Raw genomic sequence first — 107,498 nt, forward strand, 5'->3', positions numbered from 1 at the left:
ATCTTGGTAAAAGTGTTGTAGTCGTGTCACTTTCTTTGTCCTTCGCATTGTTATTTAGCCGTATGTAGAACTTAATGGCCGAAATAACATATCAGGGAGGGATACTAGCTTCCGCAGATTTAACGCGGATGGTGAAGCGCGTGACTTGGAGGACTGACCCCAGTGCCACGGAGCGTTGGACGTTACGTCCGAGACCATGTTGCACGGTGTGTTTGCGGTGGCTGACGAAAACGGGTGGCCATAGGATGGCCTGCCGTCACTATCGTTATTAATTGTGCTGATGTCACTCGAAACGACACGCTCGATAAATCGCGTTAAGCTTGCGGGCGGCGTCACAATTCAAGATAGGAGGCGCTAGATCTGTATTACAAATTAACTTTTATTTGCGGTTGAGTGTGCGTGTCTGCGTTTAAAAAAGGAGCGGCTGTCACGCCACACCCTTAGAGGTGGAGGTTCAGTGTCTCCGCAAAATTTTCTGCGTTTTCTGAAGATATTTCACTGCGATGTATGTTTTGGAAAGGTCCATGGTCTCGCTTCGGCGTGTTTCTTTCGACGCGACAGCACACTCAACACCTTACGGCGACAAGTTCAAGGCTAACACCTTGTGGAAGACAAATTGTAAAAAGTATTATGCGGGGTTGGGGAGCAGGGGACGTACGAGCTTCAGTCCTCCGAAGGTGGCAGCCAGAGCTTCACCTGGGTGGAGTCCGATGTGCTCATGCGCATCGTGGTCAACACGTCCTCTTGCCTCCTCGTGCCGGCATCGCGCAACAGCTCCAGCCAACGACTCGGGCCACTGCTGCTTAGCGTGCCGCACCCTGGTGGCGGCGACCAGGGCGGCGCACAGCACGGCGACACGCAGGTGCTGACCAACCTGCTCAGACTCATGTACGACTGGATAGATTACAGTCGCGATTTCCTCTTCGTCAAGGACACATAGGAGTTATGCGCGAGGCCTGCGTCAAAGTGCGTGGCTCCAGCAAAAGAGCTACGTTGCGTGGATTTCCTGGGCTACGAGACCAAGGAGTAGACCTACAAGCTAGAGGGCTGGGCTCCTTTATGTGCTTCGTGCATAAGGCTCTTCTCTGCATCGCCGTTGCTGGCTTTAGTTCACCATCCAACGGCCGTAAGAAGCGGGATAGAGGCAGCAATGTGGTTCGGCTGCTCGAACAAAACTCAGTCTGTTTTTTAAACAGAAACGTAGCATACAGCTACATGTGGCCGCTTTGAAAGGAGGCGCCATGCGCTGTTTTATCGGAAGATTGCGAAGTGCTGGCGTTTTGTCTCGTGTTTTGACCTCACAGCTGCGTCGTAGGTCTACCAGGATGATGATCACCATGTAACTCGGCATAACCATCAATTTGTGTTGGTATGAATATAAAGTTTTAACATAGCACCTACGTACTGCGCATGTACCGGATAAGCTGCGCTTGGCCAGCGGTAAAGTAGACGAACCTGCATTAGACAACAGGCTGGTACGATCTCGACTGGGATAGTACGTCTCCGCTGTCATAACAGAATAATAACAGTCAACCTACACTGACGATTTTTCCTGCCTTATGTTCGGCTTTTTATCAAACAAAGGGGAAATGCACACGATCGGGCACTTAACCGGGATTGAGGTTTATTTTGTGAAAGTCCCGAGAGCTTAAGTAGGTTGAGCGTGCCGAATGTCCTTCAAGACATTTCGCACGCTCCCATTGCGAAGTGAAGGCGACTCTATGTGGTAACACAGTAAGGGAATGTCGTCGTTCTACCCAGAAAAACTTATTCATAGATAAATGCACTTAAATAATTGTGCGCCATCCTCAGCGTGGGGCAGTTATCGGCGGAGGCTCACTATTCACCTTCCTTAGCAGGTGTCCCGCTCCCTTTCGAGGGACATGCCGCCACACAGGCTGGTGATCCTGTGCCTGCGCTTTACGTGCGCATGGTGCCTCAAGATCTTCCAGGGCGGAAGCGATGGGGAGGTCATCTCCAAGGAGTGCCGACGCCGCTACCGGCTGGGACACCTAGCCCTGATCACGCTCAACCTGCTTTCCATGTCCGGCAACGTGGCATGCCTGCGCGGGGCACCCCTCGGGTGCCCCGCGCAGGCTGATTTGGTATATTTCACACCTTTCTTCGAAACTGGAGTGACGTCGCTTGAAGAACTGAATGAATCCGGTAACGTCAAGGTACCTTTGCCCCTTACGCTGTGACGTTACCGAACTCACCTGTGAAACCTGTGACAGCCAGTTTCTGGTGCTTGCCGGCGTCGCCGACATCATCAGGAGTGCATACGTCGGGGATGGCTGGGCAATCCTGGCATCGAGGTTCACTTAAGCCTCAGACGGAGACCGAAACTGCCTGTACAAAATCGTTTGCAAATAATTATTGACCCTGCGCACCGGTGTCTCGAGCTCGTTGTCAGGATTAATAGGCCTGTGGACCTCTTTCAAGGCAAAGAAATTGACACAGCATTTTTTCTGTTACCCTTTAAATTGCAAAACACTCAAAATACGCAGCAGACAGCTTCTAAAGATTTCCAGGCAGCAAAGGAGGCATCGATGCCTGTCTTGAGCAAGGGTACCGCTGGGAATTCTGTACCAGTAATGCTCCTCTCTCCTATTGACTCAAACCCGGAATTGATAATTAAACCTTCGCGTCACCTTTGTTTCGGACTTACGTTGTGCTCATGTTCTGCGTAACATTAACGTAGAACATCAATCACACAGGAAAGACGTCCGTGAGTCTGTGAACATTTTTCCGTGCGCACCGCTGCATACTTCCGCAGTTCACAAGGAGTCTAAGGAGAGCAAAGATGTAGGCCAATTGGTGAGGCCTAGTTGCGTGGGATTACACCGCACAGTCATCAGATATTGCATGAATCGGCGATAATCGTCACATATACATTACCCACCTCAATGCCTTGCTTTCAGGCTTTCCTTGAGGTGTTTTCTAACGAAATGCTAACGAAGCGTGCCATGAACCACAATTGGTGGGTTATTCTACTGCCGTTTCTTACGTGTGTACGTTATCTGCATGCTTGGAGAAGTGCTACAAAATCAGCATACGCCGTCTCAGTGCCATTTTTTGAGGAAGTTAAAAAAACAGATACTGCATGTTTCGCAAATCCAAGCTGCGAGTTTACAGCTTTTCTAAAGCACGCTTACTCGCAGTGCATCGATATTTGTATTCACCGCAGTATCCTGAAATACGTTTGTTGTATTCCGCCAACCTGTTTGCTATCCCCCCAGGATTTACATCAACTGGGAAGACAAAGAATTCTTCCAAATCCTGCGCCGCTACGAGGACACCTTCACGGAGATCATGAAGAACTGGTCCGGCGTGCAGGACATCCAGTGCGACCTCAAGACGGACCGCATGCTTGAGTGGTTTCTCCAGCTAATGGTCACCGGGAGCCGCTGGGCGCTGGAGCGCCTCAAGGAGATCGTCGTCTACCCGTCTTTCCGTGAGGCGCTCTTGCTCGCGTTCGAGCAGGAGAAGAACGTCATCACCGGAACACTACAGTGATTACTTTGATGTTTTTACTTTAATTAATGCTTTAACTTTAAGCCGAGGCTTTGTACACGCAACAGAATTTTTCTTGAAGGTGTCTAGGTTGGCAGCCCCCTAGCTAGGGGGCATGGAGAGGCTGTGGCCTGTTCGGGATGCTTCTGGAGGCCAGCTGACTTTCCCACTGTCTCTTTAGATTTGATTTTACTGTTGCATTTCTTTCTCTGCTGCTGCATGGGCTTCTGGTGTGTGGAGGCAGGCGGGTTGGTGATGGCTGCATGGCTCTTGTGGAGGGTGCAGTAGGGAGCTCTTTGGAACTTCTCGAGGCTTCACATAGAATGAATGAATGAATGAAAAACTTTATTGAATTCTTTTGGTCAGTTCCGGAGAGTCTCCTTGCAGCTGCGTCTTGGCGCTTGCCGCAGCCGCCGCCGCCGTCGGGGGCTCCTTAGCATAGAGAAAAATTCTTCTCATCACACAGATAGCGCTGCCCTTAGTACTATTGTAGCAATTTTTTTACTTGCCAATGCCAGCTTCCTGGAAACGCCAATAAATGGCTACAGCGACATGGCATGTGTCCTTTCCACAGGCTTTTTGATAAATCAGAGCATAGCGACAGATTCATCGCGCGATTCAGTATCTTGCATCACCCACCGGTCACCCAAGATGCAATGAACGTGTTAAATCATCACTTTGGGTGTTTTCTCAAATTCTCTTGGCAATATAATAGCACATAGAATTTATTTATTTCAATACCTCCTTCAAGGCGCTTGCGGGCATTAGATAAGGAATGGAGTGCATGAAAAGTGCATATATATATATATATATATATATATATATATATATATATATATATATATATATATATATATATATATATAGAATCATAACACACGAATTGTAGCAATTTAGCGGTAATACAGGAATTGCGGTAAAACAGCGGCTATTTCATTTTAAGTTTATTTCATAGGTTGCAGTGACAATTTATAATGTTTCTTGTGGTGCAGAATGAACTCCTTTTCTTTTTAGCGAAGATCCATCGCCGTCGGTGCTTTTTTTTTCAACACCTCCAGCAGCCGTGGGAAAGTGTGCAGCCGTCTTTGGAGTCGATGCAGGGTTCTTGGCGATTTGTAGAGAAGTATTGGGAATCTGGAACAACTCCAAAAACAAGCTCTGCTTGTTGCACTTTTTTTTGTTTCATCCAAAAAAAGCTAAAAAGTGCAGCCTCTTCAATGTATGGCATTAGTGAGTTGTATTTTCTCTTTCTCGAGTGGGCTGCTGATGTGCCTTCCAAAGGAGAATGCCGAAGCATATTGCAAAGAAATTGAGCAGCAGGATGGATACCCAGCGTGGATCTTTGGGGATGTGGTTGAAGGGGAGCGGGTAGCAAGACTGACGGACTCTCCACGCATGCTCGATGTGCCTTCAGCCAACAAGGAGTCCGAGTTGTGGTAACACAGGCTTGGGACTAGGGGACCGGGAAATAATTGGTCGTGAGGAAGGTTTCCAGCCTTAGAGAGAGTTTTTAAAGAGTGAGCTATGAAGATTTTACTGATGGGCTACCTTATGGCTGTCATATGCAACTACAAATGCCCATACACTTATGGCGACAGCTTTCCTCTTATGCTGCATGCCAATGAAATGAACGTGAGCTAAATGGGCTCCGAACAAACATTTTTTGTTGTGTTTTCGATAATTTATGCACTTTATGAGCACACCGATATTTTTGTCATTCAAGAATCATAGTCTTCTACATACGTTCGTTATGTAAAATATTTGCCCCTTATTTCATATAGTGGTGTTGGTTTGTTCAGTTAAGTCTGGCTGTTCCCTGAAGAGACCGTTATGAATCTGCGCTGAACAAAGATAACGGCGGTGTGGAGGATGGTTTGTCCCACGTGGGAATCTCCCAAAGTCTGTCATTGCTTAAGCCTGTTCAGTCATCCGCCCTGCATTAGGAATAAAAATATTTTGCAAAAGTTCTAGCTCTTGTCTGTGCTCAGTAAGTGGATGGGCACACTCAAGCTGTATCCATGAGTATCATCATAAAGAGCAGAGGTAACTTAGCACCTTTAGGGACAAGTTGCCACATTCGCCTCTGTTATGTTGTAAAACGACTTAAAGTTGCACTAAAGAGGAATCTGAACTCATCTTTTTATTGCGCGAACTCTATCTACACGTTCCGGACATTCTTACAAACTTCGATTTGTTGTCCAGTGCTGCCCATTACTCTAATTAAATCGGATTAAACGTACCGGTTCCCGCCTTTTTTTTAATAGGGAGGAGGGGTCAACCAACGAGTCGGCGAGTCCCGCGGCGGCTTGCATCGCTGCAATCGGCGGAGTGCCAAAGACAATGTCAACAGGTTTTCAAGAGGCAAACGTCGGGACTTCATTTCGTCCAGAATCACATTTCCAATATTATGACCCATCGCTTCTCCTTGGATTGCCCCGAGGCAAAGAAGGCGCCTTAGAACTCTACTGGTCTCTTTAGCGAAGTATGTCACAAAAATAGGGCAAAGCTGCGTATCCCTATTGTTACTTGCGTCCACAGCAATCAAAAATACTTGCTTTTTAGGGCATCCAGCAAAGGAGTCTCTGCGTTCGCGGCGATTTCACGAACAATTGCAGGCGTCTTCCTTCGACCACAAGCGTAGCGTTTGGTTTCTTCGCAACTGGGGAACATTTTCCGGAAAAGTTGTCCATCGTGATCACTGACACTTAGCGGCATGTTGTGTTCAACTAAAAACGCCGTAAAATGGCATTCTGCACGAATCATGCCGAGGTCGCTGTCACTGAGTACAAAACTTGTCAGGCTTGGCTGACTCTCCGCGGCTCACACGTATCATTGGTGCATTTTCGAAGCTATGAGGACCTTGATGTCAAACTTGGCTCCATGTGAAATGCTAAGATCACAGGCACACATGGTGAAAAACCCGCACTTCTTTATTAGACGGCACGAAGCTTGGATATTCTGAAGTGTACGACTTCAAAAATACTTGGAAGTACTGCCTCGCCTTTGAGCCCGCCATTGCACCGCGAAACTACTGCTAAAACACAAGAGTCGCACTGCGTCGGATGCGGCCGCAGGTCACACAAAAACAGAGGCCAACACCCGAAGTCGTCCAAATATGTGAACACGAAGGAAGTTGCGTTTGCCGCTGCTGATGATATCACGAATATAAATCGCCCTCTCGTGGCGGCGAAGGGTGCCATAATAGTGTTAATAGCTGTACGGACCTTTTTTTAAATCATATTTTCCATAAAATTTTATGCAAGATTTTTAAAATCGTAAGACTGGTCAAAATTCGTGCATTTTACGGAAAATTGGGAATAGTTGGCCGGCATGCAGGTTGTGTACGTGAATATAAGACTACAGAGTGGGCAGTAGCGCGGGCGAGTGTGCTTGTGCCAGGCTGTCCGCTTTTAAACCACGCATTCACCATCCGCCGTCTTCCCGACTTCATCGGCTGCCGTCATATAACAATATTGCGCAGAAATGGTTTGAATAACAGCAAAGCCCCGTTGATACATGCTCGGTTGACAAGATTTTCCGATTAGTCAGCTCAAAATCGCGGACATTAAAATTTCCCCTAGAGTTACGCTCTATATTTCCCGGTTTATATGTTTCCGGATAACATGATTTCCCGGATACTACCTTTAAAATTTGAACAAATTGTGGCCATATAACACATTTATTGACCAACCACTCATGTGCAACCATACAAGTGGGCTGAACTTGAAAGCACGCAACATGAAAAGCTGGAACGTGGCAGCGGTGACCCGCCGTGATGGCTTCTCTGCAGTGGTTAGATGCAAGGATGCGATGCATTCCCCTACAACCTAGGGTCACTGGATAAGATAAATTATCAAGTGATTCTACCACCACCACCGCCGCCATCCACAACAACAAAAACTGCAAGCTAGCATTCAAGAGTGCAGTTTTTGCGGGGACACGATATGAACAGAAAAAATTCAGAGGTTTCTTCTGTTCAGTACTTACCTGCCGATGGGCGAAGCACTTTAAAACCACGAGGCAGCGATTGTGGTCACTTTTGTCAATGTCATCGATAGACTGGATGAGTTATGAAATTACTTCACGCGCTTAAGAATGTGCAGACACGGATTGAATTCTGCCAGCACTAGAAAAGGATCTGTTTAGATCTTGTGCCAAGGAATGCTAATCATTTTTATGAAGCAAACTTGGTCTTTGTAGCTCTCAAACAGCTACTTTTCTCAAAATTAGGCGGTTTGGATCACAAGTTTCCATAATACATTTCCTGCAATTTTGTAAAAAAACGCATTCACGAGGTTTTACTATTTAGTACAACAAACATTTTCTAAGCTTAACGTTCACCTGTACGTTCAGTTCATGAAAGATCTCTCAAGAGCAAATGACCCTCCCCCGACAGCCATTGTCACACTGTTCCCACTTTGCAACCCCTGCAATAAAATTTCCATTCACAACGCAAAAACAGTTGAAATGTTTTTGTTTTCGCAAATTAAAATCACTTTAAAAACAAATTGCACCTGTTCTGTTAAAAAATGTAAAGATTTTATTAAGAGAAGATTGGCAGGCTAGTTGGTAAGAGACAAGGAATGAAACATTGAAAGACACACACGGGTGCTCACTATCAACCAAATTCTTATTCCGAAGTACAGATAATATATAGCGTAGGAAAAAAGGGGGCGCTATGTCGATAAGAGAGTTGATCAGTCACCGGAATTCAGAGAATAGTCACATCTGAGTAAAACTTGTATTTGTGAAAGACGTGGTGGTGAAAGGTGATAAATGGGGAAGGGAGTGAAGAGTGGAGGGCCCTCGCGCGAACAACGGTTAAACACTAATGGAAGGTGTAAGAAGTGTTCAAAAGCGGCTAAAATCTATAAAAAAGAAAACTTGCAAGGCCCTCTACACCTCGCAGCTTTTCGTTTTTATAGGTTTTAGCCTCTAACACCCGTCACTTCACTTTCTATTAGTGTGTTATTTGCACGGCAGGACACTACCCCCCTCCCGTCCCCCTTCATTGCCTTTCAGCGCCACTTCTTTCACAAAAACATTTTTTTACTCAAGATGTGACTTTTCTCTAATTCCGGTGACCGAGCAACCCTCTTATCGACATACCGCCACATTTTCTCTTGGCTACATCTTCTCTGCACTTCGAAATAAAAATCCAAACAGTGAGCACCCGTGTGTCTTTCAATGTTTCGTTCCTTGTGCCTTGTCCCTTGCACTGTTCCCTTACCAGCCGAAAATATGAAAACAGGCTACTTTCACTTAAAATAGCCTACATATAAATAAGTACATATCTACTAAAGATTCACCAAAACACAAAATTATGAAAACACAAAATTATTATAGATTCCTCTGGGTATATACAAGGTGTGATGCAAGCTAGATGGGTTCCCTCATCTCATCGATGATGGTTCGTAGCGCAAGAACTTCATCGAAAACATCCTGCGACATGGTCTGGATTTCCCCCTGCAAAAAGCATGAACAACAGAAAGGTAACATGATTACTGAAGGTACTGCGCAGTATCAAACTCTTTCAAAGGGCAATATTTCAGCATTAATGCACACATGACCACTGAATTAGAGCTCCTCAGATGATTGTTTAGAGCAAGACAAGTGCATACGGCCTAAAGAAGCGGCACCATATTCCAGAAGAGCAAGGCCATTAGCTCAAGCAGTGCTGCTGCCACGGTTTGATGTAACTGCATTACCATATATGTACGAATACCCCTGTAGCCAGAGGTGGGCATTCTCATGAGGGCGAGCCATTATGATAGCGTCCTCACACTAACCTCATGAGGATCTGACTTTGTGAGGTGAGGGAGGATCGGCGCACGGAAATTCGTGAGGGTGAGGAAGATAAGACGAAGTGAGGGCGATTGAGGGAAGACATGATGTGGTGAGGGCGAAGGAGGGCATGATGCATGGACTGAGGACGAGGGTGGGGCCCCAAACAGTACTCCCGGCTAACATTTCCTGCATCTGCAGGCCGTTATGGATTCCCGTTTAGAGCGCTAGTTTTTAAGGCCAAGGTTCCCGTAAGGAGGTACACGAGGCGAACACGAAAGGCGGGGAGCCGCACACCTTCTCGTAGTGCTCGTGTTTTAAATAAAACAAACAAAGGAAGCGCGCACGAACAGCCACAGCTAGGATTTGAAGGTGAAGGTAAAACGGCGAAGAAGCGGGAACGAAAGTCATAAAATAGTCGGCACACTTGGTGAATGAAGGCTTAAGGTGGGATGCCGGGCTTAAATTTTGATTTTCGGAAAAAATATGCGGTTTTTAAGTTTGTGTTGTTTTAGAGTGTTTAATGAAAAATATTCTCACGAATTTTCCTTGTTATCTCAGTAGAAAAAAAGAAGAAAATTAATTCTTCATGAGGCGGTGGTAGGCTGTTGAAGGTGTCTATGAATGCTCTTCTGAAGACGCGGCCGCAGTGCGGGCAAAAAAACAAACGGGAAGTTAATGCCCATGTTAAAAAGTTTGTTTTTCGTGCTTTTTAGTCACGGATGACCTTCCATCAAGAATGATTAAGACTGCTAACGAAAAACTAAAAAAAGAAAGGCATATGGCATATTCCTGGCCGCAGAAACTGCACAGTGGCTGGAAAACCGAAATAGGACCTCAGATTGGCGGAAGTATGCCACGCAACCACCCAGCGTTGTTTTTGCGCCATTCGAAATCACCCCCGCTCTGCTCGTGTTCGACGCTTGCAATCTGTTACCTTTTCTTCCTTCTGTGAGTTTAATGCGAACAGCAGGTGGCCGTTGGTGTGCCCGGATGATGCTCGCACCGAAGGCTTCAACACGGAGAAACTTTGGGAAGCGAGAACGCATCACAAAACATAGAAGCCTACGCACTACTGGGCAACCACCAGCAAGTGGGCATATGCTTGTGCATTCGCCAGGCTTAAGCCTGCCAACGGCGACTGAAGCGAACCCTTTAACCTCCGCTGATTTCATCAGCTGAAGAACGCACTGGCATCACTAAGAACCGTGGAGATTACAGCAGCCGTCGCTGTACTAGAATCTATTGAGGATGCACATAGCATCAAGACCAGCGTTTGAAAAAGCTGGAACTAGAAAATGGAGTCCCCACTATGAAGCACATCGAGCGAGCAACCCGTCAATGTATTTCACGAGCAGAAAACAAGGCTTGAAGCAATTCCCACAGAGCAGTGTCGTGATGAAGGGGAGGGCCCGACCTATGGAGGAGGGCACTTTAACATTTTTATATACCAAAAAAAAAATAGCATGGTCTTCAATCTTTGAACTCATTTTTCACAGTTTGCACTTTTTCGAAAAACAGAACTGTTAGGAAATCTATCATTTCCAAACTGCATCTCGAAAAGCTGCTTTGAAGTGGTTTCTTGACTGAAATTTTCTTGACTGACACGTGGTTCTTGGTTTCTTGACTGAAACGCGCGAGTGGCCTTATCCAGCATTATAAACCGTCTAGAAGAAATATTATCACAAACTATTAGTATATCTCACTTATTTTACAAATGATAGTTTTCCGAAGTTGACACACCTGAGCCGCCATTTTTGTTTTGATGTCCCGCACTGTTACTGCGGCTGCCGCCTGTTGGGTGACCTGCAGTCATCCCGCAGCAAACGCATTCCGACAAATTCCCATGATTCTTGATAAAAACAAGTGTTCGCCATTTGCAAGCCAGCGGTGTGCGTTGTGGTCTTGTGGGAGTATCAGTGCCATTTCACCAAGGCGAGATTACAAGTTTCATGGCCGTGTCCAAGGTCAAGGCTGTTGATGATGCGCTGGAGCATGGCAACTGTGCTGCGGCAGGCATTTCGGCGTTGATGAAATTCGAATATACTATTGGAAAATCATCGTGAGAAGCTAATGGCTACTAACAAGACTCGCTGGGCTTTCCGCAGACCCAAAACGGGCAAGTCTGTCGCGTTGAGGAGGCGGTCATTTAATACACGATGGAACTACGCAAAGATGGTTGTGCAGTATTATTAGAAATGATACAAACAAAGATAACACAACTGCCAGGAAGCTGGGAATCACCGCAAAAGACTTCCGCGCTAGCTACATTTGGACGACCCGCTTCATGCGTCGAAATAGACTTTCACTGAAGCGGCGAACGTCACTGTGCCAGCGGCTCCCATCCGCATACGAAAACAAGGACATCGACTTTCATCGTTTCGTCACCAAGATCCGCGAAAAGAGCGGCTACCTCTTCTCACTAATGTGGAACGCCGATCAAACTCAGTTTACCAGCGACATGTCCTGAAACAACGGTCAATGAGAAGGGCGCTTGGAGTGTTCTCGTGAAGACATCTGGTGCAGAAAACCAGTGATGAACAGTCATGCTTGCTGTGATGGCCGTTGGGCAGAAGCTGCCACCATATGCTACCGTATAAACACGTGTAAGGGCTGCACCCAACCTTTGCACGACCCATGGGAGAATAGCCTTCGAAATGCCGTGGCCTCCACGATCAGCTCCGGCTATGAGCAAGGGTGCACTTGATCGCAGAGGCCACGCACACACCGAGCCAGTCTGGAGAGAAGCGCGCGCACGCCGCCGCTCCTTGAGCCCATCAACATCGTCAAATTTTTCCTCCGCCGCGAGCTCCCGCTATTCATATCGGCATTAGTATCGCCAGCTCCAGCTTTTCGCAGCCGTCAAAGACACAGGCGTTGTGGTAGCGTGTTAGTTCACCGTAGCTGGATAGGTAGTTGTGGCTTTCGCATGCCGCCACCGAGCATAACTGGTTTAGCACGATGGGCAAGCACTTTAATAGCTACACTACAGGGAATTTGATGTCGAACACAGCAAGCGTGTGGCGGTCAGGAAGTTCGACGTGGCCGAGAAGTGCATCCGACGATGGTGCAACCAAAAGGATGCATTGAGGAACACAAGTACCAAAAAAAACGCGCTTTTCGAGGCAAGCCGCGCAAGTCTTCCAAAATGGAAGATGACACGGGAAGCATAGCGCGGGAGGGAAGAAGATAAGACTGCTTAGCGCTTGTCCCGTCTTGTCTTCGTTTTTCCCACACTATGCTTGCAGTGTTGCAATGAATTACCAACATCAAGGAAGAAGAGCTGTTCTGCTATGTGACGCAAGCGTGGAACAACGGCTAAACATCGACAACGGACATGCTGCTTGACTTCTTGTGGGATTAGCATGCACCAGAGCACAGCACCAGCTCGGAGTCTGAAGACTCCGCGAGTGATGACTGAACGTAGAATGGATGCCGCTCATCCCCCGATATGTGTGTTTTTGCTATAAAATTTTTTTTCGAACATCGCATGAACGTGCCGCACGAAAATTGGCCCTCGAATATGTAAAAACTACAGCTCTTACGCGCGTTTATATGGTATATTTAAATGGAAGACTGCTCCGAAGGGTAACGGTCTCCACAGAGCCCATATCCGCACTTATATGAAAGGGTGGATTACTGCAGAACTGCTGGTCGACTGGATAACGACTGTTTGTGGACGAAGACCAGCAACACTTCTGCTTTCCTCGCTTCTTGTTTTGGACAGCTTCAGAGGCCATCTGGTGGATAGCGTTCGTGCTAAGCTTAAAGAGCTATGCAGGAACATTGCAGTGACCCCGGGAGGTCTGAGTCGCGGCTACAGCCTCTCGACGTGTCGCTGAGCAAACTGTTCTAGGACAATGTTCGAAGACTTTAAGCAGAGTGGATGGCGGTGCGCCAACATGATTTGACGTCAAGCAGCAAAATGAGAAGACCGTCCGTGGAGGTGCTTTGCTCATGGATTGTAAAAGCATGGAGTGGCATCCCTGTCCAGGTAGTGGCCAGGAGCTTTAAAAAGATCGGCATATCCAACATGCTGGATGGAACAGAAGATGCCCAGCGAGGACACTGCCATTTCCGACAATGAATCATGCAGCAGTGACAGTGACGATTCAGACTCTGAATAGAGTAATTATTCCATGAGAAAAATAAAAGGCAACGCGCAGTTCACGTGATGCCTATGTAATGTGTGTGTTTATTATAGGTAAGCCTTACTCAACTTTCGTTTAGGACAGTGATAACTATTGTAAGAAGTCTGGAAATCGCATAGCACTTTAAGTTTATTGTGCGCCAACCTGAATGCAACGGTAGCGCAGGCAGCAGTGGCGCCATCTGATGTTAAAATGTGAAAATATTTTGACACATTTTTCGTATTTAGCCAAGGTGTTCCAAGTTGTGTCACGTAGATAGCCAGTTACATCGCCAGTAAAATCGAGCCAGGGCCCAATTTCTTTTAGGTAACTTGACCAAGCAAATTTCTTCATAACGTGATGTTGAGTTCTTTCGGGCAATTCTGCCTAATAAAAATAATAATAATAATTGGTTTTTGGGGAAAGGAAATGGCGCAGTATCTGTCTCATATAACGTTGGACACCTGAACCGCGCCGTAAGGGAAGGGATAAGGAGGGAGTGAAAGAAGAAAGGAAGACTGAGGTGCCGTAGTGGAGGGCTCCGGAATAATTTCGACCACCTGGGGATCTTTAACGTGCACTGACATCGCACAGTACACGGGCGCCTTAGCGTTTTTTCCTCCATAAAAACGCAGCCGCCGCGGTCGGGTTCGAACCCGGGAACTCCGGATCAGTAGTCGCATGCGCAGTACAGAGGACGCAATTTTTATAGCTTTCGCTATGCCTTTGCGTATGTCTGCGTACGGTTTTCTAAAAATGTCTTTTATGCGAGTAAATACGGTAATGCAAGCGTATTATAAGCAACCTCAAAGACCCTTTTCAGGGACCCTTTAAAGGAACCATGACAGCCTTTTTTCAAGCATATCCAGCCTAACATCTTTAATCCCAACAGGTTAAATTACAATTCCCCGAATTTTCAGTTGATCCTGTGCGGTAAGTATGTTTAAAACGAATTTTTGTCGTTTCTTCTGCGAACTGCTTCCTGGTCTGACAACTCATCGCTGACGCCACGAGCACATGCACGCCAGGCATCGTCTGCTGCGAGCTGTTGAGGTGTTTGCATGCACACCGCAGACAGCGGTCGCGTGAAATGTTTTTTTTTTATTTTAGCCTAGCGAATCAAAATTTATTTCCCGTGTTCTCTTTTGGGAAGCATTCAACTTAGTGCGCGAGCTGAGTGATCCTTGGGAAATCGGACTTTCCCGTGGCGCCCGTTTTTCGATTGTTGAGGAAACAAATTGATGAACCACCCCTGCTTTATTATTTACGCTTAGATGCATGCTGTTCGTATGTTATGAGTGTGGTCTCTTTTGAGCAGTCAAGTGCTCACGTATGTGAAAAGCGCCACGTGCCATGCATGCCTTTGCCGATGTGCCCCGTGAAAGCCGCGGCATTTTGTTTAGCTACTTGTCCGCTATTAATCGGCTCCGTAATTAAACTCAAATTATGAAAAGATGACACTACAGTAACCTTGAGGCACGAAAGGAGCCGAGAAAAGTGCCGAGTGCGACTACTAACTGCATGCACGCGTTATTAAGTCGAACATACATTTCCTTCGAGAAATGTATCATCCCATTTGCAGGAACCAAGCCGCTTGCAAAACCCTACGCGACTCGAATGCTTTCATTGCCCACACCGATGTATAGTCACCGCCGTCAAAATGAGTGCTTCAAAATAATCGTACAGCATTTAGCATTTGGTGTGCGTGCGCACTGTGCCCCAGGAGTGCGATGACTACAACTGCAGCCCCGCGCTGAGGAAGTTTGCATGGCTGTGCGCAAAAAGTACTCCTCGTTCGCGTGGCATAAAACGCCAGGTGGGCTATCTTTATCTCAAATATTACGTACTCTTGCTCACAAATTGCACTTTTACTCATTCGCACACCATAATAACACTGAAATAAGCGTCGATGATGCTATATCGCCTGCTTGGGAAACGCCTCGGGTAGGATGCCGGAGCTACCAGCTAATTGTATCTGCTTTCTCTTACGTCACCAACATTTATTTTAGATCGCTTTGGCTTAGAATACGTTCAGACATTACTTGAATTACTGAAAACAACCAGATTTGTTGTCCACAGTCGACGCCGACAGCTGCTGCCGGCTGCCTTCTGCACATGCTATGCAGACCGGGCGACATATATCGGCACTTCCCCCTTATTGTACTCGCGTCCTGAGATGTATGCAGTCGTCACTTTGAGGGCACTGTAGGGCACTGTAGCCAAAACTACGCTCGACAGCTATTTGCAGGCGCTAAAACTTGCGAATTCGCTCTCCGAAATCGCCGAAATCGCACACACAAACCCTGCGTACTCGCTAGTCCTCGTCACGAAAGGGCCGGCGGTCCACTGTTGACCGAAATTTAAGAATATGGCATGTTCCTCTGATTAGTAAGAAAGTGTGAATATGCGATATATAGCCGCTTGTTTCGCTTTTTTCGATGCGGATATGGCACACAAGCGCAGTTTTTCCGGCCGCCGCCTCACCAGGCGTGAAGCTTTCGCTCGGCCGCACAAGCCCAGGCGACAGCGACGAGCGGTACCGTTGTGCGGCGTTTGATGCCCGTGTCGCTTGCCTCGCCGATCGGTTCTATGCGCAGGTACTGATTGAAAGCACATCTTCGCTGGCCCAGGCACATCGCGTTTGTCGCCGTGGCTAGTATGAGGTCCACTGAGATTTAAAATTCTTAAGTTGATACAATGTAATACCAACTTGTCCTCTACCACACTCTTCTGGTTCCCACTAATCTGATTCTTACCTTTACTACGATACGCGCTTCTTGATCGTGCTGGCGTCGTAGTCGGTCTAGCGTGACAGACCAGTGCGTCAGTTAAGGCATTTGCATACCGACCAGCCCACCGACCTCGATCGCCATCGCATCGGCCTATAGTGTGACTGGACCCTCCCTATACCGAAGAAAAACTGCGTTACTGTTATTGTCGCTTTTGCGGCACCAGTCAGTCATATATGGGGTACGACTGCTATTTCGATCGCCCGCGAATATACAGGGGGGAATGAGACCTCGCCGCGCATATTGCAGCAACGAGAGCAGACGACGCTGCTCCGTGCATGTGCTAGTGACGTCACGAGAGTTTCAATATGGCGGTTGCTGCAAGGCCAGGGCAGCCAAATTTCGCAAACTGAATCAACGTGGGCGCATAGAAGTAACTGCTGGCAACCCCTGCAGCCCAAGCATGGAACGAAACAGACCCCTCCACATTCAATCTTGCAGGCACGCCAGGGTTGAAGAGGTAGGGGGCACCCACCATGGGCGTGCAATGCATTAGGCTCAGCTGAATGTGCACGTGTCGTAGGTGGGCGTCCAGGTGGCGAGTCTGTCCATTGATCGTGTCCTCCAGCAGACACACCAGGGCGTCCTGTACGGATCCACAAAAGCAGTCACTGGGTGCACGGCATTTTCTCCGCACCAGCCACAGTTTTTCCCCGCAGTGCTGCACCACTCTTCCTAGATTGCCACCTCAGCCACAAGGAAACAGTCTATTCTTGAAGTTTCCTTGTTACAGAAGTAAAAAGCTCATCACAAGACGAAATCTGTGCTAGAGTTTTCATGCCTGTGACATATATAAAAGCGTGAGGCATTAAAAGGCTGTTTTTATTTACAGATAATGAGGTTGTTTAGCCGAGCAATACAGGAACACCGTGGAGCATGGTGCACTGTTGCAATTATATTTTCTCGCTGTGATATCCTACAATTGGACCTCATTGGACCTCATTTATGGTATTCAATGTCCCAGAGCGACTCAGGCTATGAGAGATGCCATTGTCAACGGCTCCGCACAATTCCGATCACCTACGGTTGCTTAATGTGCACCGACATCAACAGTACACGGGCCTCTAGCATTCTCGCCTCCATTGAAATGCATCTGCAACGGCCGGGATCGAACCTGCTTCATTCGAGTGAGCAGCCCAGCACGATAACCACTGAGCCACCAAGGCGGCCATTATAGCGAACGAGCGCTTGGCAAGGGCTTTGTGGCCTCTCACCGGCAGGTCAGGCTCAGCAGCTCTAGCCAGGCGTCCATCAGACAGGCTTCGATTCTTAGTGGCCTTCTCGGGAGTCATAGGTGCAGAGCTGCTCGAAGCGGATTCCACCCTGACTGAGTGATGGCTCTGCGATGCTTCACTGCCGTTGACCACACGGGGTGCCTCCAATGCCACGTCTGCCCGAGGGAGAAATGGGAGCACAGCAGCAAGTCCAAGAGAATATGCAGCATGCCCTCCTCACTGAGGGAAGAACTTTATAAACAAACTAACAAAACCGGGCTATAGAAACAGGACAGAATAAAAAAGGACACATAGGGGACTGTGTCCTTTTCTTCTCTGTCCTGTGACCCTGTATAAACACCTGTAAAGGCCGCAACCGTGTATGGGCAGCACCTTGTTTTCCAGGAGGAAATATTAAAAAGGTTGTGGGGACCTGCCCTGCAGCCCCCTGAGTTTGCTTTCCCGCGAGGCACCGTGCAGTGGCGGTCTCACCTCGAGGCTGAGCGCATTCCCTTGTGAGTTACATTAACTGGCAAGAGAGGACGCCAGCATCGCTGCGCGGAGACTGCCAAAGCCCGCGCGCGGGAGGGGGGGCAGGGGGGCTTCGGCTATGATCGTCGGCCCGAGCGGACGTGTCGCTCGCGGCTCCGCTCTTCGCCTGCGGGGCTAGGAAGCGACGGGGAGACAGGCTCCCGTACCCGTCCCGCCCGGCCTTCGGAGTATATATCCCTTGCCCTAGCGCGGGCGAACATTCGCTCGGAACCTTGCTGGTGAGTCGGACGACCTTGATTCATTAGCGTACCTTGTTGCTAGCTGGCGTTATTGTTTCTGTAGCAATAAATGCCTGTTTGTGTCAGCCAATGTGTCGTTCCTTTGTTCCCCCAGAGCAAGGCCCGCCGTGGTCGGCGAGCGCTCGGTAGCGTACGCGATCACAGGGTGGGGTCCGGGCGGCTTTGAACCGTGTCAGCCGCGATTGAGTGGGGAGAACGTACTTATCAATTCAACCCCCACAAGGTCCATGTGAGGGCCGCACTCAGCTTTCCACAACCTACGTTGAAATAGCCTTCGAAATGCATGCGCTGTGGCCTCCGCAATCAGCTCCGGCTGTGAGCAATGGTTCGCTTTATCGCGGAGGCGATGCATACGCACAGGAGCTTCAAGGTGCCGCCCACGGATAGCACCTGAGGCCGCGTCATCATCAACTTTTTCCGCCGAAGCAAGCTCCCGCTATCCATATCGGCATCAGTATCAGGAGCTCCAGCCTTTTGTGGCTGTCAAAGGAACGGAAGTTGTGGCAGCGTGTTAGTTCACCATAGTTACGGCTTTCGCATGCCACCACCGAGGATAACTGTTTTAGCACGATGGGCAAGCACTAATAACTACACCGCAGGGAATTCGCTGTCGAACACGGCAAGCGTGCGGCATGCAGGAAATTCGACATGGCCGAGGAGTGCGCCCGACGATGCTGCAACCAAAAAGATGCATTGAGAAACAGAAGCTGCAAAAAGCGTGCTTTCCGAGGCAAGCCTTGCAAGTATCCCGAACTGGAAGAAGAGCTGCTCTGCTATGTGATCGAAGCGCGGAACAACGCCAGCGCGTTGACAGCAGACATGCTGAGAGACTTCTAGTGGGATGAGCATGCACAAGAGCACAGCACTAGCTCGGAGTTCTAAGACTCTGCAAGTGACGACTCAATGTAGAATGAATGCCGCTCATCCCCCGCTTGGTGCCTTTTCAATTAAAACAAATTTTTCTTATGTTTATTGCCTGTATAGGACACACCCCGAAAATTGGCACTCAAATTCGAAAAAGAAAGGGAGGACATTACACATGTTTATATGGCAACAATACAAGACTAACTCGCCCAATCTGCCGTTATTTATAAACGAGTACCACTCAACCATCACAGGCAAACTGACTACAGTAAACGCTCATTAATTCTAACTCTGTTAACTCGAACCGACGCCCGGGCCCCGGCAGAACCCTGTGTATTTCAATGGCGGAAAACTCCCGATAATTCGAACAAGGCGGCATTGCCTCGATTAATTCGTACTACAAGCCCCTGGCTGACCCTGCTCCTTGTAGAAAGAAGTTGACCCATAGCAAGTACAACGCGCTGCAAATTTACTAGAGACCTAAAACAATGGAAAAAGAAAAGCCGGGCGCACGAAGCTGGTGGAGCCCGTGCTCTGGCACATGCTGAAGCAGGTTTTCGCTGCCACACTCGCTTGCACCATCAATGCTTCGGCGGAAGCAGTTCCAGGTTTCATTGTGCTGCGGTCGCTGGTCATGTGGTGTACACAACACAGTACGGCTATAGACAAGCGTCGTGGGTGTAGGCAAAAATGCAAATGCCTACACTGTGCCAAGCGACGCTGCCTTCGAAACCAATTTGCGTATGCTAATATTTCAAACCGTGCGCGTCGCTTGTGGTTAGGAACATTTTTGTTGATGCTCAGAGAGTAGTTGTGTACTTTGTCAACCTGTTCGCCAGATGAAATTAGTCGGTGGAGCTCTGCATCGGGTTCTCCTCCGCTCCTATTTAGAGACAAGGGACGGCGGGCGAAAGTTCGACTTATGGGGAGAAACTAACCGTCCACATTCTCAACCGCTGGGCCGATACAGCACATCCAGTTGCTAGTGGAAGATATGGGACGACATGATGCACGACGCGAAGCAGCTTTTTTACATAACGAACATTGTGATGTGCTTCCTATTTTCCGTGCCGCTTCACTCCGGAGGCCGCGGCAATCAATGAACACTGAAGTCATATAGCTGCTTTGAATAAGGCAAATGCGATCAGAGAGCTCCACAAGTGAATGCACAGCCGTTTACCTCCACTTTCAAACAGAATTTACACTCGCTCTGCTAAGCTGTAAACAAAAAAATTTTGCTTCTCATTTTAGAATTTACACTCATATGTGCGCATTCCGCTTGATCAGAGTTGCTTTTGGTGCAGTATTTGTTGTGTTTGCCAGGTTCTGATCGATCTACAGTGGAAAAATTCAAACAATCTTGGAAATAACATTGCATGAATTTACCGGGATCTTAGCATCGTTGGACAAGTGTTGAAAAGACGCACTTGTTGAAGGTCGTGAAAATGAAAACAGCAAAACTGCACGTCGTGCCTGCTACAGCCCTGAGTACGGTGCTGCTTCAAACGCTGTGAACGCTGAAGGCGACTGGCAGCAGCTTTTCGCCTTCTTTTGCGCATCAGAAAATAGCCCCTGCATCTGAAAATAGCCCCTTGCGTTCAACTTACGGTTACAAGCACACGGAATGTTGTGCATAAACTTATGCTGAGAGCCCAATAGAATGAGAAAGAGTTGCAGGCGTTAATTGATTCATGCGCTGTTTTCCATCCAACGGAGGAGCAACAATGTGGACTCAGAGACACGAACCAAATGATTAGATTCCAACGTAGAACAAGTGAATAAACATGAATACAGACGTGAATGAATGAACCCCTTATAAGGCCCAAGTTAGATGCATGTCTCACATGCATACAAATGTTAAATTTGTACACAGAATGACTTGAAATCGAAAATCACTTTCAAGCAATTTTTACCAACGGTTTTGCAGAAAAAAGGGGGTACACATTTGTACCAATGACTTTGTAGAAACACCTGAAATGTCGTATATATTCATACCTCAGTCTTATCAATGAATAAGAAAGCTTGCAATAGAATGAATAAGTATTATGAGGCAGATGACACATGGAAAAGGCTCAAAAGCTAAACAATTTCCAGTTTTATTTTTTCTGCTAATATGGGCCGCAGTACCATATACTACAGAATATAAGTCCACCCCCAACTTGTGACTCCCCCTGGGCAAAAAATGGTTGCAGTTTAGCTCAGCTAAGCATGGTTTAACGAATGCGCCCCGACAACGTAGACTGCTCCAGCTGACTCACTCCGTGCACAGCGAGAACCGCAATGCGAACGGCGCGAGAGCGACGCCGGCTTTTCTTTCCAGCAAACGTCGAGTCAAGTGGGTTAGTCATGTTGCCACAGCTGCCAAGGCGGCGGTCAGTGAAGGCACGGCGCGCGCTTGCAGCTGCGGCGAGTGATGTGGGAAGTCACGTGGCTGCCACACTTCCACCGCTTCTCTATTTGAAGGACCAATTGTGGCGCCAATGGCGTTGGCTTGACTAAGCCAGTAAAGCTTTCGCTTTTAAAAAAGTGACTCCGAATATAGGTGTACACTGCCTCACCCTGCAACCCTAGCTCGACAATAACTTTATTCAGAACACAGGGTCACGCAAGGAAACGTATATATGCCCACGGGACATCTCTTACGACTTGTCACTGCTGGTGAGAAGGACACAGTCGTGGCCATCGCCTTTCCTGCGAATGATTGGTGCTGGCTGTCAGAAGCGGTGCAGAGATGCCGCATATGATAAACGATGCACAGCCAACGTCGACTGGCAGTCGACAGCAGGCACAGTTGACCCACTGTGCCGCTTCGCTCAAAGGAACACGCTTCAGCCGCCCGGTCGGTGTCTTAGGGTTTTCCTGTTGGACGCACCGATGCGGTCAGAGAATGATGACCAGGTCACATTAAGCGTCCGCTACCGCTTTCTTCACACGTTTGATGGGCGATTAGAATTGCAACCGGATGCCAGCACCACACAAGGCGAAACATCAACCAGCATGATAACTTTAGGTGGAACTTTCGTTGGCCGGCATCATTTTCCTCTTGAACAGAAGAAAGGGCAGTAGCTTGTTGTGCCTGTAAAGCCGCGCTTCATGGACGCATACTTTTTATTCCTTTAACTTGCGGTCACTGCGGACCTCCGGCCTACGGGCAGAGCCCTCAGTGAAGCTCCGAGCGCGCCACTCGCGTGTCCTCCGCAAGCAGTGGCAAAGACGCAGGAGCCACTGTATGCTTGACAGCACTGCTGTGATGGCCGAAGGCTCCTGGTTTTGTGAAGCGCACCAAGAAAGCATGCGAGACGCACACAATGAGCACGTGCCACGGCTTGGTCTTAGGCAGCATTCCTACGGCAGCAGATCCCAATGCTGCGCGTCTGCGCAAATATTCGAACCGCCTCACATTCCGCGATGGGATCTTTTTTTGCTGGCATTCTCTATGGCGCCGATGCGTTGCGGGCCTCCGCCATCTGAAATTCCTGCGACGAGCCAGTGGGTTAGCAGTCCCGCCAATTAGCTTCGAGAGGCGACACGTGGGTGCGGCAGCCAGTGATAAGGACGAGAACTCCCATGGGCAGAGGGTTTTCAGAATGTTTTCGTTATGCGCTTATTTTTCTATTTATCCAAGCCCTGGACTTGAAGTTCGGCCCAACCTTCAGGGGCGGTGGCTACTTTCAATGGTTACAGAAGCTTAGGGCCGGCCTCGAAATATGACCGCCCTAATTTCTTTGTTTGTGAAAGCTTTAAAACTGCATGTAAAAGCATTGGAGAGCAGTCCTGTCTAGTTGAGCTAGAGGCTCCGTGGAGTGGCACGTAATTCTACAGGCCTAGACGTAAATCTCCTGTCGATGAGAAAGAACTTGTCGAGTTTCTCTGTGTGGGATCTTTTAAGTTAGTTTGTGTGACTGTGTGACTCAACTTGCAACGCAGTTTGCCCTTGTGCATCCTGTAGATATATTTTCTCTGTCTCCATCATCTGGCATCAATCATTGCCTGCTCCTTCAACACCATCGAATTCACCTTTGGATGGGTCATGTGCCCCTCCGGAGAAACGCAAAGAACCATCTTGAATTTACTGTGCCCCTCTGCAGTGCAGCACAACATGACCATAAAACAGTTGTGCATGTTACCTGTCATCAATAGGCGAACATGGAGCCCCCTTTCCCGGACACTGTCCTCTTACTGGGCATGCAACTAGCCCAGCTTTCCGGCTTTATGCAAATCAGAACAGGGTCTGGTCGGCATTCCCGATTTGACGAAGGAGGAACAAAGATTTTGCCCTCACGTCACTCACGTAGCACAGAAACGTGTGCCGTTTCTTTTCGTATGCTTCAAGCAACTTTCGGCATACGGTGGTGCGTCGCCTCAGGCTCAGGCCATTTTGTTCCATGAAACCTGTCACTCATTTCTTGACACCTTAAAGTCGACACGGGGGATGCACATCTCCTCCGTGGCAGTGTGTGAGTTCACTTCAATGTCGTCGCAGTAAACACTAACACTCCGTCGTGAACTCAATTTCGAACCACATCCTCAACAGCAGGGTATCATCCGAAATTCAATCCGCTTAAGGAACGACATGTAGCAGCACATGCAAAGATCTTGCTTTTTTTTCTTCCCTCATGCATTTTCCTGACACATCAAACTTCTACCCTGCAGAGGCGTTGCTTTCCAACTCTGCATAGAGGATTGCTTGAAGCTGTGGCAATACAAAGCCACGCTATTATGTTGCAGAGGTTGAGGTGGCATCTTGGTGTCCGCCGGGCAGAGATGAGCCACGCAAGACACAGCTAGTGACTGTCCCCTCGGCGAAGTAAAATGTACAAATGGCACAAAGGCATACAAAAACGCAAGAAAACGCCTCCGCGTGAATGTGACATGTCACATGGGTTACTGTATTTACTCGCGTAATTTGCGTACCTATTATTCATTTCCCGCGTTTATTCAAAAAAATACTTTTACGCGCACATTTTGCACTCCCGGCTGCGCCATACCACCACCATGCATTCAGGTGTGCGCAATGCGGGATTGGGAATACTGACACGGCCGCATCGCCGTGTACTTCAGGAAACCTCCAATGACAACAATCGAAACTACCGAACCAATGGTTGTTCTGTTTGCCACTAGTCAGCCGGCCCTACACGAATGTGCCCTTTTATTGCCTATTATCTCCATCTGACTCCGACTGCTGACTTTGCGAAATCATTAGATGGCTCACTTTTAAGGTCACGTCAGCAAAAAAGCATCTGCAAGAAATGGCGCCATGTGACGTCACGAGCCGACGAGTCAACTGATGAAGATGATGACATCACATAATTAATGCTAATTACACACGCCTAAAAAATGTTTATGTATTGAGGTAACATCAAAACTAATTAGTATATATAGTACTGCCATATGAGTGTGACATCATAGCAAGTCACGTATGTGGCGATGGAAAATGTAATGTCACACGAAACCCCCACCCACCCCCAATACATGAAATCCCAGCTATTGCATCACTGGCTGACATAAATATGGTCACAGTTTTGCCCACTACATTAGCATCAAAATTTTGAGCAACTGTTTGTCGTACCAGGTGGCGTCAGAACATTTGCCTTTGCATATAGCTTACACCTTTTAATCAACTTGGAGGCTAGCTTGCAACACGGGTTCGAGCCAATGACATATGCACCTTCAGTTGCATGCTTTAAGCTACGCTTGACGTGTCCACTGAGATGTAGAGATTTGAGAACTACTGCACCCTTTCCTTTCCTGAAAAGCCTTTCCCTTCCACGGTACACATGCTTTCGCATTCCTCCACGTAAGCCGACTTAAGTGCCCTCAGCATTTTTGCTTTGAACTATGAATTTCTGCTCAAATTCCTGTTTTTTGAGCAAACTCTATTTCGCATCGCCTCTGAAAATTATTACGTAATTATGCACGCACCGGGCAAGACATCAACGGCTCGATCGACACTACTTTTGACCTCGCACATGTGTCTATGCGTCCGCGTACAGGCAGACTCCAATTATAAGTCTGCTCCTACCTTAGGAGGGTCACTGTTCGAAAAAGTGTCGGCTTATATAATCGGCCATATACGGTGAAGCCTGATACTTCAAGGGAATGGGAAATAACTTCCAAATTATCCGAATGTCAATTCGCATCGAAAGGTCGTCCGCATGAAAATAAAATTTATCTGGTGAAAACCACGGCAATGGTCATCTTTTAAGACGACAACTGCTTGACAGCTGCAATTCTTCGCCCTTGTATCCAATGCTGTACTTCATGCATGCTATTGGGAGTGCCAGAACCAGAACTGCTTCATAACGAGAAGGCTGTCCGCGGCTTCTTTCAGGGTGCGACGCGGTAGCGCTGGAGCTCCTTTGCATGTGGCACCACATGAGAGGAGGCTCCACTGCACCAACTGCAAACAGCACGTGTCAAGCGCGGAGTTTTGGTCCACTGGAAGAACGAAAACACCTCGCGACGAGTAGCAGCAAGGGAAGCGCCACTGGCACCGGAGTGGAAAGAAGTCTTCCAAAAACAAACAAAAGAAAAAAGATCGCCAACACTGCTGTCGTTCTAAACGGTGAGCTTGACTGGCTAATTAGTATGCGCGACTGATAGCCATCTTCCCCTCATGCTAACAGCAAAGATACAGAACTGAAACTGCGCCGCCGGACTCCCTTTCGGCCTATTGCTGGGATGCACACAGATCGTCAACACGCCCACCATCATGCACATATCAGAGGGGCACGGGTAACAATGTCTTATGCAGTGCAGGCCCGAAAACGAATATTTTGACGGTCGCTTGTCCAGCAGATAATTCCTAGAGCCCACAGAATTAGAATTAGAGCCTCGCCAATCATACACTTTGGGAGCCCGTCGGAATTAACCGATGCCAGCCTCGAGGCATCGAAATTAACGAGCCTCTGACACCATAGGCTTACATGGGCGTTTGGCGCGTATCCGGCCGCAGTCAGATTCAACCGAATTTCCTAATTAAGAGTGGTCCAACTATCAGGGCCTTACTGGAAAAAAGCAACACTGTCCAACTATCAGGGCCTTACTGGAAAAAAGCAACACTAAGGAGGCCTATCCGCGGGGAAGAAACACACGCTGAATGGTTTGTCCGGTTGTTTGGTATTGCAGCATGCAAAAGTGTCGCACACATGGTGCACCTTTGTCAGTTTACCAGCCCTTGAAGCAGGTGGGACAACAAGGGTCTCACTGTCCTACAAAGGACAGAAATTAAAAAGCAACCGATGGTGAATGCTGAACAAGCACAGCGACAAGCAACATACCTGCTGCTGCAGCTGCTGCTGAAGCTGCTGCTGCCCGAATGTCCTCCTCGCATGGTGACGCCATCTGGGACTTCCGAAAAGGAGGGCCTCGTTGTCAGGGACAAGGAAGAGTCTGCCAGCACCGGCATGAAGTCACTCAGCCCTATTGAACAGGGGAAAAAAGAAAAGTAAGCCTCAATACTTCTGGCCCTGTGTATCTGATTCTCTACACCTGCGTGCACAAACAAATGCAGAAAAAAGACTATCAGTTTAAGAGCTCGCCGTTTTTTAAAGGTTTTTAAAACCCGGCCGCTCTGAGCGGCTTAATTTTTGGCATGAAGTCAACTGGCAATTGACCGCCGCTGCTGAGAGGGCTTCACTATCCATCAAACAATTCAACTGATACACCAATATATAAAAAATACTGCAATGATCAGGTCGTTGCCAGAAGTCAGAGCAAAGGTGGAATGTATTGCCGCGAATATTTCCAGTGTTTGTTCGTTTTTCAAATCTGCCGCGACACCACCTTATCGCTTTGTTTGCGACGCAAGACGCGACTAGATTTATCTCGATTGATCGCAGCCAGGCAAAGCTGATTCTACGTTGTTCCGGAATGTTCTAGTAACTTTGCGCCCTTTATCTCGAATGTTCGCTATCAGCTTTAAATTGAGCACGGCCGACAGCGGCGGGCATTCTGTTCGACGACCGCCGAGCACGCTTGTCGCTTCGCCGCCGCCGAGTGATTCAGTCCATTTTGGGTCCAAGTCAGCCCAATAAACAGTTCTTTTAGAAGATCCTTTCGTCCGTCTTCATCGCTGCTTCGACTGCCGTCACCACTACGTGACATCTGGTGGAGGTGCGGGGTAGCCTTCCATGTTCCGGACGCCCCCTTCAAGTCGTGAAGCCAGCCCTGAGCGCTTCGCACCCGAGGACGAGCCAGCAGCTCAGCGAGCCAGCCGACGTCTCCAGGGAGAGGAGCCTGAGTTCGGGAAACTGCCGGACCGCACAAGACAGCGAAAAGACGCGGCTACGAGCACCGCAATCTCGCCGAAGATGTCGACACCGATCATACTGCAGCAGCCGCGGGTGCCGCCAACTTTCAATGGATCCCTAGGCGAAGACCCTGAAGAATGGTTGGATCAATTTGAGCGCGTGGCGTCATTCAACAAGTGGGATGATGCGGCAAAGATTGGACACGTTTTTTTCTCATTGGATGGCTCCGCACGCACGTGGTACGAAAACTACGAGTCGTCCCTTACGACATGGGAGCTATTCAAGAGAGAACTATTGAAGGTATTTACCAGTGTCGTGAGGAAAGAAAGAGCCGAACGACTCCTCGAGTCCAGGATCCAGCTTCCGAATGAGCCCGTCCGCAGCTACGTCGAGGAGATGAAGCGCCTATTTCGCCGCGCCGATGCCGGGATGACCGAGGAAAAGAAAGTTCAGTTCTTAATGCGCGGCGTAAAAGAACAACTCTTTGGCAGCCTCGTCCGTCAGCCGCCAAAAACGGTCGACGAATTCATGCAGGAAGCCTGCACGATTGAGAAGACCCTCGACGTCCGAGCTCGGCAGTACAACCGCCCTTCCTCTGCCTATGCAATCCGTTCGGACACGCCGGCCACCACCAGCGACAGCTTGCGGGACGTTATCCGCGAAATCGTCCGAGAGGAGCTACGCCGATTACTGCCATCCTCCCCACAGCCACAAGCATCGACTCTGATGGACGTGGTACGGGAAGAAGTGCAACAGGCACTTGGCACCCCGACGGCCACAGAACCACAGGCCATGACCTACGCCGCTGCAGTAAGGACTGCTCAGCCCCAACGACAACCCCCACGTCCTCCCCGAGATGAGCCACTTGGTCCACAACGCCGCCTCCCAGCCCCCGCCCGCCCAGCCTATGACCGACCCTCAAGCCCCAGGAAATGCGACGCCTGGAGGACTTCCGACAACCGGCCGTTGTGCTTCCATTGCGGTGAGGCCGGCCATATTCTTCGTCACTGCCCGTACCGACGTATCGGTCTTCGGGGATTTGCCGTTAACGCCCCACGACCACGCTTCGGACAACGTCCGCACGAAATCGACGAGTACCTGCGTCGAGAAGAGTACACGCCGAACCGCTTTTCGCGCTCACCATCGCCGTCAACCTCGCGCTTTGCGTCGCCACGCCGCAGCTACGCAGCCGCGGTACGAGGAAGGTCGCCCAGCCCCCGTAGGGGAAACTAAAGGCAGCAACCTCTGGAGGTGAGGTTGCTCACGAGCTAAACGCCGAAGATCCTCCACCGACCACGCCCCATGAAGACGCTGCACCCGCGACGCCGCATGAAGAACCGACACTCGCTGCACCGACGCCGCACACAATGAGAACCTCGACCACGACGCAAGCTACCTTGAAATCGACGCCACCACCCAGAGTAGCTTCGACCACACGCCCAACCCGTGACTCGCATACGCGACGAAGCCGTGACCCGACGCCGAGAGCGACATGCAATGCAAGAGCCAGGACCTCCGACCTAGAAGTGACTATCGACGGCCGGAAAGTTACCTCTCTAGTCGACACAGGAGCCGATTACTCGGTGATGAATGGAACATTCGCTGCGCAGCTCAGAAAAGTCACAACGGCTTGGGACGGCCCACAAATTCGCACCGCTGGGGGCCACCTCATTACGCCATCAGGACAATGCACAGCGCGAGTGACTGTCAAAGGACATACCTATCCTGCGACCTTTGTTGTGCTACCGCAATGCTCCCGCGAAGTGATCTTGGGTATGGATTTCCTTAATGAGCATCAGGCGATCATCGACCTGCGATCCAAGCTGATCACGCTTTCGACGGACGAAGCCATCGCTTCGATGAAAACTCGGGAAAATCACGTTGCCCTAAGTGTCCTGGAGGAAGAAGTGAGCGTCCCACCCCGTTCAAGCGTTATCGTGACCGTAGGCGCCACGAAAGCCATAAACACTGAAGCCATCATCGAGGGGAACATGCAGTTGCTACTAGACCGAGGAATCAGCATCGCAAGAGGCATCGCACATTTCCGCAATGGCCAGGCCGAAGTACTGCTGACTAACTTCAGCGAAGAATACCGGCATATTAACAGAGGAACGACGATTGCTTTCTACGACGAAATATCTGACGTACGAGATTCCTTCGCCCTCTCCGACCCCTCCGCAGAAGATCCGCCTGACCAAGAGAACTCGCCCACTTTCGACATCAACCCAGCCCTGCACCGGAACAGACAAGACCAAATCCGCAATCTGCTTCAAAACTACAGTGAGTGCTTTTCGACATCGCCGAAGGTGCGACCGACGCCAATTGCCAAGCATCGCATTATAACGGATCAACACGTCCGACCTCTCCGTCAAAGCCCCTACCGTGTGTCTCCGCGAGAACGACAAGCCATCCGGGACCAAGTCGAAGAAATGCTTCGCGACGACGTCATCCAGCCTTCAAACAGCCCATGGGCGGCACCGGTTGTTCTAGTGAGAAAGAAAGACGGCGCACTTCGATTCTGCGTGGATTACAGCCGCTTGAACAACATAACAAAGAAGGACGTCTACCCCCTCCCCCGCATCGACGACACACTGGACCGCCTCTGCAACGCCAAATATTTCTCATCGATGGACCTCAAGAGCGGCTACTGGCAAATTGAGGTCGACGAAAGAGATCGCGAGAAGACAGCATTCATAACTCCGGATGGGCTGTTTGAGTTCAAGGTGATGCCATTTGGTCTCTGTTCCGCACCAGCGACGTTTCAGCGAGTAATGGATACAGTGCTGGCAGGCCTGAAGTGGCAGATTTGTCTGGTATATTTAGATGACGTCGTTGTCTTCGCCTCGAACTTTGAAGAGCACCTCAAAAGACTTCGAACAGTACTAGACGCAATCAAGTCGTCTGGCCTAACCTTGAAAGCAGAGAAATGCCACTTTGCCTACGAAGAGCTGCTGTTTCTAGGCCACATCGTTAGCAAGGAAGGAGTACGCCCAGACCCGCAGAAAACAGCCGCTATTGAACAGTTTCAACCGCCGGCCGATAAGAAAGCAGTGCGCAGATTTCTCGGACTATGCGCATATTACCGACGATTTGTGAAAAACTTTTCGCGCATCGCCGAGCCCCTGACCCAACTGACGAAGGCAGACGTGCCGTTTAAATGGGAAGCGCCGCAAGCAGAAGCCTTCAAGGAACTTCAGCGTCGTTTACAGTCCCCACCGATCCTTGCGCATTTTGATGAAAACGCCGATACTGAAGTTCATACCGACGCAAGCAGCGTGGGACTAGGCGCCGTACTCGTTCAAAAAAGTGACGGGCTGGAGAAGGTCATCGCATACGCTAGCCGTTCCCTTTCCAAGGCCGAGGCTAACTATTCGACCACTGAGAAGGAGTGCCTTGCCATCATCTGGGCTACGTCGAAATTCCGCCCCTACCTCTACGGACGGCCGTTCAAGGTGGTCAGCGACCACCACGCGCTCTGCTGGCTTGCCAATTTGAAGGATCCCTCTGGCCGACTCGCTCGATGGAGTCTGCGTCTCCAGGAGTTTGACGTCACCGTCGTTTACAAGCCCGGACGCAAGCACACTGACGCCGATTGCCTCTCACGAGCCCCTGTAGATGCACCGCCGCTGGACGACGATGAGGACGCCTTCCTGGGACCCATCAGCGCAAGCTCTTTTGCTCAGCAGCAACGCTCGGACCCCAACCTAAAAGGCCTCATCGAGTACCTGGAAGGCAAGGTTTCTTCACCCCCCGCTTCATTCAAGCGAGGACTGTCTTCTTTCTGTGTGCAGAATGAGGTCCTTGTGAAGAAGAACTTTACAGCGAACAAAACAGCCTACCTCCTTGTTGTACCTACTTGTCTCCGCGAAGAAGTTCTACAGGCTTCACACGACGAGCCGACAGCTGGACATCTCGGGTTTACTCGCACCCTCCGCCGCATCCAAGACAAGTATTACTGGCCCCGACTGTCTGCCGATGTCGCACACTATGTGAAAACATGCCGAGATTGTCAGCGACGAAAGACCCCTCCCACACGACCAGCAGGATTTCTGAACCCCATTGAACCTCCCTCAAGACCCTTTCAGCAGATTGGCATGGACTTGCTTGGCCCTTTTCCAACGTCAACATCTGGAAATAAGTGGATCATCATAGCGACCGACTACCTGACCCGCTACGCCGAGGCGAAAGCCCTACCGAACGGAACAGCAGCAGAAGTGGCCAAATTTTTCGTGGAGTGCATTCTTCTTCGACACGGCGCCCCCGATGTGCTCATCACGGACAGAGGAACAGCATTTACGGCGGAACTCACGCAAGCCATCCTGCGCTACAGCCAAACCAGCCACCGGAGGACAACTGCATACCATCCGCAGACCAACGGACTGACCGAGCGCCTGAACAAAACCATCGCCGATATGCTCGCTATGTATGTCGATGCCGAACATAAAACCTGGGATGTCATCCTGCCTTACGTCGTCTTCGCCTACAACACCGCAGTGCAGGAGACCACCCAGATGACGCCTTTTAGGCTCGTCCATGGCAGGGATGCCACGACCACGCTAGACGCAATGCTGCCCAACGTTACAGAAGAAGAGAACGTCGACGTTGCCGCCTACCTTCAACGCGCAGAAGAAGCTCGAAGGCTTGCCCGATTACGGATCAAAGATCAGCAGCGGTCCGACGCCAGACGCTACAACCTACGAAGACGCAACGCGGAATACAAGCCAGGAGACCAAGTCTGGGTGTGGACACCCATTCGCCGCCGTGGATTGAGTGAAAAGCTTTTGCGCCGCTATTTCGGCCCGTACAAGGTTCTTCGTCGGCTGGGTGAACTGGATTATGAAGTCATCCCTGACGCAATGACTGCATCCCAGCGACGCCGCGTACGACCAGAAGTTGTCCATGTAGTCCGTCTGAAGCCGTATTATGCGCGCTAAAGGCCGCTGCATTTCCATGCTCTATTTTCGCAAGATCCGTTTTTTTTCCCTTACTAGTCGCATTATTTGTTTTAATGCATCGGGTCGATGCTTCTTTGAGAGGGGAGTAATGCCGCGAATATTTCCAGTGTTTGTTCGTTTTTCAAATCTGCCGCGACACCACCTTATCGCTTTGTTTGCGACGCAAGACGCGACTAGATTTATCTCGATTGATCGCAGCCAGGCAAAGCTGATTCTACGTTGTTCCGGAATGTTCTAGTAACTTTGCGCCCTTTATCTCGAATGTTCGCTATCAGCTTTAAATTGAGCACGGCCGACAGCGGCGGGCATTCTGTTCGACGACCGCCGAGCACGCTTGTCGCTTCGCCGCCGCCGAGTGATTCAGTCCATTTTGGGTCCAAGTCAGCCCAATAAACAGTTCTTTTAGAAGATCCTTTCGTCCGTCTTCATCGCTGCTTCGACTGCCGTCACCACTACGTGACAGTATTAAACCTCAATGCAACCAAGCATGTATTCTAGTTTTCGTAACTCCTGATTCATAGAACACCATTTATTTTTAGCCTCAATATAAAATATGGCATAAAATCTAGTACCTGACTTGAAACTAACGAGACGAAAATTTGCCTGCGGCCTCAGATGGCTCAGCCGAGTGGAAACGTGAAAGTCGGCGCCGGCCAGCTAGAATCTGTGGGGCACGTAGGCAGATTGAAATGTGACGATCATACTGGCAAGCACACCACCTGCCGCACTATATGGGGCAGAACGAGCAAAGCTTGCATGAGCATCAATACAGCCAGTAAGGGCAGCCTGAAGCTCTCGTTATCTAGCCCATAACTGGCACAGATTTTGGCCAAGATCTTGCCCAAAATTAGTGCTCCGTTATTATCACATTTAAAGACTCCCAAAGCTCGATAAAAGGACTGAAAGGGTCGGAGCCATCGGCACAACCATCATCTGTGAAGCCTGGCTCTCAGTTCACATCCAACAACCTTGCTTCCCACTCTGACAACGCGTGCAAACACGCAATGACACACTCTCACTTACGGTGGACAAGCTAGGCACAGGGCAGGCTTAATTATATTTCATTGCTTGTTCATTGAAGGAATCCAGATGCCACGGCAGCAGGGGCCGTGAGAACACTGCTTGATGACGTCTACAGTATCGTTACAGCCACGTGTACTATGGAGGGAATCTACTCTCACCGATAGCCCAGTGTCAAGGGATCATCAGAACGCCTCCACACCGAGAGGTTGCCGACGCATGCTCCGTTTTGGATGCAAGTCGCCGATCGCCACCGCAGGGGACCCAGAGCCGATTCTGACGAATGCTGCTCTTCCTTCGCTGGAGATAAACCCCCGCACAAGGACGAAGACGACATTTTGGCGGCAGCAGGGGCCGTGGGCGGAACACTGCTTGATCACGTCTACAGTGCAGTTACAGGTTGGCGACACATTCTTTCTCGTTAACCCGCTGTAAATTCCACGCTGCTACTGTTGCCCCTGCTGCTGCAAAGTGCCTTACCATGTCTCCCACTGTTGAGTGTAGTGAATGTGAACAGCTCATAGCCGATCCCAAAGTAAGTGTCTCTTGTATTATGTGTGAACCTGAGTACCATAAATGTAAATGTGCTCCCGTATCCGAATCAACTCTGAAATCAAAAGGCGGGTCATATAGAAAAATTGGAAGTGTTCAAAGTGCAATTTTCTCGGTTCGGTTCAGCAACTCTGTCATTTGATGCGACATGTATTGAACAGACAGCTCAATTCCGTCAACTTTTTCTTTTTGTGGGATCAGAACATCGAGCTTGATTCATTGCTAGAAGCATCGCCCACCCATTTTGAAGGTTAGGCTCATTTTCAGGCTTATCAAGTTGTTGGGAACGAGATTTCACCCCTTTGGAGGGCACATCAGCAGTCCACTCGAGAAAGGGAAAATACAACTCACTAATGCCATATATTTCAACAGTATAAGCTGTCACTTATACCTATGAAATAGACTTGAAATGAAATAGCCGCTGTTTTACCGCAATTCCTGTATTGCCGCTAAATTGCTGCAATTCCTGTGTTATGATTATATATATGCTTTTCTTGCACTCCAGTTATTATGCCCGTGTACTGTGCGATTTCGGTGCACGTTAAAGAGCCCCAGGTGGTCGAAATTTCCGGAGACCTTTACTACGGCGTCCCTCATAGCCTTAGTCGCTCTGGGACGTTAAACCCCCATACACCAAGCTCTTAGAATTGCGAAAGCGCGATTGCTCTCGCGTACCCTCAACTAATTCGTGCCATTTCTCGCGTCATTCGGAAACAGCGCTCCTGCGGGAAGGCGCAAAGCAGTATCAATCAAACCCGTCACTCAGTGCCGCACGAACAGGTGCCACAAAAGTTTTCAGAACGTCGATATCACGAAAAATATCAATTTCGTCGCTGACTAGAAGTGCAACCAGACAGTGAAGGGTGCACTGTGCAGGTCGCGCTTGGAGCTAGAAAGCACACTTCACTTCATGGCTGCATGATTAGGCTTCCCGGTAATTATGCTGTGTTGCTATTTCCGAATTCCAAAAACACTTTTAGGGCACCCGCGTGTACCACCGACAATATCTGCCCCGCCCTTGCAAGGGTGTTCAGCCCTCCTCGCCACTTCGCTGCTCCAGCCCGGGCAGGGAAGAGATAGTTGCATGGTAGGTGCGTCGCAGTAGGTGAGTCACGGAGTGACGCGTTTGATGGACGCCGCTTTGCGGCCTACCGCAGCAGCGCTGTTTCCGAACGGCGCGAGGAATGGCCCAAATTAGTTGAGGGTACGCGAAAGTAATCGCGTTTTCGCAATTCTAAATGTTGATATGGCTATTAATAAAGGCTGGCTACAAATATCTAATTGCAGTCAGGTAAGGGAACAAACGCTTGTTAGTGGAATCCTAGTCGAAATCAAGAGGAAGAGATCGGCTTGGGCAGGGCATGTAATGCAAAGGGAAGATAACTGCTTGTTAATAGTTACGGACTGGATACCAAGAGAAGGCAAGCGTAGCAGGAGGCGGCAGAAGGTTAGGTGTTTGGATGAGATTAGGAAATTTGTAGGCATAGGGTGGGCGCAGCTGGCAAAGGACCGGGTTACATGGAGAGACATGGGAGAGGCCTTTGCCCTGCAGTGGGTGCAGTCATGCTGTTGCTGCTGCTGCTGATGTTGATGCCTATCGGTACTAGTTAAAAAGTTAGCTCTCATAATTTAGTTAATCACTTTTAATAATTAACATGATTCGCCAGTTCTGGTGGCGGGCTTCCCTTAAACACCTCATAAAATTAGTCGCAGCAGTAGCTTGGTTTGGGCTAGTCGGTAAAAGTTTTTGAAAACATAGCGCAAAACAAGACAGACGACAAAGTTGTCCACATCCGTCCACATGTGCGTCGTCTGCGTCTTTTTTTCCGCTTTTTTCAAAAAATCATAGAATAAGTGTTCGCCTGCTTTTAACGTCCGCCAAAATTGGTGTTAATAAGCAGCAAAAAGCTTCTCTTTACCTCAAAAACCCTAGTTTAAAAATTGGCGGGCTTCCCTGAAGCACCTCATAGAATTAGTCGCTAAATATCGCTTTACAAAAGTGTGAATGAAAACTGTCCATGGTTGCTCGAAAATAAAAACTGATGGGTGAGCTGTAACTTGCTCTAATTGAACTATGAATGACACGAAATGTTTTCATAAATGCTTTTCACCATGACGTAAAATCCGGGCCCGCGGAATGCGAACTGCGCGTTCTACGCAACTATATGAAACACCTTGGTGGTGCCCCGAGCACAGTACTTCCGATTATTGTTTGGTAACTAAAGCAAGAAGAGGCTCTCACTTTAGCCCTTAATGGCTGTATTTGTGGCATATATCGGAAGACCTGCGTACGAGGCTTGCACCTTTTGCTTATAGGATCTACGCTGTGCCGTTGATGGAGCCTCGTTTTGCGATTAGAGCAGAATGACATTCAACCCAACAGCACAGATATCGGATCTGAGATGAGTTCTCTGCTTGTTTGGGACTGAATACGCCCGTAAACTTAAAAACTACATTGGTTATTCAAGAAATGTGTGTCAAGAAAGCTAATGTTATCAATGTCTAGGAAATAAACGAGTGTGAGCAAGCAGAAATAGAGCTCCATATCTCAGTAGCCAGTGGAAAGCAAGCGGTCCACAACCCAGAGGGCAGGTTGCCTTATGCCCACCGTGCCTGGTTGCAGCATGCCACCTCGAGGTGGCATATAACGAACATTAGTGTGCTAACCTCGGATGCACCGAACCAAAGTATGACACCAACGAACACTTTCATGTGTTATAATGGAGTAATCGCTCATAGACATCCACCTGAGTGCAGCCATAGGGCTACAAAGGAAAGATAAACACCTTTCTCAGAACCTTCCTAGTTAAAGAAAAATTCGTCTTGGTACGGTCTACTCCACCTTGGGGGATTCCCCTATAACATTTGATCGACACAGTTCCCACTGCTAGTTATTGATCAATTCGTTCTCGCCCTACCATAAGCTTGCCGTCCCGGTTAGCTCAATTGGTAGAGCGACTGCTCGTGTGAAGCGGTGGTCCCGGGTTCGAACCCCGGACCAGGATGAATTTTTATTTAACTACGAAGTTCCTGAGAAAGCTGTTTAGCTTTCCTTTGTAGCCGTATGGCGACGCTCGAGTGAATGTCAATCGGTGAGTACTCCCTTCTGCAAATCTACTCCACCTTGGAGGATTCCCCTAAAACATTTGACCAACTTTCATGTGTTTCCTCGGATATAACGAACTTTCGTGTGTCAACCTCGGATATGGTGAACGTTTGGCTGCAAACGCGTTCAAATTGTCCGCTGAGTATCGCGTAAAAGTTTCTCTTGTTAGGCATTAGTAGGAGCTGTAACTGTCTCCATTTGCAATGGTTGACAATAGCACATTTTCCACTGGCGTGTCGTCATCTATTTCGTCTCATCATACCGCACACACTTGCCTGGAGCACGCGGACGGAGCACCGTCCTGTGCGCTATGTAATTTACGAGCGGCCTATGGATCGCAACAGAATCCTATCATGCCTTCGCTTTCGTACGGCTTACTGTTCATGCCTCCAATGATTTGTATAGACCGCTCGCTCAAGAGAAAACGTCCCAGTTTCCCACCGCTGTGCTGTTTGAGCGCTTCGTAAAGTGTGTGGAGCAGTGCGCACATATAACTGAGAGCGCAAGCTTCAATCAGCTTTGTTCTCGACACCATGTCGGCACTCTCGGTCACGGATGCCGACACAAGACCGCCGGAAAGTGCTGAGAGCGCATTTCGCGTATTCCAGTGTACTACACACCTGGCAATGCTATGCCGAAAAAACTGTTCTTCTAAATCGGAAAGCCTATTTTTAAAAATTGTGTAAAATCGTAGCTGAGGCACCCTGTACGTGGGCGCTATGCAGCCTTGTCTCAGAATATGCTCAAGACGCTGCTCGCGCGTTGCGAGTGTAATGTTGACCGTTATATCGGACGCCTTTAGCACACCGTGTACCGTTTTACCGTTGCCGTTCTCACACTCTAAACATCAAATGAACAAAAACGGACTAAAGTCTGCCCTAGCTCACTCCCATTACGGGGCAGGCTATGCTGCCCAAGCCCTGGGGTAGATTTATGTCACTAAAAATAGGGAATACTTACGGTTGGAAACGGAAACATATTTCCTCTTCCAAACATGTGCGAAGTTCTAGCAGTCAGAAAGATTTTAACCTAGGTTTCAACCTCACGTATTCGCTAATTTTAATGCCCCCGGTTCCGCGTTTAAAAGGCTGCTCCTGTTGCTGTGTCAAATTACTACGCTTTTCAGTGGGAATATGGGGAACCTGCGCTGCCAAGGTGGCAGCGTAATTGTTCCCTACGGTGACTGAAAATTGCTTTCGTCAGCCGCTTGGGCCGCTGCAAACGCGAGAACACATTCTGCGCGATTAGATACCCGCGTTTGGCTGACAAAATTTATTGCCTAGCTTCTCTCGGCGTACCCCAGATAGCTGACGCACGGCACGTGCGCCATCAAAAGAGCGCGGAGGCTCACGATAATAAGCGCCTGAAGGTGGCGCGGAAAAGTACAAATAGTACTACCCAAAACTGTTTGCTCTTCTCGCTAGGCAGTGTGTTATGGCGATGCAATCGGCACCGCAAACTTCAGCGCATGTTCCCCATACCTCCATTGCCAGCAGTAAACATGCCGTGTAATTAGTGATCGAAACCTGCTCCCAAAGTTGGGCAGCATGCCCTGCCCCTAAAAATGGGTGCACTAGGGGACAGCTTACTCCCGTTTTACTGCCATATAGGCGTATTCGTGTTTAAAGTGCGGAGTATCGGGATCCCGCCTACCGCCAGTGCGCATGCGCAGATCGCCTTGAGGAGGCTGCAGGTACCCGCCAGCTGCGGCCAATCCTGACGCATCGGTGCCAATCAGCGCCTGCGCATTGCCGGTGGGCGGGCTCCCGGTACTCCGGTAATGGTAACGGTAATACGGTACATGGTACGCACGTCCTTCCGCATGCGATGTCCCATCGCAAAGTGTAAAAAGCATAGCTGGTCTTATGCTTTGTCATGAAGCTCTACCGTGCTGGCGGACAGGAAACATGCGGGCGGCCACGTCTTGCATTTCCAGCCAGAATCAAGTGCACATTTGAACATTTCAAACCGAACGTCAGGACGCATTGTTTCGCCATTCTGATTTGTGCTTGCAAGTAAAGGCGCGTGCGAAGTCAAGTTCATCAAGCGGTAATGCGCCAATGCCATAATAAACACTCGCGTAATATCGGATGAATGGTGCTTCTATTTGAATTAATTCGGCCCGGTAGTACCCCTCTTCTAGACCGAAAGAAAGGCCTGTTCTTGCTCTGGTTATGGCCTTAGGAATATGATTGAGGTCATGCATGTATAAAATCACTGCATATATAAAATCGCGAAGTGAACAAGCGAGGGAAAACCTCAGGATGCTTTGCCAACGTTTCGACACGAGGACCTGCCTTCCTCTGGGCAAAGCGTTCATCACTGGCGGGGTTTAAATAGGGTCATCCCTCCGAGGCAGAAGGCCCGGTAAGGGATAGGAGGGTGTGAACTGAGAAGGGTGTTAGGATGGGGAGGGTGAATCGTGAACAGGCATGATGGCTGTTGAACATGACTGACCGGTTGACCTGCAAAGCTGAAAAAAAAGGCCAGCTCAGAAGAAAAGAATCTGTCTGCTGAGCGCTCCACGGTCCACACCCCCGGATTCCTTTCTGGTGAGCTGGCCTTTTTTTTCAGAGTTTTGCAGGTCAACTGGTTAACCACCTTTAGTAGCCATCACGCCTGTACACGATTAACACTCCCCATCCTAACACCCTTCCCACTTCACACCCTTCTCTCCCCCTAACCGGGCCTTCCTCCTCGGTGGAATGACCCTACGTAGACCCCGCCAATGATGAACGCTTTGCCCAGAGGAAGGCAAGCCCCCTTGTCGAAGCGTTGGCAAGCACCCAGAGGTTTTCCCCTCCCTTGTTCACTCTGTGATGATCAAGAACCGTCTGACCAACCTCTCTCTACCATGGACTGCATGTATAAATCATATTTTTCTCGGCTTTTTCCTCACTTTCCTCCTAGCGATAATACTGGAGCTCAACATTTACGAAGACTTGTAAACTTAATCCGGCATCACCTTGAGGTAGCCTTCGTCGATAAACATTCCGATACGTGACGCTGTTATGTGCAGGTAGAATCATACATAAAAGGAAAGACGCGAGGCCGTGGCGATGAGGGCTGATCGCGCAAGCTTACGGCTGTTCTAACATCTGAAGGCACACCCGGTCGCAAGCGCGATGACACATACTTCAAATTTTAGCGCAAAAAAAAAATATAAGAGCTGGGCTTTCAGTTATAAAATCCGCATACGCAAAAAAAACGAGTACTCTGGCGTGCATAACTGTCATACTGATTTCTAAAGCAGTCGTTGAGCACGGACCGCAGGGCGGCCTCCAGAATAACAGCCACAGGCCACAAATCAACACGTATTGCCATAGAAAAGCGTGTTCCCCGTCATATTGCTTGTACCTGTACTATAAGCAAAAAAACTAGGGGCGTCTTGTGGGGTCGACATCATGAAGCCCCCATTCGACATCATTCAAATCGGCAAAATCTAAGCGCAGACAGGTTTTCTTTGTTCGCGTTTTTTACTTCCGGCGTCCTTGAAGTGATGCTTTGAATCAAGGTAACTTTTTGAGCATCGTCAAGGGGCTGTGTCGAGAATTCTGAGCCAAGTTATGGATGTGGGCTTTTTGTGGCGCGAAGCTGACGTCACTGAAATGTGCAGTCTTTTTGGCGAAATGTGTTCCTGCTCAACAAAGGTGGAACCCAAGAACTCACGCGAAGAGAAGCATTCCGTTACAGTGGGCACGAGACATGGTAGCAAGAGACACTGCTGACAAGTTGCCCTAGCTGACCTGAAAGTGTCTCCAGAAACAGGGAGAAGTAGCTTCAACAGCATAGTATATCAAGGCGACGGGGCAAAACAGCCTCGTACATCCCAGGAGCCGTCTTTGCGTGGGAAAAAAACCCAAACTTCCATGAACGTGTGCTGAGATTTCGGCGAAAGGTAAAAAACCAGATGTGGCCGAAACAAATCAGAAACCCGCAGCCTCAATGCGCAACGGCATTCGTATGGCACCCGGTCCACCAAGGTGGATCAGTGGGCACTGCGCTGCTGCTGAGAACAAGGTAGCGGGTCCGCTCCTGGCCGCAGCGGCCGGCCACATTTCTATGAAGGCTAAATAAAAAAATTTACGCGCTCTAAGATTTCAGTACACGCGACATAACCTCGGAGAATCGGCATTCGGGGCCGTCCACTGCAGCGTAACGTCTTTCTCCTAGGATCTGCATTGGCACGAAAAACCCAGTTTTTTTTAAAAGGCTTATTCTAAATTGCGTTTGACCACGAATGCCCGTGAATGGGCGACGACACCACCTGCAGAAGGCGTTTGAAGGCGACATACCCTACGAACAAACGCCAATGTCTCGGGTTCGGCATCCGCGTGTCAGACACAAAAATGCCTAGTCACGAAGCGAAATTGGCGCCCGGCAAACACGTCTCCCCCTTTCCGCGTGAGGCGATGACCACTGACGCGGTGGCAAAGCGACTGGGGCTCTCAGTCGGGCTTGCGCCCAAATTCATCGCAGCGGGCTGACAAATTCGAACAAAAAAATCTAGAGCTAAGGAGCCTCTGTGCCGAATAGGCGGTCGTCGTGGCAGAAGAGCAATAGCAGACGCGAAGGCCTGTGGAAAATTCCACGGCCGCCCGCTGGTCATCCAAGAGGCGCGCGCCACGTAGGCCTAACCGTGGGCGGGCGGTGCCCCGCAAACCCGTGTCACGGGGAGCGAATCCGACGCCAACCGCGACGAATGTGGCCTGCGTGAGTAGGGAAAGGCGAGAGGCTTTACCTGAGAGACAGCCGACGAGAGGGAGCCAGCAGGGGCAGCCAGGCGAGCCGTGTGGACCGAGGGAGCGGAGGCAGCCAAGGAGCGCGTGGGATGACAGCGAAGCTCGGTCTGCCGATCATCGCGTCCTTTTCTTTCCTTTACGCCTCGGGTGCTGCGCTCGTGCTCCCCTCGCCACGCGAGCAGGTCCAGCTGAATGTTAATTTAACGCCGCAAACTACCCTAAACCTGCGAATTCTTTCTTGCCACTTTCAGAGATGAGAAAATAACACTATTTCGTACCTTTTCTTGCTTCCAGTGGTAAAGGCAACGCGGAGTATATAGCTGAGACACTTAAAGCGCAATTTCTCGTGCAGTACTGATGTACGCAGTACTGCAGTACCGCTATTCCTCACGCAAAGCACTGCTCTCAGTCCATTGTGCTGCTTATTTTTCGCCCGACTTACAAACAACTACTCAAGAACGCCCTGAATTTGCTCGGTAACTTAGGCAGCGAGGAAAAAGAAGAAATCGGAATTTGGCAGCCAGGGCCAACTTTGTTTTCTTCTTCCCCAAAGCAATTTTTAGTGTTTTTTGTGTTAAGACGTGTTTTAATGACGCGCTGACTCCTACTTTGCATACATTCAAATGTACTGAGGAATGTCGGCTGTTTTTCGTTCTTATCGATTAAACTTTTATCATAACTTATAGGAGCTTTGTGGACGAAAGCCGAAGCGGGCAAGCGAATGGACTTTCACCGCTTTGTATGTACTGCACTCAACAAATGAATTGTGAATAAGGAAATTGAAGTGTGGCTCAGTGGTTACGGCGCTCGACTACTGATGCGGAGTTCCCGGGTTCGAACCCGACCGCGGCGGCTACGTTTTTATGGAGGAAAAACGCTAAGGGCCCGTGTGCTGTGCGATGTCAGTGCACGTTAAAGATCCCCAGCTGGTCGAAATTATTCCGGAGCCCTCCACTACGGCACCTCCTTCCTCCTTTCCTCTTTCACTCCCTCCGTTATCCCTTCCCTTGCGGCGCGGTTCAGGTGTCCAACGATATATGAGACAGATACTGCGCCATTTCCTTTCCCCCCAAAACAACCAATTATTAACACAAAAACACGGATATGTTAGCTATAGGAAAGGAAACAGAAGCGAGGTCGATTAGCACTATTAAAGGAGAAAGGGAGAGAAAAAAAGCTTTTATTATGAGCAAAGCTAAGGAAGCAGGCGCTTTAAAGGAGAATATTCATGCCTACGAAGTGAAATCGACCTGCGCTAGTATGAGAGCGATAGTCGGCCTAACGACCTGTTCGCTAAAAATGCCGAAGCATATTGCACAGAAATTGAGCAGCAGGAGGGATATCCAGGGATCATTGGGGATGTGGTTGAAGGAGAGCGGGTAGCAAGACTTACGGACTCTCCACGCATGCTCGAAGTGCCTTCAGCCGACAAGGGGTCCGAGCTGTGGTAACGGAAGATTGGGACTAGGGGACAGGAAAAGAATTGGTTGTGAGGAAGTTTTCCAGCCTTGCAAGGATTTTTTAACGAGTGAGCTATGAAGCTTCTACTGATGCGATACTTTATGGCTGTCAAATGCAACTACGAATGCCACATACACTTATGGCGACAACTTTGCTCTTATGCTGCATGCCACTGAAATGAACGTGACCTAAATGGGCTTCAAACAAACATTTCGTTTTGTGTTTGTGATGTTTTATGCACTTTATGAGCACACCGATAATTTTGTTAGTCATGAAACATAGTCCTCTACATACGTTCCTTATGTAAAATATTTGCCCCTTATTCGCTATAGTGGTGTTGATGGTTTGTTCAGTTAAGAGTCTGGCTGTTCCCTGAAGAGACCGTTATGAATCTGCGCTGAACAAAGATAATGGTGGAGCGGAGGATGGTTTGTCCCACGTGGGCATCTCCCACAGTCTGTCATTGCTTGAGCCTGTTCAGTCATTCGCCATGCATTGGGAATAAAAATATTTTGCAAACGTTCTGGCTCTTGTCTGTGCTTAGAGATTGGGCGGACACACTCAAGCTTTTTTCATGAGTATCATCATAAAGAGCAGAGATTACCTAGCACATTTAGGGACAAGTTGCTCCATACGCCTCTGTTACGTTGTAAAACGACTTAAAAGTTGCACTCAAGAGGAATCTGAACTAATCTTTTTACCGCGGGAACTCTATCTACACGTTCTGGGCATTCTTAGAAGCTTCGATTTATTGTCCTGTGCTGCTGATTACCCTAATTAAATCGGAATAAACGTACCGGCTCCCGCCTTTCTTTTTAACTCAACGCGGTAGGGAGGAGGAGTCAACCAACGCGTCAGCGAGTCCCGCGGTGGCTTGCCTCGCTGCCATCGGCGGAGTGATACGTAAATCAGAGTCCAAGCCTATTTTTATTTCCGTGGTCCTAATTTGCGGCTATATTGTGTGTGGCTAAAACTGTTTATTCACAGAAACATAAAAAAACTAGAAAAAAGCGAAAGCGAGCTGCCACTGGACTCACTCAAAGGCACTCCACGCATTGGTTGACTGCGCATACCTAGCGTGTTCACTTCAAAAAAGGAGGGGAGCCGGGACGCTAAATCCGATATAGGTTTCTAACAAGGCCCGGGATTTTTTGATAGAGTTCCCGCGGTAAAAAAACAAGTTCAGATTCCTCTATAGTGCACCTTTAATTTCTGTGAAGGCCTAATTTTCTCGTTTTGTCGCGAATCACATAAACAGCACATTGCAAAAAATTGCTTCCGTGAATAATGAGGTAAAAAGCAGCACTAAAAGGCTTGTCTCTTATCCTTTCCAATATTTAGCACTCGCGAAATATTCCGGTATTGCGACTTTACCTGAATTTGTGAAATAAGCTTGAAAATAATGATTTGTTTACAGTATCTCATTTTGGAACACGAACATGGTGCTTGGTCTAGTGTCTACTTTGGGCCCTGCGCATGTCAACAGTGCATATAGCGCTCCTGCACATTCCTGTGTGGTGGACGTAAATGCTAAGCAATGCAACATGGTGTAACAAGGCTGATGCAAACCAACCTGCACATGATACTGCCATCAGAGTATCAATGGCAACTTCTGTTGCAAGTATAGTAAATCCTGTTGAAGGTTACCATGTATGATCATGGGTTTTTGTTGCCGTAGTATCTGACCACTGCGGCAGAGTTTGAGAGTTATATCCCAGCTGCAATAACCAAATTTCCAATGACGCAAAAATAAATTCAAAAACTGGGGGGAGGGTACTCAAGCCTCGCCTTAAGGGTATAATGCGCAAGGTACCGGGTCAATGCCCCATATTTATGGAACTTGGCGTCCTGTACTTGGCATTCATAGAACCCTGGGAGTTCTCATATCACTCCTGGCGCAGTGGTGCAGCGGTTACGCAATGCGCCACTAACCTACGAGGGCCGATGCTGCCACTGGTGAGACATGTGCGACCCAGGTTGCTCTTCGCAGCAACCTCTCTCGACCAATCATTAATATAACTGCCACGGTGGGCAGTTTGCGCACAGTCCTGTGGGCACGTTGTGATGCCGCCACAAGGTGACGTGACTTAGCTGGTCCACCCACCTTCTAGGTTTCTTCTCTGGGGATTTTTCGCTTACTGTGGCCGATGGCGACGTCGGATGTTCTGCCACATGAACTTCTTAAAGCTATCACGTTAAAAGCACCTGTGTTCCTATATATCTGTGCACACTGCAAAACCCCACATGGTCAAAAACAGTCTGGAGTACACCAATACAGCTGCCTCACAACCGACTGTCTATTTTGGGCGCATAAAAGGCAGTGACCGGTAGCCTTCCCCCATCTGCTAGCAGACCCTTCTCGTCTGCCGTCAGTGCAGAAAAGTCCTCTTTATTATAATGTGCGGGGTGTAAAATCTCTTTGCTCATCTGCTCAGACAGCTTTCGCTGTATGAATCGTCTCTTGATACATTCAAACATGCCAGCATACTACAAAGACCGACATGCATCTTGGCTTCAATGAAAAACGTATATTTTACATCCAAGTTGCATTCATTCAATCTGGAACCACGAAGTAAGCGAGGCCATATGCAGTCAAGTGAATCCCTGCGCACAGTCTCGCGGTCGCTGAACCAAGCGATTGTCATGCGCCCTCTAGGCCTAGCCGGAATCATCTAGGTGCTCGCCGTAGCAGCAGTCCTGCGGGACGCGGTGGTCGTTGACGACGACGCTGACTCAGGCAGACTGTGGTTCGCCGATAGCCTCTTGATGAGCCGGTCCAGTTCGTTGAGCGCGTTGTGCAGCTGTCCCAGCAGCACATTGCGCTGGCCGCTGTCGCCGTTGTAGTCGTCCATGTCAACGGTCACCACAGAGATACCGCCCATACGCATTCGCTTGGCGAACAGCACCTGCGCGTTAATCGTCGACCATTAACTGCCTAGCAGGCGTAAACACTATAAACCCGGAAGGCGTACCCGTCCGACGGCTCACACAGTTTGGCCTCGGCTGCTGAGCCGAAGGTTGTGATCTTGAATCCCGGCCGCGTCGACCGCATTTAAATGAAGGGGAGAAACGCTAAACTAACTTTCTGGCCGCTGTTAGCCGCATTTCGCGCATGTGGTGCTTCCGCGTAGTTTTACTGATCATGTGCAAATTTTAGCTACCACTGCTTTTAGCGTTTTTATGGATAGCATAAGAGTCCCATGTCCCCGCACTCACCAGTGGTATCACATCTTGCGACCAGCAAGGTAAAATGTTGCACCTTAGCATATGCTAAAGCCACCTGCCAAGAACATGGAAGAGGCAGCTGCGACCTGCCACTGTTAGCCGACGGCAGTGCAGAAATGAGCATCATCCTCTCCTCTTCCAGGGGAGAGGAGAGAAAGTAATCAAGGTGGCCGCTGTGGGAAAAACCTTGTCATATGTTACGGCTGGGAGGTGCAAAGTAGTGAATAGCACCTCACAGTGAGGTTCTTATGTTCTCGCATTGTCACAGCATATAATGATTAGGTATCAAAATTTTCGCAGCTCAGCAAAAACGGCATTTTTTTAAATGGTGTGTGCAATTAGTACAAGTTAGCGTGTGCATGACTTCTTCATTTGTCATGAAGTGTTTTTTACACCCCCACAGCTTATTTCAATGCGCTGTCGATAGAACCGTGCGGTTACCTCGTGTCATATTAAAACCCGTTCGTCCGCTACGAACAGCACACCCCTGCAGTCGCTGTAATGATTGCAAATGTGTCCTGTCTGTTGCAGTCCCGTGTAGTGGCTAGTGGCGACAGAGCTCTCCTTCTCGCTCCTATCTTCTGAAGTGCTGGTTCTTAACGCGCCGTTTCTCCTCTCCCGCAAACTTTCAAAGCGCGTCTCGACAGCCGCGTCGAGCGCGGAAGGTGGTGTGCCTCTCTTCCGCAGTGCTGAACGGTGTGGACGGCGCACGACGCCATTTTTTTGGGTGGTCTCTTTAAGGACAGCTCTCGCTCGAATCCGTGTGCTGTGCGACTTGGGGCCGCGTTAAAGAACCCCAGCGTGCCTAAATTTATGGAGCCCTCCACTGCAGTGTCCCTCGCAGCAAAAAATGAGATGCAAACAAGACAGCTGAGCCACAAACAGCACTGTGAGAAGCTGATAGTCATGTGAAGCTCAATACTGGCTCCTGTTTTTTATTTCGAAGGTGCAAAGACTTTTTGTTGAAATCTTAATCAACCTCTATTGTATTTCCTCTTCAGGAGGTAATATGTTGGTTTTATTTGTGTTGTCACCTCAGTTTTCTTCTTTGCGTTGCTGATAGTACAGATTTGGGACTTTAAAGCTCATTTAACTCAGAAACGTACCTTCAAGCCGTGAACGCTGCACAGTCACTTGCGCTTTCAGTTGTGTGATGTCGCATCAGAGTGTCAGCAATGCGTGAGTGCAATTCTACTCCTCATCAGCTGCTCGAACATACGTCCGCGAAAGATTTGTGGCCCTAATTCTGCGTTGCGGAACTTCTAATGCTACAATAACAAGACACAGGTAAAGAGCACGGGGTATAGGTCACAGAATGCAGGTGACGATAAGGGAAGACGTGTGTAGGTTTTCGCTGTACACGTGGTCTCAAGCACGGCGGCCTCTACCTGTGACGTGAGTGCACACCACCACGCCGGAATGTGCTGATGCATGCGCCGCCCTGATTTTCAAGGCGTGCTTCACGGATATGTTTTACAGGCAAGCAGTACATTAACTGAGTGCGACCCTTCGCAAATCAGAAACATTGCGAGCTAGGATACGCGCACCGACGTTTTTAAGAATGGTGGCCTTGTTGCCGTAGCCAATCCACTGTCCTTTGTCCCAGTTGACGGCGATCGTGCAGCCGGCCTCCTTGTCGTACAGCGGCACCTACAGCCCGAAGCTGAATTCAAGGCAGATCTGCGCACGCGTGCACCGCATGCACGTGGTCAGTGGGCATCTTGTGTCCATAGACATTGTGCAAAAGCGTCGTGAGTGTGTGTAACGGTAGCACGTGTATTACGGTTGCTTCTGGTAATACAGTGCTTAGCACCGCGCGCCAACGTTAAGCACGCTAACTACGGTAATTCCAAACGTACGGAAAATATGGCTAAGCAAGCATGGCTGCGTTAGCAACGACAATGCTTTAACATATTCGCCTCTCCTACGCTCTCTACAGAGTGAAGAGAAGTGACTTTGCCATAAAGCAGGCTAGATCAGCCCTTGAATTGACAGTGCAAGGAAAACTACCGTTGGGCACGGATCTTAGCGGAATTATACACCGGACGAAACGAAACCCTCCCGGACACAGATCCTCTACGGCCATTTTAGAAAGTGACAGTCGAACCTTGTTATGACGAAACGGTTTATAACGAAAAGTTGTGCATAATTAAGCACTGGCGATTCTCCTTGAAAGCTCGGTCAATATGGGCTATAAAGAACCACTTCGTTATAACGAGGTTAAGTTGTATATCTATCGATGATCAGTGCCGTTGGCGGCGGTATTGTGAAATGTGCGAAGAAGCGATTAGTGGCCATGGCGATGACCAGGATCGGTCGCTGCGTAGAAAAGACACGGCATAAGCACCTCGACAGAGACGAGCAGCCCGCGCTCGTCGGTGAACGGTCCCGGAGGCGCGGGTCCACGGACGCTGGCTCACTGCTCGTAGCGCCCTCTGTTGCGTAGCCTGTAGGCGTAGCTGAACAGTGCCACGGCTACGCGCTGCAGGAAGCGTAGCTCGCCGAGGAACGCCTCGCACGCCTCCACCTGCGCGTCATGCATGCTGCGTTGGATCAGTGCGTGGGTAATAATAATGGGTGTTTTGGGAAAGGAAATGAGGCGGTATCTGTCTCATATATCTTTGGACACCTGAATCGCGCCGTAAGTTAAGAGATAAAGAAGGGAGTGAAAGATGAAAGGAAGAGGTGCCGTAGTGGAGGGCTCCGGAATAATTTCGGCCACCTGGGGATCTTTAGCGCGCACTGACATCGCACAGCACACGGGCGCCTTAGCGTTTTGCCTCCATAAAAACGCAGCCGCCGCGGTCGGGGTCAAACCCGGCAACTCCGGTTCAGTAGCCGAGTGACCTAACCACTGAGCCATCGCGGCGGAGTAAAATTAAAAATTGGTCTTTAAGTAAAAGGAATGGCGCAGTAAATGTCTCGCATATCTCGGTGGACCCCGGAACCGCGCCGTAAGGGATGGGATAAAAGTAGGAGTGAAAGAAGAAAGGAAGAAAGAGGTGCCGTAGTGGAGGGCTCCGGAATAATTACGACCACCTGAGCATCTGTAACGTGCACCGAAATCGCACAGCACACGGGCGCCTTTGCGTCTCGCCTCCATCGGAACGCGGCTGCCGCAGTCTGGTTCGAACCCGGAAAATCCGGCTCATTAGCCGGGCGCTGTATCCACTGAACCACAGGGGCGGGAAGTGCGTTGGTGCAAACGTGAAAACCTGGGCTTCTGCAGATTTTCTGGGCTGAGCGATGTGGCGGGTGGGCCACCTGCCACTTTCTCTACAGACAGACATCGGTCGCCATTTTCGCTTGCAGTAACGCACTAATAACCCGTATAAAAACGGAAATAAGGCATCAAGAGCTAAAACAAAATTTGTTCCTCGACTAATCCATTCGAGTCGCTTGGACAGTATCTAACGCGAACAAAAAACAGTTGAAACCTACCCTGTCTTTCGCCTGTGGTGATTCTGGCACTGCAGTATGGTTGGGCCACATTGGACTCCCAGAGATGCCTATGGCGCTTAGACTGTATTGCACAGTGGCTGCTTCGATTTCTTGCCGGCTGCTCGACCGCATTATTGTAGCAGTGCAGTGCCCCAGTTAAAACCTGTCGACAGACCCGTGCTCTTTCTTTCCTTCATATGACCACAACAGGCTTTATGTGCGGCCGAGCACTGCGCGCTGAATTTTTCTTCGGGACTGAGATATGTCTCGAACATTAATTCCGCGAAAGGTGCTCTTCTTCCTCTAGCTGCCTATACCGGCTGCAAGTCGATTGGCTCCAACTGGGCCACTATCTCTGCCACACTCTAAACACGAATAAACTCATATGGAAGTGAAAATTTACCTGTGTTTGAACCCGATCCCCGCGGCCGCGTTTAGATGGAAGCGAAACGCTCAAAAAATGAATTTGTTTTTTGGGGAAAGACCTGCCGCGGTGGCTCAGTGGTTAGGAGCTCGGCTACTGATCCGCAGTTCCCGGGTTCGAACCCTACCGTGGCGGCTGCGTTTTTATGGAGGTAAAGCGCTAAGGCGCCCGTGTGCTGCGCTATGTCAGCGCACGTTAAAGATGCCCAGGTGGTCAAAATTATTCCGGAGCCCTCCACTACGGCATCTCTTTCTTCCTTTCTTCTTCTACTCCCTCCTTTACCCGCTGTTCAGTTGTCCGCCGATATATGAGACAGATATTGCGCCATTTAATTTCTCCAAAAACCAATTGGGGAAAGGAAATGGTGCAGTACTTGTCTCACATATGGGCGGGCACCTGAACCGCACTGTAAGGGAAGGAATAAAGGAGGGAGTGAAAGAAGAAAGAAAGAGGTGCCGTAGTGGAGGGCTCTGAAATAATTTCGCCCACCTGGGGATCATTAACGTGCACCGAAATCGCACAGCAAAGCAAACGGGCGCCTTTGCGTCTCGCCTCCATCGAAACGCGGCCGTCGCGGTCGGGATCGTACCTGGGAACTCCGGATCAGTAGCCAAGCGCCCTAACCACTGAGCCATAGCGGTGAGGCAAGCGTGATGTCAGTGCGCGTTAAAGATCTCAGGTGGTCGAAAATATTCCGGAGCAATCCACTACGACACCTTTTCCTTCTTTTCCTCTGTTAGCCCCTCCTTTCACGTTGAAAATCCCCAGGTGGTCGTAATAATTCCGGAGCCCTTTACTGCGGCACCTCTCGCTTCCTTTCTTCTGTCAGTCCCTCCTTTATCGCTTCTTTTGCGTCGAGGTGCAGGCAAGGTAACTGCCGGTCCTTAAGGGTAACGGTATGGATTCGAAGAGAAAGTAAATGTAGCAGGAGGCGACAGAAGGTTAGGTGGGCGGACGTGTTTAAGAATTTTTCAGGCAAAGGGTGGATGCAGCTGGCAAAGGGCAGGGTTAATTGGAGATTCATGGGAGATGTTTTGCCCTACAGTGGGTGTAGTCAAGCTGATGATGATGATGAGGAATAAATTGTTCCGCCTTTGCCTTCTGTAGGCTCCTGTCTGTCTGTCTGTCTGTCTGTCTGTCTGTCTGTCTGTCTGTCTGTCTGTCTGTCTGTCTGCCTGTCTGTCTGTCTGTCTGTCTGTCTGTCTGTCTGTCTGTCTGTCTGTCTGTCTGTCTGTCTGTCTGTCTGTCTGTCTGTCTGTCTGTCTGTCTGTCTGTCTGTCTGTCTGTCTGTCTGTCTGTCTGTCTGTCTGTCTGTCGGTTGTTGCCAAGAAGGAAGAAAAGGAAAGTGCACAGGCCTGCTCACTGGCTCTAGCCGAGACACAATCGCTACCACGTGCAGATAGTAGGAGAGTTGAAAGATGGGATAGAAAGGCAGGATAGTAAAGACGCGCTAAAGACAAGGCCGATCCCGGAGGTATTGCAATACCGGTACCCACCGATGGCGGGAGTGAAGCATCCTTCAAACTCTCCGCCACATTTCCAAAAATAAGTCCAATTGGACCAGTAACAGATACTCTACTGTAGGCTGCTTGCTGTCAGCTCGATGACATTTAGTCTGGCGCTCATTGATTGCCCGGTTCACCCGATGTATTGTTTCGAAGAAGAGGAGCATCGGAACATGTCGATAACATTAGACGGTGCGCAGTTAAAGCTTGCCTTTATATCGAACCTGAAGTCGCCTGTCGCGCCTCTAACTATATTGCCGCTTTTTAAATGATTTCATGTGCCTTGCTATGAGGGCACTTCTACATGCCACGAAACGAGAGAATTGGCACTAAATGCTATCGCTGCGAAATCGCATTCTGAGCCCCTTTGCACAAGTACTCATCTGTCAGTACACGTCCTCATGATCCACCAGTACTGTTATCTTCATGATATTTACTGACAATAATAACCATTGTAATCATCCACATCATCGCTCCGTCTGCTTCCCGGAAAAGGTGCTCCCGGTAGCTCGCGGCGTGTGGCAAAGGCGGGACACTTGTTTCTCTACTCCTCTCCATATCTCCTCCCTTGGTTGTGTTTGGCCCGAGCTTATGAGGAATGTTGCGGACATGCACCACGCATTAGGTATGCAAGAGACTACACTTGGTTCCTTTAGGCGGGGCTAAAGCATGAGCGCTCGAGCCGAATAAGGCGAACGCTAGGTTTGAACAGTATTTAATCTAAACGGCAAATTGCAGCAGAAACCGGCGCGGGCGCGTGCAAGCGGCGGAGGGGTAATGGTGCCGATGTGGCGCCGATAACGGTACAGTCTTTGTTCAAATTTTAGAGCACATGGGGTACAGGAGCTTTTGTAGCGTATGTGTAAGTCCGAAATTTAAGAAGATGAGGTCTAGAATTCCTATTCTTTCCACGAGGCCTATTGATTTATCACAATCCACACTTCATGCGTGAAAAGAGAGCTTACTTAGCTGTAAACAGTGCACAGAGGGTATACTTTATCTCTGAAATTTACATCATTGAAGCTAGATCCAATTGACGCCATTTACGCTCCACATTTTTGTGTCTCGACCGCAGCCACTTGAAAATGACTAGTGCAAGCGTTACCATGACATATGTCCTAAGGTGTGCATGGTTTTTGAGTTTCCCAGATATTGTGGCGCTCCAATTTACAATACTTTTTTTTCGTCAAACGATCACAGGGTTGACACAGGTGCCCGCGATTTAAACGGCTTGCCTCCGCTCGTAACCTCTTCTCCTCAGAGAAACCCTTACCATGCTGCTGTCGTCTTCGTTGCGGGAAGTGTCATGAGAGCTCGTGTCCTTTAAAGCATTGGGTCGTGCATACCGATATATGTGCACAGGAGTGTTCAAGACGAGCAATGCTACATTTGCTTCGATATTCAATAGAGACTCCCGCTCGCAGTCTACCCTGCTTCACTGCAGCAGCGTCGCTTCAGTGTTGACTGAGAAGCTGTAGCTGCCAGGAAGCATTGGCGCGGGTTATTATTAGGGCCGCATTCGGCGCATTTTAATTTGTAATGTTAGAAAATACCTAATCTCTTGTGAAACATTTATCAATGCCCTTCCTTTTCTATTGATTTTGATGGCAGAAATGGCCACCGAAGAATGGTATCGCTGGAAGCCTGCATACTTCTCGGACGATACATGGCGTAAACTCCCGGATGACATCAAGAAGTGCTACGGGAACGTCGACAAAGATGGATCAATAAAGTAAAGGAAAGGTAAGTTTGTACTCGTTTTAAAAGTTAAAACATGTTATAATTTCGCATCGCTGCTAGAACCTTAGTTGTGTTAGCATGCGACTGATTTTTCAAGAGCTGTATTATCATTGTAAAATTTGTAAAATCAGGCGTGCAGTGCAAGCATCATATTTATTGTGGGGTAGCTAAATAGCATAGAATTTCTAGCGCGCCAAAACAAACTGGAGAACAGTTAGCTGCGTTTATACTTCTTGAAATGCGTGCTTTTTGGTTTTGTATACTTTTGCCGACAGGAAGCCTGTGTTGTGGCGCTCGGCTTGGAGATGCTCTGTGACCAGGCGTTGTATGCTCCGAAAACTTCTTATGCCATAAAAGAGTGCAATAAGATCTGGCGACTTGAGTTGCAGACGCTGGCTGTGGCTCGGCGGCTCGGCATCTAGTCTGCTAAGGTTGTAAACAGGAGGAAACGTTTCTCGGTTATCACTTCTGCCAGCCAGGAGTATCGGTGCAGTAGAAAGAACTGGGTTGTTGTTGAAACATTTATTGACAAAAATAAAAGAAAATCATGAAAGGTTGCAGAACGGGTGGTGTCCTCATTTCAGGACCCCAGTGGCTGTCGCTGCCGCCCGGGCTTGCTTGATCAGCTTTTGCTGAATGGCAAGGTCCGAGCTGAGCAGGGTGGCCTCCCACTGCTCCTTCGTTCTAGGGAATTTTAGTTGTAGTGGTTTTGGTCCGACGCATCCACTTGTAATGTGGTATGTTGTGGGACGTTCTTCGCACCACGGCCAAGGGCCTCTTTAACGGCCCGGGAAAATAATGTGCTACTTATAAGGGTTAGGAAAGATGTCGGTCTGGAGTTGTCCATTCGCGCGCCTCCTGAGCATTTAGCCTTTTATGCGGTGGGGGGTATTGCTAGCGAAGCATCCTAAAGTATTGGAGCTGTGCACTGTATGCAGTGGAGATTTAGGGTGCGGTGTCCGGGTCGGGGGTGTCTGTCGCTCGGTTGGTGTGCCCCCGAGCTGACAGGTCCGCGATCTCGTTTCCCTCGAGCCCCGAGTGCCCCGGAGCCCACGTGATTTCGTGTTGGAGTTCGGAATTGTGTACAGGGGAGGTTGTTGCAAATCTGGATATCTTTTTAGGGATTCTTCCTGCGAGAAGTCGACATGCCGCCTGGGAGTCCGACACAACCTGTACTTCTTTGTCGTGGGTGTCTCTGTACTGGACGGCGGGCACTATCGCAGCCGTTTCAGCTTCGGTGACCTTGCAATGCCTGAGGTAAACGCTGGCCACTTCTTGGAATGTCGAGTCCACCACCACTGCCGTGGCGCGCGTTGCGTCTCTGTGTATGGCGGCGTCTACACATAGAGTCTTGGAGGTGCGGGCGGCTGTGCGCTTTAGGTAGTCGATCCCAGCGTTGCGTCGGCCCTTGTTTTGCGAGCGTGACATGTTCTTGGGCAATGGATTGACATGAACCCTATTGCGGCATTTAGGTGAAAGATTTTCCATCGACACGATGACTTGGAGATCGGCCGGGAAGCTGATTCTACACAGTATCTGCCTGCCGGTTTCCGTGCGAAGGAGTCGCTCTCGTTGTGCGAGGAGGAGAGAGTCTGATTTCGTCGAAGGTGTTGTGAAGTCCCAGTGCTTTGAGTCTGGCGTTGGTCGCATACAGGAGGAGTCCAAAGGCGTGTTTGTATGCCGTACGGATCAACGCGTCCGCTTTCTTAAACTCTTGTCTGAGAATTGTGTGATACGGAAGACCGTAAAAGATGCGGCTGAGGACAAGCGCCTGCATCAATCTTATTGCGTCTTCTCGCATGCCCTTTCTGTTCCTAGCCACCCGGCGTATCACTCGGGCGAATTTCTGGGTGATGTGGGACAGGAGCTTGTAGGTGTGTGTGGCATTGCGGTCGCTTTGTATCCAGAGACATAGTATGCGGACTAGAGGGGTTTCCTTGACCTGGGTGCCGTGAAGTAGGACGTTGATCGGGGTGTCCTGGGATTTGCAAGCAAACCCTTTGACTCTAATTATTTTTGAATTCTCAAGGGTAGTGGTGGTGGTGTAAACTTTATTACATACACGGGAGTTTAGGACGCACAGGTCTTTGGGCCCCCGCACGTTCCCACTGCACTAAAACGTTCATGTCCCGGAGGCTCATGACGCTGGCAGCCCGGCCTGTGGCGATGGCTTGCTTGGCCGGGTCCTCGGAATGCAGTAGGGTCTCCCAAGCCTCCCAAGTGGTAAGGTGCTCCAGGCCCCGCGGGGGAGGATCCGCCAGGCAGAGGAAAAGGATATGATCGAGACTGGGTTTGGGATGGTGGCAGAGGGTACAGGAGGGGTATGCGTGGACTTGGTGATAGCGCGAGCATATATAAGGGGAAGGTAAGGTGCGTGTTTGGAGCCGCCTCCAAAGTATCTGATGATAATTGCCGAGGGAGGGATGGGGTGGGAGGTACAGCCGACGCTCCGCTTTGCAGGCCTGCGTCAGTTCCCTGAAGGAATGCATGCGCTCCCGTGAGAACCCCAGATCGGAGGCCGCCGGTGCCCGATTGAGAGAACCTCGGGCTAAAGTGTTGGCAGCGTCGTTTCCGGGATTCCTGGAGTGGGCAGGCACCCATATGAGCTACATGTGGCGGGGCGGGTGTGCGGCGAGGGAGTTCAATATGCGAAATGCAGGGTTGTGAACTCTCCCGCGGGCGAAATTTAGTATGGCAGTTTTAGAGTCTGATAGTATATACCGGGCCTCCGTGCGCGTGATGGCTAGGGCAATAGCAGCCTCTTCAGCCTCCTCCGAAGTGGCAATGGGGGATATGTGAAGGGCAGCAATCGGTTGTAGGGAGGGGTTCGGGATGGCTACAACCGCGTCCTCGCCTGTGCATGCGGCATCCACCCAAACGGCATCCGATTACATGCCATAGTTTTTGTGGAGCGCCCGTACGCGACCTCTGCGGCGGGGTTCGTGGTTGGTGGGGTGCATGTTTTTAGGGAGAGGTTTAATAAGTAGTTCGCGGTGAATGTGGTGGAGGACCGGGAGCTGTGTGGGATCCGTGGCTGGCTTCCTGATGCCGATGGTGTGTAGGATGTGTTTGCAGGTAATGGTTCTCGCGAGACGCATGTATTGTGTCTGTCGGTGGGCCTCGATAAGCTCACTCTATCGTGTTGTGTAGGCCTAGCTGGAGAAGTTTTTCGGTTGAGGTATTTAGGGGTAGGTGTAGTTGCTCTCTTAAATGCTGTTTGGATCATGGCATCCAGGGTGCAGATTCCTGTGGCCTGTAGTTTCAGGTAGGGGAGCGTGAATAGAAAGCGGCTGAGGATGAAGGCATGAATGAGACGACATAGGTCATGCTCCTTCATGCCACGGTGTTGTCCAGAAACTCAGCAGATTGGGTGGGATATCGACAACGCCGTCTGCTTGAGTTTCTGGATGGTGATTGCGTCGCCTGCTTTGTATTCTTCACTTAAGACGAGTGACCGTTTGTGAAACATCCGTCACCAGTTCCTTATGAAGTAGACAGAAATACCGTACAGAAATATCAAATGCAGCCCTGCGGCAGTGGCCGAGTGGTTTGTGCGTCAGCCTAGCACCTAAGGGCGTGGGTTCGAACAATACTGAAGACAATATTTTATTTCCGCGAGCTTTCCGGTGCTGTGGACGGACCAAAATTTGGTGACCAGGGAGGTGTGAATGTGGCGCATAAATTCATTCCGGTATTAAAAACTATCGGTATTATCGATATTCAATTTCCGATAGTCTTGCGTCACTAGTTCCTCGAAGCTATCATTGGTGGCCAATCGATGGATCCACGTTCGAGGACATTCCAGATGTGACGAGGGTGCTGAAGTGATGTTAGTTACGCAACTTTTGCTGGCTTCCTTCAGGTTAATGAACGGGAAGGCGGGTTGGCAAAGGATACTTACATTCATTTTACGCTGTGCGTAAAGGAATAATATAACCGCAAAACAAGGAAGTGTCCGGCGGCGGGTTTCTGACGGACCACACGTCGCAGGGGAAAGGGTCGACCAGACCGCTTGGCGAGGTATGGTGAGGGACCGCGTATCACCTTGGTTCAGTGCAGCCGCGATTTGGCACCAGTACCTCCTTTTTGAGACGTGGAGTGAGCCACCGCTGCCGTGGTTCTCTCTGTATGCGATGAACAGGACACTGTGCCCGCCATGCTCCAAGACTGGCACTTCTTAGCTGTTTGGTCTTTGGTTGGGGTGGAGCAAGATGTTGTTTTTTGTTTGGCGAGAGTTCGATTTTGATGGCGCAAAGGCAGCTTGGCCGTGGGTAACGAGTGCTTGCTCTGCCCAAGATGGGATCAAAAAATAATTTTCTCAAACATTTCACTGCCGAGAAGCTGTGTACCAGGCCGAGCTATCGAAGAAGGCTGGCGTATTTTTTTATCAAGTGTTGCTCCGATACGTTAAATGTCCTTCCAGCCATCTTCTCTGAATGTTGGTCAGTAAAGATCAATGGCGCAAAGGCAGAGAAAGTAAAACTTTCTTGGCACTGCCTCGCGCCTTCAACAGCCGGTGTAATGTCAATGGTCTTCATGTAAGCTATGAAAATGCTTCTATTGGTATTTGTCGTCCACGTTTTACTTCATATGGGCCGTGTGCACCACCGGGGGGAACCACAAAAGATTTTCAAGCATCTACATAAAACTCGGCACAGTTGAACTACAACTGCGTGAACACGAAGTGCAGTCGATAGCCTCGAGGGGCACCATCTCGCCTACTTTAAGAAAGGATAACTTCATGAAAGGACTCGAATGGACAGGATATATGAGCTGCTCTTCGAAACACCGTATATAACACGTGGCATTTCAGACCACAGATACGAAGAAAACTTAGGTTGCAATGACCGGATGAGTAGCATAAGCTTACAGATAATTAACTGCATACTACCAAACAGCATATACGTAGAAACACAATCGAAAAGAAACGTTTCAAGTGTGAGGTTTGCTTGTCTGTGGTTCACGCCCCGCTGAAGTGTCCTGCATTAGAAAACGCCAGAAAGTGATGTTTCCCTTTATTGAACACAAACCGGATTCCTGCGCCCCACCACGTTCTTATGTGATCATCAAGTGCTTAGCTTAATCGCGCTTTATCCTTCTTCAGCTGAGTCCGCGGCTGTGGCCTTGTGGTTACGGCGTTGTGCTGTTGACCCGAAAGACGCGGGTTAGATCCCGGCCGCGGCGGTCGAATTTCGATGGAGGCGAAATTCTAGAGGCCCGTGTACTGTGCGATGTCAGTGCACGTTAAAGAACTCCAAGTAGTCGAAATTTGCGAAGCCCTTCACTACGGTGTCCCTCATAACTTGATTTGCTTTGGGACCTTAAACCCCTATAAACCATATAAACCAAATCTTTTCAGCTGCGGCAAAGTTTTAAATAGTACCGTTATCAGCAGTGACCATTTTTATCCACATGTAACACACATATCTTACCATACAATAACATAAGTCTGTCCTTCATTAGTGGGGGCATTATTGAGCTCAGGTGGCTACTGAGCCTTCTTGCGAAAGTAAGGGATATGCAGAGATGCCTCTCGGAAAAGTGTCATGAACCGTATTCACCGCTCTTCACACCAGTCTTCGCTAATCACCCGTACTTTTGACCATTATTACCCTCATCACCTTGTGAATAGTGTTGCAGGAAACATAGTCACTGTGTTCAGAATGGATCCTAGACGCCCAATGTTTAGCACACTTTGGCCTCACCTTCGTTTTGCATTTTCAGAGACATGAGCTCACCATTTAACCTCGCTCTTTGGCCTGAGATACCCTTGTGCCACTAAAACCGAACGTCATCATTAGCTTCATGTCCTCCTGGCCAGAGCAACCTTGAGAGGGACGAGTGGCGGGTGCCTTCGAGCCTTGTGCGTGATGAGCGAAAGGCAAGGCCGGTGTTCCAACTTAACCGTTTCGCGCTTCTAGTGTTTGGTCATTAAAACGACCGAATAATATAGGAAGGGGAAGGTAGCGAGCGCGTCTGCGGCAGAGGCCACAAATAAAGCCGTGGCTGATTCTCGCGCATCTTCATCAAGCCTAGCCCCACCACATGCGAAGAACGTTTCCGATAAGTTCTCCCTAGTCATTGCTTAAAGGCAGATCTTCGTTTGTGAATGTTTGCACCTGACATGCCCAGACAACCAATGTGCTGGATTGAAGTATGAGTAGCCAGCATTTCGTTGTTGCCAGTCCATAGTTTGTAGAAAAGTAAGAAGTTTGTAGGTTTACTGATGAATATCTTAACAGCGTGCAACCGACACTAGTCAGTAAGCCTAGTTTCGAGAAGGATAGACCAGAACAATAAATAGAAGCGATAAAATGTTCGCGTAAATTTGGTTATATACAACAAAGCAGCAGTAAAATTGCTCATGTAGTAGTTCGACCGTTGAAATTTAAATTTTCGCCACAAGGGTTAGCTTTGAGTTACCTTACTTGCAGAATGCCTGCCGCAACCCTGGAAGCTCAGTTTGGTTCTGTTTTGAGAAATGTGGTTGGCACTGTCTAATTAAATATTCTGTTTCGAGCAGGAACGAAAACACGATAATATGCGGCTATTGGAGAAGTATCAAAGGGGCTTTAGGACATGAGAAATGTGCCAAGAATCATAACGGTCAAGTGCAGCTACAGCGGAATACTTTCCGGCAGTGTAATACAAGGTTAATCTCTCCAGTAGCTCGCAGAAGCCCCACTCTTCCCTCTACCAAAATACAGTGGCTCGCGAAAGAGGCCCGCGGAGATGAACGGAAGCAAGAGCACGGAGTACCGTCGGACGAGGCTCGGAACTAATCTCGTGTTATTTTTCAGAATTTCACAGTTGCATGATTGGGGATAATGTGTCGAATATACGGCGGGGTTTAAGATGATTCAGCAGTAATGTGCCTGTTAAGCGAAGAGCTGTCACCATCCCCCGGAATGTTTCAGCTACGAGCCGGAGCTGTCCCCGGGCCTGGTGTACCGGATGGAGCAGCCCAGTGTCTTGCTGCTTGTCTTCGTCTCTGGAAAGGTGGTGCTCACCGGTGAGGACTCTGCAGCCTGCAGGGGGCGCCGCATGTATACCGATAGCGCTCGAGAGCGTGTGATGGCTCTGTGATGATGTTGCACGGGTCCGCACTGATGAATTGGAGTGGGTGGTTGCCTTCGCAAAGCACCTGTTTTTTTTGTAATGAAGGGGTCTGCGTTGATGATACTCGAGATTTTAGAGCCGTTCGTCAACGACATTTTTTTTTGCTACAGGAACTCGGAAGATGAGCACGGAGTACACTATGAAATGAAAGAAAATTAAAGATGCGTTAGTGAGCACGCGTGCCCATGATGAGAATGCAGTGAGAGAGGCAACAGAGGAAGCGAAGAAAACGACGGCACAATACCTTGCACCGCGTTGTTGTCATCGCATAATATGTTGTCCCTTGGCGCTGTGATTTCACCGTCTGCCTGAGCCAAATCTTGCCCTGCTATCCGCTGTGCTTTGTTACAACGAGCTGCAAAAAAAAGAAATTTGCTCAAATGCTGAGCTCAAGACCACATGTCATCACCATCAGCCTCCCAACTACGTCCACTGCGAGACCTCTCCCATATCCCCCCATCTAACGCTGTCCTGAGCCAGAACATGCGAATGAAATTAAACGGATTAGAAATATTTTATGAGGTGCAAAGAAGTATCAATTTGAGACAGAAATGGTAATAGCGCTGCAATTAGACGTACACAAGAAAGACTGACACAGGACATGCGCTAACTTCATCTGATTTTATTTACTGCAAAGCCAGCAAATATATAGAAAATTCAAGGCATGCGCAAACAACACCTACACAACAGGCATCTACAAAACCGTTCAAGATATGATATCTCATTCTTGAAAAGGCGAACCGAGGTATCACTCACGCAATCTACTCCCCTCTCCCTAATGTGGAATGCTTCCAGAAGCTCCCTCGCCTTCGTATCTCCACTCCTGCCCAGAATCTTTATCTCCCGAAGCCGTGGCTCACACTTCTTGCATTGCTGGCATCTTTTTTGCCCCGGCCCATGTTCTGCCGCACGATTACAAACGAAGCACTCCGCGCAATGCTGTGAAAGATGCGCACCTCCTAGATTTGTAAGCGATCTTGCGTGCTCAGCCGCGCGGTCATCAACGCACCGCCCCGTTTGGCCCACGTAGGCTTTTCCGCAAGTCAGTGGTATTTCATACACCACACCTGTGCAACACTTCACGTACTGCTTACCATGCTTTTTGTTGCAGGAGCTCTTTTTATCGCTCCCAATGCGCGCGCATAGCTGGCCACGCTTTCGTGGGGCAGAAAACACGACCGGCACGCCATGTCGCTTTGCCACTTTCTTCACATTGTGCGCGACCCTGTGCACATAAGGCACAACTTCTGGTCTCACCGACTGTTTGTTCGGCTCAGTGGACTTGTGAAACAACGCACACTTGACTTTTCTTAGGAGGGCTTCAGCAACTGCTGTGATAACCGTGCATGGGAACCTCGCCGAAACCAACCGATCAACTTGCGTGTCAAAACTCATCTGCATAGCATGGTGACACGACTTCACGAGAGCCGACTCAAGGCAGACGCAAGCAATGGCGCGTTTTACAGTTTTTGAGTGTGCTGAAGTGTAAGGCAAAAGCTCCTTCTGGGCTCGAGGGGAATAACGCCAACAAACATGATCCTCGCCCAGGGTAATATTAAGGTCTAAAAACTGTAAGCTCCCCCCTTTGGGTAGCTCATGAGTGAACACCAACCCCTTCCCCTCTTTTTGGAAGTTGGCTAAAACTGTGTTAACAGTATCCGTGTAGGTCAAGTTATTTTGTTTTTTAAAAACAACTAGAAAACCGTCAACATACCTAAATACTTTTAGTACTCCCTTCCCTGTTAAACTTAGTTCTAGGGCGCGGTCAATAAAAGCTAGAAAAATGTTAGTAAGAACTGGAGCTATGCAGGACCCGATGCAAATCCTTTGTCTTTGGCGGTAAAATTTGTTGTCAAATGAGACAAACGTCACACTAAGATAAAATTCAAGCAACTTAATAAAATCACAAAACGACACGCCTGAGGAGTTCTGGAAACTAACAGCACCGCTACTTTCTATGGCTTCCCTCACGCAAGTGAACAAGGCATCGTGGGGCACCGAATAAAACAAGTCTTCTACATCAACAGAACAGACATAACCAATAGAGGCATTTCCCTCCAGAAACCTAACAACATCTTTAGAACTTTTTGTAGCGAAAGGATCATGAACACTAAGTGAGCTCAGATGCTTCTGTAAGAATTTGCTAAGAACCACCTGCCACGTACCATTCTCACTGACCACAGTTCTAAAAGGTATCGACGGTTTATGCGTTTTTGCTGTAAAAAATGCAGAAAGAGCATTGTATTTACTGTTACTGATGTGGTTTGCCAGCCTACCTAATTCTAAGTCCTTACACAACAAGATTGCTTTCCCCTTTACCCTCGTTGCGCTAGCTGTCAAAGGAACAAAGTTCTTGGCAACCGCTTCACCTGCTCTTGTTCGGAACACTCCTTCGGGGAGCACCACGAAGCCACCATCCTTGTCGGCTTGGAGAAGCCGGAGGCTGTGCTGTTTGAAGTAGGACACCACTTTTGCCATGGGATCCTTGCCTGGTCCAGTAGAGGAGCGACTTGTAGATCTGGTCAGAGCGTCCACACCATCAAGGAGGCACCTTTCCTTGTTTTCTTCTGCAGCCTTTCCTGCGATGCGTCTGTTTAGAGCGAGGAACTCATGTGCTTGAACCCGTGGTTCATGGCTGAAGTTCGGCCCCTGATTCAACGTGTTTCTTACGTCGCTAGGAAGCTCTACTTCCCCGATGATAGTCACACCTTTTCCCGCTGGCTTCTTAGTCTTCTGTACGGCAGAAGACTGCAACACTTCATTCAGAGTGTGAGCCCACCAAAACTCGGTCAATCTTCCTGTAAGGCGACGAATCGCACGAAGATTCTTCTCCGCCAGCCACCCCGGATCCAGGTTGTAACATAGAGCCCGCACATGGTCTTCACATCTTCTAATTTGTCTCCACAGCTCTGTTCTCAGAAACTTGCAACTAAGAAGCCAGCGGGAAAAGGTGTGACTATCATCGGGGAAGTAGAGCTTCCTAGCGACGTAAGAAACACGTTGAACCAGGGGTCGAAGTTCAGCCATGAACCACGGGTTCATGCACATGAGTTCCTCGCTCTAAACAGACGCATCGCAGGAAAGGCTGCAGAAGAAAACAAGAAAAGGTGCCTCCTTGATGGTGTGGACGCTCTGACCAGATCTACAAGTCGCTCCTCTACTGGACCAGGCAAGGATCCCATGGCAAAAGTGGTGTCCTACTTCAAACAGCACAGCCTCCGGCTTCTCCAAGCCGACAAGGATGGTGGCTTCGTGGTGCTCCCCGAAGGAGAGTTCCGAACAAGAGCAGGTGAAGCGATTGCCAAGAACTTTGTTCCTTTGAAAGCTAGCGCAACGAGGGTAAAAGGGAAAGCAATCTTGTTGTGTAAGGACTTAGAATTAGGTAGGCTGGCAAACCACATCAGTAACAGTAAATACAATGCTCTTTCTGTATTTTTTACAGCAAAAACGCATAAACCGTCGATACCGTTTAGAACTGTGGTCAGTGAGAATGGTACGTGGCAGGTGGTTCTTAGCAAATTCTTACAGAAGCATCTGAGCTCACTTAGTGTTCATGATCCTTTCGCTACAAAAAGTTCTAAAGATGTTGTTAGGTTTCTGGAGGGAAATGCCTCTATTGGTTATGTCTGTTCTGTTGATGTAGAAGACATGTTTTATTCGGTGCCCCACGATGCCTTGTTCACTTGCGTGAGGGAAGCCATAGAAAGTAGCGGTGCTGTTAGTTTCCAGAACTCCTCAGGCGTGTCGTTTTGTGATTTTATTAAGTTGCTTGAATTTTATCTTAGTGTGACGTTTGTCTCATTTGACAACAAATTTTACCGCCAAAGACAAGGGATTTGCATCGGGTCCTGCGTAGCTCCAGTTCTTACTAACATTTTTCTAGCTTTTATTGACCGCGCCCTAGAACTAAGTTTAACAGGGAAGGGAGTACTAAAAGTATTTAGGTATGTTGACGATTTTCTAATTGTTTTTAAAAAACAAAATAACTTGACCTACACGGATACTGTTAACACAGTTTTAGCCAACTTCCAAAAAGAGGGGAAGGGGTTGGTGTTCACTCATGAGCTACCCAAAGGGGGGAGCTTACAGTTTTTAGACCTTAATATTACCCTGGGCGAGGATCATGTTTGTTGGCGTTATTGCCCTCGAGCCCAGAAGGAGCTTTTGCCTTACACTTCAGCACACTCAAAAACTGTAAAACGCGCCATTGCTCGCCTCTGCCTTGAGTCGGCTCTCGTGAAGTCGTGTCACCATGCTATGCAGATGAGTTTTGACACGCAAGTTGATCGGTTGGTTTCGGCGGGGTTCCCATGCACGGTTATCACAGCAGTTGCTGAAGCCCTCCTAAGAAAAGTCAAGTGTGCGTTGTTTCACAAGTCGACTGAGCCGAACAAACAGTCGGTGAGACCAGAAGTTGTGCCTTATGTGCACAGGGTCGCGCACAATGTGAAGAAAGTGGCAAAGCGACATGGCGTGCCGGTCGTGTTTTCTGCCCCACGAAAGCTAGGCCAGCTATGCGCGCGCATTGGGAGCGATAAAAAGAGCTCCTGCAACAAAAAGCATGGTAAGCAGTACGTGAAGTGCTGCACAGGTGTGGTGTATGAAATACCACTGACTTGCGAAAAAGCCTACGTGGGCCAAACGGGGCGGTGCGTTAATGACCGCGCGGCTGAGCACGCAAGATCGTTTACAAATCTAGGAGGTGCGCATCTTTCACAGCATTGCGCGGAGTGCTTCGTTTTTAATCGTGCGGCAGAACATGGGCCGGGGCAAAAAAGATGCCAGCAATGCAAGAAGTGTGAGCCACGGCTTCGGTAGATAAAGATTCTGGGCAGGAGTGGAGATACGAAGGCGAGGGAGCTTCTGGAAGCATTCCACATTAGGAAGAGGGGAGTAGATTGCGTGAGTGATACCTCGGTTCGCCTTTTCAAGAATGAGATATCATATCTTGAACGGTTTTGTTGATGCCTGTTGTGTAGGTGTTGTTTGCGCATGCCTTGAATTTTTCATATATTTGCTGGCTTTGCAGTAAATAAAATCAGATGAAGTTAGCGCATGTCCTGTGTCAGTCTTTCTTGTGTACGTCTAATTGCAGCGCTATTACCATTTCTGTCTCAAATAATGCACCATCTAGCCCAAACTGACGTTCTTCTAAAGAAGTATCAACAGCAGCTCTAAGCGAGGGCGCATCCAGACCACATGTTCGGGTCTCTCAATCGCGTGACCACAGGCGGCAGTCAGTCTCGTTGGTCATTGCCGCTGCTCAACAGGATCGCGTGATTCCGAAATGGTGAGATTTTCTGTGGCATGCATACACTGCCACTACCATTATGAGGAAGACATACCCGGATCCAGCGGTCACTGTAAAAAAATTTATACGTGGAAACTCGGGCTACAAAGCTGCACGTAACAACTACAGTTGAACGGCAAACAATTACGCGCAAGTTCACAAATTTAAATAGAAACGTTATTACCTTATAGGCTGCTTTCTTGCCCTCGTGGATCGCTTTGTGGCGCAAGCACATTTTTCAAGAAGGATGACAATCATTAATATTCACTGTGGTCAGCAGTGCAGCCCTTTGCGACTCTCCTCATTAGCCGAGCCAACTACGCGGCGCTGGTTGGTAGCGTCCTGAAATACGACTTGAAGCAGCCCCTTGATTCAGGAGCATTCCCGATTTGATATTTTGGAAACCAACATTTTAACAAGCCTCACATTGTTGTATAACTACGCTGACTGCAGAGATTCGTTCGTTTGAAACAGAATTTCGCAAACGAGAAAATTATTCACTAGCGACGCTTGTTGTTTTAATTGGTGCATAGCGCATGAAAAAGACTAGCGCAATATAATACGGAAGACAATGTGAGAGACGCCAACAGCACGAGCGCTAGCAAAATTAACTTTATTTATTTATTTATTTAATAATGCGGAGTCGCTTGACTCCAACTGTATCGCAGACCGGTTCATTTGCAACAGATACAAACGAACAGATATTGTAACAGCTATGATCAATTCTATTGGGCTAGAATCTCTCCAGACAAGGCGCACTGAAGCTATGTTGAAATTTCTGTGCCTGAAATATAATATTCTGATTAAAATAAACACTCAAGGTTTTATTACACCTTTTTCGTGTGCAAGTACGCATTATAATCATGGAAAAATGCTACAAGAGTTTCTTGTATATTCTAATATTTTTGTCAAATTGATTACAGAGTGCAATAAATTGCCGAAGTGTGTAGTGAAAAGCCCGAATGTAGAAGTGTTGATAATTTGAGAGCCTTTTGTATGTGAAACCCTTGATCTTTGCTTCTTTTTTCGCATTATCTGTTTGCTTTTGCAAGACGCTCGTCTATATCTAGTTTATTTTTTACTTGTATCTGTGCTCACCCCTACAAGCATGAGCTGGTTCCCGCGTTTTGGAGGTTTTTGCTCACAATTTCTTACTCATTGCCTTCAATGGTTTGACACCCCCGCAGGAGCCAAGGTCCGGCAGCACATCTACCAGACTTTCGACAAATACACCATATTGGAAAGCCACCGGAAGGCGTGAAACGACCTGCACAGCCAAGCTGCGTCGGAATAAGCGCCCGTGGAGAGAGTGGAAGTGTCGTTGTCCGCTCTGACTTGTCAAGGAATTTTGGACATCAACACTATACGTGGCACAAACTCGAGGATTCCGATACGGGACGGGCCCAGCACAATGGTCACTGGTGCACAATCCGCCTGCAGGACTCGACTCTGGCACAAGGGATGGTGGCGCCCTTCACACGCCGCACACCTCTCTCCATGGTACTGAACGCGTTAATGCGACAGCCCCAGAGATCGTCGACCGAGCGCCAACACAAACACTGAACTGAATCTCGCTTGGATATGAGAGAAACAGCAGCAGATACTCCCCCTCCCCACTTCCCTCCTTGACCTCTTCTCTCATATCGAGAAGAAGCCAGGAGGGTGACGGATCAGGCCATTTGGTGCATATATGTCATATTCAGAAGCGCTGCCAAAACACGGACACAGAGAGAGACAGATTCAACTGATTTATTTGCAGAAAAACCGCATGGGCTTTATGCGCTTCCTGAAGCACTGGAATTACAGCAGCAGCAAACATACTTGTGAATGATTACTAAAAAAGGCAATCTATTTTCTTGGTAATGAAAATGACTGTGAACTGAGTCAGGTACTCCGAAGTGAAGCTATCTTTTTGTGTGATTCGGTGATATCTCGAGTTAATCGACGTCGGCTTCTTGGAATGATGCGGCACTGATTTATGAACAGAACACAGTTGCGGCACTTTCTGCAGCGAATACCCGAGAATCCACCGGACGAATTTCTTATATTGTTGTTGAGCTCGCGCAGCCGGTCGTTGAAACAGCGCCCAGACTGTCCCACATTCTTCTTGCCACAAGACAGCGGGAGGCAATAACTCAATCTTCGCACTCAAAGTATGCTGTTTGATGTTTTATACCACATTGTTTTTTGAAAGGAGCGTAGGGCTTCTTGAGCTTGCAGAGTTTTAGCTTGTGGGGAACAGTGAAAATAATTTTCACGTCAACTTTTTTCACAATTTTCTTTAGGTTGTCTGAAACGCTGCGAACATAAGGAAGCAGAGCCACTCTTTTCTTTTCACTGCTCGTCTGGGGAGCCTTTTCTTAATAAGCGCGAAGGCTCGTCAGAATGCGTTCTGCTACAGAAACTAATAGTGAAAAAATTGGTGATGGTTTACCTCAGGTTAAACCTGGAGGGACGCGATAGCTACAGCTGGCCGAGTGGAACTTACTGAGTTGAATTGCAAAGTCAGTCTTTCGCCGCTCCGTTTCGCTGGGCGTTCCTTCTTCATCTGATGAGAAATCATAATGTTTATGAAACACGTCACCATGAAATATGGCACATTCCATCAGTGCGAACCAACTACTTCATTCAGTCATTACGCGTGAGATTAACGTCCCTGCTAAATATTCGTAATCTATGAAAAAAATCTGTATGATAAAAGAAAACGTAGAAGAAAGACTACGACATTTCCTACAGTTTTTACAACTTTCATCAACGTGTCACTTTCTGTTGCTTTTTCTAACTTTCAGATTGTTGGCTTTGCTATCCTGTATCCACCTATGCTTCCTTGCTGTCGACCTTTGTTATACTTAAATATTATCCTTGTATCTACCTTGTATTATTACTCACAATGTTTTTACTTGTATATTGTAAATTGTTTGTCCACAGATATTAATAAGAGACTTGTTCATTTAGTTTTCAGTCGTGACTCTTTATGTTCTGAATTATAAATTTGCAACTGACGTTGCCAACTATCATTTATACATGTCTGTACGAGCATGAATTGTTAAGGGGCACAGACCCCGTCAAGCTGGCTTCTTCAGCTTTTTGTCTGTGCTCCAGACCTCTGTAAAGATGTCGAATAAAGATGAATGAATGAATCTTTGTCCCACTTGACACAGAGCATGCACACAGCTGTGACAGCTCGGTTTCGCCGGCGCGCCGCGCCGCCGGCACCAGCAGCTCCTCCACACCACGTGGCTTATCACGTGACCAACCAGGTGATGAACCACGTGATCAGCCACTGCGGCGCCGCCACCGCCACGGCGCCGCCACGCTGAAGGCTCGAAATGCTACCGTAATGTAGCTACGCTAGAGAAAGGTATGCCCTGCTTCGCACGTCCATTTGATCTGGTTGGAAAAAGTTTGGAGCATGCAGCTGTAGCAAGATTTTGTTAGATCATTTTGAAGCAAAGTCCGTCTATTCATCCGCTTTACTAACCTGGAGTGGGTGAAGCGAAAGCTAAGAGGGGCTCATTATTTATTTATTTATTTGAAATGCCTCACAGGCCCGAAGAGGATTGTGTAAGGGGGGGGCGGCAAAACATCAAGATCAAACTTAAAAGGGGACAAGCAAAAACAGGGAAGCAAGGCACTATAAATGATCAGTAAAAATTTGAAACACCTGAATATATTATGGAGGAAAAACGCTAAGGCGCCCGTGTGCTGTGCGATGTCAGTGCACGTTAAAGATCCCGAGGTGGTCGAAATTATACCGGAGCCCTCCACTACGGCACCTCCTCTTCCTTTCTTCTTTCACTCCCTCCTTTATCCCTTCCCTTACGGCGCGGTTCAGGTGTCCAACGATATATGAGACAGATACTGCGCCATTTCCTTTCCCCCCAAAAGCAATTATTATTACTCAATATATTACAGAACAGCTGGCATAGGAACACCGAAATAAATCCAAAAAAGGGACAGAGGGTACATCATAAAATATAAAATTAAAAAGCACATGGCACCTTTACTAGTGCCAACAAAATTTGGAAAACAGAAATACAAACAAAAAAATTAAACGAAATGCGTAACAGAATACGTAAAGGAGATTGCATCAACATGTTAAGATGACTTCAGTGAAATGTGCGTCACGAGGATCATAACACCAGCAAACATGGTTTTTAGAGAAAACTGCATGTCTAGAAACCGGAACTTCTACGCTACAAGCGAAACTTTAAAACTTCCACAATTTCATCGGGAAAACACCTTTATAACCTGAAATGACAAGCCCTTACTAAAAAAGAATGTGATAAACCTTGGTTTGCTGTTTAGCGCCCTTTCTTAGTGGCCTCTTTTTAAGCCACCTTCACAAAACCATTCTGCGTCACTTTGTACGGTTGGAAGAATTTACGATTTTATATCCGTTCAATTTTAATGGGAAGGCATTACATTGCTTATCGGCAACGAAACCCGGCTTCGGCGTTGACCAGCCGCCGTGGTTCCGAAGATCCCAGATTATCTCAGCGTGGTATCAAAGGAAAATAAAGTTACTGCCGAAGGTGTGAGGAATTGAACCAATTATTTTCCAGGCGCACACTGAACCCATAGGCCCAAGAACCCATGAACCCAGGCGAGCACTGAACTCATAGGCCACAAAGCGTTTTTCTTTATTACCTGTTCAGGGTAAAAAAATAGACATCAGCAGCAGAGCAAAATAACAATAACAATACAATAATGTTCAATGAGGCAGCCGCAAATGAAGCTGCAAAACCGCAATGATTCTTGGCAAAGAAAGGTGAACTTAGTATATGCATTGTCTTACGACTGTGTGCTAAAGAGTAAGTGCGTAATTAGAAAGGACGGGGAGAAAAATAAAATTAAAAATAAAAAGCAAAAATGCTTTCGCATTAAAAGTGCGTAAGTAGTCAAGTTCCCTGCGGTATTGATAGACTCTGGCCCGAACGCTCTTCAACACGAAGCTAGAAAGACTTTAGCTGCCTTTCACGATCACCAAGGCGGAAATTTGGGCGAGTTGGTAAGTGTTCATTTTCGCTCTCAGCGCAACACGAACGGGACACAAGACGAAGGACTAGCACAAACTAGTCCTTCGTCTTGTGTCCCGTTCGTGTTGCGCTGAGAAAAAAAAAATCACGATCACCTCAGTCCATTAATACTAAAAATGCAGAGTCGTAAGCAACGCGTCACAAGTAACTGATTACTTGTAATAAAATACATTTTCTTGTAATATCGGAATTAAACGCTTACTTTTTCAAACAGTAACGTTACAGTTAATTCAATAACATTTCTATGCTTTATTACTGATAATCAGTTACTTCTTTCCAGAAAAATATTGTAATAGACTGTACAGCTTTGAGAACCTGAAATGACGGCCAGCACTTATGCCATAGCGAGGACGTTTCCTTCGTGAAAGAGCGACAACGGGCCGGCTGCGGACAAGCATCGCTCGATTCCGTCCAGACCACAGTCAGGTCACCGCCGTCTTCTATGGCAGTTCTCGTCCAGGACCTCCCACCCCCCCCCCCCCCCCACACCTGTCAGATGGCGCCACAACTTGCCTCCCACTACCCCAACTCAGGGGCTTCCACACAAACAGACACACGTTTTTAGAGCAAATATTCTTCCCAAAATTTCTGACGCTTAAAATGTACACTTCAGGAGCTTCCGTTTTGGCATTGTGAAAAGGAAACGTTTCATTGGTGCCGTCTGCTATTGCGGGTTCGCGGCTTATGTTCGTGCCACGAGAAACTTGTCCGAACTCTCACCTTTCTATAAAATATAAAGGAATCCAAGAGTCATATATTCGTCGGGTATGTTCCGGGGTAGACTGCTATAGAAACTTTACCCCAGATGCTCTGGGACTGTAGCAAAAACCCTGACGGGGTTAACTCCGGAACCCTCCCGCCGCGGTGGGCCGCTGCCTTGCGCAGCCCCAGTCTCGGTGACCAACTCTGGACCGTCCAGCGGGCCCGAGAAGCGACGGCGAGGCAACACCTTATGGGGTCACTCTGCGTCCAGCCGGCCGGGAAGGCGAGCTTCCGTGCAAGCTACACGCAGGCGTTATTCAAGTACGCAACACGTTTCCCCAACCCGTGGCGCAGAGTCGCAGCCACGGCAGGTCCGGACGAAATAGGCAACGGCAGGGCACGCTAGGAAATAGTTTATTATCCTAACGCGAGGTAAAGCACACTGCGGAAGAATGTTCTATCCGTAAAATAGATGTTCAGTAGCTCACCAAGTCGTTGACGTCGACCGGCGTTGGTGTTCGGGGGCCGGCGGGCAGCGGAAGGGGTCCGTGGGGCAGTTAGGTAAGGTCCGGCGGCGAGAGTCCCTTCCCGCCGCGCGTTCCCCTCTTTTTATCCCTTCGGGCATTGCCTCCCTGGCAGCAAATCGTTACCGTCAAGCATAGGCGTGCTACCCTCTCCGCAGATGGCAGCGCGCAGCAGTGACGTCACGTCAGTGCTGGGGCGGAAATGAGCTGAGTCGCGGGGGTGCCTTCTCTCCACATTCCTGCTGGCCAGCGCGCCCGTGTAAGTCACGGCCGCCGCTGGCGCGGGGGACGAGGAGGGGATACCAGTGTATCCCACAACCTCGACATACCCACGTGGGAGACCTAAGGCCCCGTCGGCGAAAGCTCTGCAGGACTTTTGAATAAAGTTGTTACACACCAAAACCAACAGTCGTTGAAAGCAAGTAGTATAGAAGAGTGTATCTACCCAACGAGTGTATCTTTCGCGCCCGGACAAGCGGCAACAAAACCATGAAATGTCGAACTATCAGATTTTGCTAACAAAAAAAATGCTAGAGTTCTCCTCAGTGTCCCTTTAAAGGAGTCATCATCATCATCAGCCTGACTACACCCACTGCAGGGCAAAGGCCTCTCCCATGTCTCTCCAATTAACCCAGTCTTGTCAGCTGCGCACGCCCTATGCCTGCGAACTTCTTTATCTCATCCGCCTAACTAACCTTCTGTAGCGCCCTACTAAACTTGCTTTCTCTTGGAATCCACTCCGTTACCCTTAAAGGCAAGCGGTTATCTTGCCTTCGTATTACATGCCTTGCCCAAGCCCATTTCTTCCTCTTGATTTCGACTAGCATATCATTAACCCGCGTTTATTCCCTCCCCCACTCTGCCCGCTTCCGGTCTCTTAACGTTACACGTATAATTTTTTTAAAGGAATACACACACAATTTTAGTGGCATGTTTTCCTTGACTACAATTATGCGGAAGACACTACTATGCATGAATCACTGTGTGATATTCGCATACGGCCGCTAAATAACTCAAAATCGTTTACGAATACCTTCCACGTAATAATCGTCACATCTATGTTTTATTCGTTTACATGGCCACGCTGTGGCCAAAAATGAGTGTTAAGGCGAGGAAAGGACCTCGTTCAAGATGGATACTTGCTGGCATCAACTGACTGAGAACGTCCTCGCTTGGCAAAGACCTAAAGAAAACATGCGTACCAAAGAAAAAGGTCGGTGCAGCGCACGTGTGATGCGGTGAAAGCGCATTTCGGTAGTGCAAACCCCATGACACTGGTAGTGAACTTTCAAAAAAAAAATTTTTTTGCGGCACACAAAATTTATTCGAACAAAAGACTGTGGATTGCAAGCTAATAAGCCTATGTTTAAAGAGTAATCTCAAGTCTTTTATCTCGATGGCCTTTATGCTTATTTTGGTCTCAATCTAAGAAAAGCATCACTTTTTGCCAACTTTGGGACTGATTTTCTAAAAAAATACTCTTTAAAGAAAGATCAATATATTTTTGGCAGACGACTACTATTAAGTGGACGGTAAAAATTTTATTGTGATTGAAATATGAACAACGTTTATAATAACAAATTCTGGAAATGCACAATTTTTTGCTGCTTTATTGTACCGAGAAAAAGCAGCAATGTCTTATATGGGGGCAATAATGACGTTGCATCAAAGAACGATGCCTACGCGATAATATAATGAATTTGTTCTTTAATCTGCTTTCACGCCTGATTCAAAAATATTCACCTGCGAGCAACTTTCGCGTGTTCGCAAAAACTTCGAAAGGCGCTTACGTGAGATAATTTTTTCCTCGAAAATACTATAAAAAAGGTATTCACATACTCGACAATTAACCGAATTTTTTTCGACAAAATCAGTCACGGTCTTTTTTGGACCCTGTAACGTTTCCCATGAAATGACCCACAGGAAAAGGGGCACCTCCCCCTTTCCTTTTCCAACAAGGATGCGAGATTGCCATCTTTGACGTATGTTTTCGGTTGGAAAACGTAAGACGTCTTTCCTGAAATTTTGAAAGTTAAGGAAGATTAGTGCGAGGAAGCCCACTACTGCCAACACGAGAACCAAGGCCCATTTCCTGCCTAGCCCCTACTGTCCCGCTCCAGGGATCCCCTCTATGGTTTGTTGTGCCCTTGTACTCTTTCCACACCTTCCTCCGAACCATCTTGAAGTCAATTGCCGCGGCACTCCTTAGTTTACTCTGAAGGGGAGCTTGACATTTTTCGTTTCAACAAAGAATGTTTGACGGTCGTCTGAGAAACCACATCTTTTTCTTTTGGAAAGCAAATCTCTAAAATGCTGACTCATTTCCGCTAATGGTCCCTATACAGCTCGCTGGAGTGCTTTTGTCGCAGGGCAGTACCAACCAATTCCTAGGAGTCGCCTTATTGGGCCCTAAGTTCCCGCCAACCCCCTCTCCTCCCCCTTCTCACTCCCTCCAGGCGTAGTGAACTGGTATCGCCAGGTATAAAGGACAGAGTCTAGAACTGGCTAAGCACAGTGCGTCTCTTCATCGACGTTCCAGGTACATCCTCTACGGTAGTTTTGAGTACTGCCAGCGAAGGTGTCCACTCAGTAACAGCAGTTCTCCACAAGACCTGGACTCCACGAGAGTGCGCCGAACCTTCCACGTCAGCGGCCAGCTGTGCGGTTATTTCTGATTATTTAGCATAGTGCTGCTGAGATTGCAACCGTGGACTCAGTCAGTGGCGTAATTCAAGAGACATCGTTCCTCGAGCTCGTTGTTTCTCCTGTGGGTTTCTCAGTAGACACAGGCCACTACCCACCGCGGGTTCGAGCTTCGCGCGAGCCAAGGGCCCCGATCAGCCGTCACCTCACGCACCCTGGGGCACCGCTGCGGCGGCGTTCAACCTTTGCAGAGAGGAGAGCGGCTCGCCGCAAGAAACAGGCCTCCAAGTTCACAAAGGAGACGTTTATTGATGCCGTCCTCCAGCGGCACACACACACGCTCAACAGTCACCCCGTCCCGGGGCGCGCTCAGAGCAAGGCTCCGGTGCGCGCTCGGGGCAACAAGAGAAATGCGCGCCGCTAGCACGCCGCTGCAGGAGATAGTCCCCGCGGCAGTGCTGTGATCTCTCTCGTGTCGGCCGTTGGGCCGTTTGCGAGAGAGAGTGGGCAGTCAACGCAAGGTGCGCCTGTCAGAGGTCGTTGGAACCCTGGACAGGTTCGAGCCGCGGCGGATCAAGGACCCACGCTGGCGAGCTCGAGTATGAACTGGTCCGAACGGCAGAGGCCGGCCCGGACGAACAGTAACGTACGCACTTTACGCTGTCTCGGAGGGGTCTCTCTCTCTCTCTCTGGGCCCCGCTCGGACGGTCGCGCGCCGCGCGACCACCCCAAACGGGTCCCGAATTCCCGCCAAAAGTCACCAATGGCAAAGGCCCTTGGGAAGCCGGGGGCGGAGCTGCGGCCGAATGACAGCGATTAGCCACCAGCCGTCTCTCCGCCGCCCGAGGCGGGAGAAAGGGAAAGAGGGCGACGCGGGATGCCGCGCAGACGCCACGGCGGGAATCTAGCAGGCTTCCCACGCTCCCAAGCGCCCTGCGACGGAACAGACCACAAAGTGCCATCGTCAGGTGAGACTTCTTTCTAATCCGTCAGTTGTTAAGGCCTACTGTCTGTTTGTAACGAGGGCAACGAATAATGGCAACATAAATATCGAAGCGACCGCTCAAGCGCTAGAGTAACAGGGCGAATAAACATAAGCAAACATGGAGCCGTGCCAGCATCTTTCCTTCGTAGTAAGTTTTAGCCATCGTGCATGTTGGTGTTCATATGAGTGGCGAGATGTCTGGGCCTTTCTGTTTTGGCTTCCTTTCGGTGCGAAATGACCTTAAGTCTCTCACTGATGGTCAGCTCTCACGAAAGACCGACCGCAGCGGCGTGTTTGCTTTGGCTTCTCTTCATTGCTTGCCGTTTAAATTTCCTAAATTTATATTACTTACCAATGTAAACTACCGCTGACAATGTGTAGCAGTACACCTTAAGCACATTTAACTCCACCAGTGAGCTAAATAGATTTACCGTATTCATTGCCACAGATAGCTTCGCAATGTGCAAACCTAACTCACTCTGGAGGGACCATCCATAATGATCCGGATGGCGACGGCAACTCGGCGCGCGCGACACTTAGTTGAGCAGGATTTTCAGGTTCGCTGTTTTCTTTTGCGCGCGTATACACCCTAGAAAAAGTAATGCTAAACGCTGTGTTGTGTACTGCCACAGCACTGATATGAATTTTGCACGGACGAACTTGTACCGTTTTCCGACGAAGTGTAATTGGAAGCAGGAGCGGAGGAAACGTAGGATTTAAATCGTTCGCAGTCTGGAAGACGCTCTTCTTTTATAACCCCCCCCCCCTTTTTTTGGCGGAGTTAGTTTCTTCACTCATGCGTTGATTGTTGTCTTAAACAAGCTGTAAAAGGCCGCCTGCCTGTTTCACGTACTTTTTGGAGCGATGCAATGTAATAAGAATAATGCGGGGAATACCCCCATTGTTTCCTTTCCGGCGCTTTGTTTTTCATCGGCATGTGGAAGACGGCGTCACTACTTTCCTTCCATTTTGTCAATGGTTCTCTCAATTCATAGACGTGGCCGGATTGAGAAAGCTTAAAGGAGATGGACACCTACCTTTTCGGTGTGCGTTTTATTCATGGTAATGACGCGTAAGGCATTATGATACGTGAATTACTACTTGGGATTCTCCTAGGACGGCTAAATAATTGATAATCGCATTTCTGCCTCGTGCTCTTTCGGTTTTAACAGTCGAATGAGGACTGTGACGTCAACGTGCGCGTACAGGTCACGTAAGAGATAAAAAACAGCAATAAAATCGCTACTTCAACATTCACTGTTATTCCGGGTATTGAAGAAGGCTAGCTTCAACCCTGCAGTAAATTAAAACGATTATTCAGCGACTATAAGGACGCTTTCCAACGCCTCACGTGACACAAAAGCGCACTCTGAGGTCACAGCCACCGTTCTGCTGTTGAAACCGAAACAGCACGAGAGAAAATATTCAATTAAAAATTATTAACGGTCACAGGCGAATATCAGGTGGTGGTTCATGCGTAGTATTGTCTTCCGCATCATTGTGGAGAAAAGAACATGCCACTAAATTAAGGTGTCTATACCCCTTTAATGCCTTTAGTGAAGTTCTCACCTTGGGAGAACTCGTCAGGGTGTTAGCCGGCCGAAACCTTGGTGCGTCTACAAACACAGGAGGCTCTCCTCTGCACCGTCATCTACGATGATGCGTGATTTGCTTTCGTTCGCTTATCATGCCGTTTGAGAACGGCTTTTCGTGTAGAGCTTCCTAGGCTGTGCGGTTTTTGAACGGTATACAGGAGGTCACTGCATGTCGGACTCCGCGAAAATGTTGTGTGATTCGGCGAAAGACCAGTATTTAGGGGTATGTCCGGGTTCACAACACATATTCATCGTGAAGTTGTGTAAAGATCGCTTCGAAATGACACTGCATACTTTGTCACAGTCTTCTTCAAAGCAGTGACCGACTGGCAACGAATGGCTGCTCCAGGGGTGCTGTGCGAGGCGAGCAGAACGTTTCCGAAAGTTGTGTTTACGTGTGTTTTTAAATGTCGCGCTCCACTACGGTACATGTCAGCCTAAAGGAAGAGGGGGGGGGGGGCGACTACTATACGCGCATGTTTTGCGTGTTTCAAAAATTGAGTGCCTTTGAAATGACGTTTCAGACTTTCACAGCCTGTTCTAGGAAGTACGTCGTCCCAAACTTTTAACAGTAACAAAGGTTGCTCCTTTAAATGCAACGTGTTAAATGCTTCTCTTGGCTAGGCTGGTTGTTCGTTCAGCGCATGACGTGGCAACCAATAACGTGGCAGAGCGCTGGACAGACAGGTGCCTGGCGGGCGCACGGTGCCTGAACCAAACTTCCCTTTGACATGTACCTGAAAATACCCATTTTTAATGCGAAAGCATTAACTTTGTTTCAACTGCGGTGAAATGCATTGCAGGAATGCGGAAGCATTGACGCCTCCTCGTTTTTATTTGCCTCTCTTTGCTTCACTTGTCCCTTCTCGTCATATTTACTCTATTAAGCACGGATTTAAATTCACGCCGTGTCTAAATTACCACAATTAATTGTCTTACTTATTGAAGGTACATGAATTGCCCATTTTGGGTTTTCAAACTTGCTGCCCAACGTTGCCCTGGCTCCGCTCACTTTTTGGACATTTTTGGCTCTATTTAATTTAAGAATTAACTTTTGGACACAATTCTTTATTCGACATCAACCTCACATTATCCTCTTTTCATTACATCCATCCCTTTGGCACTACTTCTAAGCTCCTCACAACTGCTGCGGACACGATCAAGTCCACATGACCTAGTAATGCTTTCGCATTAATAATATTTTCACCACAACGTCACTGATTAAAGAACAAAACGTTTGTGCAGACATTTGTTTTCAACTGCTGTATTTCGGCACCGCTCTCGGCACCCGCTCAGGAGGTATATATGCATATATCGGAACGCTAGCAAAGGCGGCATATCGGCGGCCTGACGACTGCGCGCTGCGGTCACGTGATGTGGGTCACATTTTGCACGGTGCTGCAGCAATTTGATCACATGACCGTCCGCCATCTTGAAATCTCGAACGGTTAGGAAACGTTAGAATGCGAGTAGTAAGAGACACTTGTCTTAATAGGCTGGTGCGACAGCTTCCCTTGGGTCCACTGCGCCACAGAAGTATCTGGGGTTGTTTGCGACTACAGCGCCGCCGCAAGGCAACGAGACTCCTTTAGACGGTCACGACTAAAGCGAGGTACCTTCCATCTGCAAATAAACGCAAGTTTATCGTGAAATTTAAAAACAAACGCGATTTAAATAAGCTGACTACGAGAGCAGACCTCAGTGACGCCGACATATTGAATCGGTACAGGCGCCGCTTATAGGTATTGAAAATCACCAACACACGGCAGGATGCACGCTGCAATGCTAACTCAGAGAACACTGCCGGCGCCGCAGGCGGAGTATGCGGAAGCGGTGATATATTCTCTAAATTTTGTTTTTTGCAGCGATAGCTCTATCTCCCGCGCTTTTTCACAACACGCGCCGACCGCTTAACAAAGCTTGCGCCGCGGGTGTGTGAGGAGGAGCGCAGCCATCGCTACGAATCAGTAGGAGAGGAACGCCACCTGCGCGCTAACCAGGCCAGTCACAGTCATAAATATGGTCGGTGAGAGGGAGCACCAGCTGCTGGCCAAGAGGACAAGGGCAAGCACAGTCAAAGCTGCGGAGACAAAGGCACAAAGTAGATAATCACGATTTTTGCCGGTCGCTGTCAGTAGAGGGCGAAGAGTGTAGCGAATCCTGTGGCATTGTAGACACGGGTTTCCCGAAAAATGTATAGGACAGAGGACACCCGCGTCCATGAGAAAGCATCTGCCGCGGGTTACCCTTAAAAATGCCGCGATTTTCGCAAGTATCAAAGGTGCCAAGCAGGATGGTGTTCTGTACTTCCACGGCCGGACTGTTGGAGAGAGTCCGCGAAGCTCGCGCTTACTTCCCGTCTATACCGGCCACGTTACTTCGTCTCATCTCCGCTGTCCCTGAGTTGTTTCTTTTGACCGAACCGGCAGTTATTGTTTTACCCGAGTCGTTCACGCCCACGGCGACAAAGAAGTAGCCTCCTTCGTATTCCGCCGCATCTGCAAAGGTTGTGTATTCCGAGCCTTCTAGCTTGCCTTCGTGGACATTTGGTTTTGCTCTCCTCTTGCCTTCGTAATAAGCAGGGTGCATGTTTTTTTGGAATGGTTTTAAAAGTCAGTAATTTTCTCAATTCGATTAGTAACTTTGCCCGCGCGTTTCTATTCGGGATTCTGTCATGTAGTCTTAGGTTGCTCAAGATCTTCCACTCCGCTGGTGTGGTTGCGAGCCTCCTTAATTGTGCAAATATATGTACCTCCCATAGTCTCGTGGTGGTGTTGTAGACCCCCAGTTTAAGAAGTCTTTCCGTAAAGGTGCAGTGGGGCATCCGCGTGGCTGCTTTTTAAGCCTGCCTTATGATCATCTCTATTTTAGATAGCCAGACATTATCACGTTTTATGGAGCTGAAAAAATACGCCGCCACCTACTGGCTTAGCACAAGTTCCTTCTCTAGAGCGGTGGGAGGCTATAATGGCCAGCTCAGACGCGTTGACGTAAGTGCGGGCCACTGAGTGGGCTCACAAGGCCGCCAAGAGCAATTACCACTAAGGTTCAGTGCTGGCAGTAAATGCTGTCTATACAATACAATCCCTCATGGCTCAGTTCGGTTGTCTACTCAGATATATGACAGTTACTGCGCATTTCCTTTCTACAAAAAAAAAACTATTTTCAGTTTCATCTCATCCGTTCATCTGTTCACCCTCGGCGCCGTTGAGGTGTTGAGCAGCAAGCAAGAGTGAGAAAAGTTACTGCATTTATCCTTTATCATAACCATTTTGCAAACTACACAGCTTACTCGGAGCGCAACTGTTGTGATTTAATAATTTAATATATTTAATAATTGCCTTTGAGGAAAGGAAATGAGCAGTAATTGTCTCACATATCTGTGGACATGCGAGCCTCGTTTCGCCTCCACCCCGGTAGCCGCGACAGGGTTCGAACCCAGGAACTCCGGCCCAGTTCCTGATAGTCCTAGTCACTAGGAAACGCATCGCTTTCCAAGGACACCTCAACCATGCCTTAAAGAAATGGAGGAAAAAAAAGCTACAGTAGCGAGCTGCAGAAAATTCATCTGTAAGTGAAGAACAGCGTTCAGCGAACCGTTGCACCAAAACCTCTACCTTGCCCTACTAAATGCTGTCACTTCGCGTTTGTGGCTTAGTCTTCTGCAAGAAGTATCGAGGTGGAGGACGGATATTTCATTCACTGACGTTCAGATCGCGTCAGTAATTCTAAGATTGTGCTCAGTTTAAAATTGTGAAGCCAATTTTCACTGTAATGCATAACGCAGTGTTCCCCAAAGCCGTCACGACGCGAGTGTACTCCACTGAAGGATAAAAGTCTGTCTCATTGGCATCTGATTAGCTACGTTCGGCGGCAGCCGCAGTCACGCTAGCTCAACAAACGTTCATTTCGCCTCTATAGCTGAACCTCGGCCACTGCGTTTTCTGTTCCTGGTGTTATCTTTGTAAACTTGACATAACATCTTTGACCCTTCACCACTGTTTAGTTTATAACACTTATATAATTTTTATTTCTTTTGGAGTCTTGAAGCTGAAGCTTGTCCTGCGCTGGAGTCCCCACATTGAACCGAAGCACAAGTCCCTTCCGCTAAACACGCCATGGCTACTGCAAAGCCATCCGTGTTAGAAGAACGTACGCCATTAACCCTGCGCTGCACCAGAAGTAAAGCGGCACCACTGTGTAAGCTGGTTCGACGTGTCGCCGAGTATAACAAGGTTCTCTGGAACGTACGCCTTGGGATAAGAGTGGAAAATGGCCTGGGTGAATTGGGCATCGCTATTTCCCCGGGAATCGTAGTCATGGACCCTTGGGAAGACCCAAGTATTGACTGTGAAAGCCTAGACTTCGCCATTATTTTGCAGGTCGACGTCCTCGCCCATCATCACTGCATTGTGGCCGTCGAGCTGACTTTCTTTGTAGCGAGCAACTCTTTCCTCCTCAGCCTTCTTTAAGACATGTACAGCGTCCGTAAGGTGACCATCTCAGATGTAACGTGCTGTGAAACAAAAGTCTTTGAAGCCCTGGAGAAGCTTGCCAACCCCTCGGACCAAAATTATTCAGACGAAGGGGGAAAAATACTTCTGCTTCTCTGTAAGACTGCCACTGTTTGTAATCCCTAAGGAGCAGGGCAGCATCACCCTTACTGCGCTGGATGTCGCCGATCTGGAATTTAGCACCAGCTGCGCACGACAGTTGATAAACATATTCTTGCAGAATAACACCATAAGTGACTTAACCGTCGGCTCCTGCGTGTTCACTTATGACTGCGTCGACCTCCTTCATGGCTTCGTCCTCTACCTGCAAAAACACCGCTCGCCGCTCAAGAAGCTGAATGTGCGAACACCCGAGGCCAGCATGCACGCACTAGAGTCTCTGGTCAAGGCCATTGCACAAACAACGACGCTAGAACAGTTGGCCATTGATATAGATATCTACGATGCCGAAGACAAAGCCCTCTTATCCGAAGTAATCGCCCGGAACCGTACTCTGCGTACGCTAAGTGTTACGTGGACGAGAAACTGCCTCATGTCCACCATCTTCTACGGCTTCGACCATCTCTCCGGAGACGCAGCCACAAGGATCGAGCCGTGGCTGTTAGCGCTGCCAGAAAACGCTACACTTTTGGCGCTGACCGTAGACCTCTTTGGTTTCTCAGAAGAGGAGTGCTGCGCGTTCTTTCTCGGCCTGGCACTCAACAAAGCTCTCCAAAATGTCGACATAAGCCATCTTCCAGTATGCGCTGACCTCAGGGAGATATGCCAAATCATTCGTGATTCCCGCTTGGTGAAGGCCATTCACATTGAAGATCACCACCTGAGCATCGGTAGCCTTTCCATGCTTCCCGAATGCCCCGAGGCGACGTCCCTCACGGTCATCTCTTTCCACCTCAACAATTCGGAGATTTTGCGCGTAACCTTCGAAATCCTCGCCTCCTGCAATCACTTGAGTTCACTTCGCGTGTGCGTGCAATACTGCTTCCTTGATAAGATCCAGTCTGTCATGGCGGCCTCTATAATGGAAGCAAGCACACTGAAGGAGTTAGAAGTGCGAAGTGTGCGTCTACGTCGATGTACCTGAGGTCGAAGACCAGCAGCATGACCCTGACACCGAAAATCTTCTGGCGAAAGCGCTGGCTTCCAACGTCAACCCCACCAGAATCACACTCAGAGAGCTGCGTCTGAGCGAAGACCACTGTGAGTTCCTTGCGAACGCTTTTGTCAACAGCCAAAATCTCTCCGCGCTCTCGTTCGCGGTGCCCAGCCGCGATAGCAACACTGTCTTCTTGCAGACGCTGGTGTCGGGCATCGAAAGCAATCACCACCTGCTCCGCGTCGATCTTCAAAGTTGCAAAGGCCGTGATGCAGAGCTCGTCGTCATCCGGAACATCACGAGGCGCAACGCCAGCCTCGTCGCCAGAGCAGCCCGCTTCGTGACGGATGACACGATCCTTACAACGCACGCGCGGCCGATCTGGTGTCGGGACATGAAAGGATCCTCCGCATCGTTCAAGAAAATGTTGGCGTCGAAGCCAGTGAAGCGGCGACAATGCTGAGGCGCGCCTTGGGGCTTCAATGTTTGACGGAACTCGACGAGTACATGAGACTGGCTGGCGTTGTCAAGCGACGGGTGCAGTGCATCGGAGGACTCTGGAGCTCCGTGCCAATCGACGACCTCAGGAGCCACTGCTGGATTCACATCCGGACATTTCTGATTGTGGACGACGTTGTGGGCGCTGACTGCTCGTGAAGCTGTGATCGGACCTAGAATGGAGATCACCTTGCAACGTTGTTTTTTACCTGGTTTGTATGAAAAAATAAACATGATTTTAATTAGTAAACATTTTTCTCGCTTGCATGTGCGCCACACTTAACACTGGGGTGTTATGTATGAAATGAAGGCCTCGAATCGGGCTAATTCCCACGCATGTGTGGTTGTGCGCACTAGACTTAATTGCTCTCAGATATATCAAGTGATCATAGTGTACAACTAGGTTACGAAAAGCATGACATTGCGGCACTACACCTAGAACGAGATCGAAATGCATTCTGACCCGCAGGTGGTAATACCAGTGAGGACTGACTGCACCTCGAGAGGAATTAGACCGGCAGCGCACCTTCCCACATTTAAAGAGATATAGGTAACGTGCAAAAAAATGCGGACAAATTTTGGATAGCAAATAGTCAATAAAATAAATATAGTGATAGCCCGCAATGCTCAAAATCTCGCAACCCTAAAGGTGCGTGGCATCCAGGCAGGGAAAGAACCACGCTTAATGGTTGCATAAAGGTGGATTTATCTGATCATATGCTGTGGCAAATACACCGCTATTCGCGTAACCTGCAAATAACTTTCGAATAACGTGTATTTCTTAACTTCTGACATCTTCGGGCGAGTAAGACTTGATGACTTAGACAGCCACAACTATACGTCTCACAGAATTAGTAATTATTTTTTCAGGCACCTTTGTCAGTTTACCAGCCCTTGAAGCAGGTGGGACAACAAGGGTCTCACTGTCCTACAAAGGACAGAAATTAAAAAGCAACCGATGGTGAATGCTGAACAAGCACAGCGACAAGCAACATACCTGCTGCTGCAGCTGCTGCTGAAGCTGCTGCTGCCCGAATGTCCTCCTCGCATGGTGACGCCATCTGGGACTTCCGAAAAGGAGGGCCTCGTTGTCAGGGACAAGGAAGAGTCTGCCAGCACCGGCATGAAGTCACTCAGCCCTATTGAACAGGGGAAAAAAGAAAAGTAAGCCTCAATACTTCTGGCCCTGTGTATCTGATTCTCTACACCTGCGTGCACAAACAAATGCAGAAAAAAGACTCAGTTTGAGAGCTCGTCGTTTTTTAAACGTTTTTAAAACCCGGCCGCTCTGAGCGGCTTAACTTTTGGCATGAAGTCAACTGGCAATTGACCGCCGCTGCTGAGAGGGCTTCACTATCCATCAAACAATTCAACTGATACACCAATATATAAAAAATACTGCAATGATCAGGTCGTTGCCAGAAGTCAGAGCAAAGGTGGAATTTATTAAACCTCAATGCAACCAAGCATGTATTCTAGTTTTCGTAACTCCTGATTCATAGAACACCATTTATTTTTAGCCTCAATATAAAATATGGCATAAAATCTAGTACCTGACTTGAAACTAACGAGACGAAAATTTGCCTGCGGCCTCAGTTGGCTCAGCCGAGTGGAAACGTGAAAGTCGGCGCCGGCCAGCTAGAATCTGTGGGGCACGTAGGCAGATTGAAATGTGACGATCATACTGGCAAGCACACCACCTGCCGCACTATATGGGGCAGAACGAGCAAAGCTTGCATGAGCATCAATACAGCCAGTAAGGGCAGCCTGAAGCTCTCGTTATCTAGCCCATAACTGGCACAGATTTTGGCCAAGATCTTGCCCAAAATTAGTGCTCCGTTATTATCACATTTAAAGACTCCCAAAGCTCGATAAAAGGACTGAAAGGGTCGGAGCCATCGGCACAACCATCATCTGTGAAGCCTGGCTCTCAGTTCACATCCAACAACCTTGCTTCCCACTCTGACAACGCGTGCAAACAAGCAATGACACACTCTCACTTACGGTGGACAAGCTAGGCACAGGGCAGGCTTAATTATATTTCATTGCTTGTTCATTGAAGGATACCAGATGCCACGGCAGCAGGGGCCGTGAGAACACTGCTTGATGACGTCTACAGTATCGTTACAGCCACGTGTACTATGGAGGGAATCTACTCTCACCGATAGCCCAGTGTCAAGGGATCATCAGAACGCCTCCACACCGAGAGGTTGCCGACGCATGCTCCGTTTTGGATGCAAGTCGCCGATCGCCACCGCAGGGGACCCAGAGCCGATTCTGACGAATGCTGCTCTTCCTTCGCTGGAGATAAACCCCGCACAAGGACGAAGACGACATTTTGGCGGCAGCAGGGGCCGTGGGCGGAACACTGCTTGATCACGTCTACAGTGCAGTTACAGGTTGGCGACACATTCTTTCTCGTTGACCCGCTGTAAATTCCACGCTGCTACTGTTGCCCCTGCTGCTGCAAAGTGCCTTACCATGTCTCCCACTGTTGAGTGTAGTGAATGTGAACAGCTCATAGCCGATCCCAAAGTAAGTGTCTCTTGTATTATGTGTGAACCTGAGTACCATAAATGTAAATGTGCTCCCGTATCCGAATCAACTCTGAAATCAAAAGGCTGATCATATAGAAAAATTGGAAGTGTTCAAAGTGCAATTTTCTCGGTTCGGTTCAGCAACTCTGCAATTTGATGCGACATGTATTGAACAGACAGCTCAATTCCGTCAACTTTTTCTTTTTGTGGGATCAGAACATCGAGCTTGATTCATTGCTAGAAGCATCGCCCACCCATTTTGAAGGTTAGGCTCATTTTCAGGCTTATCAAGTTGTTGGGAACGAGATTTCACCCCTTTGGAGGGCACATCAGCAGTCCACTCGAGAAAGGGAAAATACAACTCACTAATGCCATATATTTCAACAGTATAAGCTGTCACTTATACCTATGAAATAGACTTGAAATGAAATAGCCGCTGTTTTACCGCAATTCCTGTATTGCCGCTAAATTGCTGCAATTCCTGTGTTATGATTATATATATGCTTTTCTTGCACTCCACTCATTATGCCCGTGTACTGTGCGATTTCGGTGCACGTTAAAGAGCCCCAGGTGGTCGAAATTTCCGGAGACCTTTACTACGGCGTCCCTCATAGCCTTAGTCGCTCTGGGACGTTAAACCCCCATACACCAAGCTCTTAGAATTGCGAAAGCGCGATTGCTCTCGCGTACCCTCAACTAATTCGTGCCATTTCTCGCGTCATTCGGAAACCCGTCACTCAGTGCCGCACGAACAGGTGCCACAAAAGTTTTCAGAACGTCGATATCACGAAAAATATCAATTTCGTCGCTGACTAGAAGTGCAACCAGACAGTGAAGGGTGCACTGTGCAGGTCGCGCTTGGAGCTAGAAAGCACACTTCACTTCATGGCTGCATGATTAGGCTTCCCGGTAATTATGCTGTGTTGCTATTTTCGAATTCCAAAAACACTTTTAGGGCACCCGCGTGTACCACCGACAATATCTGCCCCGCCCTTGCAAGGGTGTTCAGCCCTCCTCGCCACTTCGCTGCTCCAGCCCGGGCAGGGCAGAGATAGTTGCATGGTAGGTGCGTCGCAGTAGGTGAGTCACGGAGTGACGCGTTTGATTGACGCCGCTTTGCGGCCTACCGCAGCAGCGCTGTTTCGAACGGCGCGAGGAATGGCCCAAATTAGTTGAGCGTACGCGAAAGTAATCGCGTTTTCGCAATTCTAAATGTTGATATGGCTATTAATAAAGGCTGGCTACAAATATCTAATTGCAGTCAGGTAAGGGAACAAACGCTTGTTAGTGGAATCCTAGTCGAAATCAAGAGGAAGAGATCGGCTTGGGCAGGGCATGTAATGCAAAGGGAAGATAACTGCTTGTTAATAGTTACGGACTGGATACCAAGAGAAGGCAAGCGTAGCAGGAGGCGGCAGAAGGTTAGGTGTTTGGATGAGATTAGGAAATTTGTAGGCATAGGGTGGGCGCAGCTGGCAAAGGACCGGGTTACATGGAGAGACATGGGAGAGGCCTTTGCCCTGCAGTGGGTGCAGTCATGCTGTTGCTGCTGCTGCTGATGTTGATGCCTATCGGTACTAGTTAAAAAGTTAGCTCTCATAATTTAGTTAATCACTTTTAATAATTAACATGATTCGTCAGTTCTGGTGGCGGGCTTCCCTTAAACACCTCATAAAATTAGTCGCAGCAGTAGCTTGGTTTGGGCTAGTCGGTAAAAGTTTTTTGAAAACATAGCGCAAAACAAGACAGACGACAAAGTTGTCCACATCCATCCACATGTGCGTCGTCTGCGTCTTTTTTTCCGCTTTTTTCAAAAAATCATAGAATAAGTGTTCGCCTGCTTTTAACGTCCGCCAAAATTGGTGTTAATAAGCAGCAAAAAGCTTCTCTTTACCTCAAAAACCCTAGTTTAAAAATTGGCGGGCTTCCCTGAAGCACCTCATAGAATTAGTCGCTAAATATCGCTTTACAAAAGTGTGAATGAAAACTGTCCATGGTTGCTCGAAAATAAAAACTGATGGGTGAGCTGTAACTTGCTCTAATTGAACTATGAATGACACGAAATGTTTTCATAAATGCTTTTCACCATGACGTAAAATCCGGGCCCGCGGAATGCGAACTGCGCGTTCTACGCAACTATATGAAACACCTTGGTGGTGCCCCGAGCACAGTACTTCCGATTATTGTTTGGTAACTAAAGCAAGAAGAGGCTCTCACTTTAGCCCTTAATGGCTGTATTTGTGGCATATATCGGAAGACCTGCGTACGAGGCTTGCACCTTTTGCTTATAGGATCTACGCTGTGCCGTTGATGGAGCCTCGTTTTGCGATTAGAGCAGAACGACATTCAACCCAACAGCACAGATATCGGATCTGAGATGAGTTCTCTGCTTGTTTGGGACTGAATACGCCCGTAAACTTAAAAACTACATTGATTATTCAAGAAATGTGTGTCAAGAAAGCTAATGTTATCAATGTCTAGGAAATAAACGAGTGTGAGCAAGCAGAAATAGAGCTCCATATCTCAGTAGCCAGTGGAAAGCAAGCGGTCCACAACCCAGAGGGCAGGTTGCCTTATGCCCACCGTGCCTGGTTGCAGCATGCCACCTCGAGGTGGCATATAACGAACATTAGTGTGCTAACCTCGGATACACCGAACCAAAGTATGACACCAACGAACACTTTCATGTGTTATAATGGAGTAATCGCTCATAGACATCCACCTGAGTGCAGCCATAGGGCTACAAAGGAAAGATAAACACCTTTCTCAGAACCTTCCTAGTTAAAGAAAAATTCGTCTTGGTACGGTCTACTCCACCTTGGGGGATTCCCCTATAAAATTTGATCGACACAGTTCCCACTGCGAGTTATTGATCAATTCGTTCTCGCCCTACCATAAGCTTGCCGTCCCGGTTAGCTCAATTGGTAGAGCGACTGCTCGTGTGAAGCGGTGGTCCCGGGTTCGAACCCCCGACCAGGATGAATTTTTATTTAACTACGAAGTTACTGAGAAAGCTGTTTAGCTTTCCTTTGTAGCCGTATGGCGACGCTCGAGTGAATGTCAATCGGTAAGTACTCCCTTCTGCAAATCTACTCCACCTTGGAGGATTCCCCTAAAACATTTGACCAACTTTCATGTGTTTCCTCGGATATAACGAACTTTCGTGTGTCAACCTCGGATATGGTGAACGTTTGGCTGCAAACGCGTTCAAATTGTCCGCTGAGTATCGCGTAAAAGTTTCTCTTGTTAGGCATTAGTAGGAGCTGTAACTGTCTCCATTTGCCATGGTTGACAATAGCACATTTTCCACTGGCGTGTCGTCATCTATTTCGTCTCATCATACCGCACACACTTGCCTGGAGCACGCGGACGGAGCACCGTCCTGTGCGCTATGTAATTTACGAGCGGCCTATGGATCGCAACAGAATCCTATCATGCCTTCGCTTTCGTACGGCTTACTGTTCATGCCTCCAATGATTTGTATAGACCGCTCGCTCAAGAGAAAACGTCCCAGTTTCCCACCGCTGTGCTGTTTGAGCGCTTCGTAAAGTGTGTGGAGCAGTGCGCACATTGAACTGAGAGCGCAAGCTTCAATCAGCTTTGTTCTCGACACCATGTCGGCAATCTCGGTCACGGATGCCGACACAAGACCGCCGGAAAGTGCTGAGAGCGCATTTCGCGTATTCCAGTGTACTACACACCTGGCAATGCTATGCCGAAAAAACTGTTCTTCTAAATCGGAAAGCCCATTTTTAAAAATTGTGTAAAATCGTAGCTGAGGCACCCTGTACGTGGGCGCTATGCAGCCTTGTCTCAGAATATGCTCAAGACGCTGCTCGCGCGTTGCGAGTGTAATGTTGACCGTTATATCGGACGCCTTTAGCACACCGTGTACCGTTTTACCGTTGCCGTTCTCACACTCTAAACATCAAATGAACAAAAACGGACTAAAGTCTGCCCTAGCTCACTCCCATTACGGGCAGGCTATGCTGCCCAAGCCCTGGGGTAGATTTATGTCACTAAAAATAGGGAATACTTACGGTTGGAAACGGAAACATATTTCCTCTTCCAAACATGTGCGAAGTTCTAGCAGTCAGAAAGATTTTAACCTAGGTTTCAACCTCACGTATTCGCTAATTTTAATGCCCCCGGTTCCGCGTTTAAAAGGCTGCTCCTGTTGCTGTGTCAAATTACTACGCTTTTCAGTGGGAATATGGGGAACCTGCGCTGCCAAGGTGGCAGCGTAATTGTTCCCTTCGGTGACTGAAAATTGCTTTCGTCAGCCGCTTGGGCCGCTGCAAACGCGAGAACACATTCTGCGCGATTAGATACCCGCGTTTGGCTGACAAAATTTATTGCCTAGCTTCTCTCGGCGTACCCCAGATAGCTGACGCACGGCACGTGCGCCTTCAAAAGAGCGCGGAGGCTCACGATAATAAGCGCCTGAAGGTGGCGCGGAAAAGTACAAATAGTACTACCCAAAACTGTTTGCTCTTCTCGCTAGGCAGTGTGTTATGGCGATGCAATCGGCACCGCAAACTTCAGCGCATGTTCCCCATACCTCCATTGCCAGCAGTAAACATGCCGTGTAATTAGTGATCGAAACCTGCTCCCAAAGTTGGGCAGCATGCCCTGCCCCTAAAAATGGGTGCACTAGGGGACAGCTTACTCCCGTTTTACTGCCATATAGGCGTATTCGTGTTTAAAGTGCGGAGTATCGGGATCCCGCCTACCGCCAGTGCGCATGCGCAGATCGCCTTGAGGAGGCTGCAGGTACCCGCCAGCTGCGGCCAATCCTGACGCATCGGTGCCAATCAGCGCCTGCGCATTGCCGGTGGGCGGGCTCCCGGTACTCCGGTAATGGTAACGGTAATACGGTACATGGTACGCACGTCCTTCCGCATGCGATGTCCCATCGCAAAGTGTAAAAAGCATAGCTGGTCTTATGCTTTGTCATGAAGCTCTACCGTGCTGGCGGACAGGAAACATGCGGGCGGCCACGTCTTGCATTTCCAGCCAGAATCAAGTGCACATTTGAACATTTCAAACCGAACGTCAGGACGCATTGTTTCGCCATTCTGATTTGTGCTTGCAAGTAAAGGCGCGTGCGAAGTCAAGTTCATCAAACGGTAATGCGCCAATGCCGTAATAAACACTCGCGTAATATCGGATGAATGGTGCTCCTATTTGAATTAATTCGGCCCGGTAGTACCCCTCATCTAGACCGAAAGAAAGGCCTGTTCTTGCTCTGGTTATGGCCTTAGGTATATGATTGAGGTCATGCATGTATAAAATCACTGCATATATAATATCGCGAAGTGAACAAGGGAGGGAAAACCTCAGGATGCTTTGCCAACGTTTCGACACGAAGACTTTCCTTCCTCTGGGCAAAGCGTTCATCACTGGCGGGTTTTAAATAGGGTCATCCCTCCGAGGAGGAAGGCCCGGTAAGGGATAGGAGGGTGTGAACTGAGAAGGGTGTTAGGATGGGGAGGGTGAATCGTGAACAGGCATGATGGCTGTTGAACATGATTGACCGGTTGACCTGCAAAGCTGAAAAAAAAGGCCAGCTCAGAAGAAAAGAATCTGTCTGCTGAGCGCTCCACGGTCCACACCCCCGGATTCCTTTCTGGTGAGCTGGCCTTTTTTTTCAGAGTTTTGCAGGTCAACTGGTTAACCACCTTTAGTAGCCATCACTCCTGTACACGATTAACACTCCCCATCCTAACACCCTTCCCACTTCACACCCTTCTCTCCCCCTAACCGGGCCTTCCTCCTCGGTGGAATGACCCTACGTAGACCCCGCCAATGATGAACGCTTTGCCCAGAGGAAGGCAAGCCCCCTTGTCGAAGCGTTGGCAAGCACCCAGAGGTTTTCCCCTCCCTTGTTCACTCTGTGATGATCAAGAACCGTCTGACCAACCTCTCTCTACCATGGACTGCATGTATAAATTATATTTTTCTCGGCTTTTTCCTCACTTTCCTCCTAGCGATAATACTGGAGCTCAACATTTACGAAGACTTGTAAATTTAATCCGGAATCACCTTGAGGTAGCCTTCGTCGATAAACATTCCGATACGTGACGCTGTTATGTGCAGGTAGAATCATACATAAAAGGAAAGACGCGAGGCCGTGGCGATGAGGGCTGATCGCGCAAGCTTACGGCTGTTCTAACATCTGAAGGCACACCCGGTCGCAAGCGCGATGACACATGCTTCAAATTTTAGCGCAAAAAAAAAATATAAGAGCTGGGCTTTCAGTTATAAAATCCGCATACGCAAAAAAAAAACGAGTACTCTGGCGTGCATAACTGTCATACTGATTTCTAAAGCAGTCGTTGAGCACGGACCGCAGGGCGGCCTCCATAATAACAGCCACAGGCCACAAATCAACACGTATTGCCATAGAAAAGCGTGTTCCCCGTCATATTGCTTGTACCTTTACTATAAGCAAAAAAACTAGTGGCGTCTAGTGGGGTCGACATCATGAAGCCCCCATTCGACATCATTCAAATCGGCAAAATCTAAGCGCAGACAGGTTTTCCTTGTTCGTGTTTTTTACTTCCGGCGTCCTTGAAGTGATGCTTTGAATCAAGGTAACTTTTTGAGCATCGTCAAGGGGCTGTGTCGAGAATTCTGAGCCAAGTTATGGATGTGGGCTTTTTGTGGCGCGAAGCTGACGTCACTGAAATGTGCAGTCTTTTTGGCGAAATGTGTTCCTGCTCAACAAAGGTGGAACCCAAGAACTCACGCGAAGAGAAGCATTCCGTTACAGTGGGCACGAGACATGGTAGCAAGAGACACTGCTGACAAGTTGCCCTAGCTGACCTGAAAGTGTCTCCAGAAACAGGGAGAAGTAGCTTCAACAGCATAGTATATCAAGGCGACGGGGCAAAACAGCCTCGTACATCCCAGGAGCCGTCTTTGCGTGGGAAAAAAACCCAAACTTCCATGAACGTGTGCTGAGATTTCGGCGAAAGGTAAAAAACCAGATGTGGCCGAAACAAATCAGAAACCCGCAGCCTCAATGCGCAACGGCATTCGTATGGCACCCGGTCCACCAAGGTGGATCAGTGGGCACTGCGCTGCTGCTGAGAACAAGGTAGCGGGTCCGCTCCTGGCCGCAGCGGCCGGCCACATTTCTATGAAGGCTAAATAAAAAAATTTACGCGCTCTGAGATTTCAGTCCACGCGACATAACCTCGGAGAATCGGCATTCGGGGCCGTCCACTGCAGCGTAACGTCTTTCTCCTAGGATCTGCATTGGCACGAAAAACCCAGTTTTTTTTTTAAAAGGCTTATTCTAAATTGCGTTTGACCACGAATGCCCGTGAATGGGCGACGACACCACCTGCAGAAGGCGTTTGAAGGCGACATACCCTACGAACAAACGCCAATGTCTCGGGTTCGGCATCCGCGTGTCAGACACAAAAATGCCTAGTCACGAAGCGAAATTGGCGCCCGGCAAACACGTCTCCCCCTTTCCGCGTGAGGCGATGACCACTGACGCGGTGGCAAAGTGACTGGGGCTCTCAGTCGGGCTTGCGCCCAAATTCATCGCAGCGGGCTGACAAATTCGAACAAAAAAATCTAGAGCTAAGGAGCCTCTGTGCCGAATAGGCGGTCGTCGTGGCACAAGAGCAATAGCAGACGCGAAGGCCTGTGGAAAATTCCACGGCCGCCCGCTGGTCATCCAAGAGGCGCGCGCCACGTAGGCCTAACCTTTGGCGGGCGGTGCCCCGCAAACCCGTGTCACGGGGAGCGAATCCGACGCCAACCGCGACGAATGTGGCCTGCGTGAGTAGGGAAAGGCGAGAGGCTTTACCTGAGAGACAGCCGACGAGAGGGAGCCAGCAGGGGCAGCCAGGCGAGCCGTGTGGACCGAGGGAGCGGAGGCAGCCAAGGAGCGCGTGGGATGACAGCGAAGCTCGGTCTGCCGATCATCGCGTCCTTTTCTTTCCTTTACGCCTCGGGTGCTGCGCTCGTGCTCCCCTCGCCACGCGAGCAGGTCCAGCTGAATGTTAATTTAACGCCGCAAACTACCCTAAACCTGCGAATTCTTTCTTGCCACTTTCAGAGATGAGAAAATAACACTATTTCGTACCTTTTCTTGCTTCCAGTGGTAAAGGCAACGCGGAGTATATAGCTGAGACACTTAAAGCGCAATTTCTCGTGCTGTACTGATGTACTCAGTACTGCAGTACCGCTATTCCTCACGCAAAGCACTGCTCTCAGTCCATTGTGCTGCTTATTTTTCGCCCGACTTACAAACAACTACTCAAGAACGCCCTGAATTTGCTCGGTAAGTTAGGCAGCGAGGAAAAAGAAGAAATCGGAATTTGGCAGCCAGGGCCAACTTTGTTTTCTTCTTCCCCAAAGCAATTTTTAGTGTTTTTTGTGTTCAGACGTGTTTTAATGACGCGCTGACTCCTACTTTGCATACATTCAAATGTACTGAGGAATGTCGGCTGTTTTTCGTTCTTATCGATTAAACTTTTATCATAACTTATAGGAGCTTTGTGGACGAAAGCCGAAGCGGGCAAGCGAATGGACTTTCACCGCTTTGTACGTACTGCACTCAACAAATGAATTGTGAATACGGAAACTGAAGTGTGGCTCAGTGGTTACGGCGCTCGACTACTGATCCGGAGTTCCCGGGTTCGAACCCGACCGCGGCGGCTACGTTTTTATGGAGGAAAAACGCTAAGGCGCCCGTGTGCTGTGCGATGTCAGTGCACGTTAAAGACCCCCAGCTGGTCGAAATTATTCCGGAGCCCTCCACTACGGCACCTCCTTCCTCCTTTCCTCTTTCACTCCCTCCGTTATCCCTTCCCTTGCGGCGCGGTTCAGGTGTCCAACGATATATGAGACAGATACTGCGCCATTTCCTTTCCCCCCAAAACAACCAATTATTAACACAAAAACACGGATATGTTAGCTATAGGAAAGGAAACAGAAGCGAGGTCGATTAGCACTATTAAAGGAGAAAGGGAGAGAAAAAAAGCTTTTATTATGAGCACAGCTAAGGAAGCAGGCGCTTTAAAGGAGAATATTCATGCCTACGAAGTGAAATCGACCTGCGCTAGTATAAGAGCGATAGTCGGCCTAACGACCTGTTCGCTAAAAATGCCGAAGCATATTGCACAGAAATTGAGCAGCAGGAGGGATATCCAGGGATCATTGGGGATGTGGTTGAAGGAGAGCGGGTAGCAAGACTTACGGACTCTCCACGCATGCTCGAAGTGCCTTCAGCCGACAAGGGGTCCGAGCTGTGGTAACGGAAGATTGGGACTAGGGGACAGGAAAAGAATTGGTTGTGAGGAAGGTTTCCAGCCTTGCAAGGATTTTTTAATGAGTGAGCTATGAAGCTTCTACTGATGCGATACTTTATGGCTGTCAAATGCAACTACGAATGCCACATACACTTATGGCGACAACTTTGCTCTTATGCTGCATGCCACTGAAATGAACGTGACCTAAATGGGCTTCAAACAAACATTTTGTTTTGTGTTTGTGATGTTTTATGCACTTTATGAGCACACCGATAATTTTGTTAGTCATGAAACAGTCCTCTACATACGTTCCTTATGTAAAATATTTGCCCCTTATTTGCTATAGTGGTGTTGATGGTTTGTTCAGTTAAGAGTCTGGCTGTTCCCTGAAGAGACCGTTATGAATCTGCGCTGAACAAAGATAATGGTGGAGCGGAGGATGGTTTGTCCCACGTGGGCATCTCCCACAGTCTGTCATTGCTTGAGCCTGTTCAGTCATTCGCCATGCATTGGGAATAAAAATATTTTGCAAACGTTCTGGCTCTTGTCTGTGCTGAGAGATTGGGTGGACACACTCAAGCTTTTTTCATGAGTATCATCATAAATAGCAGAGATTACCTAGCACATTTAGGGACAAGTTGCTCCATACGCCTCTGTTACGTTGTAAAACGACTTAAAAGTTGCACTCAAGAGGAATCTGAACTAATCTTTTTACCGCGGGAACTCTATCTACACGTTCTGGGCATTCTTAGAAGCTTCGATTTATTGTCCTGTGCTGCTGATTACCCTAATTAAATCGGATTAAACGTACCGGCTCCCGCCTTTCTTTTTAACTCAACGCGGTAGGGAGGAGGAGTCAACCAACGCGTCAGCGAGTCCCGCGGTGGCTTGCCTCGCTGCCATCGGCGGAGTGATACGTAAATCAGAGTCCAAGCCTATTTTTATTTCCGTGGTCCTAATTTGCGGCTATATTGTGTGTGGCTAAAACTGTTTATTCACAGAAACATAAAAAAACTAGAAAAAAGTGAAAGCGAGCTGCCACTGGACTCACTCAAAGGCACTCCACGCATTGGTTGACTGCGCATACCTAGCGTGTTCACTTCAAAAAAGGAGGGGAGCCGGGACGCTAAATCCGATATAGGTTTCTAACAAGGCCCTGGATTTTTTGATAGAGTTCCCGCGGTAAAAAAACAAGTTCAGATTCCTCTATAGTGCACCTTTAATTTCTGTGAAGGCCTAATTTTCTCGTTTTGTCGCGAATCACATAAACAGCACATTGCAAAAAATTGCTTCCGTGAATAATGGGGTAAAAAGCAGCACTAAAAGGCTTGTCTCTTATCCTTTCCTATATTTAGCACTCGCGAAATATTCCGGTATTGCGACTTTACCTGAATTTGTGAAATAAGCTTGAAAATAATGATTTGTTTACAGTATCTCATTTTGGAACACGAACATGGTGCTTGGTCTAGTGTCTACTTTGGGCCCTGCGCATGTCAACAGTGCATATAGCGCTCCTGCACATTCCTGTGTGGTGGACGTAAATGCTAAGCAATGCAACATGGTGTAACAAGGCTGATGCAAACCAACCTGCACATGATACTGCCATCAGAGTATCAATGGCAACTTCTGTTGCAAGTATAGTAAATCCTGTTGAAGGTTACCATGTATGATCATGGGTTTTTGTTGCCGTAGTATCTGACCACTGCGGCAGAGTTTGAGAGTTATATCCCAGCTGCAATAACCAAATTTCCAATGACGCAAAAATAAATTCAAAAACTGGGGGGAGGGTACTCAAGCCTCGCCTTAAGGGTATAATGCGCAAGGTACCGGGTCAATGCCCCATATTTATGGAACTTGGCGTCCTGTACTTGGCATTCATAGAACCCTGGGAGTTCTCATATCACTCCTGGCGCAGTGGTGCAGCGGTTACGCAATGCGCCACTAACCTACGAGGGCCGATGCTGCCACTGCTGAGACATGTGCGACCCAGGTTGCTCTTCGCAGCAACCTCTCTCGACCAATCATTAATATAACTGCCACGGTGGGCAGTTTGCGCACAGTCCTGTGGGCACGTTGTGATGCCGCCACAAGGTGACATGACTTAGCAGGCCCACCCACCTTCTAGGTTGCTTCTCTGGGGATTTTTCGCTTACTGTGGCCGATGCCGACGTCGGATGTTCTGCCACATGAACTTCTTAAAGCTATCGCGTTAAAAGCACCTGTGTTCCTATATTTCTGTGCACACTGCAAAACCCCACATGGTCAAAAACAGTCTGGAGTACACCAATGCAGCTGCCTCACAGCCGACTGTCTATTTTGGGCGCATAAAAGGCAGTGGCCGGTAGCCTTCCCCCTTCTGCTAGCAGACCCTTCTCGTCTGCCGTCAGTGCAGAAAAGTCCTCTTTATTATAATGTGCGGGGTGTAAAATCTCTTTGCTCATCTGCTCAGACAGCTTTCGCTGTATGAATCGTCTCTTGATACATTCAAACATGCCAGCATACTACAAAGACCGACATGCATCTTGGCTTCAATGAAAAACGTATATTTTACATCCAAGTTGCATTCATTCAATCTGGAACCACGAAGTAAGCGAGGCCATATGCAGTCAAGTGAATCCCTGCGCACAGTCTCGCGGTCGCTGAACCAAGCGATTGTCATGCGCCCTCTAGGCCTAGCCGGAATCATCTAGGTGCTCGCCGTAGCAGCAGTCCTGAGGGACGCGGTGGTCGTTGACGACGACGCTGACTCAGGCAGACTGTGGTTCGCCGATAGCCTCTTGATGAGCCGGTCCAGTTCGTTGAGCGCGTTGTGCAGCTGTCCCAGCAGCACATTGCGCTGGCCGCTGTCGCCGTTGTAGTCGTCCATGTCAACGGTCACCACAGAGATACCGCCCATACGCATTCGCTTGGCGAACAGCACCTGCGCGTTAATCGTCGACCATTAACTGCCTAGCAGGCGTAAACACTATAAACCCGGAAGGCGTACCCGTCCGACGGCTCACACAGTTTGGCCTCGGCTGCTGAGCCGAAGGTTGTGATCTTGAATCCCGGCCGCGTCGACCGCATTTAAATGAAGGGGAGAAACGCTAAACTAACTTTCTGGCCGCTGTTAGCCGCATTTCGCGCATGTGGTGCTTCCGCGTAGTTTTACTGATCATGTGCAAATTTTAGCTACCACTGCTTTTAGCGTTTTTATGGATAGCATAAGAGTCCCATGTCCCCGCACTCACCAGTGGTATCACATCTTGCGACCAGCAAGGTAAAATGTTGCACCTTAGCATATGCTAAAGCCACCTGCCAAGAACATGGAAGAGGCAGCTGCGACCTGCCACTGTTAGCCGACGGCAGTGCAGAAATGAGCATCATCCTCTCCTCTTCCAGGGGAGAGGAGAGAATGTAATCAAGGTGGCCGCTGTGGGAAGAACCTTGTCATATGTTACGGCTGGGAGGTGCAAAGTAGTGAATAGCACCTCACAGTGAGGTTCTTATGTTCTCGCATTGTCACAGCATATAATGATTAGGTATCAAAATTTTCGCAGCTCAGCAAAAACGGCATTTTTTTAAATGGTGTGTGCAATTAGTACAAATTAGCGTGTGCATGAATTCTTCATTTGTCATGAAGTGTTTTTTACAACCCCATAGCTGCTTTCAATGCGCTGTCGATAGAACCGTGCGGTTACCTCGTGTCACATTAAAACCCGTTCGTCCGCTACGAACAGCACACCCCTGCAGTCGCTGTAATGATTGCAAATGTGTCCTGTCTGTTGCACTCCCGTGTAGTGGCGACAGAGCTCTCCTTCTCGCTCCTATCTTCTGAAGTGCTTGTTCTTAACGCGCCGTTTCTCCTCTCCCGCAAACTTTCAAAGCGCGTCTCGCCAGCCGCGTCGAGCGCGGAAGGTGGTGTGCCTCTCTTCCGCAGTGCTGAACGGTGTGGACGGCGCACGACGCCATTTTTTTGGGTGGTCTCTTTAAGGACAGCTCTCGCTCGAATCCGTGTGCTGTGCGACTTGGGGCCGCGTTAAAGAACCCCAGCGTGCCTAAATTTATGGAGCCCTCCACTGCAGTGTCCCTCGCAGCAAAAAATGAGATGCAAACAAGACAGCTGAGCCACAAACAGCACTGTGAGAAGCTGATAGTCATGTGAAGCTCAATACTGGCTCCTGTTTTTTATTTCGAAGGTGCAAAGACTTTTTGTTGAAATCTTAATCAACCTCTATTGTATTTCCTCTTCAAGAGGTAATATGTTGGTTTTATTTGTGTTGTCACCTCAGTTTTCTTCTTTGCGTTGCTGATAGTACAGATTTGGGACTTTAAAGCTCATTTAACTCAGAAACGTACCTTCAAGCCGTGAACGCTGCACAGTCACTTGCGCTTTCAGTTGTGTGATGTCGCATCAGAGTGTCAGCAATGCGTGAGTGCAATTCTACTCCTCATCAGCTGCTCGAACATACGTCCGCGAAAGATTTGTGGCCCTAATTCTGCGTTGCGGAACTTCTAATGCTACAATAACAAGACACAGGTAAAGAGCACGGGGTATAGGTCACAGAATGCAGGTGACGATAAGGGAAGACGTGTGTAGGTTTTCGCTGTACACGTGGTCTCAAGCACGGCGGCCTCTACCTGTGACGTGAGTGCACACCACCACGCCGGAATGTGCTGATGCATGCGCCGCCCTGATTTTCAAGGCGTGCTTCACGGATATGTTTTACAGGCAAGCAGTACATTAACTGAGTGCGACCCTTCGCAAATCAGAAACATTGCGAGCTAGGATACGCGCACCGACGTTTTTAAGAATGGTGGCCTTGTTGCCGTAGCCAATCCACTGTCCTTTGTCCCAGTTGACGGCGGTCGTGCAGTCGGCCTCCTTGTCGTACAGCGGCACCTACAGCCCGAAGCTGAATTCAAGGCAGATCTGCGCACGCGTGCACCGCATGCACGTGGTCAGTGGGCATCTTGTGTGCATAGACATTGTGCAAAAGCGTCGTGAGTGTGTGTAACGGTAGCACGTGTATTACGGTTGCTTCTGGTAATACAGTGCTTAGCACCGCTCGCCTACGTTAAGCACGCTAACTACGGTAATTCCAAACGTACGGAAAATATGGCTAAGCAAGCATGGCTGCGTTAGCAACGACAATGCTTTAACATATTCACCTCTCCTACGCTCTCTACAGAGTGAAGAGAAGTGACTTTGCCATAAAGTAGGCTAGATCAGCCCTTGAATTGACAGTGCAAGGAAAACTACCGTTGGGCACGGATCTTAGCGGAATTATACACCGGACGAAACGAAACCCTCCCGGACACAGATCCTCTACGGCCATTTTAGAAAGTGACAGTCGAACCTTGTTATGACGAAACGGTTTATAACGAAAAGTTGTGCATAATTAAGCACTGGCGATTCTCCTTGAAAGCTCGGTCAATATGGGCTATAAAGAACCACTTCGTTATAACGAGGTTAAGTTGTATATCTATCGATGATCAGTGCCGTTGGCGGCGGTATTGTGAAATGTGCGAAGAAGCGATTAGTTGCCATGGCGATGACCAGGATCGGTCGCTGCGTAGAAAAGACACGGCATAAGCACCTCGACAGAGACGAGCAGCCCGCGCTCGTCGGTGAACGGTCCCGGAGGCGCGGGTCCACGGACGCTGGCTCACTGCTCGTAGCGCCCTCTGTTGCGTAGCCTGTAGGCGTAGCTGAACAGTGCCACGGCTACGCGCTGCAGGAAGCGTAGCTCGCCGAGGAACGCCTCGCACGCCTCCACCGGCGCGTCATGCATGCTGCGTTGGATCAGTGCGTGGGTAATAATAATGGGTGTTTTGGGAAAGGAAATGAGGCGGTATCTGTCTCATATATCTTTGGACACCTGAACCGCGCCGTAAGTTAAGAGATAAAGAAGGGAGTGAAAGATGAAAGGAAGAGGTGCCGTAGTGGAGGGCTCCGGAATAATTTCGGCCACCTGGGGATCTTTAGCGCGCACTGACATCGCACAGCACACGGGCGCCTTAGCGTTTTGCCTCCATAAAAACGCAGCCGCCGCGGTCGGGGTCAAACCCGGCAACTCCGGTTCAGTAGCCGAGTGACCTAACCACTGAGCCATCGCGGCGGAGTAAAATTAAAAATTGGTCTTTAAGTAAAAGGAATGGCGCAGTAAATGTCTCGCATATCTCGGTGGACCCCGGAACCGCGCCGTAAGGGATGGGATAAAAGTAGGAGTGAAAGAAGAAAGGAAGAAAGAGGTGCCGTAGTGGAGGGCTCCGGAATAATTACGACCACCTGAGCATCTGTAACGTGCACCGAAATCGTACAGCACACGGGCGCCTTTGCGTCTCGCCTCCATCGGAACGCGGCTGCCGCAGTCTGGTTCGAACCCGGAAAATCCGGCTCATTAGCCGGGCGCTGTATCCACTGAACCACAGGGGCGGGAAGTGCGTTGGTGCAAACGTGAAAACCTGGGCTTCTGCAGATTTTCTGGGCTGAGCGATGTGGCGGGTGGGCCACCTGCCACTTTCTCTACAGACAGACATCGGTCGCCATTTTCGCTTGCAGTAACGCTCTAATAACCCGTATAAAAACGGAAATAAGGCATCAAGAGCTAAAACAAAATTTGTTCCTCGACTAATCCATTCGAGTCGCTTGGACAGTATCTAACGCGAACAAAAAACAGTTGAAACCTACCCTGTCTTTCGCCTGTGGTGATTCTGGCACTGCAGTATGGTTGGGCCACATTGGACTCCCAGAGATGCCTATGGCGCTTAGACTGTATTGCACAGTGGCTGCTTCGATTTCTTGCCGGCTGCTCGACCGCATTATTGTAGCAGTGCAGTGCCCCAGTTAAAACCTGTCGACAGACCCGTGCTCTTTCTTTCCTTCATATGACCACAACAGGCTTTATGTGCGGCCGAGCACTGCGCGCTGAATTTTTCTTCGGGACTGAGATATGTCACGAACATTAATTCCGCGAAAGGTGCTCTTCTTCCTCTAGCTGCCTATACCGGCTGCAAGTCGATTGGCTCCAACTGGGCCACTATCTCTGCCACACTCTAAACACGAATAAACTCATATGGAAGTGAAAATTTACCTGTGTTTGAACCCGATCCCCGCGGCCGCGTTTAGATGGAAGCGAAACGCTCAAAAAATGAATTTGTTTTTTGGGGAAAGACCTGCCGCGGTGGCTCAGTGGTTAGGAGCTCGGCTACTGATCCGCAGTTCCCGGGTTCGAACCCTACCGTGGCGGCTGCGTTTTTATGGAGGTAAAGCGCTAAGGCGCCCGTGTGCTGCGCTATGTCAGCGCACGTTAAAGATGCCCAGGTGGTCAAAATTATTCCGGAGCCCTCCACTACGGCATCTCTTTCTTCCTTTCTTCTTCTACTCCCTCCTTTACCCACTGTTCAGTTGTCCGCCGATATATGAGACAGATATTGCGCCATTTAATTTCTCCAAAAACCAATTGGGGAAAGGAAATGGTGCAGTACTTGTCTCACATATGGGCGGGCACCTGAACCGCACTGTAAGGGAAGGAATAAAGGAGGGAGTGAAAGAAGAAAGAAAGAGGTGCCGTAGTGGAGGGCTCTGAAATAATTTCGCCCACCTGGGGATCATTAACGTGCACCGAAATCGCACAGCAAAACAAACGGGCGCCTTTGCGTCTCGCCTCCATCGAAACGCGGCCGTCGCGGTCGGGATCGTACCTGGGAACTCCGGATCAGTAGCCAAGCGCCCTAACCACTGAGGCATAGCGGTGAGGCAAGCGTGATGTCAGTGCGCGTTAAAGATCTCAAGTGGTCGAAAATATTCCGGAGCAATCCACAACGACACCTTTTCCTTCTTTTTCTCTGTTAGCCCCTCCTTTCACGTTGAAAATCCCCAGGTGGTCGTAATAATTCCGGAGCCCTTTACTGCGGCACCTCTCGCTTCCTTTCTTCTGTCAGTCCCTCCTTTATCGCTTCTTTTGCGTCGAGGTGCAGGCAAGGTAACTGCCGGTCCTTAAGGGTAACGGTACGGATTCGAAGAGAAAGTAAATGTAGCAGGAGGCGACAGAAGGTTAGGTGGGCGGACGTGTTTAAGAATTTTGCAGGCAAAGGGTGGATGCAGCTGGCAAAGGGAAGGGTTAATTGGAGATTCATGGGAGATGTTTTGCCCTACAGTGGGTGTAGTCAAGCTGATGATGATGATGAGGAATAAATTGTTCCGCCTTTGCCTTCTGTAGGCTCCTGTCTGTCTGTCTGTCTGTCTGTCTGTCTGTCTGTCTGTCTGTCTGTCTGTCTGTCTGTCTGTCTGTCTGTCTGTCTGTCTGTCTGGCTGTCTGTCTGTCTGTCTGTCTGTCTGTCTGTCTGTCTGTCTGTCTGTCTGTCTGTCTGTCTGTCTGTCTGTCTGTCTGTCTGTCTGTCTGTTGCCAAGAAGGAAGAAAAGGAAAGTGCACAGGCCTGCTCACTGGCTCTAGCCGAGACACAATCGCTACCACGTGCAGATAGTAGGAGAGTTTGAAAGATGGGATAGAAAGGCAGGATAGTAAAGACGCGCTAAAGACAAGGCCGATCCCGGAGGTATTGCAATACCGGTACCCACCGATGGCGGGAGTGAAGCATCCTTCAAACTCTCCGCCACATTTCCAAAAATAAGTCCAATTGGACCAGTAACAGATACTCTACTGTAGGCTGCTTGCTGTCAGCTCGATGACATTTAGTCTGGCGCTCATTGATTGCCCGGTTCACCCGATGTATTGTTTCGAAGAAGAGGAGCATCGGAACATGTCGATAACATTAGACGGTGCGCAGTTAAAGCTTGCCTTTATATCGAACCTGAAGTCGGCTGTCGCGCCTCTAACTATATTGCCGCTTTTTAAATGATTTCATGTGCCTTGCTATGAGGGCACTTCTACATGCCACGAAACGAGAGAATTGGCACTAAATGCTATCGCTGCGAAATCGCATTCTGAGCCCCTTTGCACAAGTACTCATCTGTCAATACACGTCCTCATGATCCACCAGTACTGTTATCTTCATGATATTTAATGACAATAATAACCATTGTAATCATCCACATCATCGCTCCGTCTGCTTCACGGAAAAGGTGCTCCCGGTAGCTCGCGGCGTGTGGCAAAGGCGGGACACTTGTTTCTCTACTCCTCTCCATATCTCCTCCCTTGGTTGTGTTTGGCCCGAGCTTCTGAGGAATGTTGCGGACATGCACCACGCATTAGGTATGCAAGAGACTACACTTGGTTCCTTTAGGCGGGGCTAAAGCATGAGCGCTCGAGCCGAATAAGGCGAACGCTAGGTTTGAACAGTATTTAATCTAAACGGCAAATTGCAGCAGAAACCGGCGCGGGCGCGTGCAAGCGGCGGAGGGGTAATGGTGCCGATGTGGCGCCGATAACGGTACAGTCTTTGTTCAAATTTTAGAGCACATGGGGTACAGGAGCTTTTGTAGCGTATGTGTAAGTCCGAAATTTAAGAAGATGAGGTCTAGAATTCCTATTCTTTCCACGAGGCCTATTGATTTATCACAATCCACACTTCATGCGTGAAAAGAGAGCTTACTTAGCTGTAAACAGTGCACAGAGGGTATACTTTATCTCTGAAATTTACATCATTGAAGCTAGATCCAATTGACGCCATTTACGCTCCACATTTTTGTGTCTCGACCACAGCCACTTGAAAATGACTGGTGCAAGCATTACCATGACATATGTCCTAAGGTGTGCATGGTTTTTGAGTTTCCCAGATATTGTGGCGCTCCAATTTACAATACTTTTTTTTCGTCAAACGATCACAGGGTTGACACAGGTGCCCGCGATTTAAACGGCTTGCCTCCGCTCGTAACCTCTTCTCCTCAGAGAAACCCTTACCATGCTGCTGTCGTCTTCGTTGCGGGAAGTGTCATGAGAGCTCGTGTCCTTTAAAGCATTGGGTCGTGCATACCGATATATGTGCACAGGAGTGTTCAAGACGAGCAATGCTACATTTGCTTCGATATTCAATAGAGACTCCCGCTCGCAGTCTACCCTGCTTCACTGCAGCAGCGTCGCTTCAGGGTTGACTGAGAAGCTGTAGCTGCCAGGAAGCATTGGCGCGGGTTATTATTAGGGCCGCATTCGGCGCATTTTAATTTGTAATGTTAGAAAATACTTAATCTCTTGTGAAACATTTATCAATGCCCTTCCTTTTCTATTGATTTTGATGGCAGAAATGGCCACCGAAGAATGGTATCGCTGGAAGCCTGCATACTTCTCGGACGATACATGGCGTAAACTCCCGGATGACATCAAGAAGTGCTACGGGAACGTCGACAAAGATGGATCAATAAAGTAAAGGAAAGGTAAGTTTGTACTCGTTTTAAAAGTTAAAACATGTTATAATTTCGCATCGCTGCTAGAACCTTAGTTGTGTTAGCATGCGACTGATTTGTCAAGAGCAGTATTATCATTGTAAAATTTGTAAAATCAGGCGTGCAGTGCAAGCATCATATTTATTGTGGGGTAGCTAAATAGCATAGAATTTCTAGCGCGCCAAAACAAACTGGAGAACAGTTAGCTGCGTTTATACTTCTTGAAATGCGTGCTTTTTGGTTTTGTATACTTTTGCCGACAGGAAGCCTGTGTTGTGGCGCTCGGCTTGGAGATGCTCTGTGACCAGGCGTTGTATGCTCCGAAAACTTCTTATGCCATAAAAGAGTGCAATAAGATCTGGCGACTTGAGTTGCAGACGCTGGCTGTGGCTCGGCGGCTCGGCATCTAGTCTGCTAAGGTTGTAAACAGGAGGAAACGTTTCTCGGTTATCACTTCTGCCAGCCAGGAGTATCGGTGCAGTAGAAAGAACTGGGTTGTTGTTGAAACATTTATTGACAAAAATAAAAGAAAATCATGAAAGGTTGCAGAACGGGTGGTGTCCTCATTTCAGGACCCCAGTGGCTGTCGCTGCCGCCCGGGCTTGCTTGATCAGCTTTTGCTGAATGGCAAGGTCCGAGCTGAGCAGGGTGGCCTCCCACTGCTCCTTCGTTCTAGGGAATTTTAGTTGTAGTGGTTTTGGTCCGACGCATCCACTTGTAATGTGGTATGTTGTGGGACGTTCTTCGCACCACGGCCAAGGGCCTCTTTAACGGCCCGGGAAAATAATGTGCTACTTATAAGGGTTAGGAAAGATGTCGGTCTGGAGTTGTCCATTCGCGCGCCTCCTGAGCATTTAGCCTTTTATGCGGTGGGGGGTATTGCTAGCGAAGCATCCTAAAGTATTGGAGCTGTGCACTGTATGCAGTGGAGATTTAGGGTGCGGTGTCCGGGTCGGGGGTGTCTGTCGCTCGGTTGGTGTGCCCCCGAGCTGACAGGTCCGCGATCTCGTTTCCCTCGAGCCCCGAGTGCCCCGGAGCCCACGTGATTTCGTGTTGGAGTTCGGAATTGTGTACAGGGGAGGTTGTTGCAAATCTGGATATCTTTTTAGGGATTCTTCCTGCGAGAAGTCGACATGCCGCCTGGGAGTCCGACACAACCTGTACTTCTTTGTCGTGGGTATCTCTGTACTGGACGGCGGGCACTATCGCAGCCGTTTCAGCTTCGGTGACCTTGCAATGCCTGAGGTAAACGCTGGCCACTTCTTGGAATGTCGAGTCCACCACCACTGCCGTGGCGCGCGTTGCGTCTCTGTGTATGGCGGCGTCTACACATAGAGTCTTGGAGGTGCGGGCGGCTGTGCGCTTTAGGTAGTCGATCCCAGCGTTGCGTCGGCCCTTGTTTTGCGAGCGTGACATGTTCTTGGGCAATGGATTGACATGAACCCTATTGCGGCATTTAGGTGAAAGATTTTCCATCGACACGATGACTTGGAGATCGGCCGGGAAGCTGATTCTACACAGTATCTGCCTGCCGGTTTCCGTGCGAAGGAGTCGCTCTCGTTGTGCGAGGAGGAGAGAGTCTGATTTCGTCGAAGGTGTTGTGAAGTCCCAGTGCTTTGAGTCTGGCGTTGGTCGCATACAGGAGGAGTCCAAAGGCGTGTTTGTATGCCGTACGGATCAACGCGTCCGCTTTCTTGAACTCTTGTCTGAGAATTGTGTGATACGGAAGACCGTAAAAGATGCGGCTGAGGACAAGCGCCTGCATCAATCTTATTGCGTCTTCTCGCATGCCCTTTCTGTTCCTAGCCACCCGGCGTATCACTCGGGCGAATTTCTGGGTGATGTGGGACAG

General features: G+C 48.8%; 2 long non-coding RNA genes and 1 other non-coding gene across 3 annotated transcripts; 1 reads left to right on the forward strand and 2 right to left on the reverse strand.

The window, feature by feature from the left end:
• Window positions 1-8,834: 8,834 nt before the first annotated feature.
• LOC144132261 (uncharacterized) lies at window positions 8,835-41,804 on the reverse strand. The gene is made up of 3 exons (XR_013314739.1): window positions 41,712-41,804; window positions 26,366-26,507; window positions 8,835-8,979 (listed from the first exon to the last, which is right to left on the reverse strand). It is a non-coding gene; the product is annotated as an uncharacterized LOC144132261 (long non-coding RNA).
• On the forward strand, window positions 36,796-36,869 carry TRNAT-UGU (transfer RNA threonine (anticodon UGU)). Its single transcript has one exon. It is a non-coding gene; the product is annotated as a tRNA-Thr (tRNA).
• A 4,002-nt stretch (window positions 41,805-45,806) lies between the features above and the next one.
• LOC144132263 (uncharacterized) lies at window positions 45,807-49,905 on the reverse strand. Its single transcript, XR_013314740.1, has 3 exons — window positions 49,840-49,905; window positions 48,746-48,925; window positions 45,807-46,079 (listed from the first exon to the last, which is right to left on the reverse strand). It is a non-coding gene; the product is annotated as an uncharacterized LOC144132263 (long non-coding RNA).
• Between the last annotated feature and the right edge of the window lie 57,593 nt (window positions 49,906-107,498).

This window comes from Amblyomma americanum, chromosome 1 (assembly GCF_052857255.1).
Source record: "Amblyomma americanum isolate KBUSLIRL-KWMA chromosome 1, ASM5285725v1, whole genome shotgun sequence".
NCBI classification, from domain to species: Eukaryota; Metazoa; Arthropoda; class Arachnida; order Ixodida; family Ixodidae; genus Amblyomma; species Amblyomma americanum.